Source organism: Corythoichthys intestinalis, chromosome 5, assembly GCF_030265065.1.
Source record: "Corythoichthys intestinalis isolate RoL2023-P3 chromosome 5, ASM3026506v1, whole genome shotgun sequence".
Classification (NCBI taxonomy): domain Eukaryota; kingdom Metazoa; phylum Chordata; class Actinopteri; order Syngnathiformes; family Syngnathidae; genus Corythoichthys; species Corythoichthys intestinalis.
The window spans coordinates 48,681,187-48,825,365 of record NC_080399.1 but is presented as its reverse complement, the minus strand read 5'-3'; the positions used below and the strand labels follow the sequence as shown (position 1 = coordinate 48,825,365).

Genomic DNA, 144,179 nt, shown 5'->3' with positions numbered 1-144,179 from the left:
GGGAATAGGGACTGCAGCCTATTTCTGTGTTCAATTCAGCGCTGCTTTGTAATGGCAGGAGGGTGAAATATGGTAAGTTCTCAAAGAGTTCATTTACTGATTGAAGGGGGGTTAAGGATTTAATCCTTGGCTGGGTGAAGGTTTATGTGCATTACGTTGATATACAATAAGATCTACATGAATCATGGAATGCTTGTTTGGGTAAAAAAATACTACAATGACTCATGGGTCACTGTGAAGTCATTGAATAGTAGCACCAGGATGTCATCCAAAAATTAACCAAATCAAGCAAGTGGCAGAACTCACAACGAATGCCATAAATCATGAGCGGATCCAGCTGTTTCTTGCCGTGTTTGCCCTGTCCAGAGAGATTGGACATGGCTTGGACCTCCCGATGGAAAAGGTAGTCCAATAGTGTGAGTGCCATTTTTTCTGCTGTGCGGCAGTTTGACGAGATATGGAGCATGTCGGCTGCTGAAACTGGACAACGAACACGCATTTCTGGGTTACTCTCATCACCTAACCATGTGCCTCCTGGGTAGTCTTCTGAAAAATACAAAGAAAACAAATCATTCAAACCAAAGATACACAGCTCTATTTAATGAACTCTGAAAAAGAAAAACATTAATTGTGGAAATTTGTCATCAATCCACTGTATTGATGACAAACTACTCAACTGATAACGCACTGTAGGAGCACATGGCTCAACATATGTAATACAACAGCACCCTCATACGGCAAAAAAGAGAAGTGAATGTAAGGGCAAAAACATGAAAACCACCCAAAAAGAAAAAAAAAAACCATGAAAGACTGAATGCCAAAACAAATACCGTAACTAAGAATGAAATTTTCATGTCACACATATGTAAATGAATGGAAAATGAATGAATGAATAACTTTTTACACAAGCAAAAAGTTCCTTATAAAGTGACTGAAAACATTGAAACAGGCGGGAATTACACTGTATACAATATTTTATACTTTACTGTTGAAAAATCTGGAGAAGTTTGAGATTGGGAAAAGCTATCTGAAAATTAACATCTGTGATCGCCAATCTCTTAGATGGCGCTTTACCAAGACCCATCATTCATTTCTAGCCCATACAACCACATGGGCTCAAGATTACTTTGGCAAAATGTTGACTACAACTAGAATAAGTAGCTACATCCACAAATGCCAGGTAAAACATGGCTGAGTCCAAACATCCTGTCAACTACTACGCAGCATCAAACACATCTGGTCATTGGAAACTTGTTTTGTCGTTCAACACATCCATATTTCGGGCCGTTTTGGAAAGTAATTGAAGCCGTTACCCAAAACTCCAAAGGCCAAGGTCTGTCATGGGAGTTGCCTTTGGTCAGTACCGTTGGAAAAGGTATCTTTGACTATACAAAGTTTATTCAGACATTAAATCATTCATCTCACTTTTTTTGTTTCGATATTACGGTCCTCTTAACATGAACTAATAGAGATGACGTTTCAAGTACAGAGTTTTGAAATTTAACCCAACAAGAATTATTTGTATGTTGTATACTGTGCCAAGTCAAACATTTATGACTATTAACTCGTGATCATTGCCAAATTCCACCCCAACCAAGAGGACATTTCCAACGTGCGATTGATGTGCTGAATATTAGGGATCTCTAACAGCTAGTCCGATTAAGAAGTGTGAGAGCAAATTAGAACATAACCACAATTACTGCTGTATTTTTCAATAGTGATAAAGGGGGGGTTATCATACATACATAACTACCATAATATTCGGACTATAAGACACACCTGACTATAAGCCGCCATGCACGAAAACGGCATTTGTTCATAGATAAACTGCACTGGACTATAGACCCTACCCACCTACGTCACAAAACCACGTGCTCGCTGTATGGTTCCGCCCACTTGTCCGTCATTTTGACTCTGTATTAGCATTGTTTTCAATTGATGGCGGAATTTAAAATGCATTTCATGGAAGACCCGGTGCTTTCTGATGCCGCAAACTCACTGGATCTGTTGCATAAAAGGCGTTATGAGGAAAAGCTTCGTTCTATACAGTCGCCAGATCCATATTTGATGCCCAAATCGATGTTTTTCGACCCACTGTCTTCGCCCTGTCTGCCTGACATCTGCTACGCAGATATTTACAATTATCTTGTCCACACTAAATCAGCCTATTCTCACGAAAATATGAAAAACTTCAAGAGCTTGGAGGCTTATAAATACTTCGTTGCTGGTTGGGTGAAACAGGTCCTCGTCCACGAAAATTCGGCAGGAATCTATCTTGTGCTTGGAAAGGTGAGTTCCGAAATTTTCAATTCAAAATCTTTTGTTATTGCTAACATCCACTGTCAAGTCTAATGTATTTCATGTCGTTTGTCAATGGAGTTGAGGCTTTTAATGTTTATATGGTTTAGCGATAGCACTCTCACTACATACATACGTGTATGTTGTCGGCGATTAGCCTCGCAATGATGTTAATTGTGGTTATTTGTCAGCCCCGTAGACGAGGCCAGTTTCTTTCACTTGGTACCAGCTAAATATTATTCAAAAAATAACGATGGTGGAAGAAAGGGAAGTCACAAACATCTTGAATTTGAAACTATGTCGTACTACGTCGTATGTTGTCGGCGATTAGCCTCGCAATGATCTTAATTGTGGTTATTTGTCAGCCCAAAACCCTCTAAGTATATCTTAAATGCATCTTACCGGATATAAAATGACTACTACATAGTCTGTGGTGATTTTTTGGTGCCCAGTTTTCACGTCGAATTGCAGCCGTCCATTTCGCTCTCTTTGGATCCCTCGGAATACGGTAAAACTTCAAGTCTCTCCTTCCATCTTCTCTGTTAGTGCAACCAACAGCCACACACGCCTTCACCATTTTGATTATTAATGTTAAGGAGCAGAAAAACACGCCGTAAATAGGAGAAATGTACGTAGCCGTAACAGGTTAACACTATGTTTTGACGGACAAGTGGGCGGTACCATTCAGGAGAGCGGAGTTGTGACGTCACGTGGGTAGGGTCTATAGGCTGCAGCTGTCCTCACTGAATTATGGGATATTTACACCAAAAGATATTAACCAGTAACACTTTATTTGACAGCAGCATCATAAGACCGAATGAACCACCATGAAGCTTTGAACCAATTGGCTGCAAAGATTCAAAAAGCTTCATTTGGCCATCACTGCTCCCTTGGAGGAAATAGTCAACCTCCCTATCAACACTGTTGTCGTCCAACATACCACCTTGCTTGCATTGCAGCGGTACAGATGTACATAACAATCAAAATTCATGTTCTGTGCTAATTATTGCTTCAGTTGCTGTTCCAGTTGTTTAATTATTTGCTAGTTATGGTATTTTGGTAACACATTTGATAGTGGTGCCATAAGACCATCATAATTATGATATGACACTGCCATAAGCATTAACGAATGCTTATGAGAGATGTTATTTTGTGTCATCTGGCAAACTATCTGACTTTTGAATGGATGTAAAAGATCTGAGCTGGACATATATGGAGTGTTGTTGACATAATTTGCCAGATGACACTTAATGACATCTGTCATAAGCATTCATTAATGTCCATGAGAGCGTCATGTGGTAATTATGACTTGTTATGACAGTATTATGACGACACTGTCAAATAAAGTGTTACCTAATATCCCAAATAAATCAACAAATAAGCCGCACTGGATTCAGAATGAGGGGGGGAAAGTAACGGCTTATAGTCCAAAAATTAAGGTATTTGTATAAGACCTGACACCTTACCCTCTGAGTTGAGTGTGATGAGTGTGACATTTTGCCCATTTTGTGCATTGTTGGGATGTCCACCATTGGAAACGGAGTCACTAGCCTCAGAACCACTCTCCACTTCCTCCTGACTCTCCTCTGGGCCTGGCACCTTCACCAGGATTGTGTTTTGGCGCCTCTTCGCCACAGTGCTAAATAGAGACACACATTTGAGGTGAGGGAGATTGCGCACATATAGCTACAGTATATGGAGCAAGTCAATCTATGGGCTACATGGGTTTGAAATATAATTCAGCATTTCATAAATAAACGTGTGACATCTTGATCTAGTATCCCTGTTGGTCCTGCAAATGTACAATTCAATTTCATGATTCACAGTTATATGCAAATGAGGCTATTATTGCGAAAACCAAAGGAATAAAATGTTATCGACGGGACATAATTTTTTTTCACCTAAATCACTTTTTTTTTGTAGTAGTATAATAATTTTTTGTGGTAATTAGCTTTACTCTACTAGAGCTTTTCATTGCTGGTACTGTATATCGTGCTAGTACCTTCTTGTTGTAAATCTTAACTATCTCTAAAATCCACAATCTGCTTGATTGGTGGCAATATTTTATCACTAGTTAGGCGCTCTTGAAATGATCTGGTAATATTGAGAAATTATTATCAAATTGAAAAAGCTACAAACTGAGTTTTTCTGCATGTATTGATCATTGATTTACCAATAAACTGTCCTATGTACTTAAAGTATTTGTTAAACCTACTTGATATTCTTATGCACATAAATGACATCAAACCCTGTTAAATAGCCCACAAAAAAGGGGGCAACAAAAGTGTCTCATCCGTAATGTTTAAAATACAATGGAAGATGCAATTAACATGCTGACAAAAACTTGCATCTCATTGCAGTAACTCTCAAACCAAATTCAAATAAATATTTACACACAAATACCTCAACACAAGAAATTCAGTATAACAGCACTCACGGCAGGCTATATGCTCTTTGTACACTACCAAAGACAAGTTAGTGGTAGTGTATAAAGTGCATTTTGTATTTTAATGCACATTGTGTGCAATTTTCTTTTAGTTTTACAGTTTACCTAAACTGGAGCGTATTAAACTGCTTGAAAACCATCAACATAGGACTCTTTTTGAGGGACGGCTCACTATCTACCAAACCTTAGTCAGGCTGCAATTCCACCACGTTTGATCAATTAAATACTGTACGTCATGGCTGATCACAAAGATCGACCACATATATTTTTTTCGACACCATACCCTCTTCTTCTGCTTCATCTGAGGTTGGGTCGCATGGGCAGCAGCCTCAGCAGGGAAGCTCAGACTTTCCTATCCTGAGCAACTTTGTCTAGCTCCTCCAGGTGGACTCCGAGGCGTTCCCAGGCCAGTCAGGAGACAGCCTCCCCAGCGTGTCCTGGGTCAACCCCGGGGCCTCCAACCAGTGGTACATGCCTGCAACACCACACTGAGGAGGCATCCAGGACGCATCCTAATCATATGCCTGAGCCACCTCATCTGACTCCTCTCGATGCGGAGATGCAGCAGCAGCTCTACTCCGAGCCCTGCCTGGATGACCGAGTTTCTCACCTAATCTCATATCAAATTTTTTATCTTGAAAATCACTAGCCCTACTTAATGTAGATTGTAGGTTGTAGGTTGTAGATCATTTAAATCCACCCATTTAAAAAAATTACAGGAAAATCTAGTTGAAAGTGAAAATTGTAAAAATCCTGATACATTCATACAGAATTTGACCAATTTGACAGAATAAGACCATGATGTCATTAAACTATCCACTCTGTCTACACAAATAAACAGAACAAATAAAATGGTGTGAATATGTATGCTGCCTGGGTGACATTATCTATCAGTCATTCATTTCTAATGATTTAATACAAGTAACTCACTTGCTGAGCAGGTTTTCCAGTGAGGGGTCTTCCTGCTTCATGGATTCACTGCTAACAATCACATTTGTTTGTGGAACAACACTGTAAGAGAAACATTATATGATAAGGTTGATACATTGGAAACCTCTGTCAGATGGGACATAACTCAAAATACTACATTGGCGTGTCATCCACAAACATATGATGCTTACCATCGCACTTTGTTCCAGGTCTGAGTCGCCCCTTGGGGTGACCCAGAGACCATAGGAACCTGGATAGAATTCTTAGCACAAGGCACCATGCTATCCAGCTTTTGCGCTAGAGCCTTACATGTGGCGTCCAGAGCCTGCAGTTTGGATTCAATTCCTTCCAATCGCTGGCTGACTGATGAAGTGAATGAGACCATCAGGTTCTGGGGAAAGAGGTAGATTGTTCCAGTACAAACGTTTCCGCGGTTCCCACATGTAAAACAATAAACTATGTAAAAATAGCAATGCTTTGAACTGTGTCTATTGCAGGGAAGCTTAAATACCTTAATGTAACCTATGTCCTGGTTGTTGCTGCTGTTTTCTTGGCTGTTGCTGAATTTTCTCTTTTTCTTTTGAGGACTGGCCTCATTTTGTCCTTGATTTTCCAGCATGTTTGCTATGACACAAAGACATAAAAGGATGTGAGCATCTTTTTATAATCACAGTCAAGGGGTGCCCCAGAATTGGACGAAAGAACACTTTTACTATACTGTATACCCATCACTTTATAGAAGCAAGTTAATAATATTAACCGGTAATTTTTCAAATGAATACGCATACATCGAGTCAGATCAAAACCAATGCCCAATCAATAATGATAAAAATCAAGTGAAACTATCGTCCGTTATCACTGTAACACAAGGGTGTAGATTTGCATAGGGACAGTAGGGACAAAACACTACGGGTACCTACTTTTCAGGATGCTCAAATTGTCCCCACCAACTTTCAAGCAACCTTATTTGCAGTATACAATGTGTTGTTAGTGTCAGTTATATAAGTCATTTAGACAGTCTTCCTATATGTTGCAACGATAGAATTGACCCTACCATTATTAAGTGAATTATTTTCATTATTTTCAGACTTACATTTACCCCCTTATCACTTGCTGAATGAGACGATCCATGTTTTTTTTTTTTTCGGCCAGCAGCCACTGTAAGTAATGTGAACAGTCATTGTTGCAAAGGTGGGAAAGGGTGGGCACCACTGATTTTGCTCCTGAAAGTCCGACCTGCATCACAGTTTAGCATTACCATTACATTAAACTGTGGACTTGCTAACCTGAGTAGAAGGCTGCTTCAGGAGAAGTGTCCTCCTGTATGTGTATTCTACTATGTTAACGTTAATTAAACTGAGAAATATAGTAAACTCTGCTAAGCTGTAAGAAATGTAGTGAACGAAGGTTTACAACCTTCTCCCCAGTTTTCATTTTTATTGTGCTTATGTGGTCTTAAAGCAGCCCGAAGGAGCTTTCATTTTTTGTTGAGTTTGGCTGTGCTTATGGACAAAGGTAGTTTTTCCTAAAGGAAGGCTCCATTTCTATTTACTTTTGCTATTCCCTGACCAAGACTTTTTTTGTGATATTTAATTTATTTAGACTGACAATTTTGAGTGGTATTAAAACAAATGTTTATTTTTTTATTTTTTGCAACCCTGCATAGTGAGGACATGATTAAAAATGTTGTATATTTTTTATGTTAATACATAAATTTGTGTTGTAATATTGCAATTTAAATTTGCTAATAAAATCAAGACATTTATTCTGGAAGTTTTCAAAATGTTTCCTTAGTAGTTTTTGAAAACAAAGGTTTGAATGGAACGGTGTATCACCTGAACCGATACAAATGCACTGCAAAAACCCATCTCCTTAAAACTGAAAACAAAAAAAAACTTAAATTCCCTTGTTTTAGTGTAAATCTACCAGAAATAAATGAAATTATCTGCCAGTGCTTCAAGTAAATTTTACTCAGATTTCTTGAAATAAGAAAAATACCTAGCTGAAAAGAAGACACTTATTTTAAGCAAAAATCCTCTCTATTTCATCTTTGAAAATTAATCTCAGAAATGTTCTTAATTCAAGAATAGATATTGTTCAAAACATTATTTGAAAGCATTTTTTTTTTATTTGGTGAAAAACTTTTAGATTTTTGGGCTTAATAAGAACAAATGGTAATATTTACTAAAAGTAATTGGAAGAATCTGACACATTAATCTGTTAACTAGCCTTTAAAACAAGATGAAGAAAATTATTTGACTAGATTCAAGAAAAATCAGATTAAGACGTTATAATGTAAATTTGCAGAGTAAAAGTATAAGTCAACACAGATTTATTTTGCATTAATCATTTAGCCTATCAATTAGGTTCTTATTGCTGAGAAATGTAGACCTGACCACCGTACACGCAGTCTGTTTGGTCTTATTAATGTCGCGTCCCCAGCAAAAAGTGCATGCAGGTTGTGCTGTTATATCGTCCCAACTAATATTGAGACCAAACCTACGCCCTTGCTGTAACAGTGTAATTACATTAATTATAAACACTCATGAAAGCAGGAAATAAAAATGTCTCATTTTCTTCCTAAATAACTGTTTATTTTTCCTCATAGTGTTAAGTTGTTGTTCATTTACCGGTATCTTCAATTGTAGCATATTTACAGGTGATCATTTAATTAACACTTGAACACCAGTTGTAGCAGTGATGGCACTAGCCCTTTTCATACTGACATTGATGAACTATAAGGCATACTTGACTATAAACCGCACCCGCGAAAAGAAGTTTTTCTGAAAAGTATTGAAAATACTCTTTTCGTTACAAGTTAACTGTATTTGTTCATATATAAAATACGATGGACTATACTGGACTGTCTCAGAAAATTAGAATACACAATATTCTAATTTTCTGAGACAGTCCTGTATATTGTTCTATGTAAAGGACGTCAGCCAAGGTCGGCCCCCCACATTTTTACCACGCCAAATCTGGTCCCCTTTGCAAAAAGTTTGGACACCCCTGCTTTAAATGGTGGATTAATGTACAGGACTGTCTCAGAAAATTAGAATATTGTGTATTCTAATTTTCTGAGACAGTCCAGTAAACCAAGCGTCCACATTGGATTATGGAATATTTACACCAAAAGAAATGCAGGATATTAGCTCACAAAAATCGAAGAACAAGCTGCACTGTACCAAAAGCCGCATAGCTGGCGAGAGAAGTAGTGAGTTATAGTACAAAAATTATGGTACAAATTGGATTTTTTGTTTTTTTTTACTTTAAACACTGCTGATTAAATTACCTAAAATCTTCATGATTTTTGAATTAGTTATCATATCAGGTAAAGACGAAAAAGGCTAATTGTCTCTTGCTGAGATATATGGCGGAAAACACAGAGAAGTCTGAAAAAGCAGTTTTTCCTCTTGCAACCCTCTTTAAAATAAACAGCTGTATTTTAAGCCAAAAGAACTGTTGTGTTTGATAGAAAAATATGTCTATAAAATGCTGCCATAGCAGTTTAATGGCGCATTAAGCCCCCGAACTATTTTGAATTTGTCCGTTTTACACTGGAGACCCCTGTTTACAGACACAACGCAACACCTTTTGTTTCAACTTAGCCATAAAAAGAAAGTAAGTAATTACATTTATTAATCAAAATGTCTATCATTTTTAGCTTTGAATCATTAATTGATGTCTAATATTTTGTTTTGGGGGAAAAAATGACTTTATAAAATTATCCGTTCGCATATTTTAAACCAGGGGTGTCCAAACACTTTGCAAAGGGGGCCAGATTTGGTGTGGCAAAAATTTGGGGGGGCCGACCTTGGCTGACATCCTTTACAGTGGGGCAAATAAGTATTTAGTCAAACATCAATTGTGCAAGTTCTCCCACTTGAAAATATTAGAGAGGCGTGTAATTGTCAACATGGGTAAACCTCAACCATGAGAGACAGAATATGGGAAAAAAAAAAAAAAAAAAAAATCACATTGTTTGATTTGTAAAGAATTTATTTGCAAATCATGGTGGAAAATAAGTATTTGATCAATACCAAAAGTTCATCTCAATACTTTGTTATGTACTCTTTGTTGGCAATAACGGAGGCCAAACGTTTTCCGTATCTCTTCACAAGCTTTTCACACACTGTTGCTTGTATTTTGGCCCATTCCTCCATGCAGATCTACTCTAGAGCAGTGATGTTTTGGGGCTGTCGTTGGGCAACACGGACTTTCAACTTCCTCCACAGATTTTCCGTGGGGTTGAGATCTGGAGACTGGCTAGGCCAGTCCAGGACCTTGAAATGCTTTTTACGAAGCCACTTCTTTGTTGCCCTGGCTGTGTGTTTGGGATCATTGTCATGTTGAAAGACCCACCCACGTCTCATCTTCAATGCCCTTGCTGATGGAAGGAGATTTTAACTCAAAAGCTCTCGATACATGGCCCTATTCATTCTTTCCTTTACACAGACCAGTCGTCCTGGTCCCTTTGCAGATAAACAGCCCCAAAGCATGATGTTTTCACACCCATGCTTCACAGTGGGTATGGTGTTCATCGGATGCAATTCAGTATTCTTTCTCCTCCAAACCTGAGAACCTGTGTTTCTACCAAAAAGTTCTATTTTGGTTTCATCTGACCATAACACATTCTCCCAGTCCTCTTCTGGATCATCCAAATGCTCTCTAGCGAACCGCAGACGGGCCTGGACATGTACTTTCTTCAGCAGGGAGACACGTCTGGCAGTGCAGGATTTGAGTCCCTGGCGGTGCATTGTGTTACTGATAGTAGCCTTTGTTACTGTGGTCCCAGCTTTCTGTAGGTCATTCACTAGGTCCCCCCGTGTGGTTCTGGGATTTTTGCTCACCGTTCTTGTTATCATTTTGACGCCACGGGGTGAGATCTTGCATGGAACCCCAAATCGAGGGAGATTATCAGTGGTCTTGTATGTCTTTCATTTTCTAATAATTGCTCCCACAGTTGATTTCTTTACACCAAGTGTTTTACCTATTGCAGATTCAGTCTTCCCAGCCTGGTGCAGGTCTACAATTTTGTCTGTGGTGTCCTTCGACAGCTCTTTGGTCTTGGCCATAGTGGAGTTTGGAGTGTGACTGACTGAGCTTGTGGTCAGGTGTCTTTTATACCGATAATGAGTTAAAACAGGTGCCATTAATACGGGTAACGAGTGGAGCCTCGTTTGACCTCGTTAGAAGAAGTTAGACCTCTTTGACAGCCAGAAATCTTGCTTGTTTGTAGGTGACCAAATACTTATTTTCCACTCTAATTTGGAAATAAATTCTTTAAAAATCAAAAAATGTGATTTTCATTTTTTTTTCTTTTCCCACATTCTGTCTCTCATGGCTGAGGTTTACCCATGTTGACAATTACAGGCTTTTCAAGTAGGAGAATTTGCACAATTGGTAGTTGACTAAATACTTATTTGACTCACTGTATGTCAAACAATATATTTAAGCGATTTTTAGCAAGCAATTCTGTGTGTCACATTTGCTTTATTATTTTTTTAATTAATAATTTCAACAATCTCGCAACTAAACTTTGTGGCGTTCTCTTTCGACTCTTGGGCTCTTGCGAAATGCTGCTGCTGTGAAATTAAACTAGCTTCAAGTTGCTTCAATTTCTCGCTGCGTATCTTCCCTGTAATCTTGTCGTACATGTCAGCGTTTCTTGTTTGATAATATCGCCTCACATTGTACTCTTTAAAAACAGCAACTGTCTTTTTGCAAATGAGGCAGACAGTTGTTGCGTATTATAGTGAAGAAACAGTCCAACTTCCACCTATCCTTGAACCGTCGGCCTTCGCAGTCAACTTTCTTTTTTTTTTGTTGATTGTCGCCATTTTAGAAAATTGGGAGTAAAGGGCCACACATGGTAATGTTGCTTGGAGTGCTGCTGCCTTTTCATGGGTAAATGAGGAGCAGCATTTAGTGTGTAACATACTTCATATGCTGGTAGCAGTACTGCTGACCAATTTATTAAGTCTGTGTGTGAGCCAGACCTTATAGATTTTATGACAGATGCTGGGGGCCGGATGAAATTTGATCACGCGCCGCATTTGGCCCCTGGGCCGGACTTTGGGCATGTCCGTTTTAAACTTTGAAACAAATTACGTCACAATGAAAAAAATAGTCTGTAAATAGGTCACGGATATCATCTACCTCATAACTATTGCTTAATTGTACTTTTTTTTTTTGTCACTGTCACATTTTCCCCGATATTTTAGATCAGAGGTGCCCAAGTCCGGTCCTCGAGAGTCCCTATGCAGCTTGTTTTCCATGTCTCCCTCCTTGAACACACCTGAATCAAATGATCAGCTCATCAGCAAGCTCTGCAGGAGCCTGATCATGATCCTGATTATTTGAGTCAGGTGTGTTGGAGGGGGGACATATGGAAAACAAGCTGGAAAGGGGCTCTCAAGGACTGGACTTGGGCACCCCTGTTTTAGATGATAAATAATTGATACAAACAAAGAAAAATTGGAAGAAAAAAAACGTTTAAAAGGGTAATTATTTGAAAAAGAAAATCTCGACCACTCCTTGATATCTGCGATTTCTGCATTGCGACCCTTGTTATATTACAGTGTTTCATCCATAAAATCCCCCAAAAATCCGACTGTGGCCATACAGCTGTGTCTTGACACTTAGTGAGACATGCTACATGGGAGTTTTTGGATCGAAACGAAGCAAGTACGCGATAATCATGGTGTCTTGAATTATGCCCTCACACGCTCTCACCTCGAGTTAAGGTTTAGGGGTTTAATTTTCTTTTTTAAATGCCCTCCTGTTCAAAAAATTTCCGACAGAAAATTGAGATTTTAAGCTTTCCAATGATGTATCACACATGCATATGGGACAATTTTGAAATTTGGCCAAATTGAGGGTCTCAGAGCGAAACTTCAAGTCACCTGAGTGTTTTCCGCCATATATAAATCTTGAACGAAAGCACCAACAAATAAAATATTGCATTGGGTCTCAAGGAATCTTACCTGTTCGGCTCTCCGAGCTAAAGTCTTCCACTGTTATCTGTACAATTTCTTCCAACTCTTCTTCAGACATCTCAGAACTATAATGATAAAATTGGCTTTTTAACAGACACCTAGTACAAAAACTATTAATATAAAACTTTAGTAAAAAAGTACACTAGAGAAGGACAGAAGAAACTATGGTGTTGTGGGCATGGGGGGTGGATAGGGGTCTTGCTCCACCTTGGGACGGCAAGAATGGTGCCAGCTCTGTCCGAGAGCTGCTGCGCAACACACACGTTAGAATGGGCATACGGATAACTAGGTGCTTTTTGACACAAGCTGGCTGCTGTTTCAAACTGTTCGTGTCAGGTTTAGAAATTACATTGCAAAAAGTCGGATGTTGACTCAATATAACACTCACAGGTGATTTGTCTATAGGCTATACTGAGTTCCCAACTACACATTACTAACGTTGCTTGCGCACTCACCTTCAACGATCACACTCTTATCTGACTTATCGTCCCTCGTTATCCTTCGATTACTAGGTTTCACCTGCCCACATGGTGTCCCATCAGGAGTAGAGCATAGATATTTAATGTTTTTCTACAACCATTTCTTCTGTTTTCTTTCTGTCTGTCCCCCAAACCCATTTTCTGTCCAGCTGGATTCTCTGAATCCACGATATCAACACCCACAATGAGAGAAAAACAAACTTCAACGTGGAATATTAAAACTGTTTCAGCATTTAAAGTCACTCAGCTTTACCATTATCCATGTCTAAGCAGCTGAATAGGAGAGGTTATTTTTTTGGATTTTTTTTAAATAAATAAATAACCAACTACTGTGTGGCTGTTTCAAAAAGGCATATGTGCACAACTTTTAAGATTAGGTTGGAACATTTTCAGAAATGTTGAATGTTTGAAACTACATGCAAGCGGATAAGAATTGAAGGAAGTCCACTGAAAAGGAGCAAACGTCAGTATTTCATTCATGACACCCAATACTGTTACCAAAAAGTTTTCACATAATCTGAGTTCTATTCTAGACTGTCACTAATATATATGGACGAATGAATAAACAAGACTAGCATTTCTCTGAACATCCACACCTCTCCATTATTTCTTCTCCACACTTTTCTTCCTCTGATATTCAGCACATATTGTATACTGGTGCCAACTTGCGGCATGGTGGCATTCCAAATCAGTAGTACAGGAATAAATACACAAGACTTTTGTTCCTGATAGAATAACTTCAAATATCTGTTTTTGATCTTTTGTGTTCATCTCGTGAAAAATGGGGGCAAAATTAAGTTTTGTATATATTTTTTTGTTAAGTGTACAAACTACAAGCCTGTCAGTCTTAATTCTACGCAATCACGGTCATGTTGATGTCATCCACGTGTTCAAAACAAGTCATGTTAACAATTTCCTTAAGCTTAGGAGTTGAGTGGGGGTCACAGGGAGCTAGGTCGGTTGGTGGAAGTTGCTACAGCACGGCTAAGTTTTTCTCAGTCAGGAACTATCACCAGAGGCGTCGTGTCCCATTAGGCAAACCAGGCAATTGCCTAGGGCCCCCAGCCAGCAGGGGCCCCCAGAGGGCCAACAGATTTAGCACACGCAGCTGTACTGCACTGTCGCACCGACAAGTGAGACAGTGCCAGTGAAAGCCTTGTGTCTGAGTTCCATGAAGGGGCCCCTTCACTTGCTTTACCCCCCCATGTGACTCAAGAGTGAGAGTGAGCGGCGATTTGGCTTTTTTTAAATTGACGTATATCCAAAATGAAGAGAAGTTATCCTTCTGGAAGCGACAAAACTAAGAAAAAAAAAAGCAGAAGAGGAGAAAAGGAAGCAAGACAGCGGTGAGTGTAATATGTTACTGTAGTTTTATGTCCTAATGTAGTAGAAGCCGGGCACTTTGAGTGTCCTAAAAAGTGCTCTATGAGACCGAGGCGTTATTATTAGGGCTGTCAAATTTATCACGTTAACGGGCGTTAATTAATTTTTATAATTAATCACGTTAAAATATTTGACGCATGCGCGGGACAACCCACTCATGCATTGCCGCAAAACAGACTACAATGGCATCGATTTATGTATTTTGAGAGCTAAGAGGCAGAGACAAGACAGAGGAGTGGACTCAGGCATTCTTTTGGGGCCACGCTATTTATTGGCTAAGCTAACAATTATAACTATTGTGGCGAGCAATGTGGGGTAGAATGAAAGGAGATAATCTTTTTCTTAACACCCTGTATTGAACACAACGCAGAGAAGATATAACATTTGCAGCCACCACTGAGTCATGGTAGCCCAACTTCCCATCATGCATTTGGGCGGAACAGTTAAGTCGCTACAGTATCATTTACTGAAAGCACAACAAAAATAATATTCCTATCTCTCAAAAAAATAATGTTCACAAAAAGAAAAGCGCACTGGCATTCCCAATCAAAATACCTATGCAAAATAATACTCAGACTTTGGTCAAACTCTATTCAAACATTTTGTTTAGCTCAACAAATACACTAGATGGCAATATTTAGTCACAATCTACAAACTATCAGCGGTCTCGTACGTTGTGAAGTCAACACTCAAATGAGCGTAAGGTACAATGAACCCAGAAACTACGGCGTCAGTCGAGGGGCAAAACCCACTAGAAAAACTTGGCTAGATCTCTAATTAAAACTCGCCCTTGACACCTTGTGGTGTATTTCAATCACTACCTTCCACAATGGCGAGCTATTAGTTTTTAACTGAAAATTTTACAAATTTTATTAAAACGAAAACATACAGAGGGGTTTTAATATAAAATTACTATAACTTGTACTCACATTTATCTTTTAAGAATTACAAGTCTTTCTATCCGTGGATCCCTTTCAAAGAAAGTGTTAATAATGTTAATACCATCTTGTGGATTTATTGTTATAATAAACACAGTACTTATGTACAGTATGTTGAATGTATATATCCGTCTTATCTTTCCATTCCAACAATAACTTACAGAAAAATATGGCATTCCTTAGAGATGGTTTGAATTGTGATTAATTACGATTAATATTTAAACTGTGATTAACTCGATTAAAAATTGTAATTGTTTGACAGCCCTAGTTATTATACTTTTATTAAATATGCTATTTCTCCAAGTCCAACTGTCCCCCTTACTTGCACACGCTCAAAGGGCCCCATGTTGCTTGTTGCCTGGGGCCCCCAGGGACCCTTGCTACGCCTCTGACTAACACATACTTAGGACATAATGAGCAGGATTGTTATGGGGTGAAGCAGCCACAAATCCTCCTATCATAACTCCATAGCATCTCTTTATTGACATGCAAGTTGACCGTCAGGCCCATAATCACCGTTTATACTTGCGTTTGAATTTGACAATTCCCAAAAAGATGGATTAAAGGATGGGAGATATTAAATTGGTGACAATTTATGCTTTGTAGAAACATTAGGTGATAAAATATAACACACTTCTGTATCATTACATTGGTATGTACATAGAAAAATCCAAGTGTTTTTATCACAAACATCGACATAACAAATGAAACATTCACTGTAGGTGAGGAACAATGAGTTTGTTTATTTATTTATTTATTTATTTATTTTGAATACAATGCGTATCAGATCTGTTCTGAGTAAACTCCGAATTTTACACTGATTCATTGCTCCAATTATGTAAATGCATATTTTTCTTCTGATTGACGCTATTGCGCTAACGATGGCATATGCTTGTTTGAGCTTGTTGTTCGTCAAATACGAATGATACACGACACGTTTTAAAGGTTCTGTTTTCTTTGATGAAAGAATAAAACGTTTTGAAAAACAATTGGCACTTTTTTTTTTTTTTAAGACAATATATATGGGAACGAATTAACCATCCCGGAGATCTATACGACAAAAATGAGAGTAAATGAGAACAACTAATGCAAAACGGGAACTACTAACTTGTCATGTACTACTTGTTTAATCCGACAGCATCCGTCGCTAGCGCAAGTTAGCTAGCGCGCATCCGTGTGCTAATGTTAAAGCTGACGCAAAGTCCTATAAGCTAACCTAGTGGTTAGCATGCTAAGTTGGGCCTGAAGGCCACAAAACATCGTAAGATAGTACTAAACCTATATGGGGAAATAACGAGGAAATATTGTTTTAAACTGATTCCTTCCCGCACCACTGCCAATCAACGTATTCCCAACCGAGGATGGGCTTATATTACCGTGTGAATGATGAATTCTCGTGTTGTTTGTCGAGGTTCCGATAACGGCGCCGTTCCTCGCGAGAGATGAGCCAGTGGCGTAGTGCGCCTGCGCGTTCGTGCAAGCACGAGTGCTGCGTTCAGTGACTCTTATGTGTGCTCGGAAGACCCAAAGTAGTCTTGGCAGTCCCACACAAGTAGTTTTCTATCATTTCAACGTCTGTTCTTCGGTAAAATATCAGTACGATGCCTTACAACAACCCATATTTCTGCTTCTTCATTTATTGAAATACAGTAGATTTGCGGTTGCTCAGTACCTCGTTTTCATGTTTCTGAACACTAGGTGGTGTATGAGTCATGCTCATTCGAGAGCAGGTGTCTCAAAATCAAATTTACTCTCCATCCATCTCCAGCAGGGCGACAACAAAAGTGGTATTTGCCAAAATATATAATAATAATAATAATTATTATTATTATTATTATATTATTATTATATATTTGCAAAATGGATTTTGCCATGTGGCACTTTTTTTGCCATGTGGCAAAATTGATTTTGCCATGTGGCATTTTTTTGCCATATGGCAAAATGTATTTTGACGTGGCATTTTTTTGGTACGTGGCAAAATGGATTTTGGTTTGCGGCATTTTTGGGGGGAGGTATGTGGCATTTTTTTTATTGGGGGGGGGGGGGGGGGGGGTAATGGCATTTTTTCTGCAGGCCATGCACGTCCAAGCCATTGACAGCTATGTACATCCAAATTTTCCATTCATATTAAATGGCAGAAAAACGTGTGGCTGTGATTTTTGACCATACATTTAGCATTACCGCGCATTGACATTCAATTGGCACCCAAGTAAGGCTATGCCATTGACGGCTATGAACGTCCAAATTTTCCATTCATTTTAACTGGCAGAAATACATGTGTGGCTGTGATTTTTGATGATACACTTAACATTAGAGCGTATTGACATTCAATTGCCACCCAAGTAAGGTTATGCCATTGACAGCTATGCACGGCCAGATTTTCCAATTATTTTAAACCAAAATCCATTTTGCCACATACCGAAAAATGCCACATGGCAGAATACATTTAGCCACATGGCAAAATCCATTTTCCACGTGGCAAAAAAATGCCACATGGCAAAATCAATTTTGCCACATGGCAAAAAAAAAAATACCACATGGCAGAAAAAATCCATTTTGCCACATGGCAAAAAAAATGCCACGGGGTAAAAAAAAAAATGCCACGGGGCAAAATCCATTATGCCACATGGCAAATACCACTTTTGGTTCTCGCTGTCTCTCCAAATTTATCGGAGGGCCGCTGGAGATAGTCTTAAGCCGGGGTGAGTGTGGTCCACATCAAATATTCGGCAAGAAAAGGTCTCAATTATTGTAAAAATTACAATTAATCCAATCTTTAGTTGAGTCTTAAATGAATCATGAGTTGAGAGCATGATCAGTTCTTCAGAACTTAAAGACTATTGTTGGCCCGCTCCCCTCTCATCTCTGCTATGTTTCATTTTCCTCAGCAGTTGAGGAAAAACTATTTGTATCTTAATTCTAATTTTGTTAGGATATGTTTGTTTCTTCCTAGTGTGGCTTGTCCCCGTGGTTACCCATTGAGTTCACCTTTTGTGCTTGCTCCTTGTGTATTCTCTAATCTGCCCCCTCTCGTGTCACCCACCTGTGCCTCATTGTCCCGTTACCCCTTGTCTGTGTATATAAGCATCCTGTTTTTGTTGAGTCCCTGTTGCGACATTGTCCACGTCAGTTTGAGGCCCTTGTGTTCCTGTGCCCTCATCCTCCTGTGTTTAGAAAGTTGTTTGTCACCAGTCTTTTGTTTGCCTCCGTATATACTCTGCAGTCTTTTGTTTGTACTTTCTGTTAGCTTCAATTAAAACATTTTTGCACCACCTGTCTGCCTCGCCTCCGTGCTTTTCCTGCATTTGATTCCACACCACCTGCCCGTCCGCGAAACGTAACAAGTTTTGCAGTGTAAATCCAGTATTACACACATTCTGTCTCCAACTTTTCATGAAACTGTCTCTGATGGTTGCCAACCGTTCCCTTCACAGCAGTTTTTGAGAAAGATATCTTCTTTCCAACCAGTGTGACTTTGTGATTACGTTTTAACCAAGTGACTGTTGCCAGTTTTCTTTGGATGACCTCTTGACGCCGTTAAATTTGTCACGAGCCTAAAGTCCAACACAATGCCATCTTAGACTGTGATTCAAAAATATCTATTCAGTATATTGAAGCCTAGGGCAGCAGAAACGTGTAACAATGTCAAGTAGTGGTAGAGTGGCTATTTCAACAACACCAAAAAGGACAACTTTGTGGCATTTATAGTGAGAAAGGAAAATCAAACTCAAGCATACTCCCCACAACAATACAATTTTCTACATGATTTATTCATTTTCTGCACTACATATCCTTACAAGGAATTTGGAAGTCAATTTTATTGATAGTATTTTTATTTTGCTAATGCCTCCCTCTTGCACAGCCCACTGCTACAATGTATAGCATTAATGGTTTTAAATGTGCAAACTGCATTTGCATAATAAACTTAAATAACTGCCTGTTCTCTTTGACACCTAGATAAAAAAAATTTTTAAAAAGTTTAAATTAAGTTGTGAATTTTTTTTTTTTTTAATCATAAAATACATCACCTTTTGCATGATGAAAATTAGCAACACTGTTATGAGAATATGAATGTCAGGACAAACACATAAAAACAAAACATGTTACAGGTGCATATCACAAAGAGAATGTTTATAACAACACAACACTGATGTGGTGTAAGATTTTTTATTAAGCAGATAATATTTAACAGTATTGAGAGTTTTTTTCAAAAAGAAGATTCCAGCACATCCACTCCTACGAAACATAACATGGAATGCGGCTAACTGCTAGCATTGCTAACACAAACAACAATTGAAACTCATCAATTTCCTCTTGTTAAAAACTCTTGGGCAACCATAAATGGCTCAATTGTGGCAGTCGCGCCTAAATATTGAGATGGCAGAATATCAGATATTGACATAAAAAATAATGTAAGTGCTTAATTTTGTCGTTCTGTAGCTGCCCTTATTGCAGCGAGCATTCACTGACACACTGGAGTGTGTGGAGTTCAGGTCCAACACCAAAAATGACAAAGAAGTGGCCTGCTTGAGGCTGTACGGGATGCAGGGAGAAGCATTTTTTCAAAGGATTGTCCCGCAGGATGTATGGCCACCATAAGAGGGGGGCTGCAATATACTGTCCTGTGGGCTGCAATTTCCTCCCGGGCCACACGTTTTAGACCACTTCTACTGTATAGAGGTTGACATCATGTAATCAGCTGTTAGTGTTTAGAGACAATCATGCAATTTTTCTTGAATATTTCTGTTACTTGTTTAAAATCAGTCTTACACATTTGCATCCATAGAATGTGGACTTAATTTTAGATAATTTTGTATAACTTTTTCAGTGCTTTTATCATTATATTGTCACAGTGATGACATGACACTTGCACATAAATGAATGCTTGTGACAGATGTCATTAAGGGTCTTAAGTCTAGCCTAAAGACATTTTAAACAAATGCCAACTTTGCATCAAGTTAGATAATTCACTGAATGATAGTGACATCTGTTATAAGTATTACTTCATAGTCATGTCATGATTATGACAGTCTTATTACGGCGTTATGATAAGCATTCAAATTAGGTGTAACCAATATTTTGGCAAAATTAAACCACCACAACAAAGATAGTTTCCGATTTTATAATTGACAAAATGTCAATAAACATGCATTATGTACATTCATTCATACAATACACAGAAATATTCATAATTTTAACAAATCATACAATACAAATAAGTTGGATTTGTTTACAAATATTAGGAAGTGACTACCAATATGAAAGTGTATACTGTATTTCCAGCTGTGGATCACATCTTTTAACCATATGCCAACATAAAATATGATATCTACTCTGCAACATGCTTTACGTCTGTCGTGCTACAACAGGTCTTGGAACTCCCTTTTTACTGCAAAGGAGAAAAAAAAGGTTTAAAACATCTCATCATTCAAATGTGTACTCATCCTTTTTCCTACCTTCCATCCTGTTTCTTGACAGGAATAACCAATTTAAACTCAGGTGGGAGCTCATCCTCTGTATATTGCCTATCTGTGAAATAAACTCTCCTAATACGACAATTAGCATGAATCTGAAAGAAAAGGTGGGAGAGTTCAGATTAAAAAAGAAATTAGGTTTTAGTTTATACTGTCATGACTCATGAGCTTTGCAAGCATTCATTAAAATGAATTTCTCATTTCCACTCATCACAGTGGATGCGGAACTATTCAGTCATTCAGGTCCCTTCCCCAAGGACACCTGAGCTGTGGAAAAACGGGGTTCGTGGGCAAGGAGTCCAACAAGAGGGAAATTAAACCCAGAATATTGTATTTTCATTAGAGGTCGACCGATATATGGACTTTTTTCCAACATCAGCCAGTGGCCTATTCACAAACAAAAATAAGCCGATAAAAAAGGATTTTGATCAGGCATCTATGTGGGCAGCTGTGGTCACCACTGACTGATTGTAGGGCAGGCTGATACAGAAAGCTTCAGGTTTGCCTGTTTTGTAAATATTTAAAGATTTTAAAGATTTCTTTTAAAATCTTGCATAAGAGAATATGCAATGTTTCTATAGCCTTTTAAGATGTTTACTGGGTGATCCTTACACACTAAATGTAACTCGTAGCATTAGCATAGCAGTCACAGAATTAGCTTTAGCATGGCGAGCATCCTTTTAAACGCACACCCTCACTTGTTTACATCTCGTTTTGACATCCTGGTGGGTTTATTTGAAAAAAATGTACAGTCTTGCTGAGTGTGTATAATCATAAAAAGAACTGCGGCGTTGGTTGGTTTGGTAGCACAAAACCGAATTAATCGTTTGTCTCAGGTCATCATTGTGAATTTGAAGCTGTTGAGGCAATTTAATCTACGTGCTTTAAAAAAAAAAGAAAAGAAAAAAGTATATCGGCCTTAAATAATGGCTATCAAAATCGGCTTAATTTTTTTTTTTTTTTTTTTTTAAATCGCCATTTAAAAATCCCATTTCGGTGAACCACTAGTTTTTATGCTTTACAATGGTTAACGTTTCCAAAAATATTTGTTTAGCAAATAAAGATGTTTTTTAATTGCTTGGGACATGTTTAGAAAATCCCTTTCACATTTGCCTGTGATGGTGAAGTTTTTAGAGGATTTTTTTTTTTTTTTTTTTACAATTTTACTATTACCAGTGGTTACAGTTGATGTTATTTTACACTATTATGACATTTTAGATCATGTGTATGTGGTAAAAGTTATAATGGCATTCATTTATCATTAATCCCCCCACCCTCCAACACACACTTACCTGCACGCGTTGTGTCTCTACATAACTGGTTCCATAAGCCCTCCTGGTGATGTCTGCTAAATTGAACTGAAACTGGTTCCAGCGGTCATCAACATTTATTGGCATAGTGCACATAAATGAATTCACTTGTGTCTTGCTGTGGTGATTACTTGCCCGAAACCGCCGACGTAAATTCTGGTCATCTAAAACCTGAAAGTTGAAATGGAAGTAGACCAAGAGAAGATGACTCAACAGGACTTGCAATGAGTTAGTGTATATGATCAAAAATTTTAAAGTGAATGTTTCAGTGCCTGGACTTCAAAGCTGAAATATCTCCTAGTTTTCTTGACGATCATAACAAGAAAAGGCATTTTGATACCAAGTGTTTGCCTAGGATCAGCAGGGCAGGTGATGTAGTTGGTACTGTTGAAGCACATAAATGTCAAAGGTGACTTTTACAGGTGGTGCATGGTTTCTCAGTATTTCAGTTAAAATGTGAAACTTACCTGACATTTGAACCCTCTACCTCCAGCACGAGCGAGTTGATGTCATTGTCTGTAACTCGTTTGATATGCCCATTCTTAACCTTTAAAAGACATAGATACATTTTTTGTGAGGTGGCAGGTTCCAATTATGTGTAAATATTTTGAAGATTGATTTTTTTTTAGGTTTTTTTTCTTTTCTTGCGTGAGTAATGTGCAATTACTATTTTGATAAGTCAATCTTAGATCAAACATTATAGTGTGACATTTATTCCTTCGAAAATATCTAATTATGGATACACACAGTCACCTTTATTTATCTCTAAATATCAAGTAAAAGCTGATTAATAAATTACTATGCTGTATTCATTCAATATAGTAATATTTCGTCTAGAAACATTCTAAATGTGTAATTATGAAGATCTTTCATTTTAATGGCTGTTACTTTTACAGTGGGTAATGTACGTTTATGTCTTTTTTAAAAGTTCCTCTGATAGAGACATACTGTGGAACACATCTCATTTTGCGACACTTATTGATTTCTAAGTTTCTAAGTTGAACAATTTAAACTGCCATTTACAAATAAACAGAATGTAAATATTGCACAGTTCAAGGAAATGAAACCAAAATACATTCAAACTACGCCTGACAGAACAAATAATGCAGCGTGAATGAAAGTATTAATAGAGTGATACTGACATCTAGCGGTGTTTTAGGTGTGCAGTATTGGTGGATTAATAAAAGTTCCATCACTTCTTCTGTTTTCAAATAAAACATAAAATTTAATTAAAAAATAAAAATAAAAAAATCTGTTTTTCATTGCACATACATAAGCAGAGAACACAACACATCAACCGACTCTCGGGCCGAATTGGAGATTTACCTTGCAATCAGAATCAATCAGATTCAATGAAGGTTATTTTGAATAACTATCTTCGGGTGTAAAACTTTGACATTGGCTTTCCACACTGGTCAAAATAACAACTGGAATAGACAATTGCACATGATAAACCAGTTTGATATGTACCTTTGTATATCCTGTTTGTGTGCTCAACAATAAATGTGGACAAGCCACAGAAAACCGAAAAATGTGTGCAAAGAAAACTTTGATAAACTTTAGAGGTTCCCGCTTTCTATTGAATAAATAAGAATGAAGTGTATTGCTGTTGAAAAATAAAGTCACTTTGTACAACTAAACAACAACTAAATTACAACAAAATATTATTCATTCATTCATTCATTCATTCATTTTCCATGCCGCTTTTCCTCACAAGGGTCGCGGAGGTGCTGGAGCCTATCCCAGCTAACTACGGCGGGCAGTAGGCAGGGTACACCCTGAACTGGTTGCCAGCCAATCGCAGACGAAATATTACGTGTAAAGGTAAATGTGTAATATTATTTTAAAATAAATCATCAATAGAAGGCTTATTACAACACTGCATTCATCCACTGTAAATATTGGGTATTGCTAATTTTATTTCTACAGTCGATTTCCACTGCATAATAATTTTTACTTACCATACGCCAGCATGCAAGATGTAAAATATTCTCATTCTTCTAGATTCGTTTCAATCTCATTATTTAGTTAAAAAAAAAAAAAAAATGCCATCTACCACTTCCAACCCAATTGTGATCCTCCAATTTTGATAATGACGTGTTTTTATTTATGTAAGATTGCAATCAATTTAGGCGCAAAATGAAAGATAACACAAGCACCATATAAACACGATTATAAAATATAGTTCATACATGAAAATAACAAACCCAATGCAGACGCTATTAAATTCAAGCTATTATTGATATACCTTTATATCCCATATCTGAAGAGGTTTGCTGCCGATGCTATATAATATAGACAGAAATCCACCCTGAAAAGTACTTCTGAACATGGTGCGCGTGCTCGGTACCGTTTACAGGACCGACTTGATCAAATATCCAAAAGCACGTTTTTTGTTGTCTGTAATCGGTGGCAAATTCCACATGCTTTGTAAAACCATTCATTCAAAGCTCATCAAGCGCACGTAGTCAACATACCTCACACCTTTTACCCACACGCTGCGACGTGTCGATGACGACGTCGTCATTGTGTTTTCTTAGTTAATCCATTTGTTTCAAAATAGTTGAGTCTGACGAGAGGAAACACTTTTTAAAAGGCCAAGCAACGTTTCAATGCGTTTTGTGGTATCACTTCATTATCGCAATGCAAAAGTGAAACTATTTGACTGAGTTGACAAATTGATGGGCGTGTAATTCGAATTATTGCCATGCTCTTTCTGAGTCCAAATGGGAGTCTTTTAAACATTCTCCTCTTGCAGGGTTGATGCTGTGTGCGTCAAATTCAGATAGTTGCATAAATAAATGAATATATACAATACATTTTGAAAATCCATGTTTTACAATATGAAGTTAAAGCATTTCTTTAGGGGCATATAGTAAATGTAAAAAAGTCCCGGAATTACTTTTAATTATTAATTAATTGATTTTAATAAATTACACTGTAAATAATTTTGCTGAACATGCACTGTAAAAATGTTGAATCACCTATGTTTAGCCCTTTGTATTTTGATTGGGTCTAAATTGATCCGTTTTCAAGTTTGAGTACAGTGGTATGAAAAAGTATCTGAACCTTTTGGAATTTCTCACATTTCTGCATAAAATCCCCAACAAATGTGATCTGATCTTTGTCAAAATTGCCCAGACGGAAAAAAAATTGTTTTAACTAAAACCACCCAAACATTTTTAGGCCTTCATATTTATATGAGGATAGTAAAATCTGAAGTTAAAGCACTTATTTATATGAGGATAGTAAAATCTGAAGTTAAAGCACTTCTTTAAGTCCACATAGTAAATGTAAAAAAAGTACAGAAATGTTAAGAAATTGCACTGCAAATAATTTTACTGAACATGCAATCTAAAAATGTTTAATTACCTATGTTTAGCCCTTTGTATTTTGTCTGGGTCTAAATTGACCGGTTTTCAAATTTGAGTATAGTGGTATCTGAACCTTTTGGAATTTCTCACATTTCCGCATAAAATCCCCATCAAATGTGATCTGATCTTTGTGAAAATCACACAGATGAAAAAACGGTGTCGGCTTTAACTAAAATCACCCAAACATTTATAGGTTGTCATATTTTAATGAGAATAGTATGCAAACAATGACAGAAAGAGGAGAGATAAGTAAGTGAACCATCACATTTAATATTATGTGGCCCCCCTTTGGCAGCAATAACTTCAACCAGACACTTCCTGTAGCTGCAGATCAGTCTGGCACATCGATCAGGACTAATCTTGGCCCAATTTTCTCTACAAAACTGCTGTAGTTCAGTCAGATTCCTGGGATTTCTGGCATGAATCCCTGTCTTTAGGTCATGCCACAGCATCTCAATGGGGCCACTCCAGAACGTGTATTTTGTTCTTCTGAAACCATTCTGAAGTTGATTTACTTCTGTGTTTTGGATCAGTCTTCTTGCAGCATCCATCCTCTTTTTAGCTTCAACTGTCTGACAGACGGCCTCAGGTTTTCCTGCAAAACATCCTGATAAACTTTTGGATTCATTCTTCCATTAATGATTGCAAGTTCTCCAGGCCATGACGTAGCAAAACAGCCCCAAATCATGATGCTCCCTCCACCATGCTTCACGGTGGGGATGAGGTGTTGATGTTGGTGAGCTGTTCCATTTTTACTCCACACATGACGTTGTGTGTGAAGCATGAGTTACGCTTCTGCAGCAGACCTACGCTGCCAAGGCAGACCCGATTTACAACTCTTCGCCGTAGCCTGACGTGTATCACCACAATTTTCTTCTTCATAATTTTCGGCGCTCATGGAGCAATCCCTGCGTCGGTGCCCATACCGCTTTGACAAAAATCACGTGACCGATGCATGAGCTCATTGAACTGAGTCGACACAGCCAAGACGCGGCAAACTGTTTTTAAAAGGAAGCACGTCTGTCAATGCAATGGAGCTGCTGAAACAATCCACATCTCACGGTTCCTACCTCATTGTCTTCGTGCCGTGGAAAATGGACCAAACACAGGGAAAACGCAAATTGTCAGCCATGTGGGACCATTTTGATCTCATCAGAGAATGATATTTATTCTCAAATTAAAATTGATTTTAAGGTAACTTTTAGTTTATTACTCACATATTTTTTTGCAAGTAAAATGTTGCATTTCTACTCCCGACATGTCATAAACAGTATCCACCTCCTCAATGCTGAGGCGTTATTGGGCCAAGCATGAGAATTAAGTTTCAGATACACCCAGGATAAACACTGGTATATAGCCTTACGTTTACTTTCACACATAAGCTTTGCTGATAATTTATTAGAAAATCGATAAATAAGCTATAATTTTTTTCATTGACCACTTCAGTTTTTTTTCTGATGGCCTACGACAGCACTTAGATAATGAAGTGGGGAGTCAAGGATGTAATGGAATTGTTGATGCAATTGAAGAAGTGCAGCGATACATGGCTGAGTTGACCATGGCACGCAACACACATCCTCTTCAATGCTGGTGGAGCCAATGGACATCTTATCCAAACCTCTATTAACTGGCCAAGGAATTCTTGTGTATGCTGGGAACATTGGTTCCATGCCAGTGTACAGTATGTTGTCCACAGCAGGAGAAATTGCATGTTAAAAAAGACAATTTTTAAAAAAGGAACCAATTACATTTTAAATATTAATAATCCCTTTTTATTTTTGTATTTTTTTTTATCAGAACAAAAATCCCACAAGCATCTTCATTCACTCTTTCATCATTACTTAGACTTTCACATTATAAGTTCACAAAATTTAAAGATGTGGAATAATTCAATATGAATGCAAAGACTTAAATTACTTTATTTTACATGCTAGGTCATCAAATCAGTCTGTCAAGTGGGTTGCCTGCAGGGAATTTTGATGTCCAGCAGGTGTCAGTATTCAATGACACGGTATCAACACAGTGTGTCATTGTGTCCACACTCTTTATCAGTGATAATTGGCCTGTACTACAAACAAGGTTCGATCTACCCAGAAGTAACCCAGGGTTCCAGCAGGAAACCGGGGTTGACAAAACCTGGTTATCTAGCTTGGGGTTAATCGGTGCCACGATGCTGATTATGAAGTTGATTTGCTGAACCTGTGTTAACCCAATCAGAGATACTGCACGTTCACATAAAAGGGGGCGGATACCAGAGTCAAACACAACTTTACACGATGGCACGGGCAACTTATTTCTCAGACGAGGAATGCACGATAAATTTGTGGAGTTATGAAGAATTTAAATCCACCCTCATCGCAAAATCCAACAATGCTTCAGCAAGTAGAGCGCGACTGGTTTGTTGGCATCGAATTACAGCTCGTGTGAATGGGTAATTATGCCAGTTTTACTTGTGTCCATGAAAAAAATTAAGCCGGCTGTCAGGACAATAAGATTTTGTACGTTAACTGTAAGAAATAATTTATCGTATGTGCTTCACCACTTGAAGCAGGATGATTGTATGTTTAGTCCTTTTGACTGTATGAGTATACAGTGGGGCAAATAAGTATTTACACAACTACCAATTGTGCAAGTTCTTCTACTTGAAAAGATTAGAGAGGCCTGTAATTGTCAACATGGGTAAACCTCAACCATGAGAGACAGAATGTGGAAAAAAAAAACAGAAAATCACATTGTTTGATTTTTAAAGAATTTATTCACAGCAGCAGCATTTTGCAAGAGCCAGAGAGTCAAAAGACAACGCCACAAAGTTTAGTTGCAAGATTGTTGAAATTCATTCATTCATTCATTTTCCATGCCGCTTATTTATTAATTGAAAAAATAATAAAGCAAATGTGACACACAGAATTGCTTGCTAAAAATCGCTTAAATACTGTATATTGTTCGACATACAGTGGGTCAAATAAGTATTTAGTCAACTACCAATTGTGCAAGTTCTCCTACTTGAAAAGATTAGAGATTGCCAACATGGGTAAACCTCAGCCATGAGAGACAGAATGTGGATTAAAAAAAAAACAGAAAATCACATTGTTTGATTTTTAAAGAATTTATTTCCAAATTAGAGTGGAAAATAAGAATTTGGTCACCAACAAACAAGCAAGATTTCTGGCTGTCAAAGAGGTCTAACTTCTTCTAACAAGGTCAAACGAGGCTCAACTCGTTACCTGTATTAATGGCACCTGTTTTAACTCATTATCGGTATAAAAGACACCTGTCCACAAGCTCAGTCAGTCACACTCCAAACTCCACTATGGCCAAGACCAAAGAGCTGTCGAAGGACACCACAGACAAAATTGTAGACCTGCACCAGGCTGGGAAGACTGAATCTGCAACAGGTAAAATGCTTGGTGTAAAGAAATCAACTGTGGGAGCAATTATTAGAAAATGGAAGACATACAAGATGATAATCTCCCTCGACCTGGGGCTCCATACAAGATCTCACCCCGTGGTGTCAAAATGATAACAAGAACGGTGAGCAAAAATCCCAGAACCACACAGGGGGACCTAGTGAATGACCTACAGAGAGCTGGGATCAGAGTAATAAAGGCTACTATCAGTAACACAATGCACCGCCAGGGACTCAAATCCTGCACTGCCAGACGTGTCTCCCTGCTGAAGAAAGTACACGTCCAAGCCCGTCTGCGGTTCGCTAGAGAGCATTTGGATGATCCAGAAGAGGACTAGGAGAATGTGTTATGGTCAAATGAAACCAAAATAGAACTTTTTGGTGGAAACACAGGTTCTCGTGTTTGGAGGAGAAAGAATACTGAATTGCATTCGAAGAACACCATACCCACTGTGAAGCATGAGGGTGGAAACATCATGCTTTGGGGCTGTTGTTCTGCAAAGGGACCAGGATGACTTATCTGTGTAAAGGAAAAAATGAATGGGGCCATGTATCGAGAGATTTTGAGTGAAAATCTCCTTCCATCAGCAAGGGCATTGAAGACGTGGGTGGGTCTTTCAGCATGACAATGATCCCAAACACACAGCCAGGGCAACAAAAGAGTGGCTTCGTAAAAAGCATTTCAAGGTCCTGGAGTGGCCTAGCCAGTCTCCAGATTTCAACCCCATAGAAAATCTGTGGAGGGAGTTGAAAGTCCATGTTGCCCAACGACAGCCCCAAAACATCACTGCTCTAGAGGAAATCTGCATGGAGGAATGGGCCAAAATACCATCAACAGTGTGTGAAAAGCTTGTGAAGAGTTAGAGAAAACGTTTGGCCTCCGTTATTGCCAACAAAAGGTACATAACAAAGTATTGATATGAACTTTTGGTATTGCCCAAATACTTATTTTCCACCATAATTTGTTAATAAATTATTTAAAAATCAAACAATGTGATTTTCTGTTTTTTTTCCCACATTCTGTCTCTCATGGTTGAGGTTTACCCATGTTGACAATTACAGGCCTCTCTAATATTTTCAAGTGGGAGAACTTGAACAATTAGTGGTTGACTAAATACTTATTTGCCCCACTGTATGTATGTCCTTTGCACATCTTCAGAGGCAAAAGCAGCAGATAACACACCTGGTAACAGGTCAAAATGAAATATAAGAACATAATCCAAAATGGTAAGTTTGTCTGGTGGGGATGCGGGGAGGGGGGGGTGACAGAAGAGAGGGTGAGAGAATGAAAATATGCTTTTGTCTTTCTCACAGCCAACAAGATGAAAGTTGCAGTGAGGGGCACGGGAGGAGGAAGTGCACCGAAATCTTTTACTGTGCCTGAAGAGTTGGCCATAGCCAACAACAGAGGCAGGCCAATGGAGTGGGTGCAGTGGAAATGTCCAACCTCTATGTGCGGGGTAGTTTATAGCAGTGAGGTGGTAATACATGGCGTGGTTAACCTGGGGTTAAGCAAGATCTAACTCTGAGACGACCAGGTTTGAGATGTGGCGTCAGGGGCGGACTGGGACTAAAAAGCAGCCCTGGACTTTGACTCAGCCCAGCCCATAAGAATCGCTATACAAAGGGAAACACAGACCCCATAGGGGGGTCCGGGAACATGCCCCTCCCGGGAGAATTTTTTTTTTTTTTTTTTTACATTTTATTGTAAAATGCACCAATTTCGTGCACTTTGAGAGAAAAATGAAGAAAATGTGTCTAGACTGTGACTGTCTGACTACGGGCGCTCAAAGTACTGCAAGGCTGAACTGGAGTTGGATTCATTTTCTGTACTAGCTCTATGATCAACCTGAATAAACAAATGAAAGAATTTATTTTTCAAAGCAAGTTTTACGTATCCAATTGGTTATAATATATCTTTAAAGATCTCTGTCTATAAAATGACTTCATTGTTTATGCCATAATTCAGTGGTCTCCAAACTATTCCACATAGGGCTGCGGCGGGCGCAGGATTTCATTCCAACAAAACAAGACAAAACCTCTGCACCAATCTGGTGTCTTACAAGTGTAATCAGTTGATTGCAGTCAGGTGCTGCTTGTTTTAGCAGAAACTTCATTGGTTAAACTGTCGGTACTCGATCGGTTAAAACAAAAACCAGGCCCCACAGCGGCCCTTGAGGACCGGTTTGGAGACCCCTGCCATAATTAATCTTGCCATACAAATAATAAATTTCAATGAAAATACAATACACATTTCAAGACAAATCCTGTATACATAAACTTCATTGGAAAGTATTAACCAGAAAACAAAACGATATATAAATGATTAATAATGTATATAACATCAATTTAACTACCTAAACTTTAAAGTAAAACCATTCATTTTATTAATATTTTGTTATATTTCTTCTGAATTAATATTGCTATGCTGCGTGTGCATACATTGTTTTACGGCTAAAATATTTTTTCTTAGGAGAGGGATAGTAGGACTAGCATACTGTAACTTGACACGATTGCAAACGGGTACATCGACTAGCTGGCACTAACCCTTTAATTGTCATTTATTTGATTTAAAATGTAGCTACCTGATGGATAACAATTGCCAGTTTACAGAGCAAGTAACCCTCTTCATCCCAATTTACTTGCCCTGCGCTTGTCTGGGGAACTTCCAACAGTTTATCGTTGCCCCCTCCCTCTTCTTTTCTCTCTCCCAGCACCGTCTGCACGTCAGAGCGGCTGCAGCTCCCTCTCACCATCGCCGGGAGCTGAGCTGTTGTTACCCGACGTGGCCGTTGCAGCCAGACTGCTGCTTGCGAAAATATTTGTCGATTTATGACATTTTAATGCTTCACTCTCCAGTTTCTTTAATTTTTTCTCTCTAACCTTCTCCGCGCCACCCTGCTCTTTTCAGTTTTTTTGCCACCACCATCCATATTGTGCATTAACACTCGTCGCTATTTTGCTTCCACAAGGAAGGAACCAATGAAGGCTACTCTGTGCTTTCGTCGTTCCTAGTCTATCAGATTGGCGGTGAAAAGCCAGGCGCATTGCTGCCACCTGTCGGATTGGATGCGAACTGTAGATAATCAGAGGATAGGGGGGATAAAAACAGTGATGCATAATGAATGGCGGCCGCCGGCCGTCCAGGGCACCGGCCGTTCTGTGATCCTCCAGAACCCACAGATTACCAGTCCGCCCCTGTGTGGCGTATACTGCCATGGTAACAGTCCCTGGTGTCAACATATCCACCTTTCGTAGTCTCGGGAAGTTAGGCTGCACGCGATGAAGTTACACTCAAATTGACCTGATAAGCCAGAAAACCGGTTTCGTAGTACAGGCCAAAGGGCTTTGCAGGATTCCAAACACAGAAGGCATGTCGAGTCCTGTGCAGGAGAGAAGGCAGCAATCAGATTCAGCAAAAAGTCAGATTTGGAGCGCTAGGCAGGCAGGCAATAGGCAGACTTTGTAGATGGTCTGACAGACAGGCACTGACAACATGTCTTTAAATACACAGGTTATTTGCAACTGAAGGCTATCAGGGCGTGCAGCAACAGGAACAGAGGCCATGACAGAAAGAAGGTGAGGTAAATTGAGAGCACAAAGACTGGGAGATTACAACGTGTGAATTAGAGACGAACTCGGCTGCCTTCATTTTGTTAAGCTGGACTGAACCCGCACAATGAATACAACAAGTGTGCACAGAGGGCAAAGGTCAGCTGACTTGAGCACACCTCTTTACAACAACTTCATCAAAGCGTCAACATTCACAGAACCAGCAGCAACATGGAGTTATGTGGAGGAGAAAGACTTTGTTTTTTTACAGTTGTGCTTTATTTCTGTGTCGCGGCTGCAAGTGAAGGTAAGTAACATTTATTACAGACATTCCGTGATGTGAAATCTCACTCTAGCATATTGTTGCACTGCAGCAATCGTTCTCAATCAGTGCAGATTAGTTTCACGTAAAAGATCACGAGGTATGACAATTACAAATGGCAACAAGCAAAAAGATTAATGCTCAGCTAGATGGAAAATGGTACCAAGTTCACTCGTGTGTCCACGTGTTGAGAGATTTTTGCAGGTGGTTTGCTTTTAAATTATAAATATGCAATATTCAATATGAAACGTGTCCTGGTCAGTAAGTGTGAGGAAATATCATGACAATATAGGAAATCAACTTCATACCAACTATGAAAGCGTGATGTACTGTTTCTGAGCTTTGTGTACAAAGGGCATAGCCAATCCCTGCAGTTACCAGTCGTTCAAGTTTATTGTTTTTATTGTTCATGATTAACCAATTTTCCCAATACATCCATCCATCATTGGTACGCTTATCGTCACATGGGTCACAGAGGTGCTTAAGCCTATCCATGCTGACTATGGTCATTAGAACACCAAGGACTGGTTTTAAGCAGGGCACAAATATACAAACTATAACTGATAGTAACATCTAAAACTAATTTAAAACATTCAGTTAATCCATATACTATGGGATGTGGGAGGAAAGCAGAATACCTTGAGAAGATCCACACAGGCACAGGGGTAATATACAGCTCCACACAGGAAAGGCCATAGCCTCGGTTTTAACCCTCCACTGTGTCACCCGTTGCAATATTACGGAGCCCCTAAAGGGACATCGATAGAAATAAGATATATTTCGACCATCTGGTCAAGGGCGTAGGTTTAGTCTCAATCAAGGGTGTAGGTTTGGGGTCAACATTGGTAGGGACGATATGACAGCATGACATGCATGTACACTTTTTGCTGGGAACAGAACATTAATAAGACCAAACAGATTGGGTAAATGGGGGTCGGGGATACATTTTTCAGGAATATGAACCTAATTAATTGATAGGCTAAATGATCATTGCAAAATAAATCTGTATTGAGTTATACCAGTGCTTCTCAGTTATTTTCTGATACGCCCCTCATAGGAAGACACTATGCGCTAATGCGCTGGTCCTCATGGGAAATGCAGTCTTCAAAAAACTACCGCTTTTTGTCCACCAGTGTTGCTGAAATTGATCAAAACTGAAAAGTTACCAAGTGTTGCTTTACAACCACATAAACAAAATAAAAATGAAAATTGAGTAGAAGGGGGTAAACTTCGGTTCACTACATTTCTCACAGTTTAATTAACGTTAACAGCAGAAAATACATACAAAAGTGGTGGACACTTGTCTCTAAGCAGCTTCCTACTCGAGTTTTGCAGGTTAGCAAATTCACACAGTTTAATGTAATGCAAACTCAGATGCAGGTTTTAGCAGAATTTCAGTAGCAAAATTAGTGGTGTGTTCCCCACTTCCATTACATTCATGTCTTTTTACATTACTTACAGTGGCTGCTGCTGGCTGAAAAAAAATTTCTAATATCCCTCCTCTTTGAAGGGGGCGGATGAGGCGGCATGTTGTCGACATGTTGTATTTTCGTCCGGTCAATGCACATGTGTGTGTGGGGGGGCAAATCACCAGCCAATCAAACATGAGTTTGGGGGGGTGGACTAGCACATTCAGCAAGCGAAAAAGGGGTAATTATAAGTCTGAACATGATAAAAAAAAAAAATTCACTTAGTAATGGTAGGATCAATTGTATCCTTACAACATATGGGAAGGCAATCTAAATTACCTATTTGATGAACTCATTAAAAAATGCAAATGAGGTTGTTTAAAAGTTTGTGGGGACAATTTGAGCATCCTGAAATGTTGGTAGTGTTATGTTCGTACCGTCGCTATGCAAATCTACGCCCTTGGTCTCAATGTTGGTAGGGACAATATACATAACCTTAATCATAACCTGCATGTACACATTTTGCTGGGGACGGTACATTAATTAAACTCAACAGATTGGGTGAACGGCAGTCAGGGCTACATTTCTCTCCAATAAGAACCTAATTAAAGAATAGGCTTGATGAGTGATGCAAAAATAAATCTGTATTGACCTATACTAACTTTCACACTGCAAATTTACAGTACAACATCTTAATCTCTTAACTTTTCTTGAATCTAGTCGAATAATTTTCATGTTGTTTTGAGTTTTAAAGGCTAGTTAACATTAATGCGTCGGATTCTTCCACTTACTTTTAGTTAATATTACCATTTGTTCTTATTAAGCCTAAACATCAAAAAGTCAGTCATTTTTCACCTAAATCAAGAAAAAAATGCTTTCACACATGTTTTGAACAATATCTATTCTCAAATTAAGAATTTTTTTTTTCCTTTAACTTGTCCTGTTCAGCTGCTTGTCACAGTGAATGGAGATCTGAGTGTCCGATTGGTATAAATCGTTTATTAGGAAAAACCAGCAAACAGGAGGGGAACAAAAGAGAGAGAGAGAGAGAGAGAGAGAGAGAGAGAGAGAGAGAGAGAGAGAGAGAGAGATACATTGAACGCCAACACTAACTATGAATATGTTGGTGCTATCATTAGCTAGTTGTATTATTGAACTAAGAAAATATAAGAACAATTTTTTCTAAGATTAAGTATACATTTTTTTTTTACTTAAACTAAGTCTGTTAAGCTTTTTTTCAGCTAGCTATTTTAGATTATTTCAAGAAATCTGAGTAAAATTTACTTGAAGCTATAGCAAACAATTTCACTTATTTCTTACACTGAAAACAAGAGATTTTTTTTTCTTCAATTTTAAGGAAGTGGGTTTTGCAGTGCATATGTATTGGTTCAGGTGATACACCGTTTGATTCAAACCTTTGTTTTCAAAAACTGCTAAAAAAAAACATTTTTAAAACCTAAATAAATGTCTGGATTTTATTAGGAAATTAAAATTTCATGATTTGAACACAAATTATATTAACATACACAAGAAATACAAACTTGTTAATCATCTCTTAAGTGTCCAGGAATGCAAAAATAAATAAATAAATAAAATAAACATTTGTCTAAATTCCACTTAAAATTGTCTGTCTAAATAAATTAAATCCCCCCCCCAAAAAAAAAAACTTCTCAGTCAGGGAATTAAAAAAAAAAAAAGGAGCCTCCTTTCAGGAAAAACACTACTGCTTTTGTCCACAAGCATAGCCCAACTCAACAAAAAATGAAAGCTCCTTTGGGCTGCTTTAAGACCACATAATCAAAATAAAAATGAAAACTGGGGAGAAGGGGATACACCTTGGTACACTAAACTTCATACAGCTGAGCAGAGATTATTATATTTCTCACGGTTTAATTAATGTTAACATAGTAGAAAACACTTACAGAAGGACACTTCTCCTAAGCAGCTTCCTATTTCGTTAGCAAGTTCACACAGTTTAATGTAATGGTAATGCTAAACTGTGATGCAGGTTGGACTTTCAGTAGCAAGATTAGTGGTGCGTTTCACAACAATTACGTTTTACATTACTTACGGCGGGCTGCTGGCCTAAAAAAAACTTCTAATATCCCTTCCATGGCACGTAATTCTGGACTGTGAGAGTTGCGTTTGTATGTGTGAAGGGGGAGAGAAGGGCGGGGTCAAGTCATCAGCCAACCAAACGTGCGTTTCAGGAAAAAAAAACAGAATGGCACATTCAGCAAGTGAAAAAGGGGTAAAGGTAAGTCTGAAAATAATGAACATAATTCACTAAATAATGGGATGGGTCAATTCTATCGTTACAACAAATGGAAAGACAATCTAAATGACCTATATAACTGAACACATTATCTAATGAAAATAAGGTTGCTTAAAAGTTGGTGGGGACAATTTGAGCCTCCTGAAAAGTTGGTAGTGTTTTGTCGCTACCGTCCCCTATGCAAACCTATACCTTTGCATCTGGTGCACACCAGATAGTATGTGGTGTGCACAAGAAACTATCTGGTGTGCATGAGAAACAATCTGGTGTGCACCAGATACTGTAGTACGTAGTGCGCACTACAAACTATCTGGTGCGCACCAGAAAACTATTTGGTGCGTGTGACAAGAGATTTCTTGTAACCTCTTTACTATTAACATTACCAATGGGGAGGGAGTTTCTTTTGCCCCTTGTTTCATGAAATGCCCCGTGATGTCAAACCATCAGGAAATGTTATCAAATCGGATTATGTAATGTTTATATTTGCCCAACTTTAAGTGTGTGTGTTGGCTCACTGTTTAATGATCAAAAAAAGCGTTTTTGAACATTTGAAATCTGATTCTGTGCTTGACAGCACCCAGAGTTCACACGGCGCTTGGCAGTCTGAAAGGGGAGTATGTGACTGTAAAAGGGAAGGAGACAGGGGTCTACGCCTATCTAGCTGTCCCATTTGCAAAGCCACCTGTTGGGCCTGGTCTGAGATTCGCTCCACCACAGAAAGTGGAGGGATGGCAAGGAGTGAGAGATGCAACCAAGCAGCCACCAATGTGAGCTACTCTGTTTTCCAATTCTATAGTACTGCTGGGGAATATGTTACCTTTTACATTTGCTACATTATGATAGTAATATATACATATATTAAAAATCTTTCTTTAGGTGCGTTCAACATAGACAATTCCTTATTGATCTGCTGGATATGATTGGTGGCATAGCAAAAGAGATCCCAGATATTTCAGAGGATTGCCTTTACCTCAACATTTATACTCCTGCAAATAGAGCTCCTGATACTAAGCTCCCAGTAAGTGACATCTTCTGTTAGTTTGGACTGATACTATTTATCTACTGTAATTCCCACTCTGTTATGCCTTAAGAGTTGTTAATTTTTTTGTATAACAGATTCAAGATGAAAATGTATCACTTTTAGAGTACCTTTTCATCTAATGTAAATTTGTCTCAGTCAAAAACCTTGTCAGAATTTCTTCTTGGTTACCAGGTCATGGTATGGATCCATGGTGGAGGCTTTACACTAGGATCAGCTTCAATGTATGATGGATCTGCCATAGCTGCTTACCAGGATGTGGTTGTGGTGGCAATCCAATATCGCTTGGGAGCTTTGGGTTTTCTCAGGTTAGTAGTATAAAAACAGGCCATTTGAGTGAAATATGTCTTTCAGTCCTCCTCCTCCTGCTTGGCTATTATGGAGTCTTTTTTTAATTCAGCAGTCCAGATTTAAAATTTCAAACAGTAATTACACAAGCAGCAAATTAAAACATTATTTTGAACAGTGCACAAGAACTTAAGACTGCTGCATGATTTTACATCACAAAATTTTACCTTAGTCGTCAAATTTAAAAATGATGTTGCCACTAGTCCAAATACGATATCAAAATTCTGACTTCGATATGATCACTGCATGAAAGTACCTCGATACCAAAAATATTGCCGACACCTCATATATCTTTAATAAAATGTTGTGTGGACCATCGACTTCATAATGTATTTATGATACACGGGACCGATTCATAGGGGGCCTATCGCCGTCAAAGCTGACCAAGTGGAAACACAGACTAAGAGCTTTTATGAAAATTCTTGTGAATAAATGCTTAAATCCCTGAATTCTTTATTGATTGATTCTTGGTTAAAGGCAAAAAAACCTTGCAGGTAGCATTTATTTTACATAAATATTGCGAACTATGAGGCTCGTTAATGATGAAATTAGCGGCCGCCATATGTAAGCAAAAAGCTTTTTCCGTCGAAAATTCTCGTTAATAATGCTTAAATCCCTGAATTCTTTATAGATATCAATGGAAAACAGTCTCGATACTTGGTTAAAAGCAAAAGAAAAAAAAAACCATGCAGTTAGCATTTATTTTACGTAAATATTGCCAAGTACAATGTCAATGCTGTAGCGGCTAATTTCTCCCACTGAGATTTTTTTTTCACGTTTCAAAATGCATGCATGGTACGAAAAATCTAATAATTACCTTGATACCTCGAACAAATCACTCCTGAGACAATCCTTCCCGTTTTTATGCGGTACAGCTTTCGCACTTTTTTAACCTAAATCCGGCATTGGATCCCTTCATGTGTTGACTAACTGCCACCGACTGCGAATAACTGAAGCGGACTGTAGGACAGCCACCTACTTGAAGGCGTTGCGCAGTGGCTGACAGATGTGACCCGCCAATACAGTAATGAAATATATGTGTTGACTTCAAATGAAAACCACAGCAAATGATAGAATTACCTTGGAAGTATTTAAATTCAAATGTTCATTGAGCATATCTGAGCAACATTTCAAATTGCTGGGCATGTACTGTATCTTTTATCCAGCACAGGAGATGAGCATGTGCCTGGTAACTTTGGCCTACTTGACCAGGTTGAAGCTCTCCGCTGGGTCCAAGAGCACATTGAAAACTTTGGGGGAGACCCTGCCTCGGTCACCATATTTGGAGAGTCGGCTGGTGGAGTAAGCGTTTCCCTGTTGGTGAGGATCACTCGGATGATAGGTCAACTTTCCAAAATTCTTTATTCATGCTCGTATTTGGGTTTCATAACAGCTTCTATCACCATTATCCCACGGATTGATACATCGAGCCATTGCTGAAAGTGGCACTGCTGCTATGGATGCGTTCTTGTCAAATGATCCCTTACCAGTAGCACAGGTTGATTATTATTTTGAAATCTAAATTCTTTCCCCTGTTTGTTACATGATAACATTTATAGTTGATGTTTCCTTGCCTTCCATTTTCAGTTGATTGCAAATGCATCTGGATGTAGTATTGAAAGCACAAAGAAGATTGCTGCTTGTTTGAAAAAGACTGATTTTGACACTTTTCAGACTCTTGCACAGGTATAAAATAATTCCGTCTGATTTAAATACCGTAATTTTCGGACTATATATAAGGCGCACCTGACTATAAGCTGCACCTGACACTAAGCCACCACCTACAAAATTTGAACCGAAAACGGCATTTGTTCATAGATAAGCCGCACCGGACTATAAGCCGCAGCCGTCCTCACTGTATTATCGGATCTTTACACCAAAAGATATTAACCGGTAATACTTTATTTGACAGCGGTGTCATAAGACTATCATAATTATGACATGACACTGTCATGATAATTAATAAATGCTTATGACAGCTGTCATTTAGCGTCATCCTACAAATTATCTCACTTTGGAATGGATCTTAAAGATCCGACCTAGACATACATGGAGTTAGTGACAAAATTTGCCGGGTAGCACTTACAGTGTATCACAAAAGTGAGTACAACCCTCACATTTCTGCAGATATTTAAGTATATCTTTTCATGGGACAACACTGACAAAATGACACTTTGACACAATGAAAGGTAGTCTGTGTGTAGCTTATTTAATAGAGTTAATTTATTTTCCCCTCAAAACAACCCCTGGCAACAAAAGTGAGTACACCCCTAATCGAAAGTTGTCAATATTAACATACATACAACATGTCAACTGTCAATATTTTGTGTGGCCACCACTATTATCCAGAACTGCATTTACTCTCCTGGGCATGGAGTTGACCAGAGCCTCACAGGTTGCCACTGGAATGCTCTTCCACTCCTCCATGATGACGTTGCGGAGCTGCCGGATATTTGAGACTTTGTGCACATCCACCTTCCACTTGAGGATCCCCAAAAGATTTTTTATTGGGTTCAAGTCTGGAGACATGCTTGGCCAGTCCATCACCTTTACTCTGAGCCTCTTCAGTAAAGCAGTGGTCATCTTGGAGGTGTGTTTGGGGTCATTGTCATGCTGGAACACTGCCCTGCCACCCAGTTTCTGGAGGGAGGGATCATACTCTACAGCAGTATTTCACAGTACATGTTGGAGTTCATGTTTCCCTCAATGGAATGTAACTCTCCAACACCTGCAGTAGTCATGCAGCCCCAGACCATGACACTCCCACCACCATGCTTGACTGTAGGCATGACACACTTATCTTTGTACTCCTCACCTGGTCGCCGCCACACATGCTTGAGACCATCAGAACCAAACAAATGAATCTTCGTCTCCCGTCTCTTCATTGACCATAGGACATGGTTCCAATAATCCATGTGCTTTGTTGACATGTTTTCTGCAAACTGCTTGCGGGCTTTCTTGTGTACCGTCTTCAGAAGAGGCTTCCTTCTGGGGTGACAGCCATGCACACCAATTTGATGTAGAGTGCGGCGCATGGTCTGAGCACTGACAGGCTGACCCCCCCACCTCTTCGATCTCTGCAGCAATGCTGACAGCACTCCTGAGACAATCTTTCAAATAAAAGATTTGGATGTGACACTCAGCACGTGCGCTCAACTTCTTTGGACGACCAACCCGAGGCCTGTTTTGAGTGGACCCTGCTCTTTTAAAATGCTGAAAACGCTGGATGATCTTAGCCACTGTGCTGCAGCTCAGTTTAGGGTGTTGGCAATCTTCTTGTAGCCTTGGCCATCTTCATGTAGCGCAACCATACGTCTTTTAAGATCCTCAGAGAGTTCTTTGCCATTTGTTGCCGTGTTGGAACTTTCAGTGACCAATATGAGAGAGTGTAAGAGCTGCACTACAAACTTGAACACACCTGCTCCCTATGCACACCTGGACCTAGTAACACTAACGAGTCACATGACATTTTGGAGGGAAAATGGCAAGCAGTACTCAATTTCGACATTTAGGGATGTAGTTTCTAAGGGGCGACTCACATTTGTTGCCAGGGGTTTAGATATTAATGGCTATATTTTGAGTTATTTTGAGGGGAAAATAAATTAACTCTATTATATAAGCTGCACGCAGACTACTTTTCATTGTGTCAAAGTGTCATTTTGTCAGTGTTGTCCCATGAAAAGATATACTTGAATATCTGCAGAAATGCGAGGGGTGTGCTCACTTTTGTGATACACTGTAATGACATCTGTCCTAAGCATTCATTAATTCCCATGATATTGTCATGTCATAATTATAACGGTCTTATGCTGTCAAATAAAGTGTTACCACAAATAAGCTGCACTGTACTAAAAGCTGCAGGATTCAAAAGGAGGGGAAAAAAGTATTGGCTTATAGTCCGAAATTTACGGTATAATGCAAAACGCATATAGGTGTCAAAACTCACGACATTGCTCCCTGTTTTTCTAACTGCTGTCTCTCATCTAAACTGTATTTCCTCAGGATCCAAACCTAAGATTTACGATTACTACAGATGGATACTTCCTTAAAAAAACAATAAATGAACTATTTGAGAAGCATGAAATTCTGAAAATCCCATTCATGACTGGTGTTAATGACCATGAAGGCGGTTGGTTAATTCCTGCTGTAAGTGTTACTAATGTTTTCTGCAATCTCTAAGTTCCATAGTTGCACTAACAAATAAATGCAATCACTTCTATTCTTCCTAGTTCATGGCTCCTCCAAACTGGACTGAAGGAATGGACCGGGAGCAGGTTTTAAACACATTCGTACTCTTCAGCTCCAATGTAAGACTTTTATGCCATCATATTGCTTTCTTTTAAGGATGCAAGTTTTTCTGGAAAGTGCCATTTATTTTCTTTAGCTCGAAGACTCTATTGTCATGGATCTGATGGCGGATGAATATCTCGGAGATGGTGAAGATCGTGTAAAAAATAGAGACGCTTTCACCGAGTTCTTTGGGGATATGTTGTTTACCATTCCTGCCATTAAGACTGCAAATGCGCACAGAGGTACAGCGAGTACAAACACATTTTTCATCAATTATTTGTCAATGACAAATAATATTATTGACTCCTCTATCTGTAGATGCAGGTGCCCACGTTTACCTGTATGAGTATCAGCATCCGCCTAATTTCATGAAAGCAAAAAGACCAAGCTTTGTTAGGTGTGACCATGCCGATGAACTCTTTACAGTTTTAGGGTTTTGCTTTACAACGGGCCACATCAAGCTAAATGGTAAGACCAAGTTTGACATTTCAATAAATATCGCATTGTTTACCTAGAGTGCAAAGTGTTTTACAAATTGCAGTACTTTTGTTATAGCAACATGCCTGGAGGAGGAAGAAGAACTTAGTAGAACAATGATGGCCTACTGGGGCAACTTTGCTCGGACAGGGTAATAATGCAAATCTTGTTTGACGCCAACCGAAACAGACAAGTTCATGTATTTTTTGCAGGTCGCCAAATGGTGATGGCCTTGCTTACTGGCCCAATTATGGCAAAGAAGAGAAGTACCTGGTCATAAAAGCTAAAGAGCAGGTCGTTGCCCAGCATCTGAGAAAGGATCGCTTTGTCTTCATGACTCAAATCCTTCCAGAGAAGGTTCGGCTACATCAGGAAAAGATTGACCACGGCGAACTTTAGAAGAATTGCATCTATTATTCTGCTTCAGCTTGCATTATTTGGGATTTAGTCATTAAATTCAATGCACTGATTTACTGTAAACCAACAGCATCAATAAACGTTGAAGGGATTTTGAGTGCTCTCCAAGCATGATGCATTGTAGAAACTGTATTGGTCCACTTGTAATTTTCTAAAATCTTCACAAAAATATAAAACATACTCCATCCATTTAATCTCTGTACTGCTTATCCCTATTACTATGGTGGCGTGGAACCTGATTTGCTAACCAATAATTCACCATGCAGCTTAAAAAGAATTGACTCATTTAACTGTTGTGTAGTATGTTTTAATTTTCATTTATATTAAATATTCCAATGCAAAAAAACAAAATACAAACTTTGTACGTTGTACCCAAGTGAGTGACAGAGGAATAGCTAATTTGTACAAGGGATAATTTTTTTCAGGGAACAAATGATGGTAATTGTTGAGTAAAATACTACAGATTTCTTTTTTTTTTTTTTTACAAAAAGGGCATGGTAATAGTATAGATGATTATAAATTGTAAATGTTTGATGGTAATCCTTTAAACACAAAATTTACGAGGGAAAAAAACAAATTGCTTTTTGCAACTGAATGTTATAGATTACTCTAATTCTGGGGTGCCCAAGTCCGGTCCTTGAGATCCCCTATCCAGCTTGTTTTCCATGTCTCCCTCCTCCAACACACCTGAATTAAATAACCGGGATCATTATCAAGCTCCTGCAGAGCAGGGGTGCCCAAGTCCGGTCCTTGAGATTCCCTATCCAGCTTGTTTTCCATGTCTCCCTCCTCCAACACACCTGAATTAAATAACCGCGATCATTATCAAGCTCCTGCAGAGCTTGCTGACGAAATGATTAGGGTGTGTTAAATGAGGGAGACATGGAAAACAAGCCGGATAGGGGCTCTCAAGGACCAGACTTGGGCACCCCTGCTCTAATGAGTCCTGCAGATGAGTGAAAAGGAACACTAAGGTTGACCAATTACATAGTTGGGTACAAATAACGTGCACATATGAAAATCTATTGAACTGTATTTTGGTTCAGATGAACAAGCCAAAAGCTTTTCTTTTTTCAGATGTTAATATATCTGCAGTCTACCACGAATATGCTGCCCAGTGTTCCAGGTCTTTAGATATGAGTTACTATTCTGTTCTGCCCAGAAAAGTGCACTTGTAGTAAGAAAGCTACTGGGCAATGCCATCAAGCCATAACAAGACATACAGTACATACAGTAGGTATATACATTAAGTGGTATAGGTAGGATGAGAGAGGATGTTGGGGTTACATAATGTCCAACTACAAAGTGACATGAAATAATTTAGAAAGTTGTGGATGGGGCAAAATGTCAGGGCAAACAAATTGCAAACATGATATACATATCAGAAGTTGCCATATTTTGTCCAGCTCAAAGCAACCTAATTAACACATAAAGTGAATGAATAATGTGTATGTATAGCTTATTCTTTTCGAGTACATGTCTTCTACTGACAATTTTAAGTAAGGTATGGTGAAATAATCTTTGACCCAAAGCATATCATTGAAAACACCAATAGTGCTCAAAGAGCAAAAACAATCTGAGCTTCACTGTTTGCTAAGAGAGTAATTGCTACAAACCCACTTTATCTATAGTGGGCTCAATATTTACAGTTGATCAAACTTGATTAACCTTTACAACAAATAGATGCGAATGGTGTTGTGTTATTCACATTTGTGACAAAAATTACCTGAGAAGCTGTCTATTTAAATACATGTATTGTACAAACTAATGTTCAAGGCATACTTTTTCCTAAACACAATCTGCTGCAAAACCAAATGCAAATAAAAATGCAGCATGTTGTTCAACATAATGGGCACTGAATGGAAATGCATTTCACACCATGACCTTCTCAAACACTACTTAGTACAGACATGATTACAATCAGAGGCACATAAAGTTTGTTCCGTGATAAGTGGTTTGTAGTATCGCATCAGTTTCTCCTGGATGAAATAAATAAATAAATAGACATACTTATCATGCTGTACTAGGAACACTTGAACCCGACTAGATAGTAAAACAAAAGGTTGATAAACATTTATTGAGGCTGGAAAAGGTCATTTCGCAATCTAATATGTACCGCTGTGAAGGTGGGTTGGGGTGGGGCCGTGAGGTGTAATGTACTACATCTTATAATTGGCATTAGGATGGTGATGTATTTGTATTGCCAGAAAGGACTTAAAGCTTGTGTCCTCATGATGTCCACGACTGCATATTGCGCAGCATGGCCTCAAATCGCTCCAAATTTGGGGCATGTGCATGGGCTAGGTGGTCTGTCAGGCGACTGTAGAGACTGAAAGACTTCAACTCCAGCCAGATGAAGCCAAAACGATCCTGATCAAAGAGCACAAATAGCCCTGGGGTGCGCTCTGGACTTGTGAAGCCGTGCCCGGCAATCAGCCCTGTTCCATAGAAGCTGTGATGGTGCACACAAATTCTTCAGTTATTATAAAGATGAAAAAAAACAAAACATCATTATTATGTTTGTTAATGGACACATGGTATATCCCAATGATTACCAACTATAGTGCCGTGGCACCATACCACACAAATGATGACAGTTTGGCGGTTTCTCTTATATGAATGGCATCAAATGGACAAACAAGTTTATTGTACCGTCTGCTATCTACAAAAAGACCAATTTGTTGGTCGGCCTTTTCATGTTTGTTGATAGAATAAAATAAAATAACATTTTCTGGACACTTTAAGAGAAATGGGAAAATGACTGTACTCTTGCACACCTCATTGTCTGTCACCTCACACTGGCTGGTTACATGGTGACGCTCCAAGAATGACAAATTTTATGTGTGCATTTACATGGTTCTGTCGCTATTCGAATGATGTCGCAATTCTGCGTGAAAATGATGTAGTATTCATGCCAAGCCCTGGGGGGCAGTGCAGTTTTACAAGGCGACAGCCAATGATGCACAACAAACTCCCCAGCCTGGAAAACAACATTCCCGCACACTTGACGCAATGGCGTCCACGCATTTTTTTCTTTTGCTTTAAAAGCCACAAACACGTGAACATTCAAAATATTTAAATTTAAAATATTATAAAAACAGTACATTAAAGTGCTGCCTATAGTTAGCTGGGATTGGCTCCAGCACACCCGTGACCCTAGTGAGGATAAGTGTCTCTGAATGAATGAGTATATTAAAGCTGACGCTCCACCATGTTTGCCGTTTTGCATATTTAGTAGCAGCGACTGCGCATGCACGCAATGATGGGTCACCCGAGTGACACATCGAGCAAGAGCCTTCCGTTCATATGGTTGTGGAGCAATCCCCGCAATCGAATTGTTTCACTTTGGAGGTCGGAATCAAGAGTTTATGTCTTCGCCTTCCAGTTTCACTGCCACCATGTAAAGGCGAGGCCATTCTGCAACACAATCGATGTGTCTTGGTGTTGCAGCGTCACCATGTAAACGGCCCGTAAGACAGTGATTACTACCTAGGGTCCAGTGAGAGATCATCATGGGTGCGTCAGGTAATTCATAAATTACCATTTGTGAACTACTTTGCACAAACAAATACACATACAGATATGCCAGTAATAATAAAAGCAGCAAGTACAATGAACCTATCGACCCAACTGTTTCCATTCCTCCAACATAATTTGCCTTGTTTTTTGAGTTTATATAGACTGGTGTGTATATAAACTACGACTAGCAAAAACGATTATTTTGACCAATCGGTTTATGTACAAATGAAATTTTTGCTATAATGTTATACAGTGCTGGCCAAAAGTATTGGCACCCCTACAATTCTGTCAGATTATGCTCAATTTCTCCTAGAAAATGATTGCAATTACAAATGCTTTGGTAGTAATATCTTCATTTATTTTGCTTGCAATTAAAAAACACATGAATGGGGAAAAAAATTAAATCATTATCATTTTACACATAACTCCAAAAATGGGCACGACAAAAGTATTGGGACCCTTTGAAAAATCATGTGATGCTTCTCTAATTTGTGTAACTATCAGCACCTGTGGCACATAACAGGTGGTGGCAATAACTGAATCACACTTGCAGCCAGTTAAAATGGATTGTGTGTCATTGTGTGTACCACATTGAGCATGGAGAAAAGAAAGAAGACCAAAGAACTGTCTGAGGACTTGAGAAGAAAAATTGTGAGGAAGCATGGGCAATCTCAAGGCTACAAGTCCATCTCCAAAGACCTGAATATTCCTGTGTCTACCGTGCGCAGTGTCATCAATGAGTGTACAGCCCATGGCACTGTGGCTGAAACCTAAATTGACAAGAAATTTCAACGAAAGATTGTGCGGATAATGGATAAAGAACCTCGAATAACATCCAAACAAGTTCAAGCTGTCCTGCAGTCCGAGGGTACAACAGTGTCAACCCGTGATATCCGTCGGGGTCTGAATGAAAAGGGAATCTATGGTAGAACACCCAGGAAGACCCCACTTCTGACCCAGAGACATAAAAAAGCCAGGCTGGAATTTGCCAAAACCTACCTGAGAAAGCCAAAAGTGTTTTGGAAGAAAGTTCTCTGGTCAGATGAGACAAAAGTAGAGCTTTTTGGGAAAAGGCATCAACATAGAGTTTACAGGGGAAAAAAACGAGGCCTTCAGAAGTCCCCACAGTCAAAGAGGTTCCCTGATGTTTTGGGGTTGCTTTGCTCCCTCTGGCACTGGACTGCTTGACCGTGTGCATGGCATTGTGAAGTCTGAAGACTACCAACAAATTTTGCAGCATAATGTAGGGCCCAATGTGAGAAAGCCGGGTCTCCCTCAGAGGTCATGGGTCTTCCACCAGGACAAAGACCCAAAACACACTTTAAAAAGCATTAGAAAATGGTTTTAGAGAAAGCACTGGAGATTTCTAACGTGGCCAGCAATGAGTCCAGATCTGAATCACACAGGAAACCTGTGGAGAGATCTGAAAATGGCAATTTGGAAAAAACATCCTTCAAATCTCAGAGACCTGGAGCAGGTGGCCAAAGAAGACTGGTCTAAAATTCCAGCAAACTTGTTGATAGATACCGGAAGTGGTTGTTCGCAGTTATTTTGTCTAAGGGTTGTGCTAACAAGTATTAGGCAGAGGGTGCCAATACTTTTGTCCGGCCCATTATTGGAGTTTTGTGTAAAATAATAATGATATAATTTTTTTCCCATTCTCTTTTGTGTTGTTCCATCGCAAGCAAAATCAATGAAGATATAACTACCAAAGCATTTGTATTTGAAATCATTTTCTCTGAGAAATTGAGCATTGTCTGACAGAACTGCAGGGGGGTCAATACTTTTGGCTAGCACTGTATTACTATTTGCGGAATATTTTAGTTGTAAATGTGAATTGGAATCTTGAACCCTCCCTCCGGTCAGTCGAATAATGTCTCTAAACAATTCGTCGATTAGCAAACATTTGATAATTGAAACCGCCACATTTCACACTCTGTAAATAGAGTGTATAAATGATATACCAATGCGGACAAGGCATCATTTGTTAATGCTGATGGTTTGATTGAGACACTCTTTTGCGTGCCCAAAGAACACCCGATATATTTTTTGTGTGGAGCTAAAACAACAACAGTACATAAATACTGTAAATTTAAAGCAAATATTGAAAATATTTTTTTTTACGTTACTTTTAATCATCCCCACGAAAGTGTTGCGATCCTATATCAGGACCAGGCACTAGTGAGCCACGGACAAGGAGACTTCTTAACTACCGTTTTATCACCAGTCCTAGGGTCAGAGGTGGGTGGAGATGCCAAAAGTTTTACTCAAATAAGAGTAGCGTTACTTCAAAATGATATTACTCAAGTAAAAGTAAAATTGGTCATCCAAAAAATGTCCTCAAGTACTGTCCGAGTAAGTGGTGAAAAAAAATTCTCAAATAATGAGTAACATTGTGAGTAAATGCTTAAGATGTTAGATTTTTTCCCTTTTTTTTAACAATGGTAATTTTTTTCTCAGCGCAAAGTTATCTATATGAACTTTTGTTATTATTATACTGTACTATAACACATTATTACATAAACACATTAAGCCCAAGAAATACAACAACAAAAAACATTGACTTCCGGCGACAGAAGAAAATTTACAGAAATTATGTATTATTTGTCCAAAGAGCATGAGTGCCCTCTAGTGGAGAAATCATATTTCCTATTATGAAATTAAAAGGATCATATCTCTGATTTTCAGTGGTCAATCGGTGCCAAATAAAAACTGTGAGAGGTTAAAATCAGCGCTTTTGAGTCATGTTGATGGTGGTGCGCTATGTCAAATACTTAATTTTTTAAGAATGTGCTTTAAAGACGCCACGTGATTGAAAGGGCTGGCGTGATCATAGAACGGCAAGCTTGAGTCTGATTGGTATAATGGCGTCATGTGATTATTATTGCGACGTCTCATTGGTGAAACTGGTTGAGACATTGTTGGCTTCTCTGGCAAAAAAAGTAAAAGTACAATCTCATATGTAGAATAAAGAGGAGTGTAAATGTAAATATAAATGTAACGAGTAGTGTAGTCGAAAGTAGCGGAGTAAGAGTAACGTTGCCTTTTCACAAATCTACTCAAGTAAAAGTAAAAACTATGGCTTCGTAAAACTACTCTTAGACATACAGTACATTTTTCTCAAAAAGTTACTCAACTAAATGTTACCAAGTAAATGTAACCCGTTACTACCCACCTCTGACTAAGATTACATACGTGCTTCCGTTTCTCACCTCCATTTTGTTTGAATTCTAACGTTAGAAAGGAAGTTATGGTTAGGAAAATAACTGTTATGGTGATTTGATGGCACAAATGCTGTAATTCCAAACAGTGTTGCGGTTACGTTATGTGTTTTGAATGGGAATGTTCATTTAGGTATTGTCAGACACACCTCCTCCGTCTCCATTTTAAAACTGTATAGCTAATTTTCCAAAACCAGTTCAGAATGTTCCAGAATAGTGTCATTTTGACTTCAGAATGATACCAAAATAAACTATCTGGATATACTGTATGTACCAAAGTGGTTCCACGACAGAAGCTGAAACAAAAAAAATACAATAAAATAACCTCTGTCATTTGATTGTGTCAGCAAAACAACAGCACTCAAACTGACTTTGCTCTCAACGCGCAATTGTTTTGACTTCCAGAAAGACAAATCACAAATCTGTAGTTTTCGCGTACGTTAAATCGAGATGTTCTATGAAAATGTTTTTCATTTTCATTTATTTTTTCCCCGGGGAGTAAAAAACACTACTGTGAGTTATTAGACTGTAATTTATATTTCCGAGCTTAGCACAATGTCACTTACAGCTACAAATCAAGTCAGAAACCTTGGCGTAATTATTGACTCAGACCTAAAATTTGATAGCCATCTAAAGTCCGTCACTAAATCCGCTTATTACCACCTAAAAAATATAACCAGAATTAAGGGGCTTCTGACTCAACAAGACATGGAAAAACTTATGCATGCATTCGTTTTCAGCAGATTGGACTACTGCAACGGTATATTTACAGGTCTTGATAAAAAATCAGTCAGGAAGCTGCAGCTAGTACAGAATGCTGCAGCCAGAGTCCTCACAAATACAAGGAAGCTAGACCACATTACACCGGTTTTGAAATCGCTACACTGGCTTCCAGTGAGTCAAAGGATAGACTATAAAATACTACTGCTCGTCTACAAAACACTTAATGGCCTTGGACCAAAATACATGCTTGACTTGTTAGATTCCTATGAGACATCTAGACCCCTAAGGTCGTCTGGAACGGGTCTTCTGCATGTTCCAAGAACAAGAACCAAGCAGGGTGAGGCAGCATTTAGTTATTATGCTCCTCACCTCTGGAACAAGTTACCCGAACGTCTGAAGTATGCTCAAACTGTTAGCTCCTTTAAATCAGGGCTAAAAACGCTTTTGTTTAGCACTGCATATCCATAACTGTCTATATATTTCAATCTACCTGCCTTCTATTCCTCTTGTGCTTATCTCCATTGCTGATTTCAATGATTATTAGTAGTAGTAGTTTTTGCTTTATTTCTATTTTTGTTTTATTTTTTATTTATTTATTTTTATTCTGTGATTAAATGTGATCTTTTGTCTTGGTTTTTACGTTGTGTTGATTTAAATGTGATTTTTATGGTTTTCATGTGATGTAAAGCACTTTGAATTGCCTTGTGTTGAATTGTGCTATATAAATAAATTTGCCTTGCCTTCCGAGATTCTTACCATTTTCTGCAAGTACGTGGGTACACTTCATTGCGAGCCATGACTCCCAGGGGGAGAATGAAGGGTTGGCTCTCAAATGAATTTGGATCCGTACTTGGACCTGGAAGGCAACCATCGGAACTGACGCTAATATTGGCAACATCTTCTGCGGGAGCATTGCCACTAGCAGGGGCTCTCACTGTGGCAGGAGTGCCTAACGTCTGCTGCCTCTGTACTTGCTCATGTACCCCCAATATAAGGCGTGACAGCTCCTCTATATTGCGCTGATGTTCCAAGTCTGGGAGGTCCAACGGCTGGCTCAGGTCAATGTCCAAAGTCAGTTGCCCAGCAGGAACATTGGGATCTCCCTGCATGTACAGTAAAAATACAGTTAGCTAGAATAGTCATAGTTCTATTGATCCTTCGAATCCATAAAAATACCATTGTATAAGTATTGGCAAAACTGCATTATCATTTTTGGAAGTCAGATTTTCATCAGGTACATCGTCCAATCAGATTGGAACTTGTTTTTTTTTTGTTTTTTTAGTCCATGGTGTTAAAGACACCATTGTAACCACTTACGGCTAGAACAAAGACAATGAATCTACACATTTGGTTCATTTAGAGTTCATCGAGCACCAATGGACCAAAGATACCCTAAAAATCATATGTATCATGTCACAACCTGATTAGATTATCTTTGTTACATATTACACAAAGGTAATAAAATGATCCCATTGTACGCAGTATGAACCAGGCTAACTGTGCCATGCAAGACGAACCACTGACCTGCTTGAATAATTATGTGGCGCACTTTGTATGGCAAAGCTTTTGCTTGAAATAGAGATTTTGTCCAACCTGCTTGAAGGGGTGTTGCAGAAGTGCAATAGTGCATTGATGTAAAAGTGTGCGGAATATCGAGAGCATTGCTTATTAATGTATAAAGAGAGAAGTGGCTTGAACAGACTCAAATTTCCCCCTCTGAATTTCAGACTCTGGTTTGCCATTGATGTTAAGGAAATGAACGGCTATGGATGTTTTGTACCTACTTGAAGGACCTTCCCAATCTCTAACTGATTGATGTGTACAAATTGCTTTGAAACACATAAAACGTGAGTGGAAAAAAGTGTTTGGAAGAAAGAATTTGGAGCAGGGGCGAACTATATAGTACACGAGAGCGCATTATATTGGAGAAATTACAATAAACAGGGTGTTCCAAAATGTTTGACCCCATTTCGTAGGCCAATAATTTTGACAATTTTTGTTGGAATGACCTCAAATTTTCACAGCTTGTGTAAGAACGTTTTAAGTTTTTGTGTGTAACGTTTGCCATTTCTGTCTTTTCAGGTTAAGAAATGCCGTTCACTTCACTTGCCGTTTTAGAGTATGCTCGGACTGAGTCGCCAAAGACCGTGCCTTCTTCACAAATTTTGCAAAGAAGGCACCAACTACAAAACAAAATAGGACTTGGCACCAAAAATTTCAAGAAATTTCAGCGAATTTGGCACGAGCTCGAAAACGGACTCCACGTGTGAAGAGTCAAAGGTGGCGCTCATATTGAACATTTATGAAAATTTGTCATAGAACCAACAAATATTTGTACTTTTCTTTGTAAATTTAACCAATAAAATTTATGACCTTCAACATAAAGTGTATCTAGTTTCATTAAGATCCATCAAGTAGTTTCCGAGATATGGGCATTTAGAATGGGGTCAACTATTTTGGAACAACCTGTATTACGATATTATTGGCGTGTCTTATTTGTCTAGTCGCCTTGTCAATATACTGCTTCTACAAAGTTGGATTCTTTTTAATGAATATGCCAAACTACACTATGTTCAGGAGGGGCAGAATGCACTTGCTGGATTGCAAGGTGCACTCTGCCGCCTTAAAAACAAAACAAATGATGAGTGAATGTGTTAGTGGCTATACATAGCCTATTACAGTATAAAAGGGCATTGAAAGATAAGGCTCCAGAGTAACATTTTTTACTCTGAGCACAGAACCTAAAATTTTAGGAGCACAAGCAGAAGATTTAAGAGTTTTCCTCTAATCTTAACTGTTTAACCAATACTTCCAGAATAAATGCATAAAGCTACAAACTTATGAATCTGTATTTTATTCTATCGCTATATTCTATATCGGTTTTGATATCAACCTGCTCAGAAGTTAGGTTAACATGGGAATTTTGTTCTATTTCTGTCTCTGTCACCTGGCACTACAACCAATAAGCAACGGATTTATTGATTGACAAATCACCTGCGAGGACACTGGCCAACAATGAAATTGACATCCATACGCCACACTTTGTCAACATTGACGAGCCTATCATTTTAGCATGTGCAACCACTTTATGATACACATGATGATGTGCAGAAACGCGTTTGCACACCTTTCTGCACAGTTAAAATAATTTTGATAAAGGGGTGAAAAAAAATGTTTTTTTTCCTTGAGTGTAATCAAAATATTGACTGATGAATTACCGTAATTATTAATAAATTCATTTGTGGTTCTCTGCTAAGCGCTTTCATACAGTCATGTGAAAAAATTAGGACACCCCATGAAAATATTCAGTTCTTTATTAAGAAATGTTCACATATTAATGTCAGATCTTTTTTTGCTTTATCTCTAGAAAAAAAGTGATTTAATTGCAGGTGAACAACAAAAAATAACATTGTTTTACTCATTAAACCAAATATATGAACAAAAATGCATATGCTAACTGAGGAAAAAGTTAGGACACCCTACAACCCAATAGCTAGTGTTACCCCCTTTGGCTGAAATAACTTCAGTGAGACGCTTTTTGTAGCCATCTACCAGTCTTTGACATCGATCTGAAGAAAGTTTGCCCCACTCCGCAACGCTGAATACTTTAAGCTGTGAGATGTTTGAGGGGTTACTTGAATGTACAGCCCCTTTCAAGTCATCCCACAGCATCTCAATGGGATTAAGATCTGGGTTTTGACTCAGCTATTCCAGGACTCTCCATTGTTTCCTTTTCAATCAGTCCTTGGTGGATTTACTGGTGTTTTGGGTCATTGTCATGTTGCAGGGTCCAGTTTTCTTCAGCTTTAATTTTTTCACATATGATCCCACATGTTCCTCAAGCACACTCTGACACACGATAGAATTCATGATGATGAGCTGGCCAAGTTCTGCTGCAGCAAAGCATCTCCAAACCAAAACACTTGCACTTCTACATTTCACAGTTGGTATGAGATTCTTTTCTTGGAATGCTGCATTGGGTTAACGCCAAGCATGTCCTCTGTTCTGGTGTCCAGATAATGAAATTTTAGATTTATCTGTTCAAAGAACATTATTCCAGAAGCCCTGGTCTTTGTCTACATTCACTATGGCAAACTTCAGTCTGGCTTCATGTTCTGCTTGGAGAGCAAAGGTCTCCCCTTTGAACACCTCCCATGAAGGTTAAACTTGTGAAGTCTCTGTAGAGGCATGCACTTCCACATCAACAGTAGCAAGAGCCTGCTGTAGGTCCAGTGATGATATTTTAAGGTTTTTGGAGACTTCTTTTAGCATCTTGCGGTCTGCTTTCGGGGTGAACTTGCTTGGACGGTCAGACCTGGGCATGTTGGCAGTTGTTTTGAATGGCCTCCACTTGTAGACTATTTTCCAGTCAGTGGAATGGCTCATTTTATTCTATTTTTAAATTCTTTTGAAATCCCTTACCAGACTCATAACCGTCTACAATTTCTTTCTGAAGGCCTTAGACAGCTCCTTTGATTTCACCATGGTGTTTTCTCTCACTTCAACAGTCAGGGGCACACCAAACTAAATGTGAGGTTTAAATAAGGCAATCCTACCTCAAAACACTGGGTAATGATGTTCTAATCATGTGCACCTGATGTGATACACCTGTATGTGATTTTAGCTATTTTAAGTGGGATTGAATGTGGGGGTGTCCTAATTTATTCCTCAACAGAAATCGCATTTATTTAAAATTACATTTTACAGAAAATCATATGAAAATCTTTTTTTCAGTTTTGATTGTTTAGTTTTATTACTTGAATCTCTCAAGATTGTTAAAATTGATATTGAATATCCATTTGACCAAATATGTCAGAAAACTTCCAGAGGGTGTCCTAATTTCTTCACATGACTGCATGTACTCAACTGGCTCAGATTTTTTATGTATGCATACTTTCAGTAAAATTCATTTGATGTTTTACCTTTTTTAAAATTTACTCGGTGCTATGTGTGAAAGGAACTCAGATGGTAAGAGTCATTGCTCAGGGACATCACCATGTTACCAACAGTAAAATGGCCCAGACGGCATTTGTTAATGATTGATAACGGAGTTGCTTTGCAGTGGAAAAATCTGTGTGTGAAAGGTTATGAACATCTATTTTTTTTGCATTGTCCAAGACTAATAATGTTTTCAAAAAGAAATGCCATAGACAGCTTACTGAGGTGTAGTACAGTACAGTACATTAGTAACTTACGGTGAGCTTGGTGGCCCTTGCAGACATCCCATGAAAGCTGAGCATGACAATCTCTAAACCGTGACTGCCATATGTGCCTTTAAATAGACCGGGCTGAATCAAGTCAGACGGCATTAAAGGAGGCAAGTAGATCCGCCGATATGTCAAACAGTTGCTGACAAGAGAGAGAAAAAAAAAGATCGTTGATCGACAGTTTACAATGTTATAGATAATATTATGAATAATTTACTACTTCATACATACTGTGAACAGTATTTTGTAAATACAGTAGCTCCTACATTCACTTTGTTGTTGGCATATACACTACACCGACCTGCCAGCCCCCTAACAAACATGATCACTGGCAAAACATCCAATCCACGAGTTGTATCAAATGTTCTGCTTTTACCATAAAGGTAATAATGATGATTTCAGATTGATAATGTCAGAGTGGTATCAATTTAACATTATGTCTATTATGTCCCATTATGGCATAGAACTACTGTAATCATTCAGAGACCTGTGAGCAGTCATGTTGTGGCTGGTCCATATTTTATTATACTTTTAAATGGGGATAAATGAAATCTTAACAATACTGTGTTACCTTTGTCAACACAGAACATTTGATAAAACTCTCTTACATATTTGATTGTGACAATACTGTACAAAGTCAATATTGTTATAATTGATAGCTACTGTATAAATCACAGAAGTGTGCATCTGATCTCTGTGGTCTACCCAATAATTGTAAAATACAGCTTATGTGCCTACACAGAGATTTTAGAATTCATACTCCACAAATCTGGAGTTAGAAAGTATCGCATGTAAAAACCTGTGCATGCAAATGTTGCATACTCATATTGGCTGGTGTAAATAAACTTCATCAGAATGAGCTCCTGCATATGTTCATGGAAAATCTCTTCTAGCGTCCGGCCCCATTCTTCCTCCAGCCATGTTCTGAACTCCTACACAAACACACACACACACACACACGTCAAAATGCTGTAATAAGAGTTTTAATTCATCAAGACCTCATCAAGAAAAATGCGCAGAAGAAGTAACTTAAAAGTTGATGTACTTCTTGTCTGCCTCCGGGCATGCGGTGATGATCTGTCTGGTTACATTTTGTTGAGAATTCATCCTTCTTGACAGTCTAAAAATAACATACCAGAAATTTACTTACTTTTCGCAAGTAAACTCACATTCGGGAATCCACTCGTTTCAATAGTTTCTCACATTCAGGTTTGTGTGTGTGCATGCGTGTGTCAGGCTTCACCTGGATGTCTCCTTTGTGGGGACCCTTGTGTCCATACATACACTCCACGGTAGCCTTTTTGCTTTCCCACATGTGGATTCGAAAGAGAGGCCGTCTTCTCATAGGATCTTCCACGCAAGGATCATGAGGTGGCAAGTACATCCATCCGATGATGAACAGCCCATCAACCTTTGATAAATTTACCAGCCAGCATATGGCCTTCTTGTCAAACATCTGCAACTAAAAATTACATTTCGCAAAACATATTTGTGCTTACCACAACATTGAGTAACCCCCCATAAGGGCCTATGTCTGGCTGCCATAATCCCAAAATGTGTCTGTATGGATGAAGAACTGCAACACAACAAGACAATGGACCATTATCAGCAGCGAATACAGAATTGCTATGCATACACTTTAGGCAAAAGCGCACAGCACAGCACTCATTTTTCGTTGAGTATTTTATGTAGAGTTCACTTTACTAGAAACCTCAAGGGAGTAAGTTCGCGGATTGAGTTGCACTCTGTCAGCTTGCGTTACAAAACACCATGCATCTATGTCTCGATTTCTGGCCACTAAAATCAATTATAATTCACAGAGAAAGCAAAAACACTTTCAATCAAAGTTACACCCAGGGTAGAACCCCCAACAAATATACTGTACAAAAGCCCTCGTGCCGAGGCCATTTGTGCAATGCAATGGCCAGTGTACATACGGTGTGTGTACAGGTCTTTATAGTCCATATGTTCGTAGTCAGGAAGAAGCTTCATGAAGCGTCCAGACTTAACTCGTGGGTTAACACCTGAACAGGTACAACACAGGCATGTCGAGAAGCCACAGATTCAAGTGCTCTCTGACCGACTATGCACTCTAATGAATGACAAAATGTGCTGAGAAAAAAATATATACTATGCTCCTTTAATCACAAATGACAAAGGCAAATGATTTCTGCTCTTAAGTATTACAGTGTATGCAAACCATCAACATCCATTCCTCTAGTGCAGTGGTTCTTAACCTGGGTTCGATCGAATCCCAGGGGTTCAATGAGTCAGTCTATTCTATCTGATGACAGGATAAACTGGTTTGTTCAGTGGAAGGTTGACTCTCACTTGGTATGAGGAAGTATAACAAACCTACAGGTAACGTGCACTGCGTTTACATATGAAAACAACATTTGTGTTACATTTTACACCATGAAAATAGTATATGCGGCAAAGATGCGATGGATGAGAATGTCAACATGAATACGAAAATAGAAGCAGTGTGAAATGAATCGATTTTTTTTATTTCCAATGTGAAAAGAAAATCAAAAGGCCGAATTATTTGTTGTAAATTCACCCTGTATATTGGATTTGTGAAAAGATTAGACTTTGTGAGCAAATTTGCTGGTCATTTTGTGCAGGGTTTTTCCATTAAATTTGATCTCATTTGAGATCTAAACAAGACGAAATTGCACAATGAAGGTTATTCCAACCAAGCAGGTTTAATGTTGAACAATAAAAGACATATTCCTCCAAATTTGAATGAAAAATTGATGAAAAAGACAAGCGCATTGGGCCAGTCTTGGTTTAGCATGAAGATTAAAACATACATTTTGGCTTATTTAAAAACATGATGTCTAAATGAGAAGAAATTTGAGTGGAAATTCACTTAGATTTTAGCTTGCTAGTTTTGATATATCGACTTTGAATTTGGAAAAAAAAAAAAAAAGATTTTTCTAATTCCTAAGGGTTCGGTTAGTGCACGCGTGAAATTCATGGGGTTCAGTACCTTTAGCAAGGTTAAGGACCACTGCTCTAGTGCTTCTTTTTATTGTTTATTTTCTTGTAATAGCATATTACAAAGTAGTACAACTACAGTGTTATGCTTATGGTTTACAATTCACTCAAATACAATCATACTCACGTTTTACATATAGGTCATGGCAAGAAACTCCACCCACTTCCATTTTTCTCAGATCCTCTTTCATGTGGAACTCTGCAGAGGAAAAAATAAACATTTGAAAAAGACAAATAAAAGCGCTGGTACTACATGTTATTGGGAATTGATATGGGATGTGTTATGCAACTGTTTTTTTTTTTTTTTTTTTTTTTTACATTGTGGCAGTGATTAAAAGAGACAACTTAGTCATCTGTGATGGCAAGAGAGAAATTTCAAGGCAGCTACACCATTAGCAGGCAACTTGATCCAAATAGACATTGTTGACATGCTGGGGGCAATCACAAATGCATAATATGCTCCTACGCACTAAATACAAACTTCAAACTAGATATTCCGACTCATACACAATGGGGAAAAATACACATCTCAGTTTCTTGTTGTCCATTAATTTTGACTCTTGACATTAGGGCCTAAATTTTTGGCTAATCTATACCTCCAACTCTTGAAAGGACAGTTTGGATAAAGGATTCAAGGATACTTATTGTCTGATAAGTTCACATTTACATGTTAATGATGAGAAATTAGAACTCAGGTCCCATTTGAAAGCCAACATAAATGATAAGTGAGTATAAAAGAGCAAAATTGTAATGGTCTTGTTTGGAAAAAACACAAGAGTATCAAAGATTGAACAAGAACAGATCTGGTGTTTCATCAGGTCTAGTTAATGACTTTTAAATTGCCATTTGCGAATAGTACAACCCCCAGCAAAAATTATGGACTCGCCACTCTTGGTCGATATTCACTATGTTGTTTTATTGTAGAGAAAAAAAGCAAATCATATACCTACTGCCAAATTTTACTCATTTCAAGTGGCAACTTTCTGTCCCTGAGAAATACAAGAAAAAAATCAAAAGAAACAATTGTGGTAGTCAGTAAAGTTTACATGTTTTCCGACCAGAGCAGAGGGGAAAAAAATTGAATAACTCATTTCTGAGGATTTAAACCTACAGTTGTGGTCAAAAGTTTACATACACTTGTGAAGAACATAATGTCATGGCTCTCTTGAGTTTTCAGTTATTTCTACAACTCTGATTTTTCTCCAATAGAGTGATTGGAACAGATACTTCTTTGTCACAGAAAACATTCATGAAGTTTGGTTCTTTTAATGACTTTATTATGGGTTAACAGAAAAAGTGATCAAATCTGCTGGGTCAAAAATATACATACAGCAACACGAATTAGCAATTTCTTGTGAGTGATTATTGACTTGAACAATCATTGACTTGAACAAGTCAGGAAAGTCACTTGGAGCCATTTCAAAGCAGCTGCAGGTCCCAAGAGCAACAGTGCAAACAATTGTTTGTAAGTATAAAGTGCATGGCACTGTTTTGTCACTGCCACGATCAGGAAGAAAACGCAAGCTATCACCTGCTGCTGAGAGAAAATTGGTCAGGAGGGTGAAGATTCAACCGAGAATCACCAAAAAGCAGATCTGCCAAGTATTAGAACCTGCTGGAACACAGGTGTCAGTGTCCACAGTCAAGCGTGTTTTGCATCTCCATGGACTGAGAGGCTGCCGTGCAAGAAGGAAGCCCTTGCTCCAAAAGCGGCACCTTAAGGCTCGACTGAAGTTTGCTGCTGATCACATGGACAAAGATAAGACCTTCTGGAGGAAAGTTCTGTGGTCAGACAAAACAAAAATTGAGCTGTTTGGCCACAATGCCCAGCAATATGTTTGGAGGAGAAAAGGTGAGGCCTTTAACCCCAAGTACACCATGCCTACCGTCAAGCACAGCGGTGGTAGTATTATGCTGTGGGGCTGTTTTGCTACCAATGGAACTGGTGCTTTACAGCGAGTAAATGGGATAATGAAGAAGGAGGATTACCTTCAAATTCTTCAAGATAACCTAACGTCATCAGCCCGAAGATTGGGTCTTGGGCACAGTTGGGTTTTCCAACAGGACAATGACCCCAAACACACATCAAAAGTGGTAATGGAATGGCTAAATCAGGCTAGAATTAAGGTTTTCGAATGGCCTTCCCAAAGTCCTGACTTAAACCCCATTGAGAACTTGTGGACAATGCTGAAGAAACAAGTCCATGTCAGAAAGCCATCAAATTTAACTGAACTGCACCAATTCTGTCAAGAGGAGTGGTCAAAGATTCAACCAGAAGCTTGCCAGAAGCTTGTGGATGGCTACCAAAAGCGCCTAATTGAAGGGAAAATGCCCAAGGGACATGTTACCAAATATTAGCGCTGCTGTATGTATATTTTTGACCCAGCAGATTTGATCACATTTTTCTGTTCACCCATAATAAAGTCATAAAAGAACCAAACTTCATGAATGTTTTTTGTGACAAAGAAGTATCTGTTCCAATCCCTCTATCAGAGAAAAATCAGAAATAACTGGAAACTCAAGAGATCCATGAAAGTATGGACCTAATGAGTCACAAACAGTGCTCTTCATCAATCTGGTTCCAACTTTCTCTGGTTGCAGTTGCCAGATCAGCTTTGTATGTAGGACCCTTGTAATTGACAATTTTCTTCAAATATCACCACATATTTTAAATTACATTGAGACAAGGACTATTTGCAGGCCAAGGAATTGCCATTATCTGCTTGTTTTCATATTTTGCTTGATGGCACGATGCATTATCTTCTTGAAGAAGGATTTCTTTATCCCCAATCATCCGTTCAACTCTTTGCATAACAAATGTGACCAAAGTGTTAACATAAAGTGCATTTAGTGATTAAGTAAAAAAACAGCCATAAAGGTTGCATCATTGCCTTGCCCAATGGAGTTTTGCAATTCATCACTGAATAATTATGACTTTCCATTTTCCACAACAGGTTTTCCTTAGACCATTGTTACCTCGTTCTTTTCTGTTTAGGTGTTCGTGATGGCTTCCCCTTGGCTATTCTGTATGTAAATGCCATCTCGTTTAGGCGTTTTCACAAAGTTCAGTCACATTCGCAACTCCAATTTCATCCCATTTGTTCATTTTATTTTGTAGGTCATTCTCTTTTCTACACATATGGCTTTAAGGTTTCTGTATTGACACTTCGATGTCTGTTCGACGTTATGATTGCCTTCAAAAACCTTGCCTTGTAGTTCAGATTTTAGCAAGTACAGAAAAGCATTTTGACTTATGGCGCGGCGTAAAAAGAAACAAGCAACAGAAACAGCCTACTGTGTGGACAAACAACATACAAGGTGTTCCAAAATGTTCGACCCCATTTCGTGGGCCAATAATTTTGACAATTTTTGTTGGAATGACATCAAATTTTCACAGCCTGTGTAGAAACGTTTCAAGTTTTTGTGTGTAACGTTTGGCATTTCTATCTTTTCAAGTTAAGAAGTGTCGTTCACCTCAAAGGAAAAGGCATTTTGCGTGTTAGAGTATGCTCACACTTAGTCACCGAAGACAGTGCAGCGTGCCGTCTTCACAAGTTTTGCAAAGAGGGCACCAACTAGAAAACAAATTCGAACTTGGCACCAAAAATTTCAAAAAAATTCAGCGAGTTTGGCACGAGCTCAAACTCCTCGTGTCGTGTCATATTGAACATTTATAAAAATAGAACCAGCAAATATTTGTACTTTTCTTTGTAAATTTAACCATTAAACGTATGACCTTCAACATAAAGTGTATTTAGTTTCATTAAGATCCATCAAGTAGTTTCTGAAATATAGGCATTTAGAATGGGGTCAACCATTTTGGAACACCCCGTACTTTGCAATTCTGCATGGTGATTTACCTTTAAGAATACCTGATTAGTTCTCCCAAGTTGGAGCCATAATTCAGGTCAGTCGGCTTGGTGCAAAAGCTCACCATATTATGATCACTCCGTTTAACCACAAACTAATGAGCTGATCAGATCTGATGCAATTGCATGCATTTAGTGATTCAATCATTTTCCCCCCTCTGCTTTGTCAGAACAAGTAGTTTTGACTAGGCATGTGCCGGTATGATATTCTGACGGTATGATAACCGAAAGCCAAAATATCACGGTTTCACGGTTTTGCAATTACAGCTCTAAAATGTGTTAATTTGACAATCTGGGTTTAAAAAAAAAAATCAATTGAACAAGATTTTTATTTTTAAAAACCTATTAGAAAATAAGTATAATGTTAAGTTAAATTAAAAAATAACAAAATATTCCAAATAAAATTAAAATAAATGCAGGTGAGCCTTATCCCACAGCCACAGCTCAATATTATTACCATCAGAACAAAATTACTTGAATTATTGTCCATAAAAAGCACGTGTGTATAAGTCGTATCATGTTTACATTATACACACTCTTTCGCAACACAGACAGTTGCCAGAGAGAAAAAGAACAGGTTTTACCACCGCTAGACACACTAAACACTAGGAGTGGGAACTTCTTGGTACCTCACAATACGATACGATTTGCGATACAAAGCTCACAATAACTATGATCTGACGCTATGGCGATACAACGATTAACGATACATTGGTCACGAAATCATTCTAGGATATTCTAAAAACAACAAATAAACAGAAAAACAAGCTTCTGCTGTGAATTTGAATGAGTTTATCACTAGTAGACATCCACTCCATTTGAACTGGGAGGATGGCAGCGAATGAACGAAAGTTCATCCCTCCCACTTCAAATGGAGTGAGCGTCTATGGCTGTCAGTGGCAGTCAATGCCAGGCAATGAGGCAATTTTGGCCCATTTAAGGTCATTTACCTGTTGATTTTCAGTTACTTCCTGTTGATTTGGGGGTATTTTATGTGTCACTCCCTGTTTATTTTGAGTTACAGAACAGGAAGTGACCTGGGAAATGAATAGGCAGTGACTCAAACTCAACAGGAAATGACCGTTCCCAGTCTAAATGGATTGGGCGTCGAGCACTGTCAATGGCAGCCAACTTGTTGGTTCCTTTTTTTTTTTTTTTTTTTTTTTTAAACATTTACACCTTTTCACAACGATATCTCGATTCTTGGCAGGAGCATATCGATAACCTTTTGGGATACAAAGTATCACGATATAGCACCAGTTCGATATTTGGTCACACCCCTACTAAACACGCTGGAGTTAACTCTTGTAGCTGGTGGGAAAAGTTTCATGACAGTGTTTATTTACCTTTAATTTTTTAATAAATCGGAAATGATATTGGAGGTATTGCCTTGTCGGCAGCCACCCATTGCAAACATGTTTTACATGTCGGTCGGTCCTCCTCCTCTAAGCCGTGGTCGTCTATTACTTTTCTGTAGCCGAAGTATTCCCATACCAGCGATTTCGTTCTTTCGATGGGGGAAAAAGTTCAGGACTTCATGTCCTCCAGCTATTGTGTAGCACAGCTGACTCACTGACACTGGGCAACAACCGGTGGGGGAGGGTTGAGCCTTGCAGCTGCCAATGGGGGATTTTTCCATGCATTTTTGGGACATAAAAGATATCTTAATACCTTAGAGACGGTATGACGGGAAAAAAATTGCGGTTTTGAAACCTTGACCTTTTCATACCACAGTATACCTTGAAACTGGCAATCGCCACATGTCTAGTTTTGACTACCACAATTGTTTTTACCAAGATTTCTTTTACTGTTTCCTAATGCTAGAAGGTAGCCATTAGAAATGACTTTGGTTTTGGGTCAAGTCAATGATATGTTTTTTTTGCCCTCCAAAATTAAACAATTGGGTAAACATCCTCCAAGACTGCTGATTCTAAAAAAAAAAATTTGCCAAGGGGAGTAACCTATGTATTTCTCCAAGTGCAAAAGTGTCTTAAAGTTGCGGTCCTTTAAATGTATTTTTGCGATCTTAATAATGTGGGAGGTACTGGCAAAGGACAGTTGGCTGCTCAGCTGTTCATTGATGTGGGCATTGATGGCTGTCAATAGAACTGGATTCCCTCTAAGTATTGATAGTGTGTACCCTATATATGTGACTCAACGTAAATGAGACCCTTATTCATAAGCTGATTTTAAGGGGGGGGGGGGGGGGCAGCCCCCCCGCCCCCGTGGCCTAAATGTGTCATTGCACATAATTGACTTTCCTATATATGAATAAAAGTTGTAAAGCAATAAAACAGCAACAAAAATGAATGAACAAAAAAAACATTTTTATAATGAGTCAAAATTATTTTTCGAGCACCTTAGAAATTTGCTTTGCATATAATTATATATATATATATATATATATATATATATATATATCTTAGCGAATATTTTTTAAATGATTCTTTTCTTTGATTGAAAATATATTTTTTTGATTGAAGCAACTTTTGTGTGGATTGAATGATTTAGACAAAAATGTCCTAATCATAATATGGCCCAAACACAAAAAGGATTGTTTCAGTCAAAGAAAACTCTTTCAATGAAAAATTAAGTTTTCAAATGCAAATTTTTCAATCTCAAATATTTTTTTCGCATTCAAAAACTTTTTTCTATGATTGAAATGTTTCTTTTTTTGATTGAAGTGATTTTTGTTTTTGAAAATCTATATTTTTAAGCACCTTATTTTTTGATTGGAAAATAGGGAAAAATGTCCAAACCAAAATGTGACCCAAACACAAATCAACATTATTTCAATCAAAAAGTTGCTTCAATCCAAAAAAAAAAAAAAAAAAAAAAAAATTAATCAAAGAAAAATAGCTTTCACGTGCATTTTTTTTTTTTTTTTTTTTTTTTAGTTTTTTGAGTTTCAAATTTATTTTTGCATTCACTTTTTTTTTTTTAATTTAAGCTACTTTTGGGGGGGGGGGGTTGAAAATATATATTTTGATTGCAGCAACTTTTTTTTTTTCTATTGAAGTAACTTTTTTTGATTGAATAATAAAGACACAAATCTACCTCCATATGGCTCCGCCCAAGGGATACAATTTTTGACTGGTGTAACTACATTGGCACGACACAAAATTCAATGGATGACGATCTTGGCGAAAAGTATTGCCTAAGCAGCCTGATTTAGAATTCCCCTCAAGAATGATGGGAAATGAAAAACGCTCATTGTCAACTTATTATTATAAATATTCTTGTTAATTTTATTGCTGACACTACGTTTTGGGGTCATCAACATGTTGTGCCCCCCTGCCCCAAAAGTCAAACTCCGCCTATGGTTTACATGTCCAGAATATACCTTTGTTTCAGAATCATTCATGTTAGGGTGGTGTGCCATGAGATTTTTTCTAACGTAAACTGTGACCCTCGCTTCACTAAAGGTTGGGGAAACACCGATCTCAACAATGCCAGCGGAAGGCTACGGAACGGAATTGTTGAGCTGAGACCGGGCCTTGTTAACAGTAATGTCAGCCGGTCCGTCTTTGCTATGACAGCGAGCGACGAGTCGGCGCTTCCCGTTTCCGATCGATAGGAAGGCCTCAAATAGGAAGACGAGCAGGGTCTCATTTAACTTATTGCACGTAGGAATGTCACGTCGTGTGTAATCGACGCCATGTAGCAAGCAACACGGGGCTAGCAGCAGGCCAATGAAATGAGCTCGTGTCTGTACCTTTCACACAGCGCCTCCTCCAGATGGTTTCTGTGTTGAGGATCTCCCTAAATTTTTTACAGACGAGAGCGACTGTGGGTAGTGTCGTTCCGGGAAGCAAAGAGAAAATCTCGACTAAAAGCTCAGGCGGTAGTTCCGTCAAAGCTTGTGGGTGCGGGAATCCCACGTCGTACGGCCCGCTGCGGTGCACCCGGCTCGGCCCTGCTGTGTTGACGCCGCTCTCCGGGCCCCCGCAGCCGGCGTCTCCTCGCCTCTGACCCACGATCCGCTCCTCTTCTTCCTCGTCCATGTCAGAATCGCTGCCCTGGTCCTGTTGATTCTGCCGCGGACGCCTTCGGCACCTCCGCGACTGACCCACTCCGCAGAGCCTGGCACACACAGCCATCCGTGGTCAGCAGACAGGCGACATTACATCACTCCCACTCGTGTTTCCGCTGCGGTGTGTTTATCTCTCCTCCTCACATGTGACTGAACGTGGAGCGAGTCAAACAAGTGAAGGAAGGAGACAACAAGTGAAGTGAAGGCTCGTCAAGCGTCATTTACTGAATGCTGCTTTCAAAAGAATGCATTGATCCCTCGTTTTTCGCTGAAAAAGCAGTTTCTGCTCTTGCACCCCTCTTTAAAATAAACTGCTGTATTTTAAGCCCCCAAAAACGCCCCAAAAAACTGTTGCGTTTGATAGAACAACATGTCTATATGCTGCCATAGCAGATTCATGGTGCATTAAGTCCCTGAAGTATTTTTAAATTGTCTGTTTTACCCTGGAAACCCCCGTTTACAGACGTCGCACAACCGCTTTTGTTTCGACCTAGCCATAAAAAGTAGGTAAGTGATCGTATTTATTATTTGAAATGTCTGTCATTTTTAGCTTTGAATCATTAATTGATGTCTAAAATTTAGTTTAAAAAAAAAAAAAAAAAAACTTTAAAAAATGATTTACTCGCATATTTTAAACTTTTAAACAAATTACGTCAGCATGAAATAATTAGCGTCTGTAAAAAAGTCACGGATATCTACCTCATAACTATCGCTTAATTGTATTTTTTTTTTCGTTACTGTTGCATTTCCCCAATATTTTAGATGATAAATAATCGATCCAAACAAAGAAAAATTGCAGGGAAAAAAACGTTTAAAAGGGTAAATATATGAAAATGTCGACCACTCCTTGATGTCTGCGATTTCTGCATCGCGACCCTTGTTATATTACCATGTTTCACCCATAAAATCCCCCCAAAATCCGGCTGTGGCCATTCACAGCTGTGTCTTGACACTCGGTGATACATGCTACATGGAGTTTTGGGATCAAAAACAGGTAAGTACGCGATAATATTTCGTTAAAATCATGGCTCTCACCTCCAGTTAGGGTTTTGCTGTTTAAAAAATTTAATTAAAAATAAAAAAAAAATGCCCTCCAGTTCAAAATTTTTCTTCCCCCATAGAATTGAGATTTTAAGCTTTCCAATGATATCACACATGCATATAGGACAACTTTGAAATGTGGCCAAATTGGAGGTCTCAGAGCAAAACTTCAAGTCACCTGAGTGTTTTCCGCCATATATGTATATATATATATATATATATATATATATATATATATATATATATATATATATATATATATATATATATATATATATATATATATATACGTATATTGTGTGTGTTCAATGTATTGATTCAGATTGTTGATGTTTTTCTGAGTAATTTATTTTGTGGTTGTTTTTAAAAAAAAAAAAAAAAAATTCAAACTTTGTTTTTTAAAATAATTTATTTTTGGGTTTGTTTTTTGGATGATTTTTTTTCCCTTAGCTTGGCTACCAAGGAAACATATTTATTCAAAATTCAAGTAATCAAGATACTTCGAAGTCTCGCGCAAACTTCATCCTGCAAGTTCAATACTGGAAGATACCTCTCGCAACACCTTCAAATGGCCGTTTTTTGAAAAAAAAAAATCCTGAGCTTGGCTAATGGTAATGGCTACCAGGAAAAAATAATATTTAAAATTAAAGAGATGCATATAAGACATGTTTTTTCACTTTTTTCCCAAAAGTATAATTTTTAAAAAATGATGTATATATACAGTCATGTGAAAAAATTAGGACACTCCATGAAATATTCAGTTCTTTATGAACTGAATATGTCTGATCTTGTTTTTCTTTATCTCTGGAAAGGAAAGTGATTTAATTGCAGATAAACAACAAAAAATAACATTGTTTTACTCATTAAACCAAATATATCAACAAAAATGCATATTCAAACTGAAAAGTGAGGACACCCTACCACCGAATAGCTAGTGTTACTCCCTTTGACTGAAATAATTTCAGTGAGAAGCTTTTTGTCAGGGCCGTGCAGAGACCAATGGAGGGGCAAGTGCTCATAGATCAAAACGGGCACATGAACAAACTTTTTTAATGCACCTTACAACAACTCAACTTCCAGTTTAACCAGCTTACAGTATATTTGGCTGTGACTGTGACATTCTTTAATTGGGAGGGAACAGTGAATAGAAATCAACACTGTCATCCACACTTTCTGACTTTGACTCGGTCAAGTCTTAGTCTCTTTTCTTCCTTCAACCTCTATATCAAAACTACCTTATTAAGTCATGATCGTTATTATGTTAGTAATGCATGTGCCCTCCCAAGTGCCTCAGTCTGAATCACTGTGATGGCACCGTCTGTCCTCCAAACGCGCAAACACACGTCCTCCTGTGAGGTACATACCATCCGTTATTTGTGAACGTGACTGCGCAGCGCGGACACGAACTATGAAAGCTGCCTATTAATTGCATCAGGAGCTGCACGTACAATAGCTGCCATTCACACCCCCGGTTGCAGCCCCTACGCAGAGAAAACACAGAATGAGTCGAATCTCGAGTTGATTCGTGTGCCCCTTAAACCTCAGTTGTTTATTTCTCGTGAAGGAGCCTTTGTCTCTGTGCAGCTTTCTAAATTAGCCGATTGCCCAGTCCAACCTATTAACCAAGGCTAGCCGATCGCTATAAATCAATTAATACATGTGGCGACCAGCACACAATCACTGTCGCTAGGAATAGTAAATAAAACTAGATATTATAACTGGATATTTAGTCATGTGTTTGCATGTTTAATACTACTGCTACCTCAGGAGAATGTTGCTGCTGAACAAAAATTAATAAGAATCAAAATAAGCACGCACAAAAAACATGCTGTAATACCAGAGGTGGGTAGGGTAGCGAATAATTTTACTCAAGTAAGAGTAGTGTTTCTTCAAAATAATAAAAAAGTATTTGGTGAAAAGAATACCCAAGTAATGAGTACCATTGTGAATAACTCTTTAAGGTGTTTTTTTTTTTTTTTTTTAAACAATCGTATTTATTTTCTTGGCATAAAGTTATTGATATTAACTGTTATTATACTGTGCTATAACCAGGGGTGCACATAAGTGGTCCGCATGCGCGCATGCGTACCGGACGTAGACAAACGCGCTGGCCCTCAACGGCTTCCGTACGCTTTTGTGTACCGATGGCTGACCACTGTATTTGCGGCGGACACGAGAAAATAACTTCTCAAAATGTCGAAGAGGCAGGCCACACTGAGTAATTACTTCCGTGTTCCCCCACCCCTGTCAAAAGACAGACAGACGACAGAGACGTCACCGGAGCTACCGAAAAAAAGGACTTTTGCTGAAAAGTGGTTACAGGAGGTACCATGGCTAGAAGCGAATGATGCTCGCACGGAAATGCGGTACAAAATGTGCCGTGAGAATCCCAATGTTGCCGATAAGAGCAGCGCATTTTATGTAGGGTCAAAGAATTTCAGCCATCCAAACTTTGAAAAGCACGAAAAAAACAGAGAGCATGTGGCAATTAAGCAAACTATTGATGTCAAACAGGACCCCACTCGCCCTATGGACAAGTGGTGGAATAGGGCGGAATAAAGGTAATGAACAGCGACATGCACTGACAAACGTGTTTTTGCTCGCATTTTACAAAGCTAAACATGCACGTTCAATGAGGTCTTAGGAGGAGGACATCCCACTTTTAAAAAGGCTTTGAGTTAATGTGGGAGCCGCATAATGCCCTTTATTTTGAATTGGTGCTTTTATGTTTATTTCTGTTGTGCCAGTTGATGTTAATCAAGCATTAATTGTTAATATAATTAATTAAAGTTAATTGACTCTAAGTAAAGCTTGTCATAAATTTATCGCATCAGGCGGGTCGGCTCTCAAGCTCAATGAGGACCAAGTCACATCTCCAGGTCCTCCTCTGAGAACCTGGGCAAAAAAATTATGTGCACCCCTGGCTATAACATATTACATAACCACACTAAGCCAAATAAATGAATACAATTAAAAAACCATAGAATTCCGGCAAGAGAAAAAAATCTACAGAAATTACCGCAAGCATTATTCGTCCAAAGGGCATGAGTGTCCTCTAGTGGAGAAAATATATTTCCTATTATCAAACTGAAAGGATCACATCACAGGTTTTCTGTTGTTAGTTGGTGCCAGATAAAATCTGGGAGACAGATTAAAATCTGCACTTTCAAGCTATGATAACGGTGGCACTCTATGTCAAATAATTCATTTTTCACGATGCTTTAAAGACTCCACGTGATTGAACAGGCCGGCGTGATCATCGAACGGCAAGCATGACTCTGATTGGCATAGTGGAGTCATGTGATTATTGTTGCAACGTCTCATTGGTGAAACTGGTTGAGCCACTATTGGCGTCTCTGGCAAAAACAAAAAAAAACTAGTGTAGCCCAAAGTAGCAGAGTAAGAGTAGTGTTTCTTCTTTACAAATCTAATCAAGTAAAAAGTATGGCTCAGTAAAACAGTAGATGTACATTTTTCTCAAAAAGTTATTCAAGTAAAAGTAATGGAGTAAATGTAATGCGTTACTACCCACCTCTGTGTAATACCCCTGGCTGAGGGTGAGGAAGGAGAGGAGTTGTTAATGGCTTTACCCACTTTAATATACAACAATAATATTCTCCAGGAAAACTGTGGGCTCCCTAGTTTGTGTATGGGCACACAGATACACTGTTATGACAACAAGTTTAAAGCAGGCTATAATCATCATTTATTTGCTAAATGGCAAACATAAAATTCGTTGTATGGTGTGTGTGTGCCGTGTTCTAATGTCACCTTGTCGCTTATTCATATGTTGGTTATATTGTCGAGATAAACCACAGCGAGATTAATATCTTCAAAACATGGCACCAAGTAGATTGCTCCTTTGTAGCCGGAACAATTTTCATATGTACAGTTTTGTAATTTATTTTGACTGTTACAATGTTTTGTTGGCCTTTGCTAGTTTGGAAAAGGTTTCTATTTATTTAAATATCTATTTATGTAAAACATCTGCAATGTTTTTTTCTTTAATTAATTCACATTGCTCTAACAAAGCAGCCGGGCTGGCACTTATATTGTGTGTGTGTGTGTGTGTGTGTGTGTGTGTGTATATATACATACATACATATATATATATATATATATATACTGGACTGTCTCAGGAAATTAGAATACACAATATTCTAATTTTTTGAGACAGTCCTGTGTATATATACAGGACTGTCTCAGGAAATTAGAATACACAATATTCTAATTTCCTGACTGTCTCAGGAAATTAGAATATTGTGTATTCTAATTATATATATATATATATATATATATATATATATATATATATATATATATATATATATATATATATATATATATATATATATATATATATATATATATACAGTGCCTTGCAAAAGTATTCGGCCCCCTTGAATCTTGCAACCTTTCGCCACATTTCAGGCTTCAAACATAAAGATATGAAATTTAATTTTTTTGTCAAGAATCAACAACAAGTGGGACACAATCGTGAAGTGGAACAACATTTATTGGATAATTTAAACTTTTTTAACAAATAAAAAACTGAAAAGTGGGGCGTGCAATATTATTCGGCCCCTTTACTTTCAGTGCAGCAAACTCACTACAGAAGTTCAGTGAGGATCTCTGAATGATCCAATGTTGTCCTAAATGACCGATGATGATAAATAGAATCCACCTGTGTGTAATCAAGTCTCCGTATAAATGCACCTGCTCTGTGATAGTCTCAGGGTTCTGTTTAAAGTGCAGAGAGCATTATGAAAACCAAGGAACACACCAGGCAGGTCCGAGATACTGTTGTGGAGAAGTTTAAAGCCGGATTTGGATACGAAAAGATTTCCCAAGCTTTAAACATCTCAAGGAGCACTGTGCAAGCCATCATATTGAAATGGAAGGAGCATCAGACCACTGCAAATCTACCAAGACCCGGCCGTCCTTCCAAACTTTCTTCTCAAACAAGGAGAAAACTGATCAGAGATGCAGCCAAGAGGCCCATGATCACTCTGGATGAACTGCAGAGATCTACAGCTGAGGTGGGAGAGTCTGTCCATAGGACAACAATCAGTCGTACACTGCACAAATCTGGCCTTTATGGAAGAGTGGCAAGAAGAAAGCCATTTCTCAAAGATATCCATAAAAAGTCTCGTTTAAAGTTTGCCACAAGCCACCTGGGAGACACACCAAACATGTGGAAGAAGGTGCTCTGGTCAGATGAAACCAAAATTGAACTTTTTGGCCACAATGCAAAACGATATGTTTGGCGTAAAAGCAACACAGCTCATCACCCTGAACACACCATCCCCACTGTCAAACATGGTGGTGGCAGCATCATGGTTTGGGCCTGCTTTTCTTCAGCAGGGACAGGGAAGATGGCCAAAATTGACGGGAAGATGGATGCAGCCAAATATAGGAACATTCTGGAAGAAAACCTGTTGGTATCTGCACAAGACCTGAGACTGGGACAGAGATTTATCTTCATACAGGACAATGATCCAAAACATAAAGCCAAATCTACAATGGAATGATTAAAAAATAAACGTATCCAGGTGTTAGAATGACCAAGTCAAAGTCCAGACCTGAATCCAATTGAGATTCTGTGGAAAGAGCTGAAGACTGCTGTTCACAAACACTCTCCATCCAACCTCACTGAGCTCCAGCTGTTTTGCAAGGAAGAATGGGCAAGAATGTCAGTCTCTCGATGTGCAAAACTGATAGAAACATACCCCAAGCGACTTGCAGCTGTAATTGGTGCAAAAGGTGGCGCTACAAAGTATTAATGCAAGGGGGCCGAATAATATTGCACGCCCCACTTTTCAGTTTTTTATTTGTTAAAAAAGTTTAAATTATCCAATAAATTTTGTTCCACTTCACGATTGTGTCCCACTTGTTGTTGATTCTTGACAAAAAATTAAAATTTTATATCTTTATGTTTGAAGCCTGAAATGTGGCGAAAGGTTGCAAGGTTCAAGGGGGCCGAATACTTTTGCAAGGCACTGTATATATATATATATGTACTTACTTTATTGGCCCGCTTCGTGTCCCTGCCGAGAGTTCGCTATTCTCGGCTTGGGCTCGGGCAGCCATGCATTCCGACGTCCGCCAGTTTGTCCACCAAGAATGTGCCATTTTTGGTGTTCATTCCCCTTCTGTGTCCCCGGGTACAAGCACTTCCTGCCTGCCGGGGCCACAGCAGGGGAACGACAAGCTGAAACTTGCTCACCGCCGGGAGCTGGCCGATCGGTGAAGACAATCACCCCCACCGCCTTGTGTGACATAAATCGGGGTAGTTTTGTGTGATTTTTTTGTGTGTGTGTGTGTGTTCGAAAGGCGAAGAAGAGGCTTGGAAGAGCCGTGCGGTTCGTGTAAGCATGTAGCCTAGCTCATAGTCTCCGGCTCCCCGCAGGAAGATGACAAGAGCCGGACTAAATTCGGTGGCATAAAATACCGTTTGGGATCTTTAAGAAGTCTGCAGTTTTGACCATTATGCAGTAATTTAGTCCTGTCATACTGAATAAAGGCATTTTTAATATTTTATATTCCATTTAGAACATGACAGTTATTTGTCATGACCATACAATTTATTTAGCAATTGGGGAAAAATACTTAGATTCAAAGAATATCCTGTAAATATATTGGAGTAGAGAGAAAAAACAATGATGACATTTTACTGTATGCTCTAGTCATCAGCCTCCTGTTTGTTGTCAATCAGAATCTTCCTCCTCCTCTAAATACGACTCAAACAAAAATTGCTGTATGCCACAGGCTTCCTCTGGATCGAAAATATCACTTGAAAGATCCACACCAGAATCGCTGAAAAAACCTCCTCCTCCATTTGGCTAAATAATAAATCAGCTGAAATCGCTACTCCGACGACGTCATCAACAGATGGAGGCGCCAGAGTGCTATTATGACAGGAGGAGCCGAACGGCAGAAGACTCATTCCTCATAATCTGCGCTTCGCCAAATTGTTGTGTACTGTATAGTCGAGTCCTCTCAAAATGATTTTAATTCCAACAATAACGGCAATTAAGATTTTTTTTAATCGTGTCACAGGCACCTTAAGTACCAAAAGAAAGCTGGACCATTTGTCCGCACTGCTTAGCAGGAGGGAGGGTGAGAGGCTGTGGCGCTGTAGGAGGATGAAGCAGAAAAAATACCAATATATATTTTTTAAAAACCCGATCCGTTTCACCCGATGCCGACCCTCTGAAAAATGGCGCAATTGGCCCGATTTCTGATCACGTGATCGGCTCGGGACATCACTATCACTAGTTCGTCATTAAATCTGCCTATTACCACCTAAAAATATAGCCAGAAATAGGGGCTTCTGACTAAACAAGACATGGAAAACCTTATGCATGCATTCATTTTCAGTAGATTGGACTATTGCAACGGTATATTTACAGGTCTCGATAAAAAAAAACAGTCAAGAAGCTGCAGATAGTAGAGAATGCTGCTGCCAGAGTCCTTACAAATACAAGGAAAGAGGACCACATTACACCAGTTTTGAAATCGTTACACTGGCTTCCAGTGAGTCAAAGGATGGACTATAAAATATTACTGCTGCTCCTCTACAAAACACTTAAAGGCCTTGAACCAAAATACATGCTTGATTTGTTGTATCCCAACGAAGCATCTAGACCCCCTAAGGTCGTCTACAACAGAACAGGTGTTCTAACATATCAGGAACACTGCATGTTTCAAGAACAAGAACCAAGTTACCTGAAGGTCTGAAGTGTGCTCAAACGATTTTGTTTATTACAACATAGTCAAATGTCAAGCTACAGCATATTAAAATTTCAGGCTATATTCTTTTTACGGTATTCATTTTCTGCTTCACTCCTATTTCTGAGTTCAGTTATTATTAGTTTTTCTCTATTCGTGATTTAATGTGATCTATATGTGTAATTTTATTTCCTGTTTCAACTGTCTTTGTTTGAACTTTCTTTTGATTGAATGTGATTTTTACGAATCATTTTATCTCTGCTCGTGGATCTTCATGTGATGTAAAGCACTTTGAATTGCCTTGTTTTGAACTGTGCTAGACACAAGGGCGTAGGTTTGCATAGGGATGGTAGGGACATAACACTACCGACTTTTCAGGATGCTAAAATTTTCCCCACCAACTTGTAAGCAATCTTATTTGCATTATATAATGACTTCAATTATATAGGTAATTTAGATAGTCTTCCCATGTTGTAAGGATAGAATTAACCCAATTAATGAATTACAGTACTTTCAGTCGACCCCTTTTTTGACTTGCTAAATGGGCCAGTCCATTTTTGATTAGCTGAAGACTACACACACATGCATTTTTCACCCATTATAATATTTTGCTCATGAAGCATTGTGGTGGCGAATAAGCACTCTTTTACATTCTGTTGGACTCTCAATTTTATCCAAAGGTGCTAAATAAACAAGTTACATCATAAACATACACGTGCAACACGAATACGACAGAAATAAATGCTTAAAGACACGGCGAAGACGTTAACGGTGAGAGAGCGGCGTGCAGTTTGGTTGTGTGCAGCCGTATGGCAGGATTTGTCTGAGAAGTTTTCTCCATGTCCATCCATGATCAAACATAAGTAAATATTCCTTTATCAAAAGTTTGTCGTGTTGACTTTGGAACCGCTGCATTTGCGGCCATTTTTAACATTACGCACATGCGCAGAACCATTTGTTTTTTGCATTCCTGGATAGTTTTGAGGAAAAACAACAAGTTTGTATTTCTTATGTATGACTGTTAATACAATTTGTGTTCGGATATTGCAATTTGGAATTTGCTTATAAAATGCAGACATTTATTCTGGAAGTTTTCAAAATGTTTCTTAGTTTTCAAAATGTTTCTTGAGTAGTCTTTAAAAACAAAGGTTTGAATCAGTGTACCACCTAAACCAGGGGTGTCCAAACTTTTTGCAAAGGGGGCCAGATTTGGTGTGGTAAAAATGTGGGAGGCCGACCTTGGCTGACGTCCTTTACGCAGAACAAATTATAGAAGCAAATTTTAGCAGGCCATTTCGTGTGTCATTTTTGCTTTATTATTATTTTTTTAATTATTAATGTCAACAATCTCGCAACTAGCTTTTGTGGAGTTCTCTTTAGGCTCTCGTGAAATACTGCAGCTGTAAAATTAAACTAACTTCAAGTTGCTTGAATTTCTCGCTGCGTATCTTCTCTGTAATCTTGTCATACATGTCAGCGTGTCTTGTTTGGTAATATTGACTCACATTGAACTCTTTAAAAACAGCGACTGTCTCTTTGCAAATGAGGCAGACACCGTTGTTGCATATTTTAGTGAAGAAATATTCCAATTTCCACCTATCCTTGAAGCGTCGGCCGTCGCAGTCAACTTTTTGTTGTTGTTGTTGATTGTCGTTATTTTAGAAAATTGGGAATAAAGGGTCACGCGGGGTAATGTTGCTTAGAGTGCTGCTGCCTCTTAGTGGGTAAATGAGGAGCAGCATTTAGTGTGTAAGCTACTTCATATGCTGGTAGCAGTACTGCTGACCAATTTATTAAGCCTATGTGCGGGCCAGACGTTATTGATTTTATGACAGAGGCTGGGGGCCGGATGAAATTTGACAAAGGGCCGCATTTGGCCCCCGGGCCGGACTTTGGACATGCCTGACCTAAACCAATACAAATGCACTGCAAAACTCCACCAAAAAAAACCCCCAAAACAAAACAAAAAAAACCTCCCTTGTTTTCAGTGTAAATCTATTAGAAATAAGTGAAATTATCTGCCAGTGCTTCAAGAAAGTTTACTCTTTCAGGTTTTAAATGAAACAGCGAGCTGAAAATAAGCTTAACAAACTTATATTAAGCAAAAATTTTGCATATTTAATATTTAAAAAAAAAACTTGATTGTCAGAAATGTTTTTAGTTCAAGAATAGATACCAATGAAAACATTATTTGAAAGCAATTTTTCTTGATTTAGGTGAAAAATGACAGACTTTTAGACGTATGGGCTTAGTAAGAACAGATACAGTAGTAATGTTCACTTAAAGTAAATGGAAGAATCTGAGACAGCCTTTAACACTAAAACAAGATGGAGAAAATGACTAGATTTAATAAAAATGATCAGATTGAGATGTTATAAGGTAAATTTGCAGTGTGAAAGTTAGTATAAATCAATACAGACTTATTTTGCATTAATCATTCAGCCTATCAATTAGGTTCATATTGGTGAGAAATGTAGCCCTAACCCCTGTTCACCCAATCTGTTCGATGTTATTAATGTCCCTTCACCAGCCAAAAGTGTTCATGCAGGTTTTGTAGTGTTGTATCGGTCGCGAACGATTCGTTCTTTTTGAACGAATTGTTTTGGTGAACGAGACCGAACTAATCATCATCTGCACTGATTCGTTCTATGAAGGTGGTGCTTGTTCGCTGCGTGGGAGGGCGTTGAGCAAGCGGCAGCGTCTTCTGACATCGCACACGACCAATCAGACGCCAGCCTCATCGCGGGCAGGGGAGGGAGCGGAAACAGAATCAGGGCGTTTGTCACTCACGTCCATGTGTGGCCAATAAGCAGCCAGCGTGCAGGCAGGGGGGCAAGACTGAGTTTTGTCACTTCCCGTTCAGTGATTCGGTCCTCCGGTTCCTGACCTAGCTTGCTGCTAACTTGATTTTCCAGTAATGACTGTGATCGGGTAATGACAGCCACTTAGCGTTGCCACTTAGCGTAACTGGCAACGCTATTGGCGGCCATTCCAAGAAATGAGGCTGCCATTTCAAGAAATGGGAGAACGCTGTTGGCTGCCATTTCAAGAAATTAACCTTTCCGATTATCGAAATGAGGCTGCCATAGGCCCTGCCCGCGCCAAGGCCCTGGCCCGGTGACCGTGTTTGCACACAGTATCTCTACTCGTACAGTATCTCCATCTACATTGTATCATCAACACATTTTCATGTCAAATTATTTGAAAGCTCTCGTAATGAAGTACTCATGGTGTCATATGCTGGTGATGTGACGTAAACAACAGACGTGACTTCTGCGGCGTATATTAACTTTTTTATTGCACAGCAACACCCGCGCGCTTCACACTAGATATCATAAACTAGCAACCTCGATGCGCTGCTTAAGTCCACCCCAAGTCCCATGCTATTGGCTGCGTGAGCCCAGGCGATCATGGGACACGTAGTCCATATACTACACACGGAGTTGGCAGGTCGATTTATTTATTTATTTATTATTTTATTTTATTTTGATTTTTAACAATAAAACAACATGGGCGGCACGGTAAGAAACTTTCATGACGTCACATAGCCATCTTTTCACACATTTGCTTGTTCTAATTGTGTAATAATTGTGGGTATGGTTAAATTCAATATTATTCTATTCTTGCAGAACCAAAAACAACACGACAAAACACGCGCACACGAAAATACAAAAAAAAAAAAAAAAAAAATATATATATATATATATATATATATATATATATATATATATATATATATATATATATATATATATATATATATATATATATATATATATATATATATATATTAAAAAACATTAAAATAAGCTAAACCGGTAGTTCTCGCTGCAAGAACTTCCGGTTCCTTCTGGAATCTCGCTGCTGGCGGGAAATACGCTATTGCAAGTAGATTGTGGAAAGTTTGTGTTTACATCATCGTCGTGGTCTGTCTGTGACTTTCACAGGTTTCTTCCACCATGAAGGCTGAATCGGACAGAATTATTTCTTTATCGGATGGTGACAGTTCTGCAGAACTTCAAAAATACTTGTCCTCCCTCTGCGAAGCCAAGGTAATTAGTGTTGACATGTAAAAGACGCATGATTTTTTTTTCTGTTGTGTTGGAGTCATTTAAAAGACTCTTTTCGTTTGTTTGTTTTGTTTTGAAGATCACTGCACTAATTACGAATAGTGCGCTAAAGGGAAAGACGATTGGTAGAATTATTAAAGCTATCTTCAAAGGTAAGAACTTTTTTTTTCTACGGTAATTATGTATTTAAAACACGTCATGTACAATATTAACGTCTCTATAATGTATAATGTTAAATCCATTAACCATTTATAGGGCCAGTAACTTTTTTTGACAATTACGGGGAAAAAAACTTTTTGATTTGTGCACATCACATTTTGAGTCATGTAGGTCACAATAATAACCCTTTCAAGATTTTTTTCTGAAGTGTTTTTATTCTTCTTGAAAATGAAAATAATGTTATTTTTTTAATTACTTTTCATAATTTTTTTTTTTTTTTAAAAATCATGACATTACAGACATATCCAATCCAGCGTACTTTATAGACGTGCGCACTCAACATAAAACGATGTGAATGTACAATTAAATTGAATTAACTTGTGTTCTATTGTGAATATAGAAACCATTGGTTCTTTTTAAAGATACACGATAATATCGGTCACCGATAATTATCGGCCGATAATGGCAATTATGACGTCACACAGATAACCCAGATAATAAAAAAATTCAACCGATAATGCAATCCGATAATTATATACTTGATTTTGCCTCCAAATGTGCGCAACCGAATAATTCAGCACGCCGCCTCCTCAACTCCTCCCCTCTATGAAGCCCCTGAGGGAGGAGGGGTTGAGGAGGCGGAGTTACACGACAAGAAGTAGTTGAATATTATGGCGGCTGTTACTAAAAAAACGACCCTCTCGCCATCTGCGAAACATGTACCGTAGACGTTCCACGAGGCAGAAAGAAAGCGTCCTCATTCAAAACCACTAACCCAGCAGCCATTTAAAACTGCATCACAAAGATTTTTGGAACGAATACGAGGCTGCTGCTAGCGGGAATGCTAAAGCTATTGTAAACACTAACCAAGTTAAACTACAGGGCTTGTGACGATACAGAGTCGGGCTGTTTGGGAATGCAGCCCAAGGCGGGTGGTAAATTCGCCTCTAAGGCTAAACACCGGCACGACTGGAGACCGATAGTCGGCAAGTAGCAGTCTTCCGACGGAGCCCGCCGCTCTGGCTGGTCCGGCAGGCCGCCGCCGAGCCCGGTTACCCAGCTTCGGGACCAAAGCCCTGGATAAAAAAAAAAATGCAGTTTATACGACCACCATTCTTCATGAAAAAGTGATGTCCAGTAAGCAAGCTTATCATGACGGCACAGTGGTTAGATGATCATTTAAACATGGAGAAAACGAAGTCAGCCAGTCAATAATGCATTCAGTATGTAAAATGACGAGTGGTCAGATGACTTTGTAACGCTGCCTTTATTTTTCGGCTTAACAAAACTCAGGCACAAAACAACACGCACGCGGATGCGAGCTCCAACTCCGTCCAAATAGTACTGCCGTGTATCAGTTTAGCTGCTGTAAAGCAAATGTCGTGAAAGCCGCAAATGTAAACAAAGCGCTGCAGAATGGGTACATGATATCTCGCTCTTTTGAGTTAATCATTTTCACAGTGTGCAACAAAGCATATAACATTAGCAATCACTTTTCAAAATTTTTAACTTATTTCTCTGATCAATTACAGTCACGGTAGATAATCAAATTCTTAAATCAGTATTCTGTAGCCACAAATATTATTCAAAATCTTTCCTTCTTCCAAGTTTTTGTTTTTTTTAGGATTAAGTATAATAATGTATTGCTTAAAACAAGGCTGTTAAGATTATTTTCAGCTAGCTATTTTTCTTCCAAGAAATCTGAGAGAAATACACTTGAAGCGATGGCAGATAATTTCACTTATTGCCAATAGATTTACACTTAAAACTGACTAGTTTTAATGAGGTGTGTTTTGCAGTGTATTAATGTTATATATGTTAGGAATGGCTTACTTTTAAAGGCATTTTGTGCAACTTAGGTATTTACTCTTTAAGTAATTGTTGCCAAAAGTTTACCATTACACAATGTCAGACAATCTGTCATTATTTAGATGTTTGAATTGACGACATGTTCATATTTTATGTTGAAAAAAAAAAAGAGCAATAAATTATATTTTTGCACAGTAATATTTTCTGTTGTGTATACTTTAAAATTTTACATAATCTTTTAATAGAATTATCAGCTTGACATTATCGGTTATCGGTTGGAATGAGGAGGAAATTATCGGTTATCGGCATCGGTTGAAAAATGTATTATCGTGCATCACTAGTTCTTTTTATGCTTTGATAAACATTTCAACAATTTTGGGGAAATTTGAACACTTTCAACACTAGCACAATGTATTGGTAGGCCTGAATAAAAAAACCAATGAAACTTCTAGGTCTGACTCCTACACTTAGTCTCTGTTGTTGTTTGGCAGCCACACATCTTCACTGTTGTCACTACAGTCACCATCACTGAAGCTGAATGGAATTTTCTGGGCTGTTCTGTAAACTGCCTTATTCTTTGCTGCTTTTGAAGTCTACAAAATAAGATAAAGTGCATATAATAATGCAAATTAGAGATACATTTCTTTATATTATACACAAATATTTCATATTCCAAACAGATATTATCTTTCCCTAGATGTTACTGTATATCATTATATATATATATATATATATATATTTTTTTTTTTTTACCACTGTAGCTCTCGGGCATAGAAGTATAACAGAATATGCCAGTCGACAGTCGACACTGGCAGGTTGTCTGCTGTCTTGGATTCAGAGGATATTTACTTTTAGTTACACCAACTGACCACGGAATTGATTTTAATAGAGTGTGGCAGCAGAGAGGATTCTTTAGGTTGCTATGCGGTTAAAAAATAGAAACCAATACATAAAGAGAAACGTTCGTATCAGTAGTTGTCCACTGTAGTGACCACTAGGGGTGGAAACATCTTGGTACCTCACGATACGATTTGCAATACAAAGCTCACGATGACGATAATCTCACGATGTGGCGATACAACGATTATCGATACATTGGTCAGGAAATCATTCTAGAATATTCTACAAAACAACTGATAAAGAGAAAAAAACATCTTCATCCTTCTGCTGTGAGTTCATCACTAATAGATGTCCAATTTATTTGAACTGGGAGGGTGACGGCGTCCGTGGCAGCCAATGCCAGACAATGAGGTAATTTTGGGCCATTTCAGGTCATTACTTGTTGATTTTCAGTCACTTCTGGTTGATTTTTGGGGCATTTTATGGGTCCCTTCCTGTTGATTTTGGGTTACAGAACAGGAAGTGACTCAAACGCAACAGGAAATGACCTGTAAATGCCCTCAAATGAACAGAAACTGACCTGTAAATGCCCCAAAAATCGGAAAGACTGACTGTGAATGCTCTGGTTTTGAATGTACAATAGTTAACGCAGTGGAAGATTTTGTTAGCAACTTGTTGGTTCCTTATTTTATTTTTTTAAACTGACACCTTTTTAAAACGATATCTCGATTCTTGGCATGAGCGTATCGATAACCATTTGGCATGCAAAGTACCACGATATATCACCATTTCGATATTTTGTCACACCCTTAGTGACCACTATGCACCAAAGGGGTTAACATTTGGTAGTCAACATGGCCTACATGAAATATGATCATTATTATCAAATATATATTATCAATCATTATTTACTATTTTATTATTTTTTTCATGAAACAATGTGTAAGTTAATAGGAAAAAAATCAGAATACACTCTGGTAATGACCCACACCCCAACAACATTAAAGTGGATTTTAGTTTTTTTTTTTTTTTTTTTTTTTTTAAATTTCATAATATAGTAACAATTAGAGCAACACACAGCAATAAATGACATTCATATAAATGACAGTTGTTCAAATACTTGAAGTATGCAAATTGCAGATTTCTTTGATAGTGGAGAAAATAATGTTAAACATAAAAATATGACACCACTTTCGGGATGCAACCCTTTTGCAATGTCAGATACCCATGTATATACAGTACACACTTATAGACTCAAGCGCAGGTGGGTGTAATAGGTATTAATGACGTAATGAAAAAGGGCAGAAAATTTGGGATTACTTGCATTTGATTGGGTAAAATAGTACCTGCATTGATGAAATGTCAACCTCTATGTCATGTAGCCACTGACTGGAAACACCGGCTGTTATTTGCATTTCCCTCTGCGATTAGACATCAGAAAAATGAAAGTCTTTGTTTTTTTTTTTTTTTTTTTTTAATTCATGATACAAGATTCTTTCCATCGGGGTTAAAGGTGTTCTCTTTCCGTCTAACTAGTTGCATGCCATTGACAACAATAGGCACCCATCCAATTCTGTGAATGCTCATGTTTTAGCAAATGATTGCTGCCAGCCTCTCCAAGTCAAAATGCATTCGACATCCAGCACCGTCAATGGCAGCTAATGAGTTAAATGACTGCCATATCGAGGGTTAAAACGTTTTCTGCAAACTAGTTTGTTTGCCATTTAAACGTTAGATAAATACCGTAATATTCAGACTATAAGCTGCTACTTTTTTCTCCCGATTTATGGCTTTTAGAATAAGGCGGCTTTTTATGGGTTCTTTCTTTTTTGTTGATGCTTGTCCTTTTACTTAAGTAATTTTTTTCCACCTGTATCCGTACTGTTACTTAAGTACAAAAGTGAGTACTTCATACACCACTGAAGATCATTATAGAGTCACTCTTATCTGGATGGCCTTGGTAAGGTAGGAAGGCTCCCTGACTGCTTGCCTCTTAACAAGAAACGAAAACAGTTATAGTTCACAGATGTCAGTAATATACAAGTAATTAATGAATATGTATGATCATATGAAATGAACATATCTGTGGGAAAGAATAAATATATTTACAGTGGCTTATACTTAGGTGCGCTCTATTGTGTGGGAAAAAAATTTGCCTAAAGTTGCTTTTTTATTCAGGTTCTCCACCTGGTTCAAGCGAAGGGTCAAAGCGCAGATTGCTGCTTTATCAACATTGCATTCCTCTCTGTGAGTCTGGGAATCTCCAAACTGAAGTGGCAGCTGATATAATTGGACTGCTCATGCTGGAGGTACAATTCAACACATCAAAATATGACCTTTCACTGAGTTTCACCTATCACCATGAGTGTTTAATTTTTACCACACAGTATACTATCTTTTCTTGATTTGATTTGTTTTGTTTTTTTGTGTTGTATATATACAGACACATACATTGGTTGGACCCTCTCTTGCAAAACTAGCAGAACTATTTGTTGAAGAAATCAAGGCAGGAAAAATAGGAAACGGGAAGTCCTTGGAGCTATTTCCTACTGTGCTTACCGCCATTGCCGCTTGTGAAACGTTGTCGTACGGTAAAGGTAAGTACAGATAGCCTATAAAAGTAAGGAGAAATCTTCTTTTTTTTCATAAATATACTTATTTAACTGTAGGTGAACTCAGTGGTGAGGAATGCAAGAAACAGCTGATCAACAGTCTCTGTTCAAGCAGGTGATGCTATACAATAACTCAACTGCTGTATGTTTAAAAAAAAATCATCCCAACAGTGGCAGTTTGATTCCAATCTGTAAGGAGTAATGAAGACTTCAATAGTTATCTACTGACCTAAATTAATACAAACGTATTTCTATAATACAGATGGGACTCCCAATGTGTTATCCACCTGACCACAATGTTCAGGTATCTCATTTCATTTTCTCCCTTCAGCACCATATTTTCAAAGTCATTCTCTGATAACCTTGAGTGTGTCTGCCTTTTTTTAGAGATGTGCCAATGTCATCAGAAGAGTTGCGGTTTGTGGTGGAAAAAGTGCAGCGAATGTTTAAAAAACTCGACCTGCAGGAGATCCCACCACTTGTTTATCAATTGCTCTTGTTATCTGCAAAGGTAGAAGCACGTGGCAGGCATGTTTTTCAAGCAAGTCATCCTGTCTAAATGGTTGTTCTGCATCTTCTAGGGCTGCAAGAAACAGGTCCTAGATGGAATCATCTCTTATTTTAAGCAGCAAGACATTCACCAGCAAGAGGAGAAAAAACACGGACAGTATGTGATGGGAGCTCTGCCAGTGTTAAATCATTATTGCTTTTCATTGGGCTCCTTCTTCCCTCTCTCAGGAACTTGGATTTAGAAGTTCAGTCCATTCCACAGGACCAGTTAAGACACGTGGAGGGCACTGTTATACTCCACATTGTTTTTGCTGTGAGGCTCGACCATGAACTTGGGAGGGAATTCATTAAAAATATAAAGGTATTTCGTGTCAATTTCTAAAATAATTGACTAAGTTAACATTCATTAATCAATCCCTTTCAACAGGTATCTTACGGGGACCTTTGCCCTTTCAGTGTTGCACTACTGCTCTCGCTTGCTCGTATCCAGCGCTATGAGGAACAGGTCAGGTGTTGCTGCTATGCCATTATTATGTATTCATTATTCTATGATTTATAATTATTTATTCATTTGTGTATCGTGTATGTTTTATGGTTGTTGTTTTTTTGTACAATGCATTTCTGTGTGCTTTTGTTGTGACATACCCTGCTTTCTGCAGCCGAAAATAAAATTACCTAAATTAGGGGTGTCCAAGCTGGTCCTCTAGAGCCACTGTGGGTAAATATTTTGTTCCAACTGATTCAGCACAGACAGTTTAACCAATGAGTTTACTGCAGCCCATGACTACAAACAACAAACACTTGTAAAACACCAGAATGTAGGATAGGTGTCCTATTGATTGGTCGGAATAAAAACCCGCATGAACTGCAGCCTTTTGTGGAATAGCTGCGCCATCCTTGACCTAAAATAATAAATGTTAGATATAAAAACTACTTGCCCATTTCTTTGTATTTTGTAGGTGTTTGACCTTTTCAAGGGGGCAATCATCAAGAGTTTCAGAGATGAGCAGCTGCTGCAGGGGTCCAAATTTCTGCAGGACCTCTTGCCTGGTCACTGTAGCATTGCTGAGATGATTTTGGACACTGTGAGAAGCAGGTATTTTGTATTTGTGATTTTATTAGGATCCCCATTAGCTGATGAAAACATCCGCTACTCTTCCTGGGGTCCACACAAAACATAAAACGGACAAAACATCAACATACTAATCTATGGAGGACCCTTCCTGGGGTCCACACAAAACATAAAACAGACAAAACATCAACATACTAATCAACATAGGCTATACTGTATATAAAAGAAAGAATTTTTAGCTTGAAAAATGTACACACTAAAACAAACATAATTCAACATACTAACATAAAGACAGAAGAAAGTTAGTAAGGAGGTAAATAGACAATATAAGAGGTAATATATAAGTCGACAACAAGAAAGAGGCTTACATTACAAATTACATCAGTGATCAAATACAGTTGACCCTAAAGTACTGCTTTATTTGTTTCTTGAAATTAGCTTTATTTTGAGTTTTTAAAATTTGGTCTGGGAGGGCATTCCATTCAATCATAGCTCTACATAGTATTGTACGTTGTTTTAAGTTAGTTTTCATGATAGGTATGGTATAGTTACCGCTAATAGCATGTCTGGTTGGGTATGAGTGCAGAGTTGAGCTCAGAGTGTAATGCTTAAACAAACTGCCTGGTTTGCTCAATGTCATGATGTTTTTCAGAAAAGAGAGAAGAGATACTCGCAGCCTTGAATCAACTTTAAGCCAAGACAGTTTGTCATGCATGTTGTCTGTGTTGGCTCTCTGGCTGCTTTTAAGCGCAAGCCTGGCTGCTCTGTTTTGTACTGGTTGGAGCCTCTGTAGGTTCGTCTTTGTTCTACCTGACCAGACCACCGAACAGTAGTCCAGGTGTGACAATACAAGGGTCTGCAAGACCTGTTTTGTCAACTGAGGTGTTAAAAAGGGTGAACATTTTTTTTACTACTGATATATTCCTACCCATCTTTTGCACTAAAAAAATCAATGTGTGTTGACCATGATAAATTGCAGTCTAAAGTTATCCCTAGGAGCTTGGTTTCTTGTACCTGCTCTACAACCACATTGTTTAGTACAAGGTTTAACTGAGGTTTGGATCTTAATGAATGTTTCGTCCCAAAAATAATACTCTTAGTTTTTGATATGTTCAGAACCATTTTGTTGTCGGTGATCCAAGTGAACACATACTGTAACTCTTGGTTAAGGGCTGAGGTGATTTCCTCCACTGTTTTGGCAGATTTATAGAGTGTTGAGTCATCAGCAAACATACACACGCTCGCATTTTTACAAACAAGTGGGAGGTCGTTTGTAGAAATAGAGAAGAGCAGCGGCTCCAGTGAAGAACCTTGCGGAATTCCGTAATGTATTTGTTTTGCATTTGAGAAGCACCCATTGAACATAACTTTCTGAATTCTACTAGTCAGATAACTTTCAATCTAAGCTACAGCAGATGGAGTAAAGCCATAGCACCTAAGTTTATTAAGTAATACATTGTGGTCGATGACATCGAAAGCAGCACTTAGATCTAATAGAACTGCTCCTATTACGTTCTGTTGGTCCATATCAGTTAGCCAGTCCTCTGTAATTTGTGTGAGTGTCATAGAAGTCGCGTATCCTACTCTATAGGCATGTTGGTAATTACTCATTGAATTGTTCAATGAAAAATAGGATTGTATCTGACTGAACACAGTTTTCTCCAGCAGTTTGCTTAAAACGGGTAACAGGCTGATCGGCCGGCTGTTTGAGCCAGTAAAGGCTGCACGAGCATTTTTGGGTAAAGGAATTACTTTAGCCATTTTCCAAATTTGTGGGAATTTGTTGCTGTCAAGGCTTAGATTAAAAATGTGAGAAACAGGAGTGGAAATATAATCTGCAATAATCCTCAATAAATTTCCATCTAGCTTATCAATGCCTGGTGGTTTCTCATTATTTATAGATAACAATAGTTTTTTCACATCTTCAACCGTTACTTTACAGAATTCAAAACTACATTTCCTGTCCTTCATTATTTTGTTTTGTATATATGAATACAGTGATTCATTTTTTGATGAGGGCATTACCTGTCTGAGTTTGCATACCTTATTGATAAAATATTCATTCAAATAATTTGCAATGTCAGTAGGCTTAGTTATAAAAGAGCCGTCTACTTCAATGAAGGATGGAATCAAACTTGTATTCCTGCCCATGATGTCATTTAAGGTACTCCATAGCTTTTTACGATCATGTTTTACATAATTTATTCTTGATTTATAATGCAACTTCTTCTTATTTCTATTCAGTTTAGTGGTGTAGTTCATTAATTTACAGTACACTTGCCAGTCAGACATGCAGCCTGACCGATTTGCTTTTACTTTTGCCTCGTTTCTCTCCGCCATACATTTTCTTAATTCATCATCAATCAAAGGACATCTAGTGGCTCTGACAGTCAACCTTTTAACAGGTGCATGTTTATCCATAATTGGAATTAACAAATCTGCGAAAGCATTCAATGCAATATCTGGGTCACTCTGCTTACTGACATTAATCCAACAAATATTACCGATATCATTAACACATGAGTCATGACAGAAATCCCTGTATGATCTTTTATAAACAATTTTTGGCCTCGCTTTTGCCACTATTGCCTTCCTGGAAATGGCAACTAAGTTATGGTCGCTAAAACCAATATCAACAGATATGGCTTTTGAACAGAGCTCCACAGCGTTGGTGTAATTGCATTAGTTAAGAATTTTAGATGCAACTTTCAATGTTACTTTTAAGATCAGGAACTCTAATTTGCTCCTCATAAACACTATACATTGCGTGTGATGTGCCTTCTGTTCTTCTTGCCTCAGTCTTCATACAGGGTGAAACAAAAAAAAGGGGGAACAAGCCAATAAAAGCAGGAGTGATGGAAGAAAAATATTTTATTCATAGTACATGAAACCATTAAACATGCCATTTAATAAATACGCATGAAATTATCATTTAAAAATGACATCCTTTATATGGCCTCCTCCTGCATGAATACATTCTTGAAGTCTGCTATTGAAAAAACGGGAATTTTTGTGTATTGCAGACAAGAGCAAGTGGCATCACTGTGAGGCATTGACCTCGACCAAGTAAACAATGTGCCATTTTAGTAAACATGGGGAATTCAGGATGGAATTCACAGTATCCCAGCTCATATAATGAATCAATGAGGAATCTGAACAGTAGATTTCAAGAATAAATTTGTGCAATAGGATAGTGTTGAAAAAAAATAGTTTCATCATTGTTTATTAAATTTGCATGTTGTCAGGTTTCAATTACAGTATTTTTCGCATTATAAGGCGCATCGAAGTATAAGGCGCACCTTCAATGAATGATCTATTTTAAAACTGTTTTCATGTATAGGGCGCACTGCATTATAAGGCGCCGTAGTAGTAGTAGTTGGGGTTGTGTTATACATCCACTAGATAGTGCTGCACTAAAGGGAATGTCATGCCATGGTCAACCAATATTGGTCCATTTATAAGCCGCATCGGGTTATAAGGCGCACTGCCTGCTTTTGAGAAAATTGAAGGCTTTTAGGTGCGCTTTATAGTGCGGTAAATACGATACTATAAAAAAACAAACAAAAAAAAACTTCCATCTTGGTATTACTGGATTGTTAAAAAGTTCCTGTTTTTTGGGTCACCCTGTACTTGCAGTAATACAGGACTGTTTAACATACAATTATTTGTGTTACTATTCAGTTTCAAAAATATTCTACCTTATGCACATTTGAACTTAAATTCCAGTGAATATGCAACAGTATTTTTGGGGCTACAGTACAGTTGCGAGAAAATGTGAACCCTTTGGGCTTACTTAGATTTTTTTCTAGACATGAAATCTGTTCTTATCTGTATATAAGTCACATCACTAAACCAACACAGTCTGCTTAAACTAATAAAGCACCCCAAAAATTACTTTTAATGTTTTTATCGAACACAACATCCAGAAAAAAGTACAGATTAATTGATTTCGAACTCACTGTTGCCAGTAGGTTCCGAGTTAGCCGTTAGAGGGTATGCACGCGTTTCAGGTGTGCTTATCATGTCTCAGGACAAATGATACGTTTAGGTACCGAGGTGGTTGTGGTTAATTTAAACTTTTTTTTGTGTTGTTGTTGCTAAAACAAAAGTTACTAATGTAACTACTACGGTTCTATGAATCCCTTATGACTGTCAGACCGTTCCATCTCTCCGAATCTTCGTGCTCGTGCAAGAATGTTTTGTAGGGACTTGACCTGTGATGACTCATGACCTTATACCTGTTCCAGGGGTAACAGGTGACCCCTTTTTGGTGTGCATACTTGGATTGCGCATGCGCGAAGGGACATTAGCACCGCCCTATGGCATTCAACAGGGATGAAATAGAACTCAGAATTTGCATGACTCCTTCCTTTTTTGTAGTATCTTTGGATGGGATCATGTGACCCAGGGCCTGGTGCAGCTGGGCTTCTTCCTGATGGATACATTTGGACCTAAACCTGGACCATTTGGAAAAAACACAGAAGCTTCTGCCACTGTGGCCCGGACCCCTTCTCAGCTGGCATGTAAACTAGGATGTCAGGTGCTCCTGCAGGGATTTAAGGTGACTTTTAGTTTTTTGATATGGACAATTATTGTAATACTGTGTCTTACTGTAATTTGTTTTCATTTTGTTAGATGCATGAGGCAATCAGAGGCGAGATTCTGGAGCAAGTTCTGAACCGATTGGTCACAAAGACGGCCTCACCTGTCAATCATTTTTTAAGTAATACAATAAACACTTCTGTCCAACATTATTATGTACCCTTACACAGTGTGGTCTAATGCAGTACCAAAATTTAAACTATCAAGATCATTACGTATTGTAATGGCAGATATTTAAACATAACTCTTTGTACTGGATCGCAAACATTCTGTTATGTCTATTCAATGTACCTTGATTATGAATTGCCTCACTGCGTCCTCAGGCCTCTTTTCAGACATTGTAACCTCCGCTCCAATGATACTGCTAGAGTCATCCTCCAAGGTTACTGAAACATTTGACCATCTGTCATTCCTCCCCCTGGCCACTGTGCAGGGCTTGCTAAAAGCTGTCCAGGTACTAAAAATACTCAGACTCTTACATACACACATAATGAGAGATGTTTAAATGCTGTCCCTGTTTTGACTTCCAGCCTTTGCTGAAAGTCAGCTTGTCCATGAAAGATGCATTAATACTGGTTCTCCGTAAGGCCATGTTTTCAAGGTATATGTGTACTATTTTGTTGCCAGTTTCAGCATATGTTTCACTTTGGTAGGATTGGCTAGTGTAATTTACTTGATGCAAAATCATGTTATAGACTGCATATTTAAATGGGCGAACTTGATAGACTGATTTTAAAATCGTTTTCGGTTTCTTTACCAGCCAACTGGATGGACGAAAGTCAGCTGTAACTGGCTTCTTGTTACTGCTGAAGAACTTTAAAGTGTTGGGTAGCCTGGCCTCCAGCCAGTGTAGCCAGACAATCTCCTCCAGTCAGGTGGGTCGTTACTGTGTACAGTATTTTGTGTGTTCTTTTAACTAGAAAAAAATAATAGACTACAGTGTATATATATATATATATATATATATATATATATATATATATATATATATATATATATATATATATATATATATATATATGTGCACAATGCTGGACTTTTTATTTGAACTTCGAAAGATGCTTATTTGTCTTCCTGCAATTCAACTAGATCCAAGTGGATGTTCATTCTCGATATAACGCTGCTGCCAATGAAGCATTCTGTCTGGAAATCTTAAGCAGTCTGCGTCGTTGCCTTGGCCAGCAGGCCGATGTGCGCCTTATGCTCTATGAGGTTTGTGCAGCCTTTCTAAACCTTTACATTGAATAAAGTGTTAGAAAAATTAAAAATAGAGTTGATTTCTTGACAGCTGAGGGGACAAGCTGAAAGTGCCAAATTTGATCTCGTGCTGCATTAGTTTTATTATTTTTTTAATGTGAATAACAATGCACATACACCTTTGTCTCTTTTCCAGGGCTTCTATGATGTTCTTCGCCGAAACTCCCAGCTTTCTAGTTCCATAATGCAGACTATTTTCTCACAGGTATCAATGTTGACTTGTCTTTATTATTTTCCATAAAGACCTATATGTTGTATCCATTGTTGATTTTGTTGTTGTTGACACAATTGTTGTTTGTATCCTAGTTGAAGAGGTACTATGAACCTGAACAAGATCTCTTACCCCCAGTGAAACTGCAGCCATGCATCACAGCTCATGGAGAACAGATCCACATTCAGGAGCCCTTGGTACTGTACAATTTTAGTGATGAGTAGCATTTTTAAAAAAATTTGACTGAGTCACACAACATGTGTTTTTGTTAATGAATCATCACTGGTATATTTTCTTCTGGATAAATGAACAATTACAGTATCCCCATGCCAATCATATTGAAATGAAGCTTGGACAGCTTTAACTCTTAAAGTGTATCGGCTATGTAAATACTGTTCATTCCCAGGCCCACCTGGTGTGCTGTACTGTTCATTGCCTGTTGTGGCTTAAAAATATGCGACGATCAGCCAAAATGGGGGCTTACGACAGTGATGATGATGATGACGACGACGAAGATGAGGGATATCAGTCCGAGCTACAGACAATTCTAGAGAGTGTCACTAAACGCATGATCAAAAGTGAAATGGAGGACTTCGAATTGGTACGCACACATGGCACTCTGGAAAATTACACAAAACTACTAACTAACTAAAATGTATCTCTTTTAAATGTTAAGCTAAAATTGAAAACTGTGTCATCATTGTACATTGATCTGACCTATGTTCGACACAACCAGTTATCTATCACACTCATGGTTCCTTATTCTGTTTTATTAGGACAAGTCTGCAGAATTCTCCACTGAATCCAATGTTGGTGTGAAGAATAACATTTATGCTGTGCTAGTGATTGGACTCTATGAGGTCCTGATAGAGTACGCTTTTGTCAAAGCCAATTACAGGTATCCATCACATCCATCTTTTTTTTTTTGTGTGTGTGTGACATTATTTTGAGACTTTAATCTTTGGAAACTTTGTACAAAACATTTTAGCATAAGTGCCTTTAAGGAGCTGTTGGAACTGTTTAACCGCTACCATAAATTGTGTGAGATCCTGAGGGAGAAATCTGGAAAGGGACGACAGCCCTCAAACAAGACTCCTCGAAGTTTACTTTCAATGGGCTTTACATCAACTCTCCTGACTATGCTCTTTAGGTAAGTATAATCGATACGTATTCTTGATTTTTTTATTTTTTTGCTTCATGGTTTAAAAGACAATGTGGATAGTCATAGTCTTGAAGAATCACTTCTCGTCATATAAAATCTTAGGTTGACTACACAAAAATAAACTGCAAACTAAACATTGCACACAAATAAAGAAAGAAGTCCTTGTTGTAGAAAGTATACCTGACCAGTTGACCAGATCTCAACTTGCGTAACTAATATGGAAGAAAAGATCTCTGTTGGACAATGCAGGACGCCAGTGCTTTGAAATAGTGTTGTTGTTATTTTTTATTATGCAAGGTGATTAAAAAAGAATGTGCCAAAATCATCATGCATTTATTATTTTAATATCGCTGAAATAGACTGAATTAATTAATTAAATTTCATTAATAATTTAAAGAGCATATGACACGAGAAAAAAAGTCTTAAATGGCATTATTATGTGAATTAGAATCATATTTTGAGACGATTCGACTATATACAACAATTTAGCAAAGCACAGATGACGAGAAATTAGTCTTTTAATCTGCCGGTTAGCCACGCCTACCGTTACAGGGCTTTAGCGTCCCCAACAGGTGGATGACGTCAGCGGTAGACTGGGCTCATCGGTTTTACTATTCAGCCTATTGGGGGGAATTATTCAGAACGAGGAAAACGCGACGAAGAGAGCCACAAAATGTCATTGTTTCTGTCTCTTTACTTCAATATTTTTACAGGATATTCTTTTTATCCAAGTATTTTCCCCAATAGCTATATAAATGGCTTGAGAAGGACCAGTCAGCCCGTCGAGGGGGAACTATTCACAACGAGGAAAACGCGACGAAGAGAGTGGCAAAATGTCATTGTTTCTGTCTCTTTACTTCAATATTTTTACAGGATATTCTTTTTATCCAAGTATTTTCCCCAATTGCTAAATAAATGGCATGGTCATGACAAATAACAGTCTTGTGCTGAATGGAATATGAAATAATAAAAATGCATTTATTCAGGACGACATGGCAAAATTACTCCATAATGGTCAAAACTGTCGACTTCACCTTTACTGTCGCACCTCCCGAACGATATTTTATGACACCTAAATCGGACATATGTCATTTCCCTTCCCCGGCTTCGGAGAATGTAAACAAACCAGAAGGCGTGACAGCTAGCCGACATGCTAACCCGAACCGAGTGATGTTTCAAAGTCTTCGAAGCGGAAAATCACTCATAACTATCCTGGATTATTTGACATGACGACTGGGTTGTCGATTGTGTTTGCGTATCGGCAAACCGTCCGGCGGAGAGCAATTTACAGTTCGTTCCCCGGAGGAGGGTGGCTGGAGTTGTTGTGCAGCTAACGTGCTGCTGCTAATGAGCATTAGGAGAGCTTTTTACATGCCTATCAATGATCAAACGTAAGTAGTCCTTCATTTAAAGGAAGTTTGTAGTGTTTACTTTGTAATCGCTGTATTCGTATTTGACATAATACAAAACAAGATGTTTACTCACTTCCTCGTAAGTCCAATGGTCCCACAGTAAATATACACGGTGAATGGGAACCTTTTGAAACTCCAAAAAGGCGCATACGCCTCTCCCTCATACAGAATGATTTTTCTGCAGCCGTTTGGCTGGCGTGATGCGAAAAATAAACGTATTAATCCGCAAAATCAGCTGAATCCTTCGTCCTCATACACAACAGTACACTGTAGCGTGAAGAGGACGTCTTCTACCGTACACGTCACAGCGCCCTCCTCCTCAATGCAAGACCAAAGCCGGAAGTCACTCATTTTCATGGCGCGGGATTAAAAAAAACTAAATAAAAATAGCGATCGCTTCCACACATATCCAAGCGGCCCATATCATTCAGGGGCATATAGTACCGCGTGTATTATGAAATAAACATGCTTTTTCGTGTCACAGGCACTTTAATAAGAATTAAGTTTTTTTAACAAGTGATTTTAACAAATTAAAAGTCATATCGGTTTGATGTTGTCTGTGCCGCTGGTGGTGGTCACATTTAGCACTTGTAAATCATGAAATAAAAACTTATAGTTATATGCAATACTTGTATCCAGCTAGTTTCTAGGTTTTTTTTTTATTTTATTTTTTTTAAACATACCGCAATGGTTTTGTCACATTCTTTTTGAATCACCCTGTATTATAAAATTCATGTTCAAAGGAATTCAAAATTCATCTCAGGTTACAGCACTTTAACAGAACATGCAGCCAAACTTTTTTCTCAACTTTCTTTCTCTTAATGTTCTTTGAAAGAGTTTTTGACAAGTATTTTAAGTACAAACCCCTGCTCAACTTTTGTTCTAAAGGAACAAAGTACCTGATTCAATGAAACAAGCACTGAAGTATGGTGATAGCCATAATTTAGCCATAAAAATACACTGTATTTTGGCACACTCAACTTTTATGGCACACCAAATTTATATAATATTTTTGGCCATTGTCTTGCCCTGATTACTTGTATTTAATGCACTGACTTGTTCCTTTACCTTTCTCTGACACTGTAGTGGGGCTGAGCAATATGGACCAAAAGACATATCAATGTATTTAGGCTAGAATGATTGTGATATACAGTATATCCTGATATTTTCTTTTGAAGGTGAGCGTAAATGTTCAGTCCAAATCAAAGCCAAATATGACATGTTACAAGTAATTTTATTAAATGCGGCTTTTCGAACAGTGGCAAAATCAAATAAATAATTGTTTTTCTTATACCATATTTGAATTGAAAAGCTCTGCAAGGTGTACATTTGAACTACATCGACATATAAAAATTACAAGATAGTCCATATCCATTCCATATCACATGTAAAAATACTGCATCGATTTAATTTTTATAACGATAGCTCGTCCAGGCCTAGACAGTAGTTGATGACATTAAAAGTTGGAAAGTGCCCAAATATTACTGTGAGGGGAATAAGCAGTTCTGCAAGTGCAAGTTTGCTTAACTTGACTTATTTCAGCCCTTACTCTTCTGTTTACTTATGTTAAAGCTGTAATTTGAAAACTGCCAGTGTATTACTGACGGTCAGGTGTGAATACGATGCATGCATTGTGTTTGTGGAAAAATGATACGACTTGCTGTCATGACTGTCAATCAAAGGTGAGGATGGGTAGGGTGAACGAGCAATGACATTGGCTTCTCGACTAATGCTTGTAATAAAAAGATGCTTATCGACCTTTTTTGAAAAATTATACGTCATTTTGATAGAAATGCAGGAAACCATCTCCATTTGCGAGAAAAAAAAATACGTTGGACTGTCTCACGCAAAGTGGAATATCTGGTCACGCTAGTCCTTGTTGGAGTTAACTCATTAACTGCCATTGACAGCAATAGCCACCAAATGCATTTAAACTCGGATGGCTGTATTTTAATTATCATTTTTCACTGCCATTGACGGCAATAGACATCAAAATGGATTGGACCTCTATTGCTGTTAGTGGCAGCCAATGAGTCAACATCAGGAAGATTGTTCTTTTTCACTAGTTTCATCAGTGTCTGACTTTTAAAGTGTTAACATGGCAAAGTTACAATGTGGTCAATGTAAAAACATTTCATTTTTAGAGCGACTCTGTTTAGTGCATCTATGTCAATGGCAGCCGATGAGTTAATCGGAATATATTGATGTTACCAGGGACAACTCTCAGAGCAAAGAGGAGGCGCTCACTGTGCTGCGCTCCAGTGGAGAATTTGTACGTTATGCACTTTGCGTGGCTGTGCAGAAGATCCAACAATTGGAAGATACCGGAATTACCGACGGCCCAGGTGGACAAAGTTCAGACTTGACTTTCCGATTTCTGTGTGAAATGGCAAGGTATGAGTTCTTTGGTTACATGAGCTATGCGTTCAGCGAAGATTTATTTTGCATGACAATCTCAATGTAAGAAAAATAATGAAATTTTTCCAGTGTGCTGATGTGGCGTTATACTAACGTCCCCAGCGTGGTGGACGATGCTGGGAAGAAAGAAAAGCGGTCTAGCCTTTCACATTTGAGCCTGGAAGGTCTTCTCGGGATATTCACCGTCTGCCAGCAGCGTTATCCTGATAAGATGACTAAGCTTCTCTCTTCCATTGGTTCGACTAGCAGTTTTAAACTCGAATAAAATTCAGGTAGTCCCCGGGTTACGATGTACCCGACTTACTTGAATTCGACTTCGCGATGCTGGAGTCTCGTCTGCCATTTTGTTTCCAGTCTTTTTTTTTTTTCTTGTCACATAAGTGTCTCGGCTGTCATTTTGGTCGCCAGCTGTGATCTTATTTTTTATACTTTATTTCATTATTATGACATATAATGTTTTTGGATAGTTATTTTAAGATTTGGGGGTATTTAAAGGTTTAATCTCTACGCAGAAATTCGGTTTACGTCGCCAGCATAGGAACGGAGCTCGTTCATAACCCGGGGACTACCTGTACAGACATACAATTTAAACAAACGGTGTACCCTAAATCCTTTGCATTCTTTGCATGTTCCAGAAAACTCGGATGAGGTTGTTGAGTCAGAAGATGCTATACAAATGATTTACTCTTATATCCGTCAATTTCAGGTATATCTGTCTCATAGCCATGTGTTGTTTTGTTGTATCCATGCAGCTCATTTCCCATTGTACCTACTTTTTGTCAATAGAAAGCGTTGTTCACCCAGTTGAGTGGAGGAGAGGAGGCTTTGAACAGCAAAGAAGCTCAGCTATTGGTCAACATTTTGAATGTGCTTTCCCTCCAGCTAAAACCCTCATCTGAGCAGGTTTGTACTCAGTGATGAAATGCTTGGGGGACAAATACTGAACATCTGCTTTCCAATATACAGTTTGTCCAGATGTGTTCCTGGACTGCGAAAATTTGCAAGGAAACTAACTTTGGTGAGTCAGTACCAGTGAGTGTTTGGTGTTAGTTGTACTGAAACAATATATTGTGTTTAGAGGACACGGCGTTGTGCAAGGGGCTGCTCTCACTTCTCTTCAGCCTACATGTTCTTCTTAAGAGTCCTTCCAGCTTGTTGCTCGAACTCTGCCAGGACATCCATAGCCACTTGGGAGATATTGATGAGGTATGTCAGGAAATTGTGTGAAACGCTGTTGTCAAGCTGGAAGTCTGCAGAGAGAATTAATTCATTATGTTGCAAAAGTTATGGGAACTATGACTTATTGCCATACCATTGCAGAGAACAGTAATAAAGGAGTTCAAGTAAGAATATCCCTTTCAGGGACAGTGGTCGCTACAGTGGATGTCTATTCAAAATGGGGCTGCAGCTATCAATTATTTTAGTAGTTGATTAATCGATTAACTATTTAGTTCAAATAATCGAGTAATCGGATAAGGGACATTAAAAAATTACATGAGCTGAGCCTCAAACCGTATGAAAAAATGCAAATCTAAGTACAACAAAAGAACAATTATTATTATTAGTAGTAGTAGTAGTACAACAACATCAATTATGGATGCAAACAAACTATCTTCAACTCAACAGTAACAAATCGGACATAATCATCATCGATCCAGCAGCTCACATCAAAGACGGTCAATTTTCCCTTACCATCAACAACTGCACCCTGCTCCTCTCAACACATTCCCGCAACCTAGTTATCATTTTCGACAATAAACTAAGATTCGACCAGCACATCAACCACATCACCAGAACTGCCTTCTTCCACCTCAAGAACATTGCCCGTCTTTGTCCCTCCCACACTATCTCCACTGCTGAAACACTCATCCATGCGTTCATCACCTCCAGACTTGAATACTGTAATAGCATTCTTTTTGGTTCTCCATCCAAACTCATCAATAAACTACAATATATCCAAAACTCGGCTGCACGCCTTCTCACCCGGACCCCCCATAGGAACCACATTACCCCCGTCCTCCACAAACTGTACTGGCTTCCTATTTCATAGAGGATACAGTTCAAAATCATCCTTCTCACTTAGAAAGCACTCAATAACTTGGCCCCTCCCTACCTCACAGACCTTCTCTGTCCACACATCCCCTCCCGTCACCTCCGCTCTTCTAAAGGAAACATCCTCACACCACCCCAACAAAGAACACACCGAACTTGGGGGGACAGAGCCTTCTCCGTTGCTGCCCCCTCCCTTTGGAACTCACTACCTGAACCCACCCGTACCTGTTCAGACCTTCCCACATTCAAAAAACTGTTAAAAACTTTTTAAACAAGATTTTAACTTATAAAGTATTTTTTCTTTTATTGCTTTGTTCTGTTCACGTTGTTTGCTGTTTTTTGTTTCAACTGTAAAGCGTCTTTGAGCATTGGTAAAAGTGCTCTACAAATAAAATTTATTATTACTATTATTATTATCAATGACTAATGTTACTAATTCACTTTGGTTAACTGGCAACCAGTTCAAGGTGTACCCTGCCTTCTGCCCGTAGTTAGCTGGGATAGGATCCAGCAAGGCTCCGCGACCCTCGTGAGGAAAAAGCGGCATTGAAAATGAATAACCCATTAGTATAAACACCACCAGAAGTTATCATTAGCTTAACTTATTCCCTGCCAGCCCAGGTCACAGAGTATGTGTTGTAGCTAGTAAAAGGGGTAATCTATTATTAAAATTCCTATTGACGGCAATAGAAGTCCAATCCATTTCTACTTGGATGGGCTGGAAGCGATCATTTGATTGGGGTCATTTGCTGTCAATGACAGCCAATGAGTTTGCACAGGTGTCAAACAGATTCCAGAAAGGGCCAAGTGGGTGCTGGATTTTGTTCCAACCGATTCCGTGAAGAGAGTTTAACCAATGAACTTCCTGCTGAAACAAGCAGCACCTAACAAAGTTTAACTGATTACACATGTAAAAGATCTGATTGGTGAAAATGTGTCGTCTTCATTGGTTGGAAAGCAAACCTGCACCCACTTGGCCCTTTCTGGAATCGGTTTGACACCTGTGAGTTAAGGTATGCGAGGTCACAAGAGATTTATAAAACAAAGCAAAAAAAATAAAGTCCCAAAGCAAAATACACATGGGCCACACTTATTTAAATGTCTGCCTTTAATCTTTTTTTTCCAATTTATTATTTTTGAAAAGCTTTTATTTCATTTATATTTGTATTACTCATTGGTTTTATGTATATAAAATAGGGCTGTCAAACAATTAAAATTTTTAATCGAGTTAATTACGGCCTAAAAATTAATTAATCGTAATTAATCGCAATTCAAACCATCTATAAAATATGCCATATTTTTCTGTAAATTATATATATATTCTGTAAAATAAATTGTTGGAATGGAAAGATAAGACACAAGATGGATATATACATTCAACATACGGTACATAAGGACTGTAGTGGGCCTTTCACTCTACTGTCATTTAAATCTGTCTATGCTGTCCTCACTCCAAAGTGTCTACTTTTTCCAAAGCTAGACAGCTAGGGAACGACGCCTTAATAATCAGACTTCTTCCTTTTTCTTCTGATTTATTAATAAAATAGCCTCAAACCAATTTCCTCTTTAGACCGTCGTAAAACTACAGTACAAAAAAAAAAGCATTGCATTAGCAACAACGTTAGCTTAGCACGCTATACAGGTTCACTAAACATAAACAAAAAGAGTCTCATACAAAAAATATAACATTTCGCTTACTAACATAATATGTACATTCTTTACAACAACCATACTTACGGACAAATCTTGTCCAAGGATCATATAAGCACAACATTACAACGTAGGCGTCAGCCCGAGACGTCGTGCAGCCATATTGAACTGGCAAGAAAATAATAAACCATGTCACAAAGCGACCACAAGAGTCAGCAGCACAAAAAGCCTTGCTGTAAAATTTACCAAAAGGCAGAATACTGTCTGAGCGGGACATGTGCATTAATTGCGTCAAATATTTTAACGTGATTAATTTAAAAAATTAATTACCGCGCGTTAACGCAATAATTTTGACAGCCCTAATATAAAAATAAAAGATACAGCATGGGGGGATCAATTATTTGCATATTATCTTTCAATTTATCAAAACTATTTAGAGTTTTTTTTTTTTTGCCCATCACGAAATAATAATCAGAATAATAATAATACTGCTACTGGATGTCAAATGCTGGCTGCAAAATATTGTCCCACGTGCCGCAATTAGCTCACAGGCCCTAGGTTTAAAACCCCTGTACTATATGAATGTAATATTTAAAAAGATGTGCATGAAAGTTTTAATGTGCTTCACATTTAAGTTTTAAATTGCTGCTGCATCTGCATCTAAGCCTGATTTTGTATTGTTGCTTTTATTACAAGGATGTGGAGGTAGAAAAGCTGTCTCACTTTGCCATTGTCAACATGAAGACAGCAACCACAGCGGCAGTAAGTCGGTTCCTTTATTCGAGTTTTTGAGTCATTTTGTCACATAAACTTTTATTTTTGTAATCTTATACTTCAGCTTCAGGTCCTACCTCAAATAGACAAGGTGCTAGATGAAGTGGACTGGCTGATCGGCAAAAAGAAAAGCCAGATTACCTCTGACAAATCAGGCCCTGGTAGGGACATTCTTATTTTTGCGGGGAGTGAAGGGTGGATATGTTCTTTTCTGTGAAGAATGCAAATACCGTATTTTTCGGACTATAAGTCGTAGTTTTTTTTCTTTCTCTTTTCAATCTTCCCCTGACGCCCGTTGCAAGTCAGTCCTGGTACTTTTTCCGATATGCAGCAGCTAAAACAAACTAAAGACGGGAATTGAAAAGCAAACAACTGCAGTAGGTGTAGGGTATGGAAAGGATTCAAATTGTTGAATATGCTATACAGAAACCTGTGTCGGCTTCGCTGAATGTAAACGAATGTGGCGCTTAGGTCTCATACGAGAAATATATTTAACAAACTTTTCTAGCGTTTTCTCGTTGTGTAAATGCATTTATAATGATCATAAAAATATGTAGACTATTTAAACATTGAGAAAACTTGTTTTTTTCTGCCAACTCGAAAGAATAAATGTCAAATCCTCTATCCGCCTGTTAGAACAGACACACAAATCTAAGAGATATAAATGTTTATTGAATATTCATATTGAATATTCAATATTGTTAAACTGGGAGAATCCGTTACAAAAGGCAGGCTTTCATTTTTTATCATTATGCATATGTGCACATGCAGGCATCGTCACAAATGTGATCACACAAAACGCAACCACGCATCGCATCCCCGCATTTCCTCCTTCTCATGAGTCCTCACAAATAAAACATAGAATTTCGTTTTTTTTTTTTTTTCCCTCGGGCTCGTGCCTACAAATAAAACAAAATTCCAGGTTTTTTTCGGGCTCAGGCCTGCAAATCAAGTTAATTGATCGGCGGGCCGGGTCGGGCTGGATTTTTTTTAGGCCCGATCTAAATTCTAGCGTCATGTAATGTTAGCATACTGTACATTTATTCAGCATGTGTTCTCTATTGTATTTTTATTTTTAAATTGCCTTTCAAGATGACATGTCTGTTCTTGGTGCTGGATTCTATCAAATAAATTTTCCCCCAAAAAATTGCGACTTATACTCGGGTGCGACTTATGTTTTTTTCCTTTTCATTGCGCATTTTTGGGCTGGTGCGGCTTATACTCAGATGCGATTTATAGTCTGAAAAATACAGTACTTATTGGGGCTTTGTTATATTGCCGCAACATAGAAGAGACTACACAGCCCGCAGGCCAGCAGGATCCGATTGAGAAAGCAGTTACACTCCAGCTTGGAACCCTCGTGACTGCACTCAATGAGTTGGTCCAGACCGCACTGCTGCTCGGAACAAGCACCATCACATTGCTAAGAGTGCTGAGTCGCACGTACTCCATCCTCACCACCCTAGTTAAATATGTGTGTATCAGTCTCATTCTTATTAGCTGTAATTGAGGCATTGAAATGTTCATTCCAAGGGAAAGTTAACCATTTGGTAGTTTAATTTTAAATGTACTTGACTCCATTTGAAAAATTCATTTTGTTTGCATTTTCAGTACATTCAAGTTTGTGCCAGTCAGATTGGTGTATTACCTTCACGCTTTGAGAAGCTGGTAAGTCTTAGTATGAGTTTTGTGCGTTAAATAATGTTTAAAGTTTATTTTTGTATGCGCCAACTATAGGTCAAACTATCCGGCTCCCATCTTACTCCACAATGCTACCATTTCATCACATATGTTCAGGTACAAGTACAGGTTCAGTCCATGCACAGTTTAATAGTTCATCTAGTTTGTAAATGTCACATTCATTCTTCTGCAGGGTGGTGAGTCAAGTGGCGCACCCAAGAAGAAAAAGAATGAAGTTAACACAGCTGCCACTGTAAACACCCACCTTTTCTTCTTTTTTCTCTTATAAAGATGCGTGGAATGTATTTGATCGGCAGGAACAATAATATATTAATTTCACCAATTTGCTTATCATTTAAAAGTATTACTTAAAGCAATAAAAATAGCAATTTTGTTACTATTTTAGAAATTTGAATTCAAACTTTTGAACAAATTGGCATATAATTTTTGAGGTTGATCGATGTTTTGCGTTCCAATCGAAATATTGATCCTGATCGATGTGTCAAAACGCCCTTACTATAGATTGCGTCTGGGGCAATTAGTTCAACGTTCCATAGGTGACATGAAAATACGTAGCCGAGTCAGAATTAACAAATTCAGCACACAATTGAAAAGTCATCTATTAATATGCTTCATCTACTCAATATCATGATGCATTTGATAACACATTTGCTTTTAATTAACAGAAATAATCTTAATAAACTGTACAAAGTATATTTTTCAAAAGTAAGTGTGAAGTGACTTGGTACTTTTCATGCATATTTTTCACTTTCTGGACAGGCTAAACTTCTGCGTCAAACAAAGGCAATTCCAAACTTGATCTTCAGCATTGAACAGTATGAGAAATATCTCATAACCCTCTCTAAGAAATCAAAGGTATGTGAGTGCAGGAAAAAACAATGTATTTTTAAAGCATCAACATTTACCATATCTTCATTGTGAAGGTAAATCTGATGCAATACATGAAACTGAGCACATCAAGAGATTTCCGCATCAATGCTGCTACTTTGGATGCAGCTCTGCAGGAACAGGACAACACTGTGGAGGTGTGTGTCTCGTCATCTTCACACATTTGGGATCAATCTGTTCCGGGTCACTTTGAATGTCTGTTTCTGTTCATTTAGGCTGAGTCACAAGCTGTAGAAGAGACTCAAGAACCCAAACAAAAGAAGCGAAAACGATAAGCTGCTCCTACAGGTTACACAGGTCCATTTTGCATGTTGTTGAGCTTCTGGGCACTTCTTGCCTGGTCAATGTTCTATTTTCCTTTATTAAGGGAGCCTCTTGTGATATCAACTATTTGGTAGATGTCCAAGGCTTCACCTGAAAGCACATCTTGTTTATTATCAATGTAACAAACCCTGTATTAAACATGTTTTGTATTTGTTAACACAAAGTTGAAGGTAACTGATATTAAAAACAATATACTGTATCATTTGTGTTATGTAATCAATTTGCATTTCTGCAAGTTGTATTAATGATTCATCTAAATAGCATTATCAATGAGTTGTGCATTCTATGCCTGAACAAATGCTGTTGGTGAAATAGTTTATTAATCATGCTTCCAGTCATTTTTTTGGGGGGGGTGGGGGGCGTATTTGGTAATTCTGACTAATTCAAGTGCATAACATGCACTCTTCTAGAATGTCTGACAGTTTTCAGAATTTACTGCTAAAAGTAACATTTGTTAGAAAATAATTTGGTTTTAGGCTCACCAGGAGGAAGGCCATATTTTCGTTCCACACCCGTGGGGTTGGAGGGGGTCACGCAGTCCATGGTGACCTCTTTTCTCAGACAGGTGTCAATGTCAACTGCACTGAAGAAAGCGACCGACTGCGGAAGATCCTGCATGCCTAATGCATGCGCAAACATACTCCTGCAGGTCACAACAGCTCATTGAGTACTGCCAAACCCAAATTGGAAAAAAATGATTTCCCTCCCATGTGATAACAGACCTTGTAAGAAGGTTGGTGACCTGCAATGCCAGCGCTGCCCGATATCGGTCCTCGCTGCGCACAAGGTATCGTACCTCGTCATGGATGCTGATGCAGAAGCGGCCGTCGATGTCGTGTTCCTCAAAGAGCCACCTCATTGCCACGAGCATTAGATGAAGGTAATCCACTGCAGAGCTCTGGACCACCCAGTTCACTCTGCTGGTGATGAACTAACAAGGAAAATGAGGCATGAACCCAATATTGTACAAAAACAGTAACTTATTACTCGAAGGTTGCCTAATGTGAAATTCAATTATTTTAAACAGCACAAGGTGGCTGATAATGAGTGTTACCTGGTTCAAGCTCTGCAAATATGTTTGAAATCTGTGATGGTGTAACCCTGCCTTATTCATGTGCAAACCCACTTAATGCATCCCACACACCCACTCTGAGCAAAGAATTTAAATGTAAACATTATTCAAATTAAATTCAGTAGGTGAAACACACCTATTTCATTATTTACTCGATGGATACTTAGCTAATTTCTACTTTTAGTAGCTTCTGTTGCCGTTTTTTTTTTTAAACAGATTCACTGTATATATTTCTAAGTACATACTTTAAATACATTTGCTACCACTGATATCTAATGAGTCCATTTCGTGTCAATTATAGTGACTTTTTTTCTAATTGTATAAAAAAACTTATCCACAATATTTGAACTTAATGACAAACCTCCATAGTTTTACACCACTGTAAGTTTCTTTGGTGTTGCCCCATTCCTTCACTCACCTCATCTTTTACAACCTTGGGCTCCAGAGCTCTGCTAATCCTACAGCCCAGTACAGGTGTAGCTGGCTGAGGTGAATGTGCGATGCTCTCCAGTTTGTTGAACATGTCCGACTCAGTCCCTCCAAACCACATTCGTTTGCCAACCAAATCCCATTTCCTCCGTCGTGAGCTAACAGGTTAAATTAAAAGGACAAAAAGAAAAAGCAGTCACCATCAAGGTCCACAAATCTAATTGTTTGAACATCAGCATTCTTCTGACCTCTGTGAGGCCAGTCTACTGATCTTCCGTAACTCCTGGAGCGATACACTTCCATCTTCCTCCCTCTCTACTTCTATTCCCAGCTCAGTGACTAACCATTCACCTTCGTCTGACAGTTTGTATCTGACCAAAATAAGTAACATAACTTGTGTAATATTTTGATTAATATTTTGCCTTGAGCAAAAATTTTAATGCAAGTACCTGCGTAGCCCCTTCGTCAAAGCATACATCTGTCTGGCCTTACTGGCAGCGTCTGTCTGACTTAGGCGATGATTGAACTGCATCAGCAGCCTTTCTGCAAAGGGTTGTCCTGCGCCGTAGATGCGGCCGTAGTTAAACACTTTGGCATGCTCCCTGCTGATGCCCACGGCATCGGCTGTACGGCTGTGTAGGTCGGTCCCCTGGCTCTTCTTTCCTTGAAGCGTCATCCAGCCGAATGCTGTACAACCTGAACCGCACAGGTCACTTTGAATTAGGCAAAGATGTTTCTTATCTGTTGATTAATTCAACAGCTTATGTCTAACAGCTACAACAAGCAGACTTATCCTTTCATAACATTGGCAGGGAATTGTATATTCTACATTATATCACAGGTGTCAAAGTCGTTTTTTTTTTTTTTTTTTTTTTTTTTAATGATGAAACTCACCATGCATGCCAGCAAAGTGAGCCTCTCCGAGCACAGCTGCAATCCACAGCTCTTGAGAGTCCACATCGGCTCCAACAAGGTGATAACCTGGTGGTGCTTGAACCATCGCCTTCAGCTCACTGCCCACTCTGTCCCTCTAAGCAAGCAAAACAATACTGACTGTGTTCAGAATTATTCACTCATTCAAAAACTCCCAAATATCAAAAGTAATTTTTACGCATTTGACAATACAGCGACATTTGTCGAATTAAAATCAGTTTCAAACACTATTTCAGTGTTCAATTATAGGTATTGTACGTTGTGTGTGTTTCTTACACGTGCATTACTGGCAGTAAGCCATGTTGGCTCCACAGCCCTTCGCGTGACAGTTCCAGCTGTGACAACCTGTGGTAATATAGCGCCGTACTGCCCCTCATCATCAAACCCCTGGTGCCTTTAAAAACCACACATATTATTATATACATTATTGATATTTCCACAACTTTTTGTGGTTAATACAGATAATATGCATATGTAGCAGACAAACCTGCTTACGAAACGAGGAAGCTCTCCTTTCCGCAGCCAAAGCACCATCTGAGAGCTATGAGAGAACCATCAAATATTTTTTTAGGTCAGATTTAGGCACGTTCTTTGTAATACGTGAAGGGAATAGGTACCGTTCTCGCACACACCATATAATTGTTTGCATTAGTCTAACACATTCATTATAGTAAAGCATCTAACTATAGTTTAGGCAGATTTCCCTCCATGCCCTTTGACACAGTAAAGTGAATCACCTTATCAGCCCTGTCGGGGCTCATGAGGGGGAATGAAAAAGATGGTAACGTTTCTCGTAGGCACCGTCTAACTGTTTGCATTACTCTAACACACGTAATACAATCAATCAGGGAGTAGTATCATTTCTCATATGTACTGTAGGATTGTTTGTATTACTCTAACACACCTAATATAAAATAAATAGCACTTACACCATAGTTTAATGAAAAGAAGCAGAATAGATACACAACGCCATCTTAATACAGAAAAAGCCCAACGTGTGTGTCACGAGCAAGATTGACGCACCAACTCTCGCAATCAGTTCTCCTGGCCACTCCAAGGACAAAGAGCAGGGCGCTCTGTCCTAAAACAAGTAGCATTGGCTGCCCAACCAGGATATAAAGTTGATAACGGGCGCTTAGGACGTCAAGATCGGCGTCGGTCGCTGTGGCAACCACGTCCCAGCCACGAAGGATGACGCATGAACCTAACCGCTCAAAACCGGCCACAGAGGGATGATCCCAAGGCAACACCCAGCCAAACCTTCGGCCCGGCCCACTCCACCGCAGCTTTCAAAAAGACTGGACACTGAGATAACAAACTGTTCACTGCTCGGAAACATTTCTATGTTTGTTTTGGAGCCAGCATTTTTCCAGCGTCGTCTGTTCTGCCTTTTTTTTTTTTGACCATTGTCGATGAATAAATTGTCAACCTGTTTTCGGTGAGCCGTCCTCAAACTTTTGGAACATGGAGTCAGTACAAAGGGTTAACATGGGAGTGAACACGCGGAATGTTAGCCCCCACCGGTTGGCTTGCGGGAGCGGTGCCAGTGGAGCGGCACTTCGTTCAGCTGGCAGTGTTTCCGCGGTTTGGGGGGGGGGGGGGGGGCAAATTCGTTCATACGGAACGTAAGTTTCAGTACGTTTTGAGCAACTCAAACAGGAAGCTAAAATCCACAATCAACTTATCTATTTTGAAGTGTGTCCAAATCTATGCTTTTCTGTGATTCCTCCACAGGGTTTATGCGGGTCATTAAAAAACATTAAATGTCATTAAATGGATTTTTCAAAATTCAGGCCTTAAAAAGGCATTCAACTAAATGTTTGATGCATTGAAAATAATGTAAACCTGACAAAAAAAACAACAATCTTTTTTTACGTTAGTAGAGTTGTCTGATATTATCTGGTAGCAGAGACAAGGGAACATAAGAGAAGATCATTACGGGATAAGAGCCCTATAATTTTGCCGAAAAACGCATTTTAAAATGATATCTGATTGACATCGGTTTTTCATTATCGGTCTTGGGCCAATATGCATGTTGCCTTCAAAGTGAATGTAGAAGCCTTTGTGCAAGGGCTGGTCACAGCTTAGCACAGCATTTATGCTTATTGACTATTAGATGTCTCTAAACTAAAATGCTTGGGATTTGTTATGTCAGCAGACCATTCATGGTGAAAAATTAAATGAACAATAAATGATTGAAAAAAAATGAATTACAAACTCACTACATACTAGTAGTACCTTATTCACTGTGCTGAAGCTGTGTGACTTTTTTGTTATTTTGAGCCAGAAGCACTGTGTGAGCCATATGTGATATGGCAGTGCCTTATCGGCACTTTGCACTTGTTCGGAAAAAAAAAAAACGATGTTTGCGCCATTTTGATTTCTATAATAAATATAGTGGTGAAATATAGGGACTTTTTCCCCATAACATCTTTTGAAGTTGTTCTCTTATTTTAAACAGAATGCTCATTGGAAATCCTTGAAGTTGTTACATTTATTATTATTAAAGTATCCTGTAGGGAATTACAGTACAATTAGCCATAATATGTTCAGTCCAAGACCGATATTGGTATCAGATTTTTGGAAGTGGACAATCCCGGGATATAGGTTTTGGGTTAAAAGGTCATTATAGGACAGCTCTGTTTACAATTTGTGTGTGTGGAACTATCTGCAGTTGGGCATGGGCATTAATGACATTTGCTGATACCTGTAGAAGCCCTGCTGTAGTCTCTCTATTCGACACTAAGCTCACTGGCCACTTCCTGTTTAAAGTTACTATTCATTGGTGGTCAAATGTACTCTTGGTCTTATAATGTCAAAATATGAACCACAGGATTAGTAGGACAATTTAAATAACAATTTTATTCTAAACCCAGAATCCATTGGTTGATATACTGTACCGCTTGTAAATTTATAGTTCAGCTCCTTGTCTGATAAGGAAGTTCTGCATAACTGTCTCAACCGTTGATCAATCAGACGTACATCTAAAGATTAGAAGTCAAATTAAGCTCATCTGTAAAATTTACAATGCATTTTAGGTTCATCTTGAAATTTAACCCAAGTTAAATATCTCTAACGTTTTCCCACGTAGTGTATACTCTTCGATATGGTACAGGATTGGGAAAACTCACTAAATCATTAAAGGAGCTTGCGTAGCAAATGCGACAACGAAAATACAAATCAAAAGTGTCAGACCAAGCTGTTAATAAACATGAAAGTTTAAAGTAAAACCAAACTATTTTTTTTCCGGTTTTCAGGCTGTTTGCTGGATCACAAAAAATAAACAGATGGCAGCCCCACAAAAAGTGTGGAGAGTTTGTCAAACTTGAAAATAAATCCCTGTATATACACCTTCAGTCAGATCTTTATATCTTGATATCATGGATTTTTCCCGAGCCCACATACCACCAATATGTTGATCACGTAATCTTGCTGACTTGTATTATGAATGTCGTACTATTTCAGTTTTACCATGAGTTTGTTTTTTTTGTTTTTTTTAAATCTATCTTGAAATCCAATACTCTGTACTAATTGCTAGACAAACATCTCCAATTGTGATAGCTTTACCATGAAAAATAGAAATGGTACCTTATGCGTTTCTGAGCGTTCCTCCAGAAGGACATCATTTTATTAATCTCTAAAGCACGCGTAGCATTGGTCCCACCCCTTCCAGCTCTGAGAGTACCATCCTCCATCTTTGATAAGAAGTCTTTTGAAAAGGGACTTCCAACGTTATTTTGATTACCATCCTGAAACAGACGTAGTCTCATTGGTGTGCTTCACAATACAAGTAACGGAAAAAGGACTGCCACCTTACCTTATGTGGTAATTTGAAAAACCAACACCCCGGTATGTTTATATCGTTGTAAGGACCAATTCCTTGGTGATAGTGGCAGTGACTGTCCTCTGGGACGGGTTGGGATTTGCGGGAAATATGTTGCTTCTGTACAAATTAGAAGAAATGCAAGAGAGAGAGAAAAAAAAGCTAGCAGGTATACACGGTAACAATACTATGCTGTTTAGGATAGGACGGGGTTATACATTAGTACAAGCGTAATAGAATGAAAAACAATTACCCCATTTTTTTCTGCTTTGTCTCCATGTTCTTCTGTTAGTCGCTCCAGTGAGCCATACTCCTCCACCTGGTGAAAAATGCCATGAGAATATCTATATATGGCGGAAAACAGACAAGACTGCAAAAGCAGTTTCTGCTCTTGCAACCCTCTATAAAATAAACTGCTGTATTTTAAGCCAAAAGAACTGTTGTGTTTGATAGAACAATATGTCTATATGCTGCCATAGCAGATTCATGGCGCATTAAGCCCCCAAACTATTTTTGTCCCTTTTACCCTGGAAATCCCCATTTACAGACGTCACGCACCCGCTTTTGTTTCAACCCAGCCATAAAAAGAAATTATTCAAAATGTCTGTGATTTTTAGCTTAGAATCATTAATTGATGTCTCATACTTCATTAAAAAAAAAAAACGACTTAAAAAAAAATTTTCACTCGCATATTTAAAAAAAAATTTTTTTTTTTTTTTTTAAATTACGTCACAATGAAAAAAAATGGTGTCTGTAAAAAAGTCACGGATATCTACCTCCTAAGTATTGCTTAATTGTATATTTTTTGTTACTGTCGCATTTTCACCGATATGTTAAATAATCGATCCAAACAAAGAAAAATGTTTAAAAAGTTTAAAAGGGTAAATATATAAAAAAGAAAATCTCGACCACTCCTTGATGTCTGCGATTTCTGCATCGCGACCCTTGCTATATTACCATGTTTCACCCACAAAATCCCCCCAAAATGCAGCTCTGGCCATTCACAGCTGTGTTTTGACACTTGGTGAAACATGCTACATAGAATTTTTGGATCGAAAAGAGGTAAGTACGCGATAATATCTCCTTAAAATCGTGGCGTCTTTAATTCTGCTCTCACCTCCAGTTAGGGTTTTGCTGTTTAATTTTTTTTTTTTTTATTTTTTTTTCAAAATGCCCTCCTGTTCAAATTTTTTCTTCCCCAGAAAATTGAGATTTTAAGCTTTCCAATGATGTATCACACATGCATATCGGACAATTTCAAAATTTGGCCAAATTGGGGGTCTCAGAGCGGAACTTCAAGTCACCTGAGTGTTTTCCGCCATATATATATATATATATATATATATATATATATATAATATATATATACAGTATGTGTATATTGTTCTGTTTAGTAAACTTTTTTGGAGCATCCGCTTGATTGGTTTTTGAAAGTGGAATTGATTATACAATCAGCACCATGCGCTTATGTTGCACACATCGGATTCCTATTGCATTTCCAAAACAATGCATGCTACGGTAATTGAAGTCTGTAATAGGTGTGAATGCAAGTGTGAATGGCTGTTTCATCTCCTGTGTGCCCTGTGACTGGCTGGTGAGCAGTCAAGAGCTTAGTTAAGAGTTTCAAGCCCAACTTCAGATGGAAAAGTTTCCAGCTTACCTTCAAATAATAATGAGTATTATGAATTGGGTGAATAATTTAGAAGTTGTTTACGTACTTTCTTGCCCACAACATTGGAGTGACATGACATTCTGCTTAGGTACCTTCACCCAAACATCGCTGTCTGTCCACATAAGGTCATCAGATGGTGAACAGTCAGGCCCATCCTTGCTGTTCTGCCCACAGTAATCTCTGTAAATGCGCTCTATCTCTCTGTGGAGGACAAGTTTAAACAAATTCTATGCAGGCTTTATTCATTCGGTATACACCGTGTTCGAATGTTTGTAGCAAGCTGATATCATGCACTTCTTTCATTTAAAAAAATGGCCTAAAGCGGAGAGGTACTAATTCACAATAACAGTGTCGCCAACTTGGTCAATATAGCTTGCGACTTTTCTGACTGCTGTACCAACTAGGTACATTTTCTTTTTTTGTAGTAAACCACTGCATATGCACATGTATAGATTTAAATAATACTCTTTATATACTGTATGCTTAATGTGTCACATTTTAGAAACAGGGAGTAGCAATCTCCAGATGGCTTTTCTCAGTGCTGAGAATGCTCCTAATATAAGTGGATGACCAACAAAAAGGGGAGGTAATTGCATAAGGCTCAGTGCAATGCCAGTGTGACCATCTTCAAAACGTACCATTTGAGGAATGAATTCACTTGCAAACGCAATTGCAATCCAAGTACACAGATAACACACTTCAAAAAGCGCATACTTCCATTTCCATCAATCTTATGCATTAAATACAGTTCAAAATATTAAATTTAATAAAATAAATTTGGATCCCTTTTTAAATTGGCCTAAACTACATTAATAACTCTTATGAAGAATCTGTCCATATGTACTGTACTGCAATTGCAAAAAAAAAAAAAAACAACAACATACCAGATGATTTATTGTTATTACGGTAGGTATTTTGCCTCAGTTTGAGAGTGGTCTTATATTTTATGTTACTAAGTCCCAAAAAATACCTGTGAGGACAAATAGCTGACCCACTGTTCCGCCCCTCGGAGTCCAGGTTATCCTTGCGTCCTGGAACTAGATACCCCCAGCCATGTTTCTCTGTGTAATGCAGAGGAAATCCATCCCACGTCAGACCCATTAGTTTCGGAGTCAATCTCATCTGAAGACTTATAAGACTTGCTCCAGGTGACCAGCAGTCTGCTGACATCTTCTCACATAGCTTACGATACCACCTGAAGACACAGTACACAATGAGGAAAAACTGGATGTGAAAGTGAAAGTAAAGTTGTGACCAGTGTTACGATCAGACCCAGGGTGTCCAGGCAGATGTTGCTTTCTTTTCGGAAGTAGATTCACTGTTTCTTTCAGTTTATCCATAGCCAGCCTGCCGGGAAAAGGAACCGCTGCAGTGTCTTCTTCAGATGGTGGACCTGCATCTTTTATCACAAGTGAAATTGTGACGTTAAGGATTTTGGAACTGGGGACCGCAAACATTTCACTACCACACTCTTAAGATATACAGTACCTTCCATCCAGTCTTCTGAAGGAGCAATAGTTTGGGAAACAACTGCTTTTTCTGGCTGCTTCTTTTTTCTGGCTGGCATTTTTTTCAGCTTGAAGTCCTGCACGTCCCATTCAAGATCCCAAAGCCAAGGATCCTCTTTGAATCTAAGAAAAACACAATACATTCACAACAGTATTAGGAAAATTGGTTATTAAAGGCTTTCTACAGGTATCAGTAAATATCATTTAATGCCTTTCAATGCCACATTAAACTAATTTAATGCCCAATTACGGATAGTTTCACACACACATTGTAAGCAGAGTTGTCCGATAATGACATTTTAACCAAGACAATATCAGGATATCAGTTATAACTCCAACAATCCGATACTGATATCAAACCTATAGTGATATATGTGATCGTGGACTTAACATATTATGGCTAATTGTATTGTGATACCCCACTGGATGCTTTAATAATGTTAAATGTAAGAAATTCAAGGTTTTCCAATAAACATTCTGTGAAGTTATGGAAAAAGTGGCAATATTGCACCACTATATTGTTAAAATCCAAATAGTACAAACATCAGGTTTTTGGATCAGGTGCAAGTGCCAATAAGGCATTGCAACATCACATATGGCTCACACACTGCTTTTGGCTCAAAATAACAAAGGCACACAGCTTCAGTACAATGAATAAGGTAGGTAATGAGTTTATAATTCATTTTCCCCAAAAATGTATTGATCCTTTTTTGTGTACATTTTTTCAATTTTTGCACAATGCATGCAAATGGGCTGCTAACATAACAAATCTCAAGCATCTTAGTTTGGAGACCTCTAATGGTCAAGAAGCATAACTGCTGTGCTAAGCTGTGACCAGCCCTTGTACAAAGGCAGAAATAAGGCTTCTACATTCACTTTGAAGGCAACGCGCATATTTGCCCAAAACCGATGTCGATATTATTTGATATTAGAGGTGTGCAAAATTTCCGATTCTTAGATTATTCGCGATTCGGCCGTGGAAGATTCGAGAACGATTCACAAACATCCAAATTCCGATTATTGAAATATGCCAAGTAAAGCGGAAGTACAACACACTCAGCGCGCCGCGTGGTCTTCGGGACGCAATGAGGAACGAAGCGAGAGTAGCTAAACATCATGCTTCTCATTACCCGGCCCCTCGGGTAATGCCAATGCTCACCTCATGACTCTAGCTCAACTCATGCCACGAGATAAAAAAAAAAAACACAACAACATACCTGACTGCTGCCGCAAAGCTGCTACAAAGTACATCCACATAATGTTATGGTAGATATCATTTATATAGGACTAGATGCAATATAGATTCGGTAGCGTTAGCAGGACATCTACAAAAAGCTAGATGCGGGCGTTAGTAAACAGCCACCATCGTAGAGCAGTACACTTCCCTGCAAGGCTGTTGTAGCGAACCTTCCAAGAAAACCTAATTAACTTTTTATCTAAAATACTCCTAAATCGGTAAAATATTGACTTGAATCTATCTTTAAAATAGTTTAAAAACTTTCACATGTTGAAAGTAGGCAAAAGGGAAATTAAGGAATAACGGGAGCAATTTTAACAACTTTAACGGTTGATTCACAACATTAAATTAAATTGAATGTAGTTTAAAGCTGCTGATACAGAATGGGGACTGGAGTTTTTTTATTTACTGTTATTTTTGTATATTTGTTTACTGCTACATGTTAACTTGATACTGAAATAGTAGTTTGGTTTAGCCTGAGAGTATTTTTTAACAATTTTGGAACTAATGTACAAAACATTAAAAAAAAAAAAAAAAAAAAAAAAATTTTTTTTAAAGGAGGGGGGTGCATCAATAATCGTTTTATAATCGAATCGGAGCCTCTGAATCGTAATCGAATCGTTAGGTGCCCAAAGATTCCCAGCTCTATTTGATATCACTTTAAAATGCTTTCATCGGCCAATAATATTAGACAGCTCTAATAAATTATGTTAAAAAAGTTTTTTTAACCATCAAGTTTGCATAATTTTTAATGCCTCAAACATTTAGCTTACTGCTTTTCAAGGCCTGAATTTTGATAAAATCCATTTAATGACTTTTTATACTTTTTAATGGCCCGCATCAACCTTGTATGACATCTAGGTTGGTGGTTTGCACCATTCCAGAGGTACAATATTCTCATTATGAGAGGATTTTGTCTGATGTTTACATTGTCATTGAGGTTGTGTAAAATTTTGAGGAAAATGCTACATTATGGAAAACATTGGAACTTTAAAAAAAAGCAAAGTGAACATTGAATATTTTCCAGATGCACTGTATGTCCCAATGCAAATTTTGTACAGATGCGTTTAAAAATATTTAAATATTGTGGAAACAAAATTTATTCTGTAGTTAATTTATTAAAAAAAGTAACTAAGACACTATGCAGAGTAAATTAGGTTCCATCATGGTAGTATTGTCGTACTGATGCTGTTTACATTATAAAAGCACAGTGAACAAAATCCTGAAATTCACCAAGAAATCAATACATTTTAAAACTACGCATGAAACACTAAACTATCTTAAATTTACATTAAAAATGGCATTTTGAAATATATTTTACTATGTGTTCAATGTTTTTCCTCAAATCAATGAACTCTATGGTACACACATTTATTGAGATGCATCTGTGTGACATTCAGCAGGTATTTAGTGTAAAATACCGGGTCGATTCTTTACCCAATTTACAGATAGGAAAAAGCCAAGGTCTCGTGAACTTTGTACAAGAATCAGGTTCATTAAAGGATTATACAGTCTTAGAAAAATGTTGGAAAGAAATCGGGGGTTTTTTTTGTCTTACCTCTCATTCTCTAGAAGCTGGCATGCATCATCAGCTAAAGTCATGAGAGATTTCTTCATCTCCCTCTGGAGCTCTTCATAAATGTCCTGGGAATCCTCCAGGTATCGCCCCCAATTCTGATTGACGGGAAGGTAGCTTACACCCATCTCCAGCATTCCCGCAAATGTGACTGGATGGGGACATCTTTGAAAATACAAATTAGTTGTTGCGATCCAGCAATAACAACAATTTGAAAGAAATAATTATTCTGACCTTTCCATGAAGAGAGGTAGCTGTTCTAAGAATATTTGATGGGTGGCCAGAACATCTGAGGCGCAGTAGCGCATTAACTCCTGTAGATGCCAGCAAAGGCAAAGTTAATAAACTGATCGCTGGATAGAATAATTATAATACATGGGAAAGACGGGCTGACCTGGAAGTGGTTCCTGACATCCATCATGGTGCCCTTTACAAAGGTCTCTCTAATCTCTTTCTGCAGTGGTGGCCCTCCCACATATAGGGCATGGACATCAGCTAAATTGTTGAGACTGCTTATATTCGCCCAATCCCAAAAGCCAATCTACACACAAAAGCATTAAATTGTGAAGGTCTTCATAAATATGTTGCTAAAAAAAAAAAAACTAGTACCAAAAATCACAAACCTTTGGACCATCTCTTTTCTGTCTCACTTTTTTCATGTGCTGGCTGACTTCCTGAAGGCCCACCTTCTTCCCCAGTTTATTCGCCATCCATAGTGTACGTTGGAAGCCAGTCAGGCCCGAGATAGCCATGTGAAGACTCATTGTGTCCATGAAGCGCACTTTCGACCCCTTGAAGAAGATAAATGTGTATCGATCAAATGTAAAAACACAAGCACAGAATCCATCACACACACCTTGAGCAAATATTGCTCCTTTATGTGAGATCTGTCAAAACTGACATTATGGCCCACAATGAGCCGTTCCTTCCACTGTCCTCCCGGTGGGCGAACCGAGTTCAATGGTGTCTCCAGTGGGATGAGGTCAGCCAGGATGAGATGGTTTGACCAGGAGTAGCGCTCTTCGATCAGACGTTTGCTACACCAAGAGTACCTTGCAATGGACACACAAAAACTTGCATGACATGAATTTAGCAGAACATACCCACGTCCAGTGGAATTTTGACTTCATAGTGCAAATGAGCATTTTTGGTTATTGAAAAAAAAATCTACGAAAAAAAGACCTGGCATTTATAAGAAAAGTGACTATTTTTGGTTGTTTAAATACAACTTCATAAAGACCAGGCGTCTTCATACTGTACATGGACAACACATTTTGGGTTATGTACTAGTAGGTCACATGCAAGCAGGAAACTTACTTATATAACATATTGGCATCCAAGTGTGGCCTACATTAGTGGTCCCCAACTTTTGTTGCACCATGGACCAGTGTGATGTGTGCCTTAACACCATTTACCATTCTTTAATGGACTGGCAATGTGTGGCAGAAAAATACAGCAAATGTATAATAACATGACGAGGCTAAAACAAACGTTAAGTGATCTTTATTCAGGAGTCACACAGGGTGTCCAAACTGTCCATAGCACACAAACCAACAGAAAAATGACGTTAGAAAACACAGGAACAGAAACTAGAAAAGGAAGAACATTAAAAAGGTACAAACTATCTGTGCACAACAAACAGGCTTTTACGCCAATGGCCCCACATGTTTGACCTACTGTACATCTATATGCTGAATCAACCTTTTATTATCAGCGGCCTCTGCTAAAATTTGACGGCAAATATCCTTGGTAGCAGGCATAATAAGTTATTCTCCAATCGCGAAATCTCCTGAATCTTGGCTTTAGCAATACGGTTCTCCAAGAGGTATGATGCTCTCAGTGCATACGCTTTTGTTGATGTTGTGGCCCTCTGTAATTGTTTTTGTCCTTCGTGCTTGCTCTTTATGCTTTCAAGAAAATTAAAAGGCGAATCTATATTTCTAGGGTGCTTATAGTAGTCTCTGTGTGCTGAAGCAGCTTTGAAGGCTAAATTGCCTCGTTTACTAGCTTTTGGCCACATATCATGCAGAATGGAGGATGCACAGGAGAGTCCCCTCTTGCGACAAACCCATATTTTGGGTGGGATTCTTGGTATTGTCTATTAAAAAAAGTTTTTGTTTTCTTCTATGTTGTAGAAGAATAGAGCCTCTTCTCGCTCGTAAGGTGGCCTTTTTTCCTTGAAAAGCTGGTCATAGACGTCTGTTTTTCAGTGCTCCGCTAGCGTGTGGACGAGTTATCTCAAAAACAAATGCGCCTACATCATTATCAAGGACAAGCACACATAGATTAAAAAAAAAAAAAAAAAGTTACTAGCTCCAGTGGATTTCTATGACAACATCCTATCCAGTTTTTATTATTATATCTATACAGTAGGCAGGCAGATTCGTGTGTCAAGAAGCACAGGCCAGAATGTGGTCGTTAAAAAAATTATTATTTCTGTGCGGCCCAGTACCACATGAGCCACAGACCGGTACTGGTCCCCGGCCCGGTGGTTGGGGACCCCTGGTCAACATGACCAAAAATTTGGTGTCCACATATATGGACGCCAGGTCTCAGTTAGAATTTATATATAATAATTATTATATTTTTGGTATTTGTATTATTTACATTTTTAAAAATGAATAACATTGAATAGATACAAATACACTAGTTATGACACCACTGACACAATAATTTCCTTTTCCATTGTACATAAATGAATGCTTAATGAAGGGTTAAACTTGAACAGAACAAGATGAACTGCAGTCAATTTTCTTACCAATGTGATGGAGACAAAGCCACTGCCAATGTCGGACACTGTCCCTCTGCCATGCACACCTCCACATCGAACACGAGTGCCGTCTCATCCGGAAAGTCAACCCTGCGACTCTCCCCATTGGCCTCGTAGCGGGTCCAGCCAACTTGCCATGTCCACTCCTGAGGCATGGGAGGAAGTTCTGCTTGTTGCAGCTCGGCCGCAGCTTCCAGGTAGGGAAGACTCTGCTTTTGAGCCAAAACCCGGAAGTGCTCGTCAATATTGTCCCCGTACATTTTAGGAAGCTTCAGCTCAACTTCTTGCAACAGCGATGTTTCTTTCCCCCAGAGCTGATGCTTCTGCAAGTGCCTCACACCACGTTCCACATGTTCTTCTCTATATAAGGGCTCTAACCCCCGAAAGATCTGCTCGTGGAGATTTCTTGACAGCATCTGGATGTTAAGGGGGTTCAGACGGGTCTCTGCGGTGTCATCCCCCTGAACTGATTGGGTCTCTGTGGAGCAGAAGGAGCGGGGCCATATCCTTTTATTGAAGATGACAGACCTGTGCAAGGGACAGCGGACCACTTTGAACGTCGCATGCAGCATCACCACATCTGTAGGGCTTTCCGCATCCTGTAAAAGCATCCATAACTGCATTATTGTATATTTGACTTCATCACAAAGTGAAAATACAATGCCTAAAATGGTAACCCTGTATAATCTTAAATATGGCCTTGTATTATTTAATTTTAACATGATTTTTCATCATCTTTTATCATGTCAATTAAGTTTGTGAGACAATTTGCAGACTTTCTACCACTGGAGAAGTTGAATACATCTGAGTTTAGCCAACTTTAGCAGCTTTGCATATCATGAATGCAACTGTGAGAATGCAGCCTTATCTCTTGCTTTCCTGAGATGAGTGGGCGGATGTTCAGAGGAAAGTGAGCAGGTATTTGAGTATTATTAGTGTGTGGCATTACAACATCGTTTCAAATCTGCAGTGTGGTTCGATTTTCAAAAGATAATTCAATCAAATCACAAACCACAAAGATGACAAACTTCATCTAGGCTTCATCTTGACCTGCCTTTGTTCATAAAACATTTGGGGGGGGGTTAGTAACAAACAATTAGCCAATAAATGTCTACAGCAAAACTAGGTTACCTAATTTCTCGCAACTTACCTATGAAGTCAACTCATGACGGGTCAATGTTCAACCCTCGTTTGTGAGCTGACAAGCTGTTTACTTCAAATGCAGCTTTGTTTCATGACATGACTGCGATTAAAAGTTAAATTAATGCATTGCATATTTGTGCATACGAACATCCACGTGATAAAAATGAATTGTAGGTCGCTTCTGCTACTTCGGCATGCTTTTTCAAAAAGATAAACATAGACATCAGGAATTGATAGATTCAACAAGCACCTATAATTTGCGTGCCTAAGACTGCGCAAAGCTAGTGGGGGCAAATAGTCTGCTCATTTCAATACTACGGGCGACACGATACGCCGACACATCCTACCGCATACGTTTGCTTGTAACGCCATACATTCACAACGGGTATGTAATTATTTTGAAATAAAAAAACTTCAATTTCTCCCTGTTCAAAAAAAAAAATGTTTTATGTGTGATAATGAGACATGCGTTTCCATTGTTTAAAAAAAACTCAACCTAATGAAATTTAACGTTTAAATAAGTTATTTGAGTTACTCGTTAGACATGCATTGACTTACGAGCGGAAAGTTGCCCTTGCCAATGTGGACGAGAAATAGACACGTTAAACTGGAGTTGCCTACAGGGCGCTGTTTTGTGACGATATCGTACGCATTTTTGAAGCCTTAGCGACATCAAGTGGTCTGGATGACCTTATTAGCTGACACAATGTTTGAATAGTTGCGTGAAGATGAGATTTCATTTAAATGTGTTCATCTTCTAATTCGGTCCTGACAATTCCTTAATAAAACGACATCGTCTGTAACACTGTAGTATGTGTTTTTAATTTGTCATGCCGATCAGCAGGGCTTCGGCGGCCGTGTGGCCTAATGGATAAGGCATCTGACTTCGGATCAGGGGATTGCAGGTTCGAGTCCTGCCACGGTCGAACGCTTTTGCGCTGTGTGGGCAGAATAAACAATAGGTTTCTCATTAAAATGATGTGTGCCACATCAAAAAACATCATGCTTTAAAAAAACTGGAAAAGATGTACAAAAAAAAAAAATATATATATATATATATTTATATATATATCAGAGGTTGCGCTAGACTTTTTCGTTGTCTGTCATTTTGACAGACGGGGTCATAAAAATCCGGTCATAATCTATTTTTACCCGTCACTTAAATTTTTAAAATGATGATAATGACATTATCGTGACCCTTTGTTTGGCATAATTCACCTTCCGTACTTGTGTGTCCATTTGGCCGAGCGCGTTACCGGCAACGACAGTCACGTGACAGAGACACTTAAGAGCCGCGCGCGGTCCTCTCACGATCCACTCACCCTTGCTATATGATTGGCCGAAGAGTCGAAATGCTCTCCCGTGAAATGCCTGTTTAAAAATGTTCCCGTTGTTACTTCTTGCGTTCGCTTATAAGTGCCCATTTAAAAAGGAAAAGCGATGGATGATACTACACACAGAGCGTATTATTAACAAATGTTAAAGTTGTATAATCATATAGCGAGAATAAGGAACGTCACTGACAAGCGCAGGCCCCCGCGAGTGGATAGTGAGGGGAATAGGATAGTGCGCCTACAGCTAACAAGACTCTTAACATTGCATACCGCTTCAACATATTCAATAGTATTTAGTTTTCATTCATTTTTTAAATTAATATTCTGTCCGAACAAGCTTAACAGAGAATCCACACCGTGCCATCACACATCAAGCAGATGAATATGTAACTTTTTCTCCGCAGTGACAAAAAAAGCTGACTGGCCCCAGTAGGTAGGTAGTCAACCATATGTAGCATATGGAACAATGAAATTAACAGTTCACCTGCTGTGGCCTGAACGTAGTCTCACACTTTCCTCCTGGTGCGCATGGACTTGAATTGCGTGCCCGCTTGTGCAGTCCCTGTTTTTTCACCTCTTTTATCAACACCATCGTCGTTTTGGGGCTTTTTGAAGAAACTTCGGACACTCAGTTGCCTTGACATTTTTCAGAGTAAGGCCAACGACGTCATGCATCAAGAGAGACAATAGCTAATTAATATGCTCACTCGCCACCCTGTGGTCTGGGGTGTGAATTGCAACCGGTCAAAATGACGGATGGACTTCAGTTTTTTCCGTCACCGTTTTAAAAAATCGGTCAACAACGGAAAATATTCGGTTAACGCGACCCCTGATATATATATATATATATATATATATATATATATTATAGCTGTCAAACGATTAAAATCTTTAATCGGGTTAATCACAGCTTAAAAATTAATTAATCGTAATTCATCGCAATTCAAATCATCTATAAAATATGCCATATTTTTCTGTAAATTAATGCGGATATATACTACATCCAACATACTGTACATAAGTGCTGTATTTGTTTATTATAACAATAAATCAACAAGATGGCATTAACATTATTAACATTCTGTTAAAGCAATCCATGGATAGAAAGACTTGTAGTTCTTAAAAGATAAATGTTAATACAAGTTATAGAAATTTTATATTAAAACCCCTCTTAATGTTTTTGTTTGAATAAAATTTGTAAAATTTTCAAACAAAAAGTAAACTAGTAGCTAGCCATTGTTGATGTCAATAATTACACAATGCTCATGGTGCTGAAATCCATAAAATCAGTCGCACCGAAGCGCCAGCAGAGGGAAACAAAACACCAAAAATCACAAGTAACAAATGGACATGACACTGTGCTGTCATTTTAATCTGTTTGAGCGGGGCATGTGCGTTAAATGCGTCAAATATTTTAAATTACCGTTAACGCGATAATTTTGACAGCCCTAAACTCTCTCTCTCTCTCTCTCTCTCTCTCTCTCTCTCTCTCTCTCTCTCTCTCTCTCTCTCTCTCTCTGTATATATATATATATATATATATATATATATATATGTGTGTGTGTGTGTGTGTGTGTGTGTGTGTGTGTGTGTGTGTGTGTGTGTATGTATATGTATATATATATGTATATATATATATATTAGGGCTGTCAAAATTATCGCGTTGCACGTTAACGGGCGTTAATTATTTTTTAAAATTAATCACGTTAAAATATTTGACGCAATTAACGCATGCACTGAATGATCCGCTCTCGCATTGCCTCAAACAGATTTAATGACGCCGTTTATGGACATTATGAGTGAAGAGAATGCCACCGGGGCAGCGCAGCGCCGTTCCATACTAATGTTATTCCTTCTAATAGTGGGAGAATTAGTAGTTGTGAGATGTTTATGCTGTTGCTTTGTGCTCCACACATATTTCGGTAAGTTTGCTTTCTTTTAGTTGCAATTATGTGTCTCTTGTTGTATTTTGGGTAAGATATGCACAGAGATATATCTGTTATAAAGGCAAGTGGACACAGGCGTTCTTCGGGCTGCGCCGTTTATTGGTATAAGCTTCTGCAACTCCTTCACAACAAACAGAAGTATCATTTAGTGAAAGCACAACAAAAATAATATTGCTATCTCTCAAAAAAAATAATGTTCACAAAAAGAAAAGCACTTCAGTCTGTAGTAATGAGGCCCTATTCTCACAGAGCTAAACAACAATGCAAAGTGAACTGGCATTACTCAGAGTTTGCTCACTCAATTCTTATTATTGTTGTTTTTATTCTTCTTATTATTATATTAACTCTACTTTTGATTGAAAATTGTACAAATGTTATTAAAACGAAAATATGAAGAGGGGTTTTAATATAAAATTACTCTAACTTGTAACTAGAACATTTATCAATTTATGAACTACAAGTCTTACTATCCGTGGATCACTTAAACAGAAAGAATGCTAATAATGCCATTTGTGGATTTATTGTTATAATAAACAAATACAGCACTTATGTACAGTATGTTGTATGTATACAGTATATCCGTCTTGTGTCTTATTTTTCCATTCCAACAATAATTTACAGAAAAATATGGCCTATTTTAGAGATGGTTTGAATTGCGATTAATTGCGATTAATTACGATTAATTAATTTTTAAGCTGTAATTAACTTGATTAAAAATTGTAATCGTTTGACAGCCCTAATATATATGTATACGTGTGTGTGTGTGTGTGTGTGTGTGTGTGTATATATATATATATATATGTGTGTGTGTGTGTGTGTGTGTGTGTGTGTGTATATGTATATGTATATGTATATAGACCCTGCTCACATGACGTCACAACCACGCCTCCGCGCCATGTTGTCCGTCTACTCGTCGTGTTGACACATTACCGCTACGTAAATTCCTCCTATTATGGCGTGTTTTTCTGCTCGTTAACATTAATAATCATAATGGTGAAGGCGTGTGCGGCGGTTGGTTGCAGTAACAGAGAAGATAGATGGAGAGACTTGAAGTTTTACCGTATTCCGAGAGACCCGGAGAGGAGAGCGAGATGGACTGCTGCAATTTCACGAGAAAACTGGGCACCAAACGATCACTACAGATTATGTTGTAGTCATTTTATATCTGGTAAGATGCATTTAATATATATTTAGAGGGTTTTGGGCTGACAACCACAATTAAGATCATTGCGAGGCTAATCGCCGACAACATACAGTTTCAAATTCAAGATGCTTATTTCTTCCACCATCATTATTTTTTGAATAATATTTAGCTGGTACCAAGTGAAAGAATTTAAGCAGGTGTGTCCAAACCTTTTGCAAAGGGGGCCAGATTTAGTGTGGGAAAAATGCGGGGGGCTACCTTGGCTGATTTACATAGAACAATATATTTAAACAAATTTTAGCAAGCCCTTCTGTGTGTCACATTTGCTTTATTATTTTTTTTAATTCATAATTTCAACAATCTCGTCTTTGTGCCGTTCTCTTTCGACACTCGGGCTCTTGCGAAATACTGCTGCTGTGAAATTAAACTAGCTTCAAGTTGCTATAATTTCTCGCTGCGTATCTTCCCTGTAATGTTGTCGTACATGTCAGCGTGTCTTGTTTGGTAAAAATGCGTCACAACGAACTCCTTGAAAACAGCGACTGTCTCTTTGCAAATGAGGCAGACACAGTTGTTGCATGTTTTATTGAAGAAATATCCACCTATCCTTGAAGCGTCGGCCATCGCAGTCAACTTTTTTTTTTTTATTGATTGTCGCCATTTTAGAAAATTGGAAGTAAAGGGTCACACGCGGTAATGTTGCTTAGAGTGCTCTTTAAAGTTTTTCAAACTTTCGTGAGAATAGGCTGATTTTGTGTGGACAAGATAGTTGTAGATATCAGGGTAGCAGATGTCAGGCAGAGAGGGCGAAGACAGCGGGTCGAAAAATATCGATTTAGGCATCAAATATGGATCTGGCGAATGGATAGACTGAAGCTTTTCCACATAACGCCTTTTATGCAACACATCCAATGAGTTTACAGCGTCTGAAAGCACCGGGGCTTCCATGAATTGCACTATGAATTGCACGACAAATTGAAACCATTGAGAATACGGATAAACACAGACGGACAATATGGCGGCCGGATACAGCGACACGTCATTCTGTGACGTTGGTGAGTAGGGTCTATACAGTGGGGAGAACAAGTATTCGATCATTGGCAGTGTATCAAATACTTGTTCTCCCCACTGTATATGTATGTATGTATATGTATATATATATATATATATATATATATATTAGGGCTGTCAAAATTATCGCGTTAACGCACGGTCATTAATTTTTTAAATTAATCAGGTTAAAATATTTGACGCAATTAAAGCACATGTCCCACTCAGACAGTATTCTGCCTTTTGGTAAGTTTTACAGCAAGGCTTTTTGTGCTGTCTAACAGCGAACTCTTGTGGGCGCTTTGCGACATGGTTTGTTTTCTTGCCAGTTCAATAGGGCTGCACAACGTCTCGGGCTGACGCCTACGTTGTAATGTTGTGCTTATATGATCCTTGGACAAGATTTGTCCGTAAGTATAGTTGTTGTAAATAATGTACATCTTATGTTAGTAAGCGAAATGTTATATTTTTTGTATGAGACGCTTTTTGTTTATGTTTAGTGAACCTGTATAGCGTGCTAAGCTAACGTTGTTGCTAATGCAATGCTTGTGTACTTTTTTTTTGTAGTTTTACGACGGTCTAAAGCGGACAATGGTTTGAGGCCATTTTATTAATAAATCAGATGAAAAAATAAGTCTGACTATTAAGGCGTCGTTCACTAGCTGTCTAGCTTTGGAAAAAGTAGACGCTTCGGAGTGAGGACAGCATAGACAGATTTAAATAACAGTAGAGTGAAATCCCCACTACAGTCCTTATGTACCGTATGTTGAATGTATATATCCATCTTGTGTCTTATCTTTCCATTCCAACAATTTATTTTACAGAATATATATATAATTCACAGAAAAATATGGCATATTTTATGATGGTTTGAATTGCGATAAATTGCGATTAATTACGATTAATTAATTTTTAAGCTGTAATTAACTCGATTAAAATTTTTAATCGTTTGACAGCCCTAATATATAAGTATATGTATGTATATGTATGTGTGTGTATATATATATGTATATATATATGTGTGTGTGTGTGTATGTATATATATATGTGTGTGTGTGTATGTATATAAATGTATATATATATGTGTGTGTGTATATATATGTATATATGTGTATATGTATATACAGTGGGGAGAACAAGTATTTGATCATTGGCAGTGTATCAAATACTTTTTCTGTATATGTATGTATGTATATATATGTATATATGTATATATATATATATTGGAACTAAACTCAAATACACTTTTTTTCTAGCTGAATGCTGTTAAAGGCATTACAATTTCACTTTTACTTTAATAAACAAAATTACAACCAAAGGATTATGTGTTCTTTACTCCAACCTCAAACTGCGTAGGGATCCTTTGCTCTCTCTCCCATAGGTCACGTACTGTAGATTTATGGCACTGAAAGATGACAATTCACAGCCAGTCCTCCCATTTTAGATGAATAGCGTGACAATTATTGTCTATGGGTAATTTCTTTATTTATTTTCGGGTTCTTAAGGTTCACTTTTTGTTAATTTTGGGTGAGATTTAGGGACTTTCCGGCTTTCCAGGCTTGTCTGTCTGTCTGTCTGTTATCTGGGTATTGATTTGGGGGGATTTCGGGGCCACTTTTTGTTTATTTTGAGGTATTCTGGGTCTCTTCCTGTTCAGATTGGGTCAACTCCTGTTGATATGGGGGCATTTCCAGGTCACTATCTGTTGACGCAGGTCACTTCCTGTTGATTTGGTGGCATTTTTGGGTCACTCCCTGTATATTTGGGGACATGGGTGTACATGGCTATCAATGGCATTGACGTACATGGGCTTCAATGGAATCGAGGTCTGATTCAAATATCAATGGGCTTTCATTAAATCAAAACAAATCAAATCAATTTTATTTATATGGAACGTTTTTGGTCAAAATTAACAACCACCAATAGAGATATTGTGCCAATGTAGAATTTTGACCATCTGTGTTGCAAATCAGCAGGATTGAATGGAAGTTTTTGGAAATGAATGGGAAATTTTGGTCATTTGAAATTAATATGGCGGAAAACACAGACAAGACTGAAAAAGCAGTTTCTGCTCTTGCACTCCTCTTTACAAGAAACTGCTGTATTTTAAGCCAAAACAACTGTTGTGTTTGATAGAACAATATGTCTGTATGCTGCCATAGCAGATTCATGGCGCATTAAGCCCCCGAACTATTTTTAATTTGCCCGTTTTACTCTAGAAACCCCCGTTTAACGACGTCGCGCAACCGCTTTTGTTTCAACCCAGCCATAAAACAAAGGTAATTAACTGTATTTAATATTCAAATATCTGTCATTTTTAGCTTACAATCATTAATTGATGTCTAATATTTCGTTTAAACAAAACAAAACAAAAACTTTTAAACAAATTACGTCACAATGAAAAAAATGGGGTCTGTAAAAAAGTCACGGATATCTACCTCATAACTGTCGCTTAATTGTATTTTTTTTGTTACTGTCGCATTTTCCTCAATATTTTAAATGATAAATAATTGATCCAGAAAAAAAAACTGAAAAAAAAAAAAACGTTTTAAAGGGTAAAAGAACATCTCGATCACTCCTTGATGTCTGCAATTTCTGCATCGCAACCCTTTGTTATATTGCCATGTTTCACCCATAAAATCCCCCAAAAATCAAGTTGTGACCATGCACAGCTGTGTCTTCACACTCCGTTATACTGGCTACATGGAGTTTATGGATCAAAACAAGGTAAGTACGCGATAATATCTCGTAAAATCATGGCGTCTTTAATTCTGCTCTCGTGTGCTCTCACCTCCAGATAGGGTTTCGCTGTTTAAATTTGTATTTTTTTTGTTAATGCCCACCTGTTTTTTTTCTTCCTCCTGAAAATTGAGATTTTAAGCTTTCCAATGATGTATGACACATGCATATCTGACAATTTTGAAAGTTGGCCGAATTGGGGGTCTCAGAGCGAAACTTCAAGTCACCTGAGTGTTTTCCGCCATATGAAAGTTTTGGCTGACCGTACGTTTTGGCAAAAACTGTATACAATCTTTGTTCCCCTTAGCTTTGTGATTTTTTTTTATTAGTAAATTACGTGTTTTCGCCAAAACTGTAGGACAAGTAGCATCCCCCCCCCCCCAAAAAAACCCCGAAAAAAAACACGTTTATAGGCGAACTGTATCTTTTTTTATGTGTCAAACAAAAGGGACTTATTTCGTAGCGCGAGAATTTTGGTCGTTTTGGTGTTTGAATGAAGTCGGTGTATCAAACAACGTGGGTTGCGCAGCATGCCGAAGAAAAATCATTGAAAAAATGCCATTAGAATAGGTCGTTGAAATTGCAAGGTGGCTGATTTTGCCAATTTTTTGATGCATTAATTTTGTGATTTTGTCAAGAAACTGTAGAATAAGAGGCATTTTCATAATTTAAAATTTGACAGGTTTTCTACCACTTTTTTGTAAAAAAAAAAAAAAAAAAAAAAAAACACAAAAACAAAAAACGTTTTTGACGCAAATTGTGGACATTAGAGGTAAAATTGAAAGGGAACCTGCGTCGCGAGAATTTTTGGAATGGTTCAAAGTTGGAAAGGTTCAAAGTGCACTTTGTACGCTTACAAACTAGTACAAAAACTGCCGCGCCGAAAGAGTGGACAGGATAAAAAAAATCGGCACAGCATCCCCACGACAAAACGATATCTTTTAGACTTGGAATCATCCTAACACTCTTAACACTCTTTGAGGACCTGGAACTCTGTGATTGGTTAATCGGGAGGGGTTGGTTGTGACGTCACCCCGTGGCGGCTTGACTGACAGTAGAGAAACCGCGAAGGCTCGGAGGAGAGTCAGTTCAGTAGGTTGATGAACGAGGACGGGAGGGGTCGAAGATGCTCATTCTGGGCCCCGAATAAGACCAAACACCCGTGTGGGACATTCAAGACGAATGTTGCTGAAGGACTTTACTGCCTGCCCCGCAAATAGGTAAGCGAATATCTTTTTAAAGGAGAATATTGTCGTCTACATCACGTTTTCCCTCCTTGTGTGTGACCGTCGTGCTGCATTCAGGGAACCAATGATGCACGCTGTCACTTTGAACAAATTTTTATACAACGCCGTCAGATAGAAAAAACCTTTCATTTACACAGTGCTATAGCACGATTAATATACTACATTTCGGCCTGCAACATTTCATTGAGGCTACATAGTTGTCAAAGTAGGCAGATGACACAAGTCGAATTAAAAGTGACCATTTAGAGGTATTTAAAAAGCACATCAAAGAGACAAAACGAAGTAAAACCACGTCAAATGCAGTAAAAGGCGCGTTCATAAGGAGTCACAGTCATGTGACGTTTAATGTCATCGCTCATTTTTCAGCGTTTTTTTCTTTCTGTTTGTCTGCCTTTCTTTTTTTTTTTTTTTTTTTTCGTTCCTTAGTATTCTAACCTTGACGTCGTACATTTACAATCGTCCAATTTTAAAGGCGAGAATATCCAAAGCATCGTTCAGATATGTCCCATACCTGGCCTCGTCAATTATTGTCTCATTGTCAAAGATTGCCTCATATACACGTGGATATTTACATTTTATTACATACAAATGTGTTTCCTTATTCAGAAAATATGGACAACAAACGTTTGTAATAATTAAAAAAAAAAAAATCTAACATGTTTTTACTTGATGCTAATTGTGGTAAAAATGACAATGGCGTATTGGCCCATTATTGGTTTTACCTTTAACAACTGTGGACGCTTTACACATACTTAAAATATTTGCTTTTTTTCCCTCCTAAATAATGGAAAATACAATATTATCAATAGTGGCCTCATTTTGATAGCATTGTTATTCCTATGTTTTTTGTTCTCTATTTGAAATGTAATATATATATTTATTAATGTAATTTGAACATTTCTTTTGTTATTTGTTTCATTATTTTTTTTTTGAAAAATGCTATAAATTGATGTTTGCTTACAATGACACTACACCAACACCTGTTTATTTCCTTTATAGATGCTAAATGCCATCCAGTGGAGGCAGGGAGCAGACATTGAGGGAGTCTGTTTCTGTCTTTGGTTATCTAGCTGTATGAGTATTAAATACCTGTCATAAAGCTAGATAACCGAATGTAGGAATGACTTCCGTAATTCACATCGAGAGAAAGAGAAGAAAAGAGAAGATTCTGTAAAAAGTCAAAAGTAAGAATTATTTTTTAATGAAATTCTTTTTGATTCTAAATGTGTGTCGTAAAAAAAAAAAAATAATGCTGTACTCATGATGGAAAAATATATTCTATTTACACAAAGACAATATAGGTAAACTTCTATGTACAGCTTCTATGCTCACAACAAGTACATCATGTAAATGGAAGATTCTGCAGCAGTAAAAACAAATCAAGGACAGTGTAGGGTCCAATATTTGTAATTACTGTTTAAACTGTTATAACGTTATAGCATCATGTCAAAAATCACTAATGCTGTACATTGCAATGATAAAGAGAGTCAAGTGGAGAAGTATTAATGGACTGGAATTGAAAAGAGCGAGAACATTTCTTATCTTTCAATATGAATGTAATGAAAATGTAAATATGGCACATTGAATGACCACATCGCATTAATTTAAATTATATTGAAATTTGCAGTGGTATGGATAGTAATGTTATATTCTTTGAGTACAGTATAATTGGATTTCACACGTAAGTTTGTTTTGAGGGTACATATCATCAAGCCAATGATCAAATCAGCGCTATGAATAGCTTGTTTAAAACCGGTTTGGATCCCGACTACAGCGCATGGGTTCCTACATCATGGCACTGGATGTTAAATAAGCAAACACACCATGGGCACATTGTTTGGTGCAGGCTTTATAAATATTCATATCCGATGACTGAACACTGAATGAACTATATCGGTGTGTCGGCTTGTCATAATGTGCCAAAGTGAATCTTTTGATTGAATTTAAATGTAAAACATCTCGGTCGCTTTGTTGACAGAAGAAAGAAAGGGGGAAACGAGCGCTTTGTGCCGGCATTAATGTTTCCAGGACTACTGATAATGCCGTGGAGTGGTGTGGGACCCTCCGTACAACAGGGTTTAAAAAAACACTTGGCATCTGTGTTTAAATGCTGTAACGAATCTTAAGAGTCTTTGGGATACATTGTAGCAGTACTCAATGAGAGGGGCCGGACCTTCCTAGACAGGAGCTGAACTTTTCAACTTGCTTCTTGAGTGTGATGCAGTCCATGTCCATGTGAGCCACTGAAGCCTGAAGAGCACAAGAGTGAGATGAGTTTGCATTCAGCGCGTTAACTACCTATTGCAGTGGAGTGAGCTGTCTAATTACTTCGTTTCACTGTAGGATATTGGATACGTGAAAAGGGCTGTGGTTCAGTCTCTTCCTGTTCTATGTGTCTTTATTTATGGGATGCTCCAAGGCTTCATTGTGTCTTCCTTTGTGCCTCCACCACATAAATGATCCTGTCCTGCACTCTCGCTTATGTGATGAGCAGCTGAATTATATAAGCCCCGGTTTACAGCAACATTGAATCACCCATCCGAACATACATTGGTTCTCATAGTGTAGCTTTTGTCATAAGCAACAATTCAACCCACACTTGTTTTTTCTAAATCCTGGTTGATGTTCTCGTTACAGCGTTTCAATTCGTCTTGAAAAGATGGTGGAAGCATTGTTCAGAGAAAAAGAGGACAGGGTCACCGCGCTTCCTCCACCCTCTCCTCTCTTTACCCAGAAGCGATGGGATGCCATCTGCACTGCCAGTGACAGACACTGTGCCCATGCCAGGAGGCAGACAAAGACCTTGGCCGATCCTGGCTGCGCTCGGAGGAGCCATCTTAAGAGATGCTGCCTCGATAGCTAAAATGGCTGGGCTGACGTACAAGGTTGGTTGTTGCATCATCCATTTTTGGAGGGTACCGGCGGGTTTAGGAGTAGCTGTACGGGACGGATAGCTAGTGTGTGTGTGTGTTTGAGGACTGAATTATACAAGTATGAATGAAGAAGAGGTGAGTTTCCCATTTCCTATACAGTCACACACATGGTCTCCCTTTTTCATCTGTCCTCTCCTCCTGCTAATTAGCAGTTAGTGGGTGATAGTGGGGGATGAGGGGGTAAGGGTGCATGATGGTGATAGGCAGGGGGCTGGGTAGCAAACAAAATTAATGAGCTGGCACCGGTTGAAGGAAAGCTGACATCCTCTCTTGTCAGGGTGTTCCTTTGCACAACAGCATGGTAGACGCAATGTTGTAACCACCTGGCACATGCGATAAATGGACTGGTTACAAAGTATAAATGTATATGGAGTTGGTCGGGTGGAAAACGCATATGTCTGAAACTATTTTTAGGAAACAAAGAAATAACATAATAACATAAATAATCATTTAAAAAAATCAACACTTAATATTTTGTGGAAAAAAAACATCATAGTAACATTCCCACATGAGGATTGACAAATCATCGACATTTGTGAAAAAATGTTAAATGTACTAAATTTGAAAATGGGATATTTCGGTCTGATGTCTTGATATTACGTATGAAACAATTTTGGTTTGTTTTTTGCTGGTTCAATGACAATTTGCACTGTACTTTATTGTAGTATTGATTATGGTCACAGCCATTCAACTTTCCCCAAAAGCCTCCCACATTTTTACAGGCAGCATTTGATCTTTCTAAATTAAGTCTTTGCTTCCTCACACACACTCTTTGTGAGTACAGTATGAGCTGTATTAGTGGCCTAGTTCTGTACAGTGCAAGCTATATGCAAACATTTCTGCTTTTCTAAAGGTAATAATGCTTAGTATTGAGGACCCTGTCAGTATGGAATCCGTTCAACAATTTGGTTACCGGTAGGTATTATTGTGTCATCAGGTTGTAGTGATGTCTAAGTGTAAAGCATTCGAACGGGAGCTGCTTTTAAAGTTCTTCATTTAGCATCGTGAGATAGTCGGAATATTAGACACAGCTCCCAGTGTGATACACTGCACCTGCGTTAATGAACACTTTAATAAATGAATACCTCTTTGTCAATGTCTGAATTGAGCGTTCTTATTTGGTCCAGGTGGAATTTTTGGATGCAGCTCTTGTGCTAACATTACGGCCACTGGTTAGCTGATGCGGTGTGTCTGCAGTGAGGACGAACACGTGAGCATGTGTGTCCACCGCCAACATGTGCAGCTGCCGCGCCTGTGTGTTAATGAACAGCGTTGTGCGTTTTCACATTATCATTCAAGTCCGCTCTCTGCCCCCTCAATAGCTGTTAGCGCCCCCCCCCCCCAATACACACACACACACACTCTGCTGCTGACACCCCGCCACACCTGCCCCCCTCCCTCTAAAAAAGCTAGCTTTCCCACAATTGTGAGAGCTGGTGCTGCGGCGGGTCCGGACTGGGGGGCAGGGTGGGAAAGGCCCTCCAGACTAGACATGAGCAGATGCCTGAGACATTAGACTGTCGTGCGGAGCACCGAGGTCGGCCGAAGCGCTGAGTTTGAATGTGTTTGCAAGTGGATGCGTGTTTGATATGTGTGTGTCGGGGAGGGGTGTGGTGCGGGCTTTGCCATGCCACCTGACTGTTCATTAGTCTATTCAGCCCCCTCTGCATGTCTGAAAGGCATGGAGATGCGATGCTGTTTTTCTCTGGGATTCAGTGGCATTAGTTGACACATTCGTACGCCACACACGCACACTTGCCGACCTACACCTTGTCATTCTATCGTCGGCCTTTATCAGAGGTGGTACGCAATTAGAAATCAACCACACGTCCCTAATCTCCATCTGATTGCACGTCGCCTTCAAACCTTTGATTTATCTTGATTTATCAGCATGCAATTGGGTTAGGAAACATTTGAAATGACACCAAGGCACAAACATACGCATGAACCAATGACGGAGGTGACTCATCATGAGGAATAATGAACCACATTAAGACACACTGTAAAATTATACATTCTGTATTTCATTGTGGAGAGGAAAGCCCTTAATATCAAGATGAAATAGGAATCAATACTGTACTCAGAGGTGGTAATACGGATCCAAAACGACACGAAGTGTACATGAACGTCACTTGCTTTCAGCATGTGTGCACCACACCCACGGTGTGGCCCATCTACTGAAAGCTTATACATTCCCCCCAAAAATTTTGTGTTTCTCTTTGTTTTTTGGGAGCGCACATGAGGATGCTAAAAAAATGGAGTTGCCTGGTGATTAAACATACGCGTCTGTGTCTAATCTCTAAAAACAACAAATGTTTTCAATCAAGACGATCCATCTGGGCCTAAAAGAGGATTTAAGGCATCAATCAGTGTCTCGATTTCTCCGCAAGCTATGTGCAATACTTTCAAACACAGTAGATCTAATGTATATTTTTTCTGAACTCCTCGAAGGTCCTCTTGATCACATACCGTATGAATGTTTTAACACGTACTATTTCATGCTCAGCTCACAGGCAAAACCCGAGAGTGTTGGATTCTTTCCCATGTGGGTCAAGCAAGGCTCACGAGGCTCTTTTAATGCAACTTGGGGTAATCTGGCACAAAGCTCAGCTTTAAGTATTTTACAGGAGGATGGCGAGACATTTGCACGGATTAGGAAGAATCCCTGAGTGTCGGTCCCAAAAGAGACCAGAATTAGGTGACTGTGCCTTTAATACTGCTTTGTAATCATCTCGGGAGGAGATGATGTCTCAACGTGACGAATTTCGGACGTGCTCTGGATCAGACGTGATCCCTTATCAGTTTGCTGCAACACTTCTTTTCTGTTGTTAAGTTCAAGTTCACGAGTGGAGACTGCGGTGGTCCCGACATGCATGCGCGTAGAGGGTTACATAGCCTTTGACCTCTGCTGGGGTTGCTATGGGGAAGAGGCCGGCAGGCAGAGTAATGCTAGTGAAAAGGCCGAACTGTCACTGCTCAGCAGCTAAAGACACACATACGCACACACACTAAACTTGCACTTGCATTCTTTAGCTATATCGTCTGAAGAAAGCAGTTTATGTTTGTCATAATTCATCCAAGCCTATTCATGTGAAACCCCTGCATTGTGAGCTGCTAAGGCACTATAAATACGCCAATTGACAGATGGTGCACATTCTTTTTGCAATCAAGAACTCTCCCAAAATAATCACTTGCAGTCAGAGGTAATGGACGTTTTTCTTTGGATTTTCGTGTTATAGAAAATTGAAGAAAAACACACCAGCTAAATCAAAATGTAAGAACCAACATTGGATAATTTAGGGCTGTCAGGTCCCGATGTTTTTGGACTATGACAAAGTTTTAAATGAGATTCACCCCACTACAATAAATTTGAAATGAATCAAATGAAAACGTGCCACAAGTGGAGACATTCATTTTTAATATAAGGCTCTTTACAACAATATGGCATTTACATTTTTTTGCTAAATGTCTTCATTGTCACGGATATAAATGGAGTGATGTGTTTATTACAAGTATTATACATGACGGATACAATTATGTCACTTTTCCCAAAGCAGTGGCAATCTTTATGAAATGGTTGAAATTCATGTGATAATTTGGTAAATGACATATTTTTGTAAAACTTTTTACAAGAAAGCTCAACAAGTCCACTTCACTTAAATCTTTCAAATCCTTTGTGGTGCTTCATGTTTTTGTATGCATTTTATTACTCCTGAGAAACTGTCAAGCCTGTGATTGGAATAAGTGCATGTCTCCATGCCCCCTCTGTAAATATGTGCAAGTGTGGCCTCATTTAAGGTTGCATTCATTCAGTGGAGGGGGGCTCACGAATAAAGGAGTGTGTATTTGCATATGCTGCATGCTGTCTGCAGAAAATAAAAGGAGTGGGCAAAAAAAAAAAAAAAAAGATATCAGAGAGGTGCACAAAGAACAAGGACAAATCCTTCATTGTGGGCTTGGTGGGAGAAAAGGCTCATGTGAATTGGGGAGTGGGTGAAAATTGACACAGAAAGAGTTGGGCCCGGTTCCCCGTGGGGATAAAAGCCTTGAGATCCCTCCGTGATGAAGCCTGAAAATGGGACAGTAAAACATGCAATATTTTTCTTAAAAAAAATAAAATAAAAAGACTTGAAATGAACGTTGTTTTTTTTTCTGAGACTGAAAGTCATGGGTTTATTTATTTATTCACAGTATTTGTTTATTGAAAGCATCGAAAACATGTCTTTTCATATGTTTCCTGTTTACATCGTGGTTATTTAAACACGCGGATTTCCGTCTCCTTTGTTTCTTAAATATTCATTTTTTAATGTCTTGGTTGAAAGGTTGATGGGATGGTCTTTTTTTTCTTCTCGTTTGTCTTCAGGATGAAGATGACAACAACAACAACCTGCGCGTACCAACCAATCCACACACAAGTCTCCCTCCCCCCAGCATAATAACTCTGCTCATCTTGAAACCACAGTTTTTTATTTGTAATTTTAATTCACTTTTGTAGCATGTTCTAAGTGAAATATGTTCATCTTCAAATCTGTGAATAAAAAGGAAATAAAAGTTGTGTGCACCGTTTTTTCAGTATAATTGATTTAAAAAAATTAAAAGAAGAAGAAGAAGCAAGATAACTCTGAATGGATTTAAAAACGCTTTCAACTATGAAAAAGGACAAATAGCGTATTTTTGAATGTAATTTAAAATATTTTAAATTACGAAAATTTATATACTGTACTTCTGAATTCTGACACAAACAGTATTGAAAGCGCACTGTATTGATATCGAAAATATTTTCAAAGCTTCCGAGAAAGGATTATTGAAATATATTCGACGAAATTGGCCTGATTAAAAAACTAACAAAAATGCGCTTGTTTTGGCAGTGCCGTTTCTTGTCACGCCGTTTTGATCCAACAAAAAGTTTAAATGAGACTGAATGCTTCACGTGTGCCGTTAATATGAATAATGTTAATGATTTTTGTCAAATCTGTTCAATAGCATGGTATTGTCTATGTGCGTTTTTATATATAGACGGTTTAAATCATACTAAATAAGAGGAAAGGGTCGTTCACTTTATATACATTAATTAATATATTTTTGTCTCAGACCAGACAGCGTGGGAGGAGTTTGCAAATCCACTTTTACACACGCACATAAATCCATTTAATACCATAAACGAAACATCTGAAAACTTAATATCCCGTCGTGAAGCGAAATTAAAATACTTCGAAGGCCCATGTGTGCTACCAAACATTTCTAACGGAATAGCCCAGTGTGCAACATAAAATTAATCCATTTAAATTCCACGTCTGCCCTGCAAAAAAAAAAAAAAAAAAATGTCAACCAGTTAGAAAATTTTGAAAGTAACAAACTTTAGTGTACATACAATATCCATCTGATCAAAAAATCTAATAAAGGAACACCAAACGCCATATAAAAGAGCTGTATATGATGCTATAAATTAAATAACAATAAATAATAATAGAAAAATTAATCTAAATTCTACGTCTGCTCTGCAAACAAAACAAACAAAAAAAGGCCAACCAGTTGGAAAAACTGTAAAAGTAACAAACTTTAGTACACATATAATTATATCCATCTGAACAAAAAATCCAATAAAAGAACACCAAACACCATCAAAAACAGCTATATTTGATGCGATAAATTCAATTCCAAACATAAAAGAAGTGGCAAAACGATTTTGACAATTAAATGTGGACATTAAATACTCGAACCGTGTAATAAAATGACAAATGTGATAATATGGCATGCAGCATGTTTTCCATATTTGTAGCAACCCCTCTCTGGTTGAATGCAAAGCAATTAGTAAAAGCAGCCTCTGGAATGTTGAAATAAATGCATGAAGAATATAGATCACTGATTTTAATCATTCCAAACTTGCTCCACAAACAAGTGCTGCCATTAATCAAGACCTATGACTTCTATACAACATCATTTGTACTGGCCACTTAGGCTGAAATTGACCTTTAAACACGTGTCTTTATTTGTTTTGGTGAAGAACCCACAGGACAGCAGGGTTCAAGGGTCATTATCAGGATGTGTCCCCAGAGGACAATAAACAGACCAGAGAGATGCTGAGGTCAGGAGCCACAGTCATAGGTCAAGGGCTGCTAATTAAGAGGCTACTTCCAACCATTACACATAGTGACCACTGGACTCTCTGTAACAGAATACTGTAAGATTAATAAAAAAAAAGATAAATAAATGCAAATGGTTTCATTTTATGGAAGTGTTCTGTTAGCCTAAAATGTTCCAAAAACAAGCCATTTCCTAGACTTCAATGATTTCTGAGTCACCACATTTTGGAGGGAAAATCACTGTTTATGTAAGCAGAGCTTTAGCATTAGAATGGAGAAGGGACACTGTGAAGTCTTTCGAAGACAAGTTTCCTCCCGCTGCGTCAATAGCGAGCCATTCAGTGGAGCATTGGCCTTCACATACACTCTCAATTAAGCTGATTTAACACTTTCTATGAGGCTTTCCTGACACAAGAACTTTTTCATGTGCAATACATGCCTTGCAAATGGACAGTACTAATATCACATGCGGGTCTACAGGGCCCCTTTACAATAAGGTTTTAGATAGTCCAAAATATTATGGATTATTTAGTTTACATATTTTTTTCTCTGCAAAGGCAACTATGGCTCTGATTCATATTTGTATCTTGCATGTACTGTATATGCAGTGGTATCAAAAAGTATCTGAATCTCACATTTCTGCTTAAAATCACCATCAAATGTGATCTGATCGTTGTCAAAATCACACAGATGAAAAAACAGTGTCTGCTTTAACTAAAACCACCTAAACATTTATAGATGTTCATATTTACATAAGGATAGCATGCAAACAATTACAGAAGGGGGGGAAATAAGTCTGTGAACACTCTGCCTAAGAGCAATTGAAACCAATTTTTACCAAACATTTTAAGTCAGGTATGTGCCCAAACACTAATTAGTGGTTTAAAGCTGCCCTGCCCACTGGTATGAAATGTCTTGATGAGAAGCATTGTCTGATGTGCATCAAGGCTCGGTCAAAAGCGCTGTCTGAAGATCTGCGATCCAGGATTGTTGATTTGTATAAAGCTGGGAAAGGATACAAAACCATCTCTAAAAGTCTGGATGTTCATTAATCTACAAACCGAAAAGTTTTCTACAAATAGAGAGAGTTTGGCACTGTTGCTGCTCTCCCAAGCGCAGAATCCTAAGAGGGGTAAAAAAGAACTCTACAGTGTCTGCTAAAGACCCTCAGAAATCACTGGCACAGTCCAATATCTATGTGCACACATCAACTAAATGTTAAACTATGGCCAAAATTGAAGGACTTCACAGAGGAAGCCAATGCTGTCTAAAAAACACATTGTTGCTCCTTTAATGTTCACAAAAAGGCATTTGGTCACGCCACAGAAGTTTTGGCAAAATATTTTGTGGACTGATGAAACCAATGTTGAATTGTTTAGGGGTAACACACAATGTCATGTGTGGAGGAAAAACGGAACAGCTCACCAATATCAACACCTCATCCCCACTGTGAAGCATGGTGGAGGGAGCATCATGATTTGGGGCTGTTTTGCTACCTCAGGGCCTGGACAACTTGCAATCATTCATGGAGGAACGAATTCAAAAGTTATCAGGATGTTTTGCAGGACAAACTGAGGCCTTCTGTCAGACAGTTGAAGCTAAAAGAGGATGGATGCTGCAACTAACTGCTGCAAGTAAATCAACTTCAGAATGGTTTCAGAAGAACAAAATATACGTCCTGGAGTGGCCAAAATATTAAATGTGATGGTTCACTTACTTATTTTTCCCCCTTCTGTCATTGTTTGCATACTATCCTCATTGAAATATGAAAATATCTAAATATATGGGTGGTTTTAGTTAAAGCAAACACTGTTTTTTCATCTGTGTGATTTTGACAAAGATCAGATCACATTTGATGGTGATTTTATGCAGAAATGTGAGAAATTCCAAAAGGTTCAGATACTTTTTCATACCACTGTAGTTAAATAAGATGAACACATAATTCTAGGGATGTCCAGATGTTACCAATTACGCCATTTTCAGCAGATTGGAATTAACTTTTTATTTTTAAGAATTAAATCCAGTGGTGGAATCTACTTAAATACCTGAGTACATTTTTGCGTATCTGTACTTTACTTCAGTACAAATGGTGGTGGTGGAAGTGGTACTTTTTACAACATTTTACAGCACGTATCTGTACTTTTTACTCCACTACTTTTCAATTTGTCGCCTGTGTTACACGTTACTTTTGATTGTTGTATTTTTTTTTTCTCATCGTATATTGATAGTTCTGTTTTCATGCCTCCAGAGCAATCGATAAGCCCCGTGCAACTACAGTGGGGAGAACAAGTATTTGATACACTGCCAATGGGTTTTCCCATTGACTGTGTATTTAACACTTGTTCTCCCCACTGTATACCTTAATTGAGCACTAGAGGCAGCAACACGAGTACAAGCAAGATTAGGCAGGTATCCCCCCATCTGAACTTTTACTTGAGTAAAAAAAAAAAAGTGAGTACTTCATCCACCACTCATTAACTCATTGGCTACCACTGACACTGACAGAAGTCCAATCCATTTTAAATGGGCTGCCAACCCTCCGGTCAAATTGCATTTGACGCTGTCAATGACAGTAATATATGATCACTTCAAGCCAGCCTTTTCCAAATGAAATGGATTTGATGTCTATAACTATCGATGGCAGTATGAGTTAAGAGCTACAAAGAGCAAAATAATCCAGGATAAGATAAGGGAAGGTATCAGGATATTGAAATATATATGTATATACAGTATATGGATGAACACATTTCTTTAAAAAAATTATGTAAAGCAAAATATTTTAACATCATTTGTTTGCAACCTTATTTTGTGCTGCATGATTGACTTGCAAAAAAAAAAGAGATGTGTGCATTTTCCTTTCCCTTCGTTGAAACCACTGCTATGCTAGTAACCATTTTATATGGCCATGATGCTGGGATAGCTTTGTTAAAATTGGGGGAAAAGAGACATATAAATGTGCTCTTTTTTTTACCCATACTTAATACATTTCTGACGTATCGGATCAGTACTCAGTGTTGGCAGATCGTCAGAATCAGGTGACTTGGGCTCACAGGCCATAATATGTCATGGGGAAATCCCTACTCATTTCTAAATCCAAAACCTTGTTAAAAGGTTGATATGTGATTCAAAAGAAAGAAGACAGCAAAAAAGAAGTGTTGGTTATTCGGAACGGTATTGGTCCAGATGATTTTTGGTGATAGACAGATACACCCTGGACTGGTTGTCAGGCAACTGTGTGGTACATATTGAAAAACAACTAGAATTAATTAAGAGTCATGTAGTGACCAAAAAATGCTTGGTTTAGGAGTACCCAAATGCACGCAAGAATGAGAGGGGTTTTGGAGTATATGCTAAATATAGTCAACCTTTCAATTTCAAACCTTAAAACTATGCTGCCTTATTTAACTCTAAAATTACGAGTCTAATTGAACTATTACTTATTGCACAATAAATTTTTAGCTTATTAACCTGATGTGGTTTGTCATTTATCAGCTATCATACATGTGTGTGTATTCTGTGTTTAAGCCAATCATCTATCTCGATGAGAGGTGGGTTAATGTGCAAATGCACACGTCATGCCAACTGTGGCAACTGTGGATTACACCATGTTACATGAAAAAAAATGTTCCTGGTTTGTAATTTTATTTGTGTTGCTTAGGTCCTAACTAAATGAAAAAGTGCCACTAAAAAGGTAAAAGTTTGGTTTCGCTAAAATTAGAGGCTATAGTCAGAATTTCCGATTTTCCGTCCAAGTTATGCTGAAAATATTGGTGTTAAATGTCATTTCTTCACGTTTTCCCTCAAAATAAGTCTATAAAATAAGGATGAATATTTACATATATGCTGTATGTATATGAAAGAATTAGAAAGTACAAGAGTAAGGAAAAGTGGAAAATAGAATTTCAAAGTCGTGACCACAAACCCAAACTTTTTGGGAAACAAAAAGCTTTTATAGAATATGTCAGACCGATTAAACAAACTAGGACATACCACTTAGAACCTGGGAACAAAAATGTGTTACATGCTGTTATTGTTTTATTAATGAATCAGTGTTTTCTGTGATTCTTAACTCACTGACATTAGCAATTAAGTATCTACAAGTCTGTTTCATTTAATTGCCTACAAAAACAAACAAACAAACAAACAAATAAATAAATAAACAAACAAATAAATAAATAAATAAAAGGGCAAAATGTTCATTAACAAACCCTAAAAAGCTGTTCCACGCTGCAGGAAAACAGAGGATACCAAACATAAAAACAGGTAAGAAAACAATCATACAACAATAAAGCAAAAATAATAATATGAAATGTATGAAGTTCTTTGGTACCCTATATTTACCCAGTAACACAGACAACATTATGAAAGAAAACTGTGTAACAAAACATGTTGCTACATAAGCTCCTCGCCATGAATGCACCGCAAGAATTCAAAAGCACATTCCAACAGGCTGCTTGGAGGTCATTCATCATTTAGCATTTATATGGACACAGGGGACTCGAACCGTG

The 144,179-nt window shown here is 38.3% G+C and overlaps 6 protein-coding genes, 3 long non-coding RNA genes and 1 other non-coding gene across 13 annotated transcripts in view; 6 read left to right on the top strand and 4 right to left on the bottom strand.

The window, feature by feature from the left end:
• LOC130916068 (uncharacterized) overlaps positions 1-5,886 on the top strand; it is a 12,401-nt gene extending 6,515 nt beyond the window's left edge. The window contains exon 3 of the long non-coding RNA XR_009063223.1: positions 5,120-5,886. This is a non-coding gene — a long non-coding RNA (uncharacterized LOC130916068). The remainder of the gene's footprint in view (positions 1-5,119) is intronic.
• Positions 1-16,976, bottom strand: part of banp (BTG3 associated nuclear protein) — an 88,376-nt gene extending 71,400 nt beyond the window's left edge. Inside the window, exons 1-7 of the mRNA XM_057836451.1 lie at positions 16,849-16,976; positions 12,661-12,737; positions 6,186-6,298; positions 5,866-6,065; positions 5,675-5,755; positions 3,765-3,937; positions 307-546 (exon numbers count right to left, since the gene is read on the bottom strand). Of these exons, the coding sequence (XP_057692434.1) occupies positions 307-546; positions 3,765-3,937; positions 5,675-5,755; positions 5,866-6,065; positions 6,186-6,298; positions 12,661-12,730 (877 nt within the window). The 5' untranslated portion in view covers positions 12,731-12,737; positions 16,849-16,976. The remainder of the gene's footprint in view (positions 1-306; positions 547-3,764; positions 3,938-5,674; positions 5,756-5,865; positions 6,066-6,185; positions 6,299-12,660; positions 12,738-16,848) is intronic.
• A 3,948-nt stretch (positions 16,977-20,924) lies between these two features.
• Positions 20,925-24,607, bottom strand: LOC130916578 (cilia- and flagella-associated protein 20-like). Its single transcript, XM_057837403.1, has 5 exons — positions 24,505-24,607; positions 22,724-22,803; positions 22,529-22,640; positions 22,239-22,427; positions 20,925-21,041 (listed from the first exon to the last, which is right to left on the bottom strand). Exons 1-5 carry the CDS (start codon positions 24,586-24,588, stop codon positions 20,925-20,927), a joined length of 582 nt encoding a protein of 193 aa, XP_057693386.1. The 5' UTR covers positions 24,589-24,607.
• A 3,306-nt stretch (positions 24,608-27,913) lies between these two features.
• LOC130916708 (uncharacterized) lies at positions 27,914-30,584 on the top strand. Its single transcript, XR_009063329.1, has 3 exons — positions 27,914-28,061; positions 30,196-30,263; positions 30,351-30,584. It is a non-coding gene; the product is annotated as an uncharacterized LOC130916708 (long non-coding RNA).
• A 1,659-nt stretch (positions 30,585-32,243) lies between these two features.
• Positions 32,244-43,262, top strand: ces2b (carboxylesterase 2b). 2 transcript variants are annotated; one of them, XM_057836761.1, is made up of 14 exons: positions 32,244-32,615; positions 32,730-32,895; positions 37,169-37,361; positions 37,471-37,612; positions 37,808-37,941; positions 39,148-39,301; positions 39,375-39,479; positions 39,569-39,667; positions 41,984-42,127; positions 42,211-42,288; positions 42,366-42,513; positions 42,590-42,739; positions 42,827-42,899; positions 42,961-43,262. In XM_057836761.1, the coding sequence occupies exons 2-14, from the start codon at positions 32,820-32,822 to the stop codon at positions 43,145-43,147; spliced, it is 1,683 nt and encodes a 560-aa protein (XP_057692744.1). In that variant the 5' UTR covers positions 32,244-32,615; positions 32,730-32,819; the 3' UTR covers positions 43,148-43,262. The 2 variants fall into 2 exon arrangements, with proteins under 2 accessions (XP_057692744.1, XP_057692743.1); XM_057836760.1 differs by having other exon boundaries at positions 32,244-32,895.
• Positions 43,263-43,604: 342 nt separating this feature from the next.
• On the bottom strand, positions 43,605-66,941 carry fbxo31 (F-box protein 31). Of its 2 annotated transcripts, XM_057836763.1 has the most exons (10): positions 66,420-66,941; positions 58,963-59,034; positions 57,773-57,859; positions 57,335-57,411; positions 57,079-57,246; positions 56,881-56,955; positions 56,658-56,767; positions 55,824-55,977; positions 51,385-51,731; positions 43,605-45,617 (listed from the first exon to the last, which is right to left on the bottom strand). In XM_057836763.1, exons 1-10 carry the CDS (start codon positions 66,802-66,804, stop codon positions 45,395-45,397), a joined length of 1,698 nt encoding a protein of 565 aa, XP_057692746.1. In that variant the 5' UTR covers positions 66,805-66,941; the 3' UTR covers positions 43,605-45,394. The 2 variants fall into 2 exon arrangements, with proteins under 2 accessions (XP_057692746.1, XP_057692745.1); XM_057836762.1 differs by lacking the exon at positions 57,773-57,859 and having other exon boundaries at positions 66,420-66,939.
• A 12,423-nt stretch (positions 66,942-79,364) lies between these two features.
• On the top strand, positions 79,365-105,229 carry fanci (FA complementation group I). The gene is made up of 37 exons (XM_057837211.1): positions 79,365-79,561; positions 79,659-79,731; positions 84,566-84,696; positions 84,831-84,984; positions 85,057-85,114; positions 85,262-85,303; positions 85,387-85,510; positions 85,581-85,666; positions 85,738-85,870; positions 85,937-86,014; positions 86,469-86,605; positions 90,962-91,142; positions 91,217-91,304; positions 91,507-91,637; positions 91,714-91,784; positions 91,944-92,058; positions 92,273-92,395; positions 92,577-92,645; positions 92,747-92,848; positions 93,058-93,252; positions 93,428-93,549; positions 93,640-93,801; positions 97,440-97,619; positions 97,713-97,879; positions 98,279-98,349; positions 98,430-98,546; positions 98,610-98,661; positions 98,722-98,849; positions 102,042-102,107; positions 102,184-102,280; positions 103,409-103,593; positions 103,731-103,787; positions 103,857-103,916; positions 103,993-104,052; positions 104,580-104,675; positions 104,744-104,845; positions 104,924-105,229. Exons 1-37 carry the CDS (start codon positions 79,469-79,471, stop codon positions 104,981-104,983), a joined length of 3,966 nt encoding a protein of 1,321 aa, XP_057693194.1. The 5' UTR covers positions 79,365-79,468; the 3' UTR covers positions 104,984-105,229.
• On the bottom strand, positions 103,068-121,399 carry polg (polymerase (DNA directed), gamma). 2 transcript variants are annotated; one of them, XM_057837213.1, is made up of 23 exons: positions 121,203-121,399; positions 120,041-120,651; positions 118,184-118,334; positions 117,906-118,073; positions 117,677-117,823; positions 117,517-117,596; positions 117,265-117,447; positions 114,450-114,592; positions 114,234-114,360; positions 113,932-114,156; positions 113,054-113,162; positions 111,543-111,608; positions 111,284-111,409; positions 111,055-111,215; positions 107,954-108,007; positions 107,743-107,860; positions 107,428-107,563; positions 106,983-107,229; positions 106,782-106,904; positions 106,523-106,691; positions 105,755-105,963; positions 105,515-105,675; positions 103,068-105,122 (listed from the first exon to the last, which is right to left on the bottom strand). In XM_057837213.1, the coding sequence occupies exons 2-23, from the start codon at positions 120,622-120,624 to the stop codon at positions 105,058-105,060; spliced, it is 3,552 nt and encodes a 1,183-aa protein (XP_057693196.1). In that variant the 5' UTR covers positions 120,625-120,651; positions 121,203-121,399; the 3' UTR covers positions 103,068-105,057. The 2 variants fall into 2 exon arrangements, with proteins under 2 accessions (XP_057693196.1, XP_057693195.1); XM_057837212.1 differs by having other exon boundaries at positions 104,329-105,122; positions 118,139-118,334.
• Positions 121,400-122,048: 649 nt separating this feature from the next.
• On the top strand, positions 122,049-122,121 carry trnar-ucg (transfer RNA arginine (anticodon UCG)). Its single transcript has one exon. It is a non-coding gene; the product is annotated as a tRNA-Arg (tRNA).
• An 8,359-nt stretch (positions 122,122-130,480) lies between these two features.
• Positions 130,481-140,151, top strand: LOC130916331 (uncharacterized). The gene is made up of 4 exons (XR_009063245.1): positions 130,481-130,628; positions 131,655-131,839; positions 133,293-133,540; positions 137,952-140,151. It is a non-coding gene; the product is annotated as an uncharacterized LOC130916331 (long non-coding RNA).
• Positions 140,152-144,179: the final 4,028 nt, after the last annotated feature.

Bases quoted from the DNA above. Each gene is read 5' to 3' on its own strand.
- LOC130916578 (XM_057837403.1), bottom strand. From the start codon at position 24,588: ATGTTCAGAAGTACTTTTCAGGGTGGATTTCTGTCTATATTATATAGC. The intron at 22,804-24,504 runs GTATATCAATAA...TGTCTTTTAAAG, and splicing joins TTCAGATATGGGATATAAAG to GTTAAGAATGGGCATATCAA. The intron at 22,641-22,723 runs GTAAGTTTCACA...GTGCTTCAACAG, and splicing joins GTAGAGGGTTCAAATGTCAG to TACCAACTACATCACCTGCC.
- fanci (XM_057837211.1), top strand. From the start codon at position 79,469: ATGAAGGCTGAATCGGACAGAATTATTTCTTTATCGGATGGTGACAGT. The intron at 92,646-92,746 runs GTATCAATGTTG...TTTGTATCCTAG, and splicing joins TGCAGACTATTTTCTCACAG to TTGAAGAGGTACTATGAACC. The intron at 103,594-103,730 runs GTGTGTATCAGT...TTGCATTTTCAG, and splicing joins TCACCACCCTAGTTAAATAT to TACATTCAAGTTTGTGCCAG.
- polg (XM_057837212.1), bottom strand. From the start codon at position 120,624: ATGCTGCATGCGACGTTCAAAGTGGTCCGCTGTCCCTTGCACAGGTCT. The intron at 114,361-114,449 runs GTACTGTATATC...TTGTGATAAAAG, and splicing joins TTCAGAAGACTGGATGGAAG to ATGCAGGTCCACCATCTGAA. The intron at 111,216-111,283 runs GTAAGGTGGCAG...CGTCTGTTTCAG, and splicing joins TTTTCAAATTACCACATAAG to GATGGTAATCAAAATAACGT.
- ces2b (XM_057836761.1), top strand. From the start codon at position 32,820: ATGGAGTTATGTGGAGGAGAAAGACTTTGTTTTTTTACAGTTGTGCTT. The intron at 32,896-37,168 runs GTAAGTAACATT...TGTGCTTGACAG, and splicing joins TGTCGCGGCTGCAAGTGAAG to CACCCAGAGTTCACACGGCG. The intron at 37,942-39,147 runs GTTAGTAGTATA...TCTTTTATCCAG, and splicing joins GGAGCTTTGGGTTTTCTCAG to CACAGGAGATGAGCATGTGC.
- fbxo31 (XM_057836763.1), bottom strand. From the start codon at position 66,804: ATGGCTGTGTGTGCCAGGCTCTGCGGAGTGGGTCAGTCGCGGAGGTGC. The intron at 57,247-57,334 runs GTAAGCACAAAT...AATTTATCAAAG, and splicing joins GGGGGTTACTCAATGTTGTG to GTTGATGGGCTGTTCATCAT. The intron at 56,768-56,880 runs GTACATCAACTT...GTGTTTGTGTAG, and splicing joins TGCCCGGAGGCAGACAAGAA to GAGTTCAGAACATGGCTGGA.